Source organism: Vicia villosa, linkage group LG3 (assembly GCF_029867415.1).
Source record: "Vicia villosa cultivar HV-30 ecotype Madison, WI linkage group LG3, Vvil1.0, whole genome shotgun sequence".
NCBI lineage: Eukaryota > Viridiplantae > Streptophyta > Magnoliopsida > Fabales > Fabaceae > Vicia > Vicia villosa.
Genome location: NC_081182.1, coordinates 58,667,759 through 58,811,937, shown reverse-complemented (window position 1 = coordinate 58,811,937; position 144,179 = coordinate 58,667,759). Strand labels below are relative to the sequence as shown.

Here is a 144,179-nt window from a genome sequence, read left to right as displayed (position 1 = left end):
GCAATACTGATCCACCATCTTGATCACATAATTCCTCGAACAAGTCTTTGTTTGGAGTCATGTGCCAAGTGCAACCTGAATCCATTATCCACTCTCTTCTCGAGTCACTGCTTGAAACCACAAGAACATCAGATGATTCGAAATAATCTTGAACAATGGTTGCATTGCCATTATCCTTACCTCCATGATCTTTCAGGCGTTCAGGACACACATTTCTCGTGTGACCTTCCTTCTTACAATGATAGGATCGAATACCAGATGCTTCACCACTGTAAGACTTCAACTGGCTTTTGCCCTTCTTCTTGTCGAACTTACCATCCTTTCGCAAGAATTTTCCTTTAACGGCCAAACCTTCACCAATAGTCGAAGGTTTATGCTCCTTTCGTTCATTCAAGTCCTTAGAATACAAGGTTGATTGAACTTCTTCAAACGTCAGGGACTCCCTTCCATACAAGAGAGTTTCTTTGAAGTGAGCATGTGATCGAGGCAAAGAACACAATAGTAACAGCGCTTGATCTTCATCATCGATCTTCACATCAATATTTTCAAGATCAAGAATCAGTTTATTGAACATATCCAACTTCTCAGCCAACACTTTGTCTTCAATCATCTTGAATGAATACAAAGCTTGTTTCAGGTAGAGTCGATTTACCAGCGATTTGGTCATATACAAACTTTCAAGTTTCACCCATAACCCTGATGTCGTCGTCTCCTTTGATACCTGCTGGAGAACCTTATCACCAAGGCTCAACAAAATTGCGCTGTGTGCTTTCTCGATCATATTCGTCTTCTCCGCTGCCGTCAATTCTGCATTCATGGTTGCCTCTCCCTTCAATGCTTCCAAGCAACCCTGCTGAGCTAGTAGGGCTTTCATCTTCAAGCGCCACAGACCGAAATCATTCACTTCGGTGAACTTTTAAATCTCATACTTTGTTGAAGGCATCTTCTCCACACTCATCGCACCAATTTTGTTGTGAAAAACAATGTCAAGAACAAAATATAATAGGAATTAGGGTAGATAAGAAGAACACAAGAATTGGTTATAACTGCTATTCTTTTACTTTCTCTTAAAACAAGATTACAAGTTTATAAGAATAACAAATAACCTCTCTCACCCTAAATTAGGATTTGCAGCTTAGCAATGACGAGAGACTAGTATGATATTTATAATAAAACCTAACATACTAACTAATGGGCTTTTTCCACAAGGCCCATTACACAAGCCAACTTAATAAACAAGCTAACTTAACAAATTAGGGTTTAAACACTAAAATCTAATTTAACATGCTAACAACCCTAGCATCTTCGACACAAGCATGTGAGCAACCTTCGACTTCATACTTAATCCTGTCGAACCAAGAAGCTATGCTTCGACCATACTAGAGTTCGATCCAATATCTCACATTCAACTTCTCCAATTTCTTTGTTACTGTTTCAAATTTCGCTTCTAGTATCTCACATTTTTTACAAAATGGTTGAATAATTCTATTCTCTTTTATAGAGTCTCCAATTTCATCACCCCATAAGCATAATTCACAACTATCCCTAATCTGCAATAAGCATTTTACACATCTATTAACATGAATAAAAATCATACATTTTCCCACAAAATGTTGCCACAAACATTCTTACCCCAGCATTGAGATATTTCCAAAACTTTCTATTGCGGTTTTGAACTATGTTGGAGACCCACGTCTTCATTGGTCTATCACAACCACATCTAGGCAAACATGAAAATCCAATAGAATCGTTGCTTCTAAAAGATTTGCTTCGAACCATGCTTCTATTTGAAAGGATGGTGTATGAACGCTGAAGAATGGGACAAACGGAGCAACACTGAAGACGACTCAGAAACTGAAACGGCCGAGAAAGAAGAATTCGAAGGAAGGGGAACATAAACCCTAGGATAATTTATGGATTTTACTCATGAATTTACTATTAATCAAGAATGATACACAACCATCAAGTCAATTAATGCCACATGCACATAAGTTAATTACACAGTCAACAAAACAAGTAAAAGAGTGTGGTGAAAGTGGAATATTTATTTTATGAGGGTGCATTCACACAAAAAATACTTCAGGGATAAAACTAAATCTCGCCCTAATGGTAAAGGATAGTATATTTAACCTTATTTTTTATTTTTATTATTATTATTATTATTATTATTAATTTTTAAAGTTATGAAATAAGACAATTAAATTTAAAACATTTGCCAAGGATCCAATTCGTGATATATATAGAGACACATAGGGCACTTGAAAAAATCACAAATACTCTTCCCCTTAAAAAAACTTTCCAACTCATGAAATATCTCCTGAAGATCTTATGTCTTTTTTCTTTCTCTATTCCATTTTAAAACTTTCCAAATCATAGGTTGTCAAGTGTAGCAAACATCACTTCATCGACTTCTTCTAGTGTGTCATTCAGAGTTGGACATGTTTCCTTTCCTTCCAAAATGCTTTTGGTAATGTAAGTGTTTTCACCAATTCCTGACCTAACCATGGTTTTTGTGAGAAACCTTAACTCTTCAAGTCCAAGGTTTGGCTTGGTAAAGATAATTCTGGCAAATATATTAGTATTTAGTTTTGCGTCTTCACTTGGTTTGAAACAGTCGTAGGCTAATACGTAACATGATTTGGAAAGTTATACAATAAATACTACTCATTATTAAGTTTTCCATTACAAGTTATCCACCATTATTCCAGCTTATAGGAATTAATACATATATATGTTTCCAATGCATAGCCAGCATAGATTCACATTATTTTGCCTACTTTCAATGACCTGATAATAGTGGTGCAACCTATACAAATTAATGCAGATGGCTTTTTAGATTTTTTTACAAGTTTGAAGGCTATTTTAGATTTCTATGTGTTATTAACAATTAATTTTATTTACGTGTGATTAATATGTGTTATTAAGAAGTTATTTTTATTAAAGTTTTTTTTTGCCTCTTTTTAATTTTTCTGATGATCGTTACCTATAAAATCAATTAAGAAGAAATAAAATTGACAAACTTTTATAACCATGATGTAATTAATTCATTAAATTAAATTTTATTTTCAAATAATTGAGATAAAGTTATTTTAAATACTTAAAAAAATATGAGTTTTTTTGAATTAATACAGTATTATATTTTCAAAAAAAAAAACATAAAAATTACTTAAATAGTAAATTAATTAATTAGTTGACAATTCACAAATATAACTCTGATTAATATTGATACAATTAAAAGTCGGATTTTAATGTAATATTTGCTCGGGATATTAATGCAGGAACTGACAAAATTATTTTTCACTTTACAAACGTTTTCATTTTCCAACTTGGTTAATGATGTTGTGACTCACTTTTTGAATTTAAAATATAATGCCTTAATATTTATAATTAAATATAATCATTATTATGATTTTTTTTTACTTTATTTCAAACGGAGCTGTAATTTTTATTTCTCTTTATTTTATTGCAATACATCAATTACAACTCACACCGTCTTTCTATATTTCAAAACTTGAATAGTCCTATTTCTTTTTTTATTTCATACAGAAATGGTAATAGTCATAAAGATATTACAAACATTTTTATTTAGTTGTTGGACTGATTTATTGGATTGGAATAGTCCTATTTTTTTTATTTCATACACAAATGCTTATAATAAGATAGGGGTATGAGTGACAATGAACAAAATTTGGACAAATAAATTTGGTACCTATTACCAAATCCAATAAATATAATCACATATATTATATTTATTTATTATTTATAATATTGTGCAATCCGTGCGAACGCACGGGTAGATGACTACTCATGGTATATTTATAACGATATTGTATGATGCGTGCGAACGCACGGGAGATGACTACTTAATTATTTCATTTATTTTTTCTACTAAAATATATATTTCTAACTATATTAAATTATTATTTATATTACAATTATAATTTCAAATGTTTTTTCTTTTTAATTTGCGGTGAGAGACTTAATTAAACCTTCACCCTGAAAGCTACCTTATTAATAAAATTTATTGATTTAAGAAATAAATTTTTAAAATGATAGTTAATGGGATAATAATAAGTACATAAAATTACAAAAACAAAATTATTAAAAAAATAGGAAGTTATTAAGATAAATAATAATAAATATAGAAAAATACAAAATTGCAACTTCAATTTTAGCGCAAAAAATTATTTAGGAGACTTGACAACTTTTATATAACAATCAACCTCAAGTATCTCTAAATTTTGCCTTACAAGTAGGACACTAGACGGTGGGTGTTTGGGATATGTAGGTTGTCAAACATGTCTCACAAAAGGCATGTCGACAGGGTAGACTATGGACATTGCACCCGTCTACAAATTCATCCGTACATATCCAACACATTTCTTGATCAACTGGAAGATGATTAGTCTAATCATAAGTTGAAACGCTAATCATCTCCCGCATTAGTAGGCGATTTGCCTCTAATGCTGCTAGACGAGCATTTTCTGCTTGCTCTAATGCAGCTCGACGAGTATCTGCAGCTCGATGAGTATCTGCAGCTCGACAAGCATTTTCAGCTCGACGAGCATTTTCAGCTCGACGATCCTTAATTATACAATAAATGATGGGTAAAATAACCGCTAAACAAAAAATTACTATAATAGACCATCCTACTATGGGGTTTAACGATCCACCCTCCCATGGTGGAACTACATCTCCTCCTGAAATAGAAAACGAAAATAAAGTTAATCACGGATTCGGATCCATCTACTATGCTATGATGAAAACATGCATTAATAAACTGAAAATACCTTGGTCGCCCATGCTGCAAAATCAAATCAACAAAATTTGGACAAAAAAATTTGATACCTATTACCAAATCTAATAATTATAATCACATATATTATATTTATTTATTATTTATAACATTGTGCAATTCGTGCGAATGCACGGGTAGATGACTACTCATGGTAGATTTATAACGATATTGTATGATGCGTGCGAACGCACGGGTAGATGACTACTTAATTATTCCAATTATTTTTTCTACTAAAGTATATATTTATAACTATATTAAATTACTATTTATATTACAATTATAGTTTCAAATGTTTTTTCTTTTTAATTTGCATATCTTTTGTAGATATTTATTAACTATTGTTATATATTTATTTATTATTTATATCGACTTTGCGTGACCCGTGCGAACGCACGGGTCCTTTACTAGTTTATGTTTAAATATTATTATAGTATTGTGTTATTTTAGTATTAGGGCATTTGGTTAGAACCATGTCTGGTGTGCTAATGACCGAAGAAATAAAGTTTCCCATTAATATTAATATGGGTGTAATATAATGTCAGAACAAATCCCGAAGCAAATTAAATATGTGGTGAAAAAAAAGGGTGTAATATAAAATTAGTGTATAATGATTAAAATCTATTATATACCATTGATTATGGTAGTTTGTTGTCATTGTCTACAACCTAGTTTTGGCTCAAATGAGTAAATTATTAGATTCCAATATTAGATTCCGAATAACTTGATTGATGCAATACTTCAACAACATCATTAATAATAGTACACATTAAAGGATAACCCAACCACAAGTATCTCTCATACTTTATCTATAAAGAAAATGCTAAATGTTAAGAAAATACAAAACAAGAAAGGCAAGAATAAATCTCAACCATTCAATATCACAACCCATGATCCCTATAAAAAGAAAATTAAATTAAAAATAAATTTAAAAGTGTCCCCTAAAAGAATGACATGTGTCCATTCTTGCATTTCTTCTCCAATTTATTTCGTAACATATAGCACTACTCTATCTATAAATAACCCAAAAATAATGGATGACAAAAGATCATGTGACCATGGAATGTGACTATAATTACAAGGGATGTTTGCTTGCACTATATAATACTCCCTCCATTTTTTTATTATAAGTCGTTTTAGACTTTTCACACATATTAAGAAAAATAATAACTCTTGTATGAAAATGAGAAATTATGAAGGTTTTTACAAAATTGTCCCTCTTTAATGACATGTGGAAGATAAATTTACATAATTGAAAGGAGAGAGAATAATAAGTATTTAAGGTCATGATAGGAAAAATATCATTAATTATTCATTGGAATTGTAAAACGACTTATATTAAAATACATTTGTTTTTCAAAACGACTTATAATAAAAAGCGGAGGGAGTAATTTAAAAGAGTTAAATATAGGAGCATTGAACACAGTTCACGCCTTTTCTTTACCATCCATTTCTGTTCATATCCATGTATGAACTCTTTAATCATCGGTATCATCGCATTACACCATAGTTTCTCTCTAATTCTTCATCATCTTCTTTCTTGCATCTATCGCAATCTTTTTATCCTTCTTTGATTTAGTTTCTTTTTCGATCCTTTCATAATGCCTCCGTGTATCCAACCTCAAGTTTGAGTCTCCAATGGAGATATTGATTCTGTATGTGAAGACCCCAATTCAATGAAACTTATACCTCCTTTGAATGGTTCCTACTACTTATCTTTGTCACGATAGGTGCAAAGAGCACTTGGTGTTAAAAACAAGCTTTCTTTTATTGATGGATTCATTGAAGTTATGGAACCTTTTGATATGAACATAACAAGCTTGGGAGCGTTGCAACTACCTAGTTAATTCATGACTTCTCAATTCAGTTTCTGAACCAATTGCTCAAACCATAGTTTTCTTGGAAAATTCTCTTGCTAAAGCTGATAGAATTTGAGTTTCAAATCTTCGAGTTGAGATTAACAATTTCAAACAAGGTACAAAATCATTCTTTGATTATTTTACTGAAATGCGTGGTTTGTGGGAAGAACTGAATTCACAGAGGCAAATGCCAACTTGTACTTGTATTCACCAATGTAGATGTGAAGCAATATGCGTTATGCAAGAAATTTTCTATTAGAGGACCAAATCATCCAATTTTTAACTAGTTTGAATGGGAAAAAAATTGTTATAAAGACTCGAGTTCATCTTATGGAACCCTTATCCTTCTTCAATAATATCTACTCGATGGTTGTTCAAGAAGAAAGTAACAATGTTGCACTATTACATAAATTTAGAATTAACTCTTAAATTTAAAAATCTAATACTCTAATTTATTCTTATGATACAAGAAGGATCTTAGAGTTTGTACTCATTACAATAGAAGCGGTCACACTATAGAAGTTTGAAACATAAAGTACGGATTCCCTCTATATTTTGGCAAGAAACAAGTTTCATCCAACTCCAACAATTCCACCGATAGTGATGAGCAAAACCAATCCAATTTTGGAGATAAAGGTTCAGCAAATGCCCAAACTAGTATTACTCGGGAGCAACATCTCAACTAATTAACTTGCTTCAAAATTCGAATATAATGCATCAGACCCAACCTCCAAATTATATGCAAAGTTCAAACTGATTAAATTAATAATTGAGGTGCATCAAATGATTTGGGGACCTTTAGTAGTTAATTCAATTCATGACCATAGATACTTCTGAACGTTCCTTGATGACTTCAGCAAATATGTTTGGATCATCTTGCTTAAATCCAAAAGCTGAAGTTTTCAACCATGTCTAACACTTTGTCACCCACATTGAAAACCAGTTAAAAACTGGTCCCAAATTAATAAGAATAAATAATGGCCCCGAATTTTTGATCCTAAATCTGTAGGTTCCAAAGGCATGATACACCAAAGATCTTATCAACAAAATGAAAGAGTTGAGAGAAAGCACCACCATCTCCTTAATGTAGGTAGAACTTTTCATTATAATTCAAAATTTCCCAAACATTTTTGGTCATATGCTGTTTCTTATGCTACCTACATCATCAATAGGATCAATAATCCTTTGCTTAATAATAAAGTACCTTACTTTTGCTCCACAATTCCTTACCTGGCATGAACCAAATCAAAGTATTTAGCTCTAAACAGCCTCAGCCCAGAACACCTTCTGTAACCCCGCACTAGTCAACATGCATCTGACTCATGTGCCATATTTCTGTCTTCGACAACGGTTTCGTGGATACAACATTTGTCGAACCACTTACAACTTCAGCTTCAAGGGTATACAAGCCTTGTTTCTTTAAGCCTCTCAAGACTTCCTTCGACCCCTTCATGACTCTTAGGATACTTTTCTCTCCTTGGAAAACATATCCTTTCTCATCGAATTCACCAAGAGAAAGCAGATTTCTCTTCAAGTCAGGAACATACCTGACTTCACATCATGGAGCTTGAATCTCACAGATCCAACACCTGCAATTTTGCAAGCCTTGTTGTTTCCCAGCAATACTGATCCACCATCTTGATCACATAATTCCTCGAACAAGTCTTTGTTTGGAGTCATGTGCCAAGTGCAACTTGAATCCATTATCCACTCTCTTCTCGAGTCACTGCTTGAAACCACAAGAACATCATATGATTCAAAATAATCTTGAACAATGGTTGCATTGCCATTATCCTTACCTCCATGATCTTTCAGGCGTTCAGGACACACATTTCTCGTGTGACCCTCCTTCTTACAATGATAGGATCGAATACCAGATGCTTCACCACTGTAAGACTTCAATTGGATTTTGCCCTTCTTCTTGTCGAACTTACCATCCTTTCGCAAGAATTTTCCTTTAACGGCCAAACCTTCACCAACAGTCGAAGGTTTATGCTCCTTTCGTTCATTCAAGTCCTTAGAATACAAGGTTGATTGAACTTCTTCAAACGTCATGGACTCCCTTCCATACAAGAGAGTTTCTTTGAAGTGAGCATGTGATCGAGGCAAAGAACACAATAGTAACAGCGCTTGATCTTCATCATCGATCTTCACATCAATATTTTCAAGATCAAGAATCAGTTTGTTGAACATATCCAACTTCTCAGCCAACACTTTGTCTTCAATCATCTTGAATGAATACAAAGCTTGTTTCAGGTAGAGTCGATTTACCAACGATTTGGTCATATACAAACTTTCAAGTTTCACCCATAACCCTGATGTCGTCGTCTCCTTTGATACCTGCTGGAGAACCTTATCACCAAGGCTCAACAAAATTGTGCTGTGTGTTTTCTCGATCATATTCGTCTTCTCCGCTGTCGTCAATTCTGCATTCATGGCTGCCTCTCCCTTCAACGCTTCCAAGCAACCCTGCTGAGCTAGTAGGGCTTTCATCTTCAAGCGCCACAAACCGAAATCATTCACTTCGGTGAACTTTTCAATCTCATACTTTGTTGAAGGCATCTTCTCCACACTCATCGCACCAATTTTGTTGTGAAAAACAATGTCAAGAACAAAATATAATAGGAATTAGGGAAGATAAGAAGAACACAAGAATTGGTTACAACTGCTATTCTTTTACTTTCTCTTAAAACAAGATTACAAGTTTACAAGAATAACAAATAACCTCTCTCACCCTAAATTAGGATTTGCAGCTTAGCAATGACGAGAGACTAGTATGATATTTATAATAAAACCTAACATACTAACTAATGGGCTTTTTCCACAAGGCCTATTACACAAGCCAACTTAATAAACAAGCTAACTTAACAAATTAGGGTTTAAACACTAAAATCTAATTTAACATGCTAACAGCCCTAGCATCTTCGACACAAGCATGTGAGCAACCTTCGACTTCATACTTAATCCTGTCGAACCAAGAAGCTATCCTTCGACCATACTAGAGTTTGATCCAATATCTCACATTCAACTTCTCCAATTTCTTTGTTACTGTTTCAAATTTCGCTTCTAGTATCTCACATTTTTTACAAAATGGTTGAATAATTCTATTTTCTTTCATAGAGTCTCCAATTTCATCACCCCATAAGCATAATTCACAACTATCCCTAATCTGCAATAAGCATTTTACACATCTATTAACATGAATAAAAATCATACATTTTCCCACAAAATGTTGCCACAAACATTCTTACCCCAGCATTGAGATATTTCCAAAACTTTCTATTGCGGTTTTGAACTATGTTGGAGACCCACGTCTTCATTGGTCTATCACAACCACATCTAGGCAAACATGAAAATCCAATAGAATCGATGCTTCTAAAAGAGTTGCTTCGAACCATGCTTCTAATTGAAAGGATGGTGTATGAACGCTGAAGAATGGGACAAATGGAGCAACACTGAAGACGACTCAGAAACTGAAACGGCCGAGAAAGAAGAATTCGAAGGAAGGGGAACATAAACCCTAGGATAATTTATGGATTTTATTCATGAATTTACTATTAATCAAGAATGATACACAACCATCAAGTCAATTAATGCTACATGCACATAAGTTAATTACACAATCAACAAAACAAGTAAAAGAGTGTGGTGAAAGTGGAATATTTATTTTATGAGGGTGCATTCACACAAAAAATACTTCAGGGATAAAACTAAATCTCGCTCTAATGGTAAAAGATAGTATATTTAACCTTATTTTTTATTTTTATTATTATTATTATTATTATTATTATTATTAATTTTTAAAGTTATGAAATAAGACAATTAAATTTAAAACATTTGCCGAGGATCCAATTCGTGATATATATATATATATATATATATATATATATATATATATAGAGAGAGAGAGAGAGAGAGAGACACACTGGGCACTTGAAAAAATCACAAATACTCTTCCCCTTAAAAAAACTTTCCAACCCATGAAATATCTCCTGAAGATCTTATGTCTTTTTTCTTTCTCTATTCCATTTTAAAACTTTCCAAATCATAGGTTGTCAAGTGTAGCAAACATCACTTCATCGACTTCTTCTAGTGTGTCATTCAGAGTTGGACATGTTTCCTTTCCTTCCAAAATGCTTTTGGTAATGTAAGTGTTTTCACCAATTCCTGACCTAACCATGGTTTTTGTGAGAAACCTTAACTCTTCAAGTCCAAGGTTTGGCTTGGTAAAGATAATTCTGGCAAATATATTAGTATTTAGTTTTGCGTCTTCACTTGGTTTGAAACAGTCGTAGGCTAATACGTAACATGATTTGGAAAGTTATCCAATAAATATTACTCATTATTAAGTTTTCCATTACAAGTTATCCATCATTATTCCAGCTTATAGGAATTAATACATATATATGTTTCCAATGCATAGCCAGCATAGATTCACATTATTTTGCCTACTTTCAATGACCTGATAATAGTGGTGCAACCTATACAAATTAATGCAGATGGCTTTTTACATTTTTTTACAAGTTTGAAGGCTATTTTAGATTTCTATGTGTTATTAACAATTAATTTTATTTACGTGTGATTAATATGTGTTATTAAGAAGTTATTTTTATCAAAGTTTTTTTTTGCCTCTTTTTAATTTTTCTGATGATCGTTACCTATAAAATCAATTAAGAATAAATAAAATTGACAAACTTTTATAACCATGATGTAATTAATTCATTAAATTAAATTTTATTTTCAAATAATTGAGATAAGGTTATTTTAAATACTTAAAAAAATATGAGTTTTTTTGAATTAATACAGTATTATATTTTAAAAAAAAAACTTAAAAATTACTTAAATAGTAAATTAATTAATTAGTTGACAATTCACAAATATAACTCTGATTAATATTGATACAAATAAAAGTCGGATTTTAATGTAATATTTGCTCGGGATATTAATGCAGGAACTGACAAAATTATTTTTCACTTTACAAACATTTTCATTTTCCAACTTGGTTAATGATGTTGTGACTCACTTTTTGAATTTAAAATATAATGCCTTAATATTTATAATTAAATATAATCATTATTATGATTTTTTTTACTTTATTTCAAACGGAGCTGTAATTTTTATTTCTCTTTATTTTATTGCAATACATCAATTACAACTCACACCGTCTTTCTATATTTCAAAACTTGAATAGTCCTATTTCTTTTTTTATTTCATACAGAAATGGTAATAGTCATAAAGATATTACAAACATTTTTATTTAGTTGTTGGACTGATTTATTGGATTGGAATAGTCCTATTTTTTTTATTTCATACACAAATGCTTATAATAAGATAGGGGTATGAGTGACAATGAACAAAATTTGGACAAATAAATTTGGTACCTATTACCAAATCCAATAAATATAATCACATATATTATATTTATTTATTATTTATAATATTGTGCAATCCGTGCGAACGCACGGGTAGATGACTACTCATGGTATATTTATAACGATATTGTATGATGCGTGCGAACGCACGGGAGATGACTACTTAATTATTTCATTTATTTTTTCTACTAAAGTATATATTTCTAACTATATTAAATTAATATTTATATTACAATTAAAATTTCAAATGTTTTTTCTTTTTAATTTGCGGTGAGAGACTTAATTAAACCTTCACCCTGAAAGCTACCTTATTAATAAAATTTATTGATTTAAGAAATAAATTTTTAAAATGATAGTTAATGGGATAATAATAAGTACATAAAATTACAAAAACAAAATTATTAAAAAAATAGGAAGTTATTAAGATAAATAATAATAAATATAGAAAAATACAAAATCGCAACTTAAATTTTAGCGCAAAAAATTATTTAGGAGACTTGACAACTTTTATATAACAATCAACCTCAAGTATCTCTAAATTTTGCCTTACAAGTAGGACACTAGACGGTGGGTGTTTGGGATATGTAGGTTGTCAAACATGTCTCACAAAAGGCATGTCGACAGGGTAGACTATGGACATTGCACCCGTCTACAAATTCATCCGTACATATCCAACACATTTCTTGATCAACTGGAAGATGATTAGTCTAATCATAAGTTGAAACGCTAATCATCTCCCGCATTAGTAGGCGATTTGCCTCTAATGCTGCTAGACGAGCATTTTCTGCTTGCTCTAATGCAGCTCGACGAGTATCTGCAGCTCGACAAGCATTTTCAGCTCGACGAGCATTTTCAGCTCGACGAGCATTTTCAGCTCGACGATCCTTAATTATACAATAAATGATGGGTAAAATAACTGCTAAACAAAAAATTACTATAATAGACCATCCTACTATGGGGTTTAACGATCCACCCTTCCATGGTGGAACTACATCTCCTCCTGAAATAGAAAACGAAAATAAAGTTAATCACGGATTCGGATCCATCTACTATGCTATGATGAAAACATGCATTAATAAACTGAAAATACCTTGGTCGCCCATGCTGCAAAATCAAATCAACAAAATTTGGACAAAAAAATTTGATACATGTTACCAAATCTAATAATTATAATCACATATATTATATTTATTTATTATTTATAACATTGTGCAATTCGTGCGAATGCACGGGTAGATGACTACTCATGGTAGATTTATAACGATATTGTATGATGCGTGCGAACGCACGGGTAGATGACTACTTAATTATTCCAATTATTTTTTCTACTAAAGTATAAATTTATAACTATATTAAATTAATATTTATATTACAATTATAATTTCAAATGTTTTTTCTTTTTAATTTGCATATCTTTTGTAGATATTTATTAACCATTGTTATATATTTATTTATTATTTATATCGACTTTGCGTGACCCTTGCGAACGCACGGGTCCTTTACTAGTTTATGTTTAAAGATATTATTATAGTATTGTGTTATTTTAGTATTAGGGCATTTGGTTAGAACCATGTTTGGTGTGCTAATGACCGAAGAAATAAAGTTTCCCATTAATATTAATATGGGTGTAATATAATGTCAGAACAAATCCCGAAGCAAATTAAATCTGTGGTGAAAAAAAAGGGTGTAATATAAAATTAGTGTATAATGATTAAAATCTATTATATACCATTGATTATGGTAGTTTGTTGTCATTGTCTACAACCTAGTTTTGGCTCAAATGAGTAAATTATTAGATTCCAATATTAGATTCCGAATAACTTGATTGATGCAATACTTCAACAACATCATTAATAATAGTACACATTAAAGGATAACCCAACCACAAGTATCTCTCATACTTTATCTATAAGGAAAATGCTAAATGTTAAGAAAATACAAAACAAGAAAGGCAAGAATAAATCTCAGTCATTCAATATCACAACCCATGATCCCTATAAAAAGAAAATTAAATTAAAAATAAATTTAAAAGTGTCCCCTAAAAGAATGGCATGTGTCCATTCTTGCATTTCTTCTCCAATTTATTTCGTAACATATAGCACTACACTATCTATAAATAACCCAAAAATAATGGATGACAAAAGATCATGTGACCATGGAATGTGACTATAATTACAAGGGATGTTTGCTTGCACTATATAATACTCCCTCCATTTTTTTATTATAAGTCATTTTAGACTTTTCACACATATTAAGAAAAATAATAACTCTTGTATAAAAATGAGAAATTATGAAGGTTTTTACAAAATTGTCCCTCTTTAATGACATGTGGAAGATAAATTTACATAATTGAAAGGAGAGAGAATAATAAGTATTTAAGGTCATAATAGGAAAAATATCATTAATTATTCATTGGAATTGTAAAACGACTTATATTAAAATACATTTTTTTTCAAAACGACTTATAATAAAAAGCGGAGGGAGTAATTTAAAAGAGTTAAATACAGGAGCATTGAACACAGTTCACTCCTTTTCTTTACCATCCATTTCTGTTCATATCCATGTATGAACTCTTTAATCATCGGTATCATCGCATTACACCATAGTTTCTCTCCAATTTTTCATCATCTTCTTTCTTGCATCTATCGCAATCTTTTTATCCTTCTTTGATTTAGTTTCTTTTTCGATCCTTTCATAATGCCTCCGTGTATCCAACCTCAAGTTTGAGTCTCCAATGGAGATATTGATTCTGTATACTACATTCATCCAAGTGAAGACCCCAATTCAATGAAACTTATACCTCCTTTGAATGGTTCCTACTACTTATCTTTGTCACGATAGGTGCAAAGAGCACTTGGTGTTAAAAACAAGCTTTCTTTTATTGATGGATTCATTGAAGTTATGGAACCTCTTGATATGAACATAACAAGCTTGGGAGCGTTGCAACTACCTAGTTAATTCATGACTTCTCAATTCAGTTTCTGAACCAATTGCTCAAACCATAGTTTTCTTGGAAAATTCTCTTGCTAAAGCTGATAGAATTTGAGTTTCAAATCTTCGAGTTGAGATTAACAATTTCAAACAAGGCACAAAATCATTCTTTGATTATTTTACTGAAATGCATGGTTTGTGGGAAGAACTGAATTCACAGAGGCAAATGCCAACTTGTACTTGTATTCACCAATGTAGATGTGAAGCAATATGCGTTATGCAAGAAATTTTCTATTAGAGGACCAAATCATCCAATTTTTAACTAGTTTGAATGGGAAAAAATTGTTATAAAGACTCGAGTTCATCTTATGGAACCCTTATCCTTCTTCAATAATATCTACTCGATGGTTGTTCAAGAAGAAAGTAACAATGTTGCACTATTACATAAACTTAGAATTAACTCTTAAATTTAAAAATCTAATACTCTAATTTATTCTTATGATGCAAGAAGGATCTTAGAGTTTGTACTCATTACAATAGAAGCGGTCACACTATAGAAGTTTGCAACATAAAGTACGGATTCCCTCTATATTTTGGCAAGAAACAAGTTTCATCCAACTCCAACAATTCCACCGATAGTGATGAGCAAAACCAATCCAATTTTGGAGATAAAGGTTCAGCAAATGCCCAAACTAGTATTACTCGGGAGCAACATCTCAACTAATTAACTTGCTTCAAAATTCGAATATAATGCATCAGACCCAACCTCCAAATTATATGCAAAGTTCAAACTGATTAAATTAATAATTGAGGTGCATCAAATGATTTGGGGACCTTTAGTAGTTAATTCAATTCATGACCATAGATACTTCTGAATGTTCCTTGATGACTTCAGCAAATATGTTTGGATCATCTTGCTTAAATCCAAAAGCTGAAGTTTTCAACCATGTCTAACACTTTGTCACCCACATTGAAAACCAGTTAAAAACTGGTCCCAAATTAATAAGAATAAATAATGGCCCCGAATTTTTGATCCTAAATCTGTAGGTTCCAAAGGCATGATACACCAAAGATCTTATCAACAAAATGAAAGAGTTGAGAGAAAGCACCACCATCTCCTTAATGTAGGTAGAACTTTTCATTATAATTCAAAATTTCCCAAACATTTTTGGTCATATGCTGTTTCTTATGCTACCTACATCATCAATAGGATCAACAATCCTTTGCTTAATAATAAAGTACCTTACTTTTGCTCCACAATTCCTTACCTGGCATGAACCAAATCAAAGTATTTAGCTCTATTTATTATACTTCAACCCTACAAAACCACCAAACTAAACTTTCTTTCTTCACTCTAATTTGCCTTAGTTATTTGGAGTGAAATTTTATTTGTGAGGAGAATTTTTGTAAGTGGTTGTCTTAGTTAAAATAAAATTGTAAAAGGAAAATTGAAAGTGTTAGTGAAACTAAACGGTGAGTCAGTGGATTCTCGTCTACTTAAGGTGATTTCAGTATATGTTAGACAGGATGATATGCAACGGCTCCATATACAAACCTTCCTTTTTGGGCATTATAATCTTTTATATTCGAAGCATCTAATCGATTAAATATTCAATGCAAACCATGGATCGTTTCCTTTTATGGTGATTCCAACTACTACATAAAGGGAGGTCTCTCTCACTTGAAATCAAGCCAAATTCCAATGTTTTCATATTTGTTTGGAATTTATCTGTCTAATTCTTCTCCTTCTCTAACTATAAACTTTTTCTTCACTTGTGGTTGCCTTTGTGCTTTGGAGTGAAATTTTATTTGTGAGTAGAATATTTTTATAAGTGGTCGTGCCGATTCTTTATAGTCTTAATGGTGTGATACATTTACGAGATCGTGTTTTGGTTTTTAAGATAAACCATAAATCTCTATTATTTGTTTATTAAAATTTGCCGAAAAAAACTTTGTTTTGGTTAAAGAGATCAGCCACAAATTTCTAACAGTATCAATAGAATAAGATTGGGGTAAAAGTCGTTTATAGGTTAAGATAAGCTTGTTCAAATTCAAAGATCATATTGTTATAAGGTTTGTGGGCATAACCAATAAAAAGCTCTCAAGTCTTTTGTGAAAAATCTCATGAAGACCTCTTAGGGACTAGACTAGGCCAACGTTCGGCCGAATCTGGATAACTCTCAGGTACAGTCTTTCTATCCTTACTCTTTTTAATTTTTCGCAATTTATTTACTTCACTTTCGCTAAGCTTTATTACTAAAAAAAATTACTTACCCAATCCTAATTGAGAAAAGGAAAAATAATCATGTTTTTCAAAAATTATAATTCAACCCCCACCCTCTCTTGTGCTTAAGGTCACTTTTTCAACAAGTAATAGATAAAATCATCTCAAGTAATCAAACATCCTTCATCGTTGGAAGGCAGATTCTGGATATATTGGTGGTGACGAATGAAATTCTTGACTTTTCCAAAAGAAATAAAAAGGATTTTTTTTATTTAAAATGGACTTTACACAATCTTATGACTATGTGGATTAGAATTTTGGAGGGGTGCGTTGAGAAAGCTAGGTTTTGGTTAGAGGTGGATGCAGTGGATGGGAGATGGTGTCTTTACTAATAATATGTTTATACTAGTAATTAGGATCCCAATAGATGAACTTTCAATGTGCAGAGGTTTGAGGCAGGGAGACCTTTTGTCTCCCTTTCTATTTAGAATAGTAGTAGTAGGTCTTGATGGTTTAGTTAGGGAGGAAAAATGTTGCTACGTTTAAGGGTTTTATGTTGAGCGATAGTGTATCATATATTTTGCTCCAGTTTGCTCTTGTTTGAAAATGACACAATATTTGTTGGTGAGATTACTTGGGATAATGTGCGGGCATTGAAAGCTATTCTTAGAGGATGTGAAATGATATTTAGATTAAGGATAAACATATGGAAGGGAAAGTTGTATGGAACAGGTGTTAGTGATCATTTTCTATTTGTTGCCTTTACTTTCTTGAGCTCTAGGATTTACAGGGTCCCTTTCAAATTCTTGGACTTAACTCTTGGAGGTTACCATATAAGCCTTAACTTTTGGAAACATGCGCTGAAGATTCTGAATTCTAAGTTATCGATTTTGAAGGGTAGTTTGTTGTCCATAAATGGAAGAGTAACCCTAACTAATTAACTTTGTTCTGATTAACCTTAAAGTCCACAATGTTTCATTCTATAAAGCTCATGTGGAAGTTATTAAGGAAATCAAAAGAATCTAAAGAAATTTCTTGTGGAAAGGGTCAGCAGATAAGATGGGAATAACCTAGATAAGTTGGGCCTCAATATGCAGATCAAAATATGAGGGTGGCTTGGGCCTAAAAGAGATAGAATGATTTAATAAGGCCCTTCTTATCAAATGGATATGGAGGTTTCTTAAAGAGGATAGAGCACTGTGGGCTGGGATTCTTCAAGTTAGATATGGATCTTTAAGAAATAGGTCATGGTTCAAAGGAGGCCAAAAGAAAAAAGCCTTGAAACATATCTGGTGGAGAGACCTTATGAAGATAACAATTTCTTATGAGTTAGCAAGTATGGTGCAACTTCTTACTTCTAGACTAGGAAATGGAGAAGGTATTCTCTTTTGGACAACTAAGTGGTTGAGCTCGATTCTTTTGGAAAATCAATTTTCTATTCTATTTCAAGCATGTAAAAATAAAGTAGGTGATTTTCATAACATGGGAGAGTGGTATGGTACAAGATGGGATTGGAATAACTCAGATGTGGTCTCAGAATATTATGCAGAAAAATAAGCTTTTCTAGAATTATTAACAGGAATTAATCCAAACAAATATCAAGGTGATATGGTGGTATGGCCCTATGACTGTGAATTCTCTATTAGGTCTTTCTATGCACAATTTGAAGGTGTGAAAAACACTAGAAAGGGGAGTTTGAATAGGGTTTTTAACAAATAAAGATTTTATCAAAAGCAACTCCCATATTTAAAGCAACAAATACTTCACTCTTGATAATAACAAAAGATTACAAGAAGGAAAGAACAAGGTATGTTTATACTAGTTCACTTGAAAATTATCAAGCTAATCTAGTCCACCTGCCAAGGTGATTTCGCCTCTCTCAAACAAGGTCTTAATACATTATAACCAAAATGATTACAATTGCATGGGCTAACGGCCGATGACTAACACAATACAATCTTTAAGATGCATAAGTCCTAAACTTCTCAAGAAATTCTGACCAACTGGTCTCTTGAGGACATATTCTAAGACACTCTAGTCCTATACTTCTCAAGAAATTCAGATCAACCGGTCTCTTGAGGAACAATCAAACAACAATTTGAATAAGAGTTTGTTTACAAATAAATGCTTCTACACAAGTTAAATGTAAACTATATTTTTTCAAATTCTAGACTTTAAAGAGAATGAAGCTATGAACAGTCTTTCAAGAATGTATATGATTGTGAATTAGTTGCTTCCTCTTTGAGTCTTCAAGCCTTTAGATAGCCAATATAATAATATATCCGTTGGAGGGAAGTTCTGGAATTTCTAGAAGTTTGGCGGCTTGAATGTAGTGAGAGACAAGATAATACGCCACATTCGTCCTTTCATGACAGTGGAACGAAACAATCATCTATACCTTGCATCTCGTACTACATGACGTTATCTTCTATTCTTATAGAACTTTAGCGGATGATATCATGAGTTGGAAGAAAGAAAATAAGCATTTGGGTCTTCAGAACTTCAAGTCTTCAGAACTGCGTCTTCAGAATCTTCAGCACTTGTTCTTCAGTACCCTTTGTCTTTAGAATCATAAATCTTCAGAGCTTCAAGTCTTTAGAGTCTTCAACACTTGGTCTTTAGATTGGTTTCTTCATACTTCATATCAGAGTCACAACTTCAGAGTCTTCTGAAGTGGTTTGCGACTGTTCATCAGAATTTGTGTAGCGTAGAAGCAAAATTTGGTATCTTCTGATGTGTTGGCCACCCCTTTCATCAGATTCAGAACCTGTTTGTTAAAAGCTCAAAGTAACAAATATTAGAGTACCAAAATTGTTCATATAAACATACTCATTGTTATCATCAAAACTCAGAGATATATTGCAGAACCAAATCTTGTTCTAACAATCTCCTCCTTTTTGATGATGACAAAACTATGTATTTTGATGACACAATTTTGTATATAATCAGAGAAAATTTTTCAGAATAGAAGGTAAGGAATGCTTAATCTTTGTATGAGAAACTCCCCCTGAGTCTGAGACATGATAAAGATAAGATATCCTGATTATGAACAGTTCTGGGTAACTCCCCTTGGTTCCAATAGCTCAGATATTAAGATCTTAAGGACTTGATAATTAAGATCTTGATTTTCCAGATCTTGATTTTCAATTTCATTTCCAGAGCTTGATTTCCAATCTTAGAAACTCAGAGCCTGAATAAAATCTTTCAAATCCTGGATATTGAATTCAGAGCTTGGTTGTTTGAATTAGATCTTTGAAAACTTGGAGCCTGATTATGGATAACACCTTCTTAGAGTCTGATTCCAAAATAGTGGACACATTCGTTGTTAATAAATTTCAGAATCTGATTACATTCTTGTTTATAACTTTCAGAATATGATTTTAATCAGAGTTCGTGATATCCTAAAAAACAAAATCATTACTAACAGAAACAGAAGTTAATATGGGGTTAGAAAATGTGAGCAGTGTAATTTCAAGAATATGATTATTAGCATCAAAATATTAACTTCAAATATTAATCCCCCTTTTTGTCATAGTCAAAAAAATGATTATGTGTGAAAAATATAGAAGACGTAAGACACAATAAATGAGAGAAACAGATAACTTCATTTAATATAAAGAAACGATAGTCAAAACATCAGAAATAAATAGAAAAATCACATAAGATCCTAAGGTTCAAAACAAAAGGTAAAAAACTAAGAATTTAGGGACCAGAAGATGAAGTAGGAGGCAGTCTGGCAAGAATCAACTACATCATGCTCTGAAGATTTTTCGTTTACAGTCTTTTGCTCAGAGATGTTTTTTTTAAAGACAGTTTCTTCTTCTCTTATTTCACCAATAGCTTATTCCAAACGCATAATGAGAGGATCATTAGATGAGAGAATTGCAACAACATCATCTTCCTTTGCCTTTACTTCAACTTCTTTGGTCAGCTTGTCTTCTTCTTCTTTTCGGAGCCTTACTTCTTCAGCATCTTGAAGAGCTTTAGCACCATCCACTTTTTGCTAAGCAACAAATAATTTGAAGAGTCTGATTCTTTCCTTTTTCTTTTCTTCCCTTTCAGTCACCAGTTGAACACTTACATTTCTACATGTATCAGAGAATTTTATGATTCTGTCAAACTTAGAGTGCGTCCAAATTTGAATATTCTTCCAAGAATCATCCAGAGCCTGAGGATCAATACTGGTGTTGGTTTCTCCTCTGACCTTTACAATCTTTTTATGATCCTTTCTCTAAAATATATGAACAAACTCATCCAAGGTTTTGGGAAATTCAGGAGGATTTGGTTGATACAGGACAATAGGAAGTTCTATTTCAGGAATTTGAATAGTAGAGGATCCCTCAGTTAGATCAAAAATTTCTAAAGTGGTGAAGGGTTCAGTTGCAGGTATCTTAAAGGGTGTAGAAAGGATTGGTTCAGACGTAGCTGAATTTTCTTGTTCAGAAAGAATTGTATCGAGAGGTTCAGCGTTGAACATTTCGAATGTGCTTTCAGAGTGTGGTGAGGAAGGATCAGAGTGTATGGAAATGGGTGATGCAATGTTGGTTAGTTCAGATTGTGTGATAATTGGTTGATAGGTGACAGATTGAGGGATTTCAGAAACTGGGGTTAACACATGTGATGTGTATGTTTGAGTTGGTGTAGATGAAATAGGTAGAGTTAGAGATGGAAAAGTGGTAGAAACAGGTTTGTTTGTTTGTTTGTGGAGCAGATGACATAATTAATGAAACAGGATCAAAGGTTGTTAACACTAGAATTGTTGTTGAGATGGATGAGGTTGAAAATCTAGGTTCAAATATAAAAATTAGAATAGTTGAAGTGATTGGAACAAATGTAATGACTGGTCCAGAAATGGTTGTTGGGATGGTGGATGATATTGAAAAAGTTTCAAAATGTGGGGCTTCTAATTGTGAAGGTTTTTTAACAGAAGTGGTTGAGGATGATAATTCTTTAATAGTTTTATTCAAAGACTCAGATATCACATGAGCGGTGGACTTACTTGCAGAAACAGCCAAATGGATCTAGATGAGTAGCCAGAGAAATGTTAGAAGCTTGACTTTTGTCGTGCTTCTTCTTTGTCCTGCGTTTAGAACCTTCTTCTATTTGCTTCCTCTTGCCTCTGGACGATTCAATAAGAGCCTGTGCAGGATGCACATCTTCAAGGCTATAGTTAGATACATCAGTTCCAGCTTCCATCATCATCACCACCACATAGCCAGCTATTCCTTGTAGACTATCTCCCGTGGTGAACAGAGGGAAGTTGTCCACTAGAACTCTTCTTTTAGCAATGTTAGAAGGAAGTGTCAAAGGAGTTACTTGGAAATTCTTGATCATCAACATATTCTTTACATTCTGAATATTCAGAGGTTCTCCAATGGATGGAACCAGATCCTCTATATATTTAACTTCTTTAATGAAGAAGTCTACTAAGTCACTTTCTACAAACATGTCAGTCAGAAGATGTCCAAAAGGTATGTAGTTTTTTATCTTATTATTTTGAATAGCAGTTGTCCTGGTCGTTCTGATAACATCCCTCAGATAATGAAACATGATTAAAGGAAGATTCATCTCTTGGTGAGTCTGGAGGTAAAAAGCATGTCCTTCTGATTAACATTGAAATAGTCAGCAGAACTCATAGTAGGTCTTGGATTGATACATCCCAGAATAATCTTGTGCCAGATTCTGAGATTATCATGAAGATCTACACTTTTGTATTCCTTCTTTTCTGGAGAAAAGTTCTTAAAAATTGATTTAGGAATGTTATCCTTCACAAATTTGGATATGTTGTCTTTTCCATAGACATGTTTCCCTTCCAGAAATGTCAGACTTAGAAGATTTGAGATAGATTTCTCAGTGATGATTATTTTGTGCCCTAAAACATGAGACACAATGTAAATATCATCACAGTCTACTTGTTTCCATAAATCTTTTACTAGCGCTTCATAAATAGGTCCGTGAAGCCTTTTAAAGAAGTTTCCCCAACCTTGAGAATTCAACTCCGCGTTCAATTCAAAAATGTTTGCAGCAAGATTTGGAAAGTCAACTAAGATGTAATATTATTTTCATAAAGAACCGGTGCATTTGAAGAACTGTGATGAGCAGTTGACGAAGAAACAATTGATGTTGGCGGAGCAACGGTTGAACTTGCTGACCTAGACGGAGTTAAGCTTCTCTCAAACTCTTGAGAAAACATGACTACCTCTTGTTGTTAAGTGTTCAGGATGATGTTGTTGAAGAAATTGAAGAACTTGATGAAGAAGATGAAGAACACTTTTGAAGAATGGATGAACAGTTGAGAGCACAAGGGTTTAAGGTTTCTAACGAAAGCGTGTGAAAGTGAAAAGTGAGGTTGTGTATGAACGTGTATAGTGTATTTTGGAAGAGAGAGAAAACACAAAAAAAGCATAATCATTAAGTGTTAGAACAAGATTTGTTCTGATCAATATTCTTAGTTTTGATGATAACAAGGATATGAATTTTGGATGAGATAATGTGGTACTCTAATACACTGCAATTTCCCTTTTAGGAAATATATAAAGAGTATGCACAAATCAGCGCTCAGAAGCTTTGACTCAGAAGGTTCAGCATGCAACATCAGAACATGGTCTGGCAAGACATCAGAAGATGGTCAAAGCAGAATCAGAACATGGGTCTATGGAAGCATCAGAAGAACTTGAGATCAGAAGCAGAAGCACTGAAGTTCTCATGGTATCACGCTCAGAAGCTCTTCAAGGTCAGAAGACAAGAAGATGCTCTGCACCAAGTTGTTTGACTCTGATGATATTCAAACGTTGTATACACAAACATCAGATCAGAAGCAAGTACAAGATGGCAGGCTACGCTGACTGACAAAAGGAACGTTAGAAGCTATTAAAGGCAACGTCAGTAGACACAACGTAAACAAGGCTCTAGGTAGTTGACAAAAGAGTGAAACATTAAATGCAATGCTGTACGGAATACGCAAAGCATTAAATGCTCCCAACGGTCATCTTCTCAAGTGCCTATAAATATGAAGTTCTGATGAGAAGCAAGGTTACCGATTCTGACGAATTCTGTGAATACTAACTTGCTGAAACGCTGTTCAAATCAAAGCTCACAAACTTCATCTTCATCAAAGCTCACTACATTGCTGTTGTAATATATTAGTGAGATTAAGCTTAAACTTTAAGAGAAATATCACTGTTGTGATTATAGCTTTTCAGAAGCATTGTAATACTCTTAGAATTGATTACATTAATTTGTAAGTAACTAGAGTGATCAAGTGTGATCAGGATACTCTAGGAAGTCTTAGCTTGTGTCTAAGCAGTTGTAACTAGAGTGATCACGTGGTGGTCAGGATACTCTAGGAAGTCTTAGCTTGTGTCTAAGCAATTGTAACTAGAGTGATCACGTGGTGGTCAGGATACTCTAGAAAGTCTTAGCTTGTGTCTAAGCAATTGTTCCTGGAGTGATCAGGTTGTGATCAGGATACTCTAGAAGACTTAGTCGCGGGCTAAGTGGAAAACCATTGTAATCTGTTGAGATTAGTGGATTAAATCCTCAGGTGAGGTAAATCACTCCAAGGGGGTGGACTGGAGTAGTTTAGTTAACAACGAACCAGGATAAAAATAACTGTGCAATTTGTTTTTATCGTTCAAGTTTTTAGACTACACTTATTCAAACCCCCCCCCCCCTTTCTAAGTGTTTTTCCATCCTTCAATTGGAATCAGAGCGCCGGTTCTAAGGTGCAAGCACTTAACCTTGTTTAGAAAAGATTCAGGACGAGAAAAACGCTTCAGTAAAAGATGGCTGGTGAAATTCCAACAAACCCACTTGCATCTACATCTGGCTCTACTGAGCAATATAATGGTAACAATGGTTATACTAGACCACCAGTATTTGATGGTGAAAACTTTGAATACTGGAAAGATAAACTGGAAAGTTACTTTCTTGGTCTAGATGGTGAACTATGGGATCTTCTGATGGATGGTTACAAACATCCAGTGAAAGCTAGTGGCGTAAGGCTTACAAGGCAAGAAATGGATGATGATCAGAAGAAGCTTTTCAAGAATCATCATAAATGTAGGACTGTTTTGCTGAATGCTATCTCTCATGCTGAGTATGAGAAGATATCTAACAGGGAAACTGCCCATGATATATATGAGTCATTGAAAATGACCCATGAAGGAAATGCTCAAGTCAAGGAGACTAAAGCTCTTGCTCTAATCCAAAGATATGAAGCCTTCAAGATGGAGGATGATGAAAACATTGAGAAGATGTTCTCAAGATTTCAAACGCTAACCGCTGGATTAAGAGTTCTGGATAAAGGCTACACCAAGGCTGACCATGTAAAGAAGATTATCAAAAGCTTACCCAGAAGATGGGGTCCAATGGTAACAGCATTCAAGATTGCAAAGAATCTGAATGAAGTTTCTTTGGAAGAGCTTATCAGTGCCTTGAGAAGCCATGAAATAGAGCTGGATGCAAACGAGCCTTAGAAGAAAGGTAAGTCTATTGCATTAAAATCTAATGTTAAAAAATGCACTAACGCTTTTCAGGCTAAAGAAGAAGATTCTGAAGAATCAGAATCAGAAGAAGAAGATGAACTGTCCATGATCTCCAGAAGGGTAAACCAACTCTGGAAGAGCAAGCAAAGGAAGTTCAGAGGCTTCAGAAGTTCAAAGAGATTTGAACGAGGAGAATCTTCTGGTGACAGAAGATCTGACAAGAAGAAGGTTGTCTGCTATGAGTGCAATGAGCCTGGACACTTCAAGAATGAATGTCCAAAACTTCAGAAGGAGAATCCCAAGAAGAAGTTTCATAAGAAGAAAGGTCTTATGGCAACATGGGATGATTCTGAATCAGAATCAGAATCAGACTCTGAAGGAGAGTAAGCCAACTTCGCGCTGATGGCTACAGAAGATGATGGATCAGAATCTACATCAGAATCAGATTCTGAAGAGGTATTTTCTGAACTATCTAGAGAAGAGTTAGTTTCCAGTTTAACAGAACTTCTGGAACTCAAGGCTCATCTTAGTATCAAATACAAAAAGCTGAAGAAGCAGTTTGAATTTGAAACTAAGAAGCTGGAAGTGGAAAATTCTGAACTGAAGGAAAAAGTTTTAAATCTATCCAAAGATAGTGGATCTCCTTCTGAAATAGAAAAATCCATTCCAAGTTCAGAATATGACTCGAGCTTCAGAAAGTTCTTATCTAGAAGTATTGGCAGAAGTCATCTTGCTTCTATGATATATGGTGTTTCTGGAAACAGAAGGTTTGGTTTTGGCTATGAGGGTGATACCTCACATAAATTTGAACCTATTGATGATCTAAAGATAACATACAAGCCATTGTATGATCAGTTCAAATATGGCCATGCACATGATATCAGACTCACTTCACATGCACAGAGTTTTAACACTGTTCACACCAAGAAGCATGTGACACATCCTAAGAAATATCATGCTGACAAACCTAAAGAATATCATGCTGTTCCTCCTGTTAAATATTATGCTAAACCCAAGTTCAATTAGAACTTGAGGAGAACTAACAAGAAAGGACCCAAGAAATTGTGGGTACCTAAGGAGAAGATAATTTCTGTTGCAGATATCCTTGGCTGCAAAGAGGACAAAAAGCAAAATGTCATGGTACCTGGACTCTGGGTGCTCGCGACACATGACGGGAATAAGGTCTACATTCCAAGACCTGGTGCTTAAACCAGGTGGAGAAGTCAAGTTTGGAGGAGATCAGAAGGGCAAAATCATTGGCTCTGGAACCATAAGTCTTGGTAACTCTCCTTCCATAACTAATGTACTTCTTGTAGAAGGATTAACGCATAACTTATTGTCCATAAGTCAATTAAGTGACAATGGTTATGATATAATCTTCAATCAAAAGTCTTGCAAGGCTGTAAGTCATAAGGATGGCTCAATCCTATTTACAGGCAAGAGAAAGAACAACATTTATAAGATTGATCTTTCTGATCTTGAGAAGCAGAAGGTGACTTGTCTTATGTCTGTTTCTGAAGAGCAATGGGTCTGGCACAGAAGATTAGGACATGCTAGTTTGAGAAAGATTTCTCAGATTAACAAACTAAATCTGGTCAGAGGACTCCCAAATCTGAAATACAAATCAGATGCTCTTTGTGAAGCATGTCAGAAGGGCAAGTTCTCCAAACCTGCATTCAAGTCTAAGAATGTTGTTTCTTCCTCAAGGCCGTTAGAACTCTTGCACATTGATCTGTTTGGCCCAGTCAAAATAGCATCTGTCAGAGGGAAGAAATATGGATTAGTCATCGTAGATGATTATAGCCGTTGGACATGGGTAAAGTTCTTAAAACACAAGGATGAGTCTCATTCAGTGTTCTTTGAATTCTGCACTCAGATCCAATCTGAGAAGGAGTGCAAGATCATAAAGGTCAGAAGTGATCATGGTGGTGAATTTGAGAACAGATTCTTTGAGGAGTTCTTCAAAGAAAATGGTATTGCCCATGATTTATCTTGCCCTAGAACTCCACAACAAAATGGAGTTGTAGAGCGAAAGAATAGGACTCTACAAGAAATGGCCAGAACCATGATCAATGAAACCAATATGGCTAAGCATTTCTGGGCAGAAGCAATAAACACTTCATGTTACATTCAGAATAGAATCTCTATCAGACCTATTCTAAATAAGACTCCTTATGAATTGTGGAAGAACAGAAAGCCCAACATTTCATATTTCCATCCTTTTGGATGTGTATGTTTTATTCTGAATACTAAAGATCATCTTGGTAAGTTTGATTCTAAAGCACAAAAGTGTTTCCTTCTTGGATATTCTGAACGCTCTAAAGGCTACAGAGTATACAATACTGAAACATTGATTGTAGAAGAATCAATCAATATCAGGTTTGATGATAAGCTTGGTCTTGAAAAACCAAAGCAGCTTGAGAATTTTGCAGATATAGATATTGATATATCAGAAGCTGTAGAACCAAGAAGCAAAGCTGCAGAAGTTGGCGGTCTCAGAAGCAATGGATCAGAAGATCAAATTGCTGCATCTTTAGAGAATCTCAGGATTTCTGAAGAGCCAACAGTCAGAAGATCACCCAGACTTGCATCAGCTCATTCAGAAGATGTGATCCTTGGAAAGAAAGACGATCCCATCAGAACAAGGGCATTCCTTAAGAACAATGCAGAGTGTCAATTAGGTCTTGTTTCTTTGATCGAGCCAACTTCTGTTGATCAAGCTCTAGAAGATCCAGACTGGATAATTGCCATGCAAGAAGAACTCAATCAGTTTACAAGGAATGATGTATGGGACTTCGTTCCTAGACCAAAAGGATTTAACATCATCGGCACTAAATGGGTATTCAGAAACAAGCTAAGCGAGAAGGGAGAAGTGGTAAGAAACAAAGCCAGACTGGTTGCTCAGGGCTATAGTCAGCAAGAAGGAACTGACTACACAGAAACCTTTGCACCAGTGGCCAGGTTAGAATCTATTCGTCTTTTAATTTCTTTTGCCACTCAACACAACATCACTCTTTATCAGATGGATGTCAAGAGTGCCTTCTTAAATGGTTATATAGATGAAGAAGTTTATGTCCATCAACCTCCTGGTTTTGAAGACTCCAAGTCTCCAAATCATGTTTTTAAATTAAAGAAATCATTATACGGATTGAAGCAAGCTCCTAGAGCTTGGTATGAATGTTTAAGTTCTTTCCTTCTGGAAAATGGTTTCACTAGAGGAAAAGTAGACACTACTCTTTTTTGTAAAACCTTTAAAAAGGATATTTTAATCTGTCAAATATATGTTGATGATATCATCTTTGGAACATCTAATGCTACACTTGGAAAGGAGTTTGCTGAGTCTATGCAGGCTGAATTTGAAATGAGCATGATGGGAGAACTCAAGTATTTCCTTGGGATTCAAATCAACCAAACTTCTGATGGAACCTATGTTCATCAAACGAAGTATGTGAAAGAACTTCTGAAGAAGTTTAATCTTTCTGAAAGCAAAGAAGCCAAAACTCCTATGCATCCAACATGTGTCCTAGGTAAGGATGAGGTAAGTAAGAAGGTAGATCAGAAGTTGTACAGAGGTATGATTGGATCTCTTCTATACCTAACTGCTTCTAGACCGGACATTCTCTTCAGTGTTTGTTTGTGTGCTAGATTCCAATCAGATCCGAGAGAATCTCATTTAACTGCTGTTAAGAGAATTCTGAGGTATCTGAAAGGTACTACTAATGTTGGTTTAGTCTATAGAAGATCCAAAGAATACAGCTTAGTAGGATTCTGTGATGCTGACTATGCTGGAGATAGAATTGAAAGAAAGAGCACTTCTGGAAGTTGTCAATTTCTTGGAAGTCATCTGATCTCATGGTATAGCAAGAAGCAAGCTACTATTGCCCTCTCAACAACAGAAGCAGAATATGTTGCTGCTGGTGGTTGTAGCACACAAATGCTCTGGATGAGAAATCAGCTAGAAGATTATCAGATATATGAGAGTAACATTCCTATCTTCTATGATAATACTTCTGCTATATGTTTATCAAAGAATCCTATCTTACATTCAAAAGCTAAACATATTGAGATTAAACATCATTTCATAAGGGACTATGTTCAGAAGGGTGTTATATCTTTAAACTTTGTGGATACAGACCATCAATGGGCTGATATCTTTACAAAACCCCTTGCTGAAGATAGGTTTAAGTTCATTCTGAAGAATATCAGTATGGACTTGTGCCCAGAATGAGAAGATGAGAAGATCTTTGTATGAGTATCTTCTGAAATGTGGAAAGACTAGGCAGCCATAAGAAGTTCTGATACTAATCAATTAGAATCTCTGATTCTGTTATCTCTAACGTGTCATTATCTAAGTTGATTCAGAAACTTTTTTAAAGCAAAACAGCTGTCACCAGTCTCTCCAGAAAATGAACAAGTATTCACTATTTCTGGACAAGCATGCGTGCAGTTGAGGGGACGCCTACTTAGGTAACTGTGCTAATCACTTCTTTTGTCATAATTATCTCTCCTCACGTCACGTAACATTAAATGCTATCCATCATTTCTTTTTATTTCTTTTCTTTTATATTCTTCAAACGTTTCTTTTCCCTCTCATAATTCTCTCTCTTGCATTCAGTTTCTTTTTTTCTCTCTCTCTCTCTGCATTCATATCATAAACCCTAGCGGTTCTTCTCTATCTGCAACTTCACCATGAATCCTTCGTCAAGCTCATCAAATCAAGCAACTGATCGTAAACAAAAGAGAAAGGCAACCGAAGAATCTGAAAATAAACCAAAAAGGATAAGGATCACCTACGATCCTCTCAAGGTGAATCCGTTTGAAGCTATGATGTCTGGAAACTACTCTAGACGTGTGTTTAAACCCCTTGAAGGTATCCCTCAATCACCTCCCTCTTCACAGACCTCCACCACCTCTTCCTCTTCATTCATCTCTTCATTCATCTCTTTGCAACCTCTGGGAAGCCTTTCGGCAGGATTTTCTGGTTAGGGCTATGGATGTCCAGAGAAGGATCATGACTGAAGCACCTGGTGCTCGTGGCCTTCTTTTGGAAGCTGGTGAAAGCAGCTATCACCATCTCATCAGGAACAGAAGAGTTCTTGAAGAGAGGATACCTGCGGATGAGATGGAGGAAGGAAATCCCTGCAGAGACATCGTGGTATGGAGACCAAGGAATCCAGTGCTGACTGGAGATTTTCAATGGTTGTTTAATTGGTTCAGAATGAACCCTTCTGAAAGCGCTCCTCACATGGTCTTTCCAGAAGTGGTTTATCCTGCAGAAGTTGCTGGTCCAACTCCTCCAACAAACCTAGCAGCTATTCTTCAGGCGTTGGAAGTTGGAGCTTCTGAGTTGCCTGAACCAGAATATGCTGAGGCTGCTTCTGAGTCAGACTCAGATGTTGAGATGGAAGGTGCAGAAGCTGAAGACCTTCCAGAAGATCGCCCTGCTGAGATTGTTGTCCCTGTTGGCAGAAGTTCTGGCGCTTCTTCTTTTGGTGAACCCTCAGCTCTGATGAACACTTTGGACGCTCTACATCAGAATCAAGCCATGCTAGCCTCTCGTTTGGACACGCAAGAAGCAACCAATGCTGAGTTTCGCTCCTTCATGGCAAGGCAAACTGCAAGCACTGACGGGATTCATGACATACTGGCGCAGATTTTGTCTAGGCTAGGGTCTTAGTCTTTGGTCATTGTCGTTTTCTTTCCTTGTTGCATCTGCTTGTTCTGCATCTTTTTGTGTACTTTCTCTTTCAAATCAATGAAAAAGTTTAATTCTGTTTCATTCCTATTGTCTTTTGTTTATCATCTGAATCTTTTATGTTTTTTGATGTTATAACAAAAAGGGGGAGAAAATGTGATAAATGATCTGATTAATATTATCAGTTACCGGGTAAAAAGGCCCCACATTTGCTAACAGAACTTGCCAAGTTCTATGGTTTTTGAGTGTTGACTTGCAGGAATTGAAGATCCTCTTTAAAGCTCAACATAAGAAGCAACGAGATGAGGAAAAGCAATTCTATAAAGAATCAAGCTCTTGGATTCTTGAAGCAAGCTGAGTGCTTTGAAGCTTCAGGATCAGAAGCAAGAAGCAAGAAGGAAGAATGTTCAGATATTCTGATGATAGAATATGCTCTGAAACATTATGTTTATTTGTTCTGATACATATTATGTGGCTCTGATACATATTATGTGTTCTGACTCATTCATGCTGACTTTTGTCGTTTAGCTTTGTTCTGTAACATTTCAGGATGTAGAGATGCTCTGACGATGCTCTGGTACATTCAACAATGTTCTGATACAATCTAGAATGAAGATCAAAGAAATTCAAGCTTTGAAGCTGTTCGATGGAAGCAAGAATCATAAGCTGTGAATGTTCTGAAGATCAAAGAAATTCAAGCTCTGAAGTTGTCCGATGGAAGCAAGAATCAGAAGCTGTGAATGTTCTGAAGATCAAAGAAATTCAAGTTCTGAAGCTGTCCGATGGAAGCAAGAATCAGAAGCTGTGAATGTTCTGTGGATCTAAAGAAATTCAAAGTTCTGAAGCTGTCCTATGGAAGCAAGAATCAGAAGTCATGAATGTTCTGAAGATCAAGCATATGTGAACGTCTCTACTGAAATACTCAGGGAAGTCTTTTATTATTAAAATTATTCTAGTATTTATTTCAGGGGGAGATTATCTATCTCAGGGGGAGATTATAAATCTCAGGGGGAGACATATTCACATGCTTATGCTTTAGCTGTGTAATTGCCTTTAGTCGTCTGCTCTTTCTGATCGCAAATTCATATCATTTATATATGTTTTTGTCATCATCAAAAAGGGGGAGATTGTTAGAACAAGATTTGTTCTGATCAATATTCTTAGTTTTGATGATAACAAGGATATGAATTTTGGATGAGATAATGTGGTACTCTAATACACTGCAATTTCCCTTTTAGGAAATATATAAAGAGTATGCACAAATCAGCGCTCAGAAGCTTTGACTCAGAAGGTTCAGCATGCAACATCAGAACATGGTCTGGCAAGACATCAGAAGATGGTCAAAGCAGAATCAGAACATGGGTCTATGGAAGCATCAGAAGAACTTGAGATCAGAAGCAGAAGCACTGAAGTTCTCATGGTATCACGCTCAGAAGCTCTTCAAGGTCAGAAGACAAGAAGATGCTCTGCACCAAGCTGTTTGACTCTGATGATATTCAAACGTTGTATACACAAACATCAGATCAGAAGCAAGTACAAGATGGCAGGCTACGCTGACTGACAAAAGGAACGTTAGAAGCTATTAAAGGCAACGTCAGTAGACACAACGTAAACAAGGATCGAGGTAGTTGACAAAAGAGTGAAACATTAAATGCAATGCTGTACGGAATACGCAAAGCATTAAATGCTCCCAACGGTCATCTTCTCAAGTGCCTATAAATATGAAGTTCTGATGAGAAGCAAGGTTACCGATTCTGACGAATTCTGTGAATACTAACTTGCTGAAACGCTGTTCAAATCAAAGCTCACAAACTTCATCTTCATCAAAGCTCACTACATTGCTGTTGTAATATATTAGTGAGATTAAGCTTAAACTTTAAGAGAAATATCACTGTTGTGATTATAGCTTTTCAGAAGCATTGTAATACTCTTAGAATTGATTACATTAATTTGTAAGTAACTAAAGTGATCAAGTGTGATCAGGATACTCTAGGAAGTCTTAGCTTGTGTCTAAGCAGTTGTAACTAGAGTGATCACGTGGTGGTCAGGATACTCTAGGAAGTCTTAGCTTGTGTCTAAGCAGTTGTAACTAGAGTGATCACGTGGTGGTCAGGATACTCTAGAAAGTCTTAGCTTGTGTCTAAGCAATTGTTCCTGGAGTGATCAGGTTGTGATCAGGATACTCTAGAAGACTTAGTCGCGGGCTAAGTGGAAAACCATTGTAATCTGTTGAGATTAGTGGATTAAATCCTCAGGTGAGGTAAATCACTCCAAGGGGTGGACTGGAGTAGTTTAGTTAACAACGAACCAGGATAAAAATAACTGTGCAATTTGTTTTTATCGTTCAAGTTTTTAGACTACACTTATTCAAACCCCCCCTTTCTAAGTGTTTTTCTATCCTTCATTAAGGGTAATAAGTGATAGTCTTAATTTTGATTTTAATAAATTTGAAGAAAATAAAACACACTGCTCAAATGGCACTAGGTAGATTTAATGATTAGCATAACCAAGGTTACATGCATTAACCATGCCTAAGTGACACGTTTTAAAATTCTCTGAATCTGGAAGATCAAACGATCTCCATCTGATCAGAGACGTTTTTGACTGAAACATCTTCTAATGGCTGAGGTTTTGAATAAAAAGAAAATTAAATAATTTTTATTTAAATCAGAATCTCATTTCGTCAGACTATGACTCAACACATTCAATTCTGATGAGATCTTATTCTGGACAATAGTCCATTTTCATATTCTTCATAATAAACAAAAGTCTATCTTCAGCTAAGGGTTTTGTAATGATATCAGCCCATTAATGGTTTGTATCTATGAATTTTAAAACCAGAATCCCTTTCTGAACATAGTCTCTGATAAAATGATGTTTTATCTCTATGTGTTTTGCCCTAGAATGCAAGATAGGATTTTTAGTTAAACAAATAGCAATAGTATTATCACAAAAGATAGGGATATTACTCTCATAAATTTGATAGTCCTCCAGCTGACTCTTCAGTCATAGCATCTGAGTGTTGCACAGAGAAGCTGGGATGTATTATGCTTTTGCTTTTGAAAGAGCAATTGTTGATTTCCCCTTGCTTGACCATGAGATAAGGTTGTTTCCCAGAAATTGATAGTTTCCAGAAGTACTCTTCCTTTTTAATCTATCTCCAGCATAATATGCATCACAGAAACTAGAAAGAGTATACTCTGATGTTTTCTCATACATCAAGCCAAGGTTAGTTGTTCCTTTCAGATACCTCATAATCCTCTTAACAGTAGTTAAATGAGATTCTCTAGGATCAGATTGGAATCTAGCACACAAATGAACACTATATAAAATATCAGGTGTAGAAGCAGTTAGATATAGATGGGAGCCTATCATACCATGATATAGCTTCTGACATACCTTTCCACTTACCTCTTCTTTCTCCAGAATGCATGTTGAATGCATCGGAGGTTTTGCTAACTTGCAATCAAGCATGTTGAACTTTATCAGAAGTTCTTTAGTGTACTTGCTCTGATGAATGTAAGTAGCTTCTGGTCTTTGGTCAATTTGAATTCCCAGAAATAATTTCAATTCTCCCACAATTCTTGTTTCTGTGTTATAGATTTTGCAGCCTTTTGAGCTTTTACAGTATCCTAAACAAACACTTTATTACCTATGGTTTCAGAGCCCAAAATCATGCCTTTTTGATTACCTCTAAAACCAACAGCACCTCCAGGTTTAAGTTCCAAATATTGGAACATATGCCTTTCTTCCGTCGTGTGTCGCGAGCAACCATTCTTCTTGATCATCAGAGTCTGACTCATCATCAATTGTCAATTAACTCTCTGGGATAACTCCACTTGTGCTGGCTTCAGCCATGAGTGCCACGTTAGCCTGTTCTTAATCAGAATCTTCCTCTTCTGAATCAGAATCATCACATGTTTCCATGAGACCCTTCTTGGCTTTGAACACTTTCTTATGTTTGTTGTCTTTTCTAAGATGTGGACATTCATTCTTGTAGTGTCCAGGTTCATTGCACTCATAACAAGTGACTTCTTTTCTAGAGTCTTTCTTTTGACCATACGATGATTCAGTTCTGTCTTTTGATCTTCTTGGTCCTCTAAACTTCCACTTTCTATGTTTCCATAGATGATTTAATCTTCTGGATATCAGAGAGAGTTCATCTTCGCCTGATTCTTCTTCAGACTCTTCTGAATCTACTTCTGCTTGAAAAGCCTTTGTCTTTTCAGACTTAGACTTTAGAGACACGGATTTGCCTCTCCTCTGATGTTCATCTTCATGAAGCTCAATCTCATGGCTTCTTAAAGAACTAATCAGTTCCTCGATATTGGTGTTGTTTAGATCCTTTGACAATTTTAACGCATTTACCATTGATCTCTATTTCTTAGGCAGACTTTTGATAACCTTCTTAACATGATCTGATGTAGAATATCCTTTGTCCAGAACCTTAAGTCCTGCAATACCCATCTGGAATCTTGAAAACATAGTTTCCACAAATTCATCTTCTTCCATCTTGAAGGCTTCATATTTTTGGATTAGGGCCAGAGCCTTTGTCTCCTTAACTTGAGTGTTGCCTTCATGATTCATTTTAAGAGAATCAAATATGGACTTAGCAGTCTTTTTATCAATGATCTTCTCATACTCAACATAAGAAATAGCAGATAACAAAATAGACCTAGCTTTGAAATGATTCTTGTAAGCTTTCTTTTAGTCATCTGTCATTTCACTTCTTGTAATCTTGACACCGCTTGTATCTATTGGATATTTGTAGCCATCAACTACCAGATCCCAAAAATCAAATTCAAATGCTATGAAATATGTTTCAAGTCTATCCTTCCAATAGTCAACTTTTCTCCATCAAACATAGGAGGTTTAGCACTATACTAACCTTTATCCCTATTATCAATAGTGACATTATTGGTAAGAGTACCTGTGGGGGTAGCCATTGTTTTTCACACAATCAGGATCAGTACTGAACACTGTTAGGCAGCTTAATCAAGATTTAAATTCTTTATCACCATTCAGAACCGAGCTCTGATGCCAACTGAAGGGTTTGAATAGGGTTTTTAATAAACAAAGCTTTTATCAAAAGTAACTCCCTTCTTTAAAGCAACAAATACTTCACTATTGACTCTTGATAATAACAATAGATTACAAGAAGGAAAGAACAAGGTATGCTTACACTAGTTTGTTTCAAAATTATCAAGTTAATCAGTCCACCTGCCAATGTGATTTCGCCTCTCTCAAACGAGGTCTTAATCCATAACAACCAAACTAACTACAATTGCATGAGATAACTGTCGACGCCTGTAATACGGTGAACTTACTTTTATAATCGAAAAATGTACGGTTAAGCATGAGTCGCCATCGACTTTTATTTTATCCAAATATCGGAAAGGCTAAAAGAACAGGAAAATACCTTTTAAAAAGATTTTGAGTTCGGGGGGTAATTTATGCAAATGGAAGGTTTAAAAAGCACCCTTTGCATCCATGGTTTTCCATGGGCTCTTAATTGCTTTGCTCGTTTTGAAACAAAAAGTTTTAGAAATGTAGAAGAAGAAGAAACAAGGACTTTAGCTCGTAAATGAGCGTAGCCTTGAAAGTGTTTAGAAAATAGTAGAAAGATGTTTTTAAACCAGAGCATGCAATTAAGGGTTTATTACTTGGTTAGATGAAAAATGTTCTTTTAGCCTTTCAGGGTGAAAGGATCTATCCTTGCCATAAGAGGGCAGGAAGCCTTTCATTTGGAGGTTGAAGGGTCGTCAAGTTATCGTTCTCCTTAAAACTGTCCCATGCCATAGAGAGGCAGGTAGTCTAAGGGGAAGGATCAGAATAGCCTTTTTTGTAGGCAACCAGAAGATACCTCAGCCTTTTTCGTAGGCAACTTCCGAGGGTCGAGGTCATATCAGTGTATCGAAGGCAACATCATTAGGGTCGTATGACCTTTATTTATCGAGGCAGCATGGCTGAGGTATCCTCGTATTCGAGGGACATGGCTATTCTGCAAAAAACACAAGGCAACAGGCAACAAGGCAACAGAGAGTTTACCCCAAAAGTGTGCGTGGGTGCAACAATCACGTGGTTAATTCAATTAAATTATCTTGTAAATTTAAGTGATTCTAATTCAATTAACAAGACTTGCACTCCCTAGAATTACTAACTACGCAATATTATAAACAATTACGGGGAAGGGGAAAATGAAACCAGCGGAGGAGAGGGGAATTTAAACCAGCGGGATATAATTAAAAGCAAAAGGTTTAACACAAGTAATAATTGAGGATAGGGTTTAGGGTTACCAATACTCGTAGCTTTGGCAGTCGACAAACCCTGAAAATTGGAAACGAAAGAATAAACAGAGGGGGGTGAGTGCATTATCGGTTCGGAGGCGAACTTTGTTAACCCTCAAAATAAAAGAATGAAGAAATTAAAAGTAAATAAAAAAAATAAAAAAAGGCACTTAGCTTTGCATTTGATCTGATATGGTTGGCGGTCGGAGAGAAGCCTCGGAGGTAACCCTAAAAATGGCAAAAGAGGTAAAATGCGTGAGTGCAAAAGAGTCCACTGACTTTCGAGGGTTTAATCCTAATAATAATCTTATAAGGCAAATAATTATTTAAAGGAAATTAAAGGAAAATAAAAGTCGAAACTTAGCTTCGTAAAAGGCGTGGTGCGTAGTCGGGGGATGTCTGATAATAACCCTGAAAAGAAAATACACAAAGAAATATATTTTCAATGTAGGGAGTGATCTTCGAAACCCTGATTAGGGTACAAGTTAACCTTGGTCAATAGAATAAAATAAAGTCGAGTTAATTAATTATTGGTTTTTACACCTAATTAATTAAATCGGTGAAAATAGGGTTGCGGTTAAAAGTTTAACCCTAATATGGGTTTTTATTAATTAATGAAAATTAGACAAAATTAATTAAACAATTTAAACAAATTAAATTAATTTAGAACAATTAAAACAAAATTATTAAAAATAAATAAATATTTTTATTTATATGTTTTTGAGAATAGTTTTATTTTTCGAAAAAAAAATTATTTATAAGGTTTATATATATAAAAGGTTATATAATAAAATAGAATAGGAAAATAGCTATGTAATTAAAAAAATTTAAAAGACTCAGCTTTTGATTCAGTGTGGTATGATCTTGAAGGACCATGGTGGGGTGCAGGCTCTGGGGCGCGTTTGATCTGGCCTCACATCGATCAGACGGCTGGTAGAGGTGATGTGTATTGTGGACGCGCGCAGCCTGGGCACGCTGGATCTGTGCGTTTAATTGAGAAAAAAGAATTGTCTTATACATGGATCGAACTGGTGCCTTCATACCCAAAGACTCACGCGCATAGCTTCAACCACTAGGCTATTGATAGTTTGCTGTTGGTTACACGATTCACACTTAAAATAAACAAAAACAAGTTAACTCAAAAATTTAAACAGAAGCGCGCGCCCATTCCTTCTTCATCTTCCTCACTGCGCTTTCAGAACAGGCACACTTTTGCCCACGGTTCTTCACCGTTGCCGTAGCTATCATCTCTTAAATCCTGCAAATAAACGCCAACCAATACCAAGGAATAGCATAAATTGATTATAACAAACCTAACGATTCTAATAAAGCCTTTAATTTGATCTAAAATCGCTCCTGCAAAGGGTCCCTAATTTCAAAAACTCAAAACCCTAAACATGGCACCGCTTCTAATCCGCGACCAAACACAAATTGAATAACACAGACGGATTCTAAACATCATCACAATTCAGAATATATGTTCATATGCAATTTATGATGAGTATATGCGCGGAATCAAATTGAAACAAAGTAAACGCAAACCGTGAGTTTTTCGTAGTGGTTCCGGATGCTAATGGATTCAAGAACGCTTGGGAGACCTTCCTAGACTTGCGATGATCGCTGCTGAACGTCCAACAATTCCTGAAATATCCTCAAACTCAGAAACCGATTTCAAATCTTTCTTGGAATTTTGTTGGAGCTTTTGTGAGTTTTAACGTGTTCTTCAGGCCGCTGAATCCTTGTCCTCCCCCCAATTTTCTGATTAGGATTAGTTATTTATAGAGATGGTTTTAGGTTACCAAGATGAACCAAATTTGCTTGAATCCTTGTGATTGAAATCAATCAAAGATCTGATTTTGAAGAGATTTGAAACTTCTCGGTTCTTTTGACCGAGATTCACTTAGAGGCAAAGCTTCTCACCACTTGCTGCTTGCTTTGGACCTCTTATGCAACTTGAATCAAGCCCAATGTTTTATTTCGTATATTATCTAATTTATCTTAGATTTCAAGAATGTATATGATCGTGAATTAGCTGCTTCCTCTTTAAGTCTTCAAGTCTTTATATCACCGATATAATAATATATCCGTTGGAGGGAAATTCTAGAATTTTTAGAAGTTTGGCGGCTTGAATGTAGTGGGAGACAAGATAGTACGCCACGTGCGTCCTTTCATGGTAGTGGAACGAAACATTTGTTTGTACCTTGTATCTCGTACTACATAATGTTATCTTCTATTCTTCTTGAACTTTAGAGGCTGACAACATGAGTTGGAAGAAAAGAAAATAAGCTTTTGGGTCTTTAGAAACTCAAGTCTCCAGAGTTTTCAGAATTGTGTCTTTAAAGTCTTCAGCACTTGGTCTTCAGTACCCTTTGTCTTTAGAAACATAAATCTTCAGAGCTTCAAGTCTTTAGAGTCTTCAGAACTGCGTCTTCAGAGTCTTCGGCACTTGGTCTTTAGATTGGTTTATTCCGACTTCATATCAGAGTCACAACTTCACAATCTTTTGAAATGGTTTGCTACTGTTCATCAGAACTTGTGTATCTTCTGATGTGTTGGCCACGCCTTTCATCAGATTCAGAACCTGTTTGTTAAAATCTCAAAGCAACAAACATTAGAGTACCAAAATTGTTTACACAAACATACTCATTATTATCATCAAACTCAGAGATATATTGCATAACCAAATATTGTTCTAACAAATTTATGCAAGAAAATGAAGGTTTGAACTTAGATTCGAGGATAAAACAGACTCTGAGGGTGTGTTTGGTTCAAATGAGGGGGAGGGGAGGGGAGGGAATTTAATGAAGGGGAGGGAAGGGGAGGGGAGGTGAGGGGATTTTTTTAATCAGATGGGTGTTTGGTTCAAACGAGGGGAGGGGAGGGGAAGGGAGGGATTTTAATTAAAAATATGTTTGGTTCAGGAGGGGAGGGGAGGGGTTTTATTAATAATTTACATTTTTATCCTTATTACTTATATAAGTGTTACAATATGATATTCAAATGTGAAAAATTTATACATATTTTTTTGTTAGTAAAATTTTTAATATTGAGTGACTAAAAAGTTATAATTTACTACATAACGTTAAAAAATTGAGTTCACTTAATTTGAATAAAATGTTCAAAAACAAATTAAACTATATGTTGATAACAAATTTGAAATCGTAATGAATTATTTAACACATAAAATACATAAAATAATTTATTATTAAATATAAATAGTTTAAATTTTTTAATAAAATAAATAAATAAATTAAAATGAAAAATTTAAAATTTGATATAAAAGAAAATATGATAGGATACATAACAAAATTAGAAAAAAAAAACCATAAATAAACATAAAAGAGTTATAAAAAATCACAAAAGTGAAATGATTATGATATATATTAAGGACAAAAATTTCAAAATAATTTGAAGGTAGAGAATAATTATAATGAGTTGATAGAAGCAATCGAGAAAAATCACACAGAAGAGAGCAATAATACAAAAGAAAATGAATAATTTTAAAATATTAAAATTAAACTGAGGATATTATAGTAATTATAATAACTTTTAAAATATTAAAATTGAGATTCCCTCCCCTCCCCTCCAAATCCCTCCGATTTGGAGGAACGCAAAAAGTGTGTTTTGGAGGGATTTTGCTCCCCTCCCCTTCCCTCCCCTCCCCTCATAAAATTTGAACCAAACACATTTAATTAAAAATATTCCCTCCCCTCCCCTCCCCTCCCCTCCCCTCCATCTACCCCGAACCAAACACACCCTGAAGGTGGTGGTGGTATGGGAAGCAAAAAATTCCATCTAAAATTAGGATCTTTGGATGTAGACTCCTTCAAGTTAGACTACCAACAAGATGACAGCTAGTTAAAAGATGAATAATCCACAACTCTCATGACAAAGTGTGTGTGTGTGTACTATTTTAGGGAAGAAGAAGATGTAGATGATGTTATGCTTCAGTGCCCTATGGCGTGGAAATTTTGGGAGAATATTCAGAACTAGTAACAAATAGATATGATAGAGGAAGAAGACTGTTGTAGCCATTTCATGAAGGTAATATTGAATATGAAAAATGTTAGATCAAATAAAAGAGCGGGTGACATTTGGTTGGTTGTTTGCTAGACCGTTTAGAAAGTTAGAAACGAAATCATCTTCAACTGAGCAGTGTGTGATGTAGGCAAGTTGATATTCCAAGTGAAGATGTTCACATGGAGATAGCTAGCTATTGGTTTAAAAGAAAGATTCAATGTAATTTTTTATGAGTGGTGTCAAAACCTACTTGGTTTCCTAAAAAAATATTGATTTTTCATCTTTGTTGTAATCGAGTTAGAGTCTCTCTTTTGAATACATTGTTGCTTATAAAAAAAAAGTCTATTTTTTTTTATAAAAAAAAAAAAATAGTTCTTGTAGTTGTACATAGAGATATACTATTAGTATATCACTCCACCTTTTAAGTGAATATTACTATGAAGCACGGTTTTTAGTAAAGGGAGCTTCTATGGTGAAGTTGTAAAAATGTCACTTTTTAAAAAAGTTATTTGGAAATAGATCTGGTGTTATGTGAGAAATGTGTAATTTTCATTCTTTGGATTAATCTAACGGTGAGCTTATTATATTTATTTTATTTATAAAAAAAATTTAAGCATCATCTTCAACATTTACTCGGGCCACTTCAACCCGGTTTCAAATCCGCTATTATCATCTTGACCCTGACTTAGACCTTGCCAAGATGGGTGTGTTTGTCATCTTCAATTACATCTCATGAACAAAAATATTGAAAATCACCAAATCAACTAATTAATTCACAAATTATATATCGTTCGAACCGAAATTTCACCTCGTTTTTAAATATGTATTTAAAATCTCAAAATAAGCCGTGAATTTGATAAATAGAAAAAAAAATGGCGTGAAACTCGAACACAAACACGCTCGATCCGGCTTGGCTATGAGGTTTTATGAAAAACTAATTTTAAAATCGAGTTCGTGGTGAAATTCTGCTTCTAATGGTGTATTCATTTGTTTAAACAGTTAAGAATCATGATTTTGTCATTTTGGTGTTCTTGAACATATTTTTTAAAAATCTTAATTAAACATGTTTTCATGCAGATAATAATTGATCTAGAGATTTATGGATGTACAAGATGAAAATCTATATTTGAATGTAGAAGATGAATATTAAAAATTTTGATCTACGAAATACACAGAGAGTACAAATTAATAATGTGTACCATATAATCCTACTTAATATTGATGAAGTTAATATTGAAAAATTCTAAATCAACACTGCTAAATTTATAAATTCACCAAAAAAAATTAATTTAATGATTTTACTTTAGAATTTTCTTTAAGTAAATATTCCTACTATAAGGTGTTGGAGTAACAAACTACCATCCAAATATAAATCAAGAAATAATAAATGAAAATTAGAATTAATTTTGATGTGTCTCTTTTAAGGTTTTGTTGGCGAATTAAATGCGATGTTTCTATTTTCTTGGTTAGTGTTTGGTTCAATTGGAATTGGATAGTGTCAAATGTCATATTTGCAGTGGTTTATTCTTTCTCATATTTGGTAGGGCAAGCTTGTCTCTTAACATACTTTTGGGTTTAATGGATGTGAAAAAAGATACATGGAAACAGAATCATGAATGTGCTAAAAAAATAATATAGGACTCAAGAAACACACAAACACACATAACAAAACTATGAGAAATAAATACCACTAATGAGTAATGAGTATTAAATTCATACATCAAACAAAACCAATATTAATATATATCCAATCCAAGTAATAAGCCCTTTCTAAATGTTGATCATGGTTCAAGCTAGGATGAAGAACTGAGATATGAAAACAAATGGTAAAATAGCACAAACCATCTCTGCCACCATCCACCTCTTTCCCAATCCAGCACCACTCTTTTCCTCAGCACTTGATCCCTTCTCAACAGAACCTGGTGTTGAACTGTTTATTTTGGTAGAATTTCCAAGTCCTTCAAACACCTGAGCTTCAGGTGATTTTGGTGACAAATGCAAAAGATCTAGAAAAAACCAAATCCAAAAACCGGTTAATATATCAAACTTCTGAGTGATAATTTAGTACGTATGATAAAGATTATACAGAAATAGCAGACAAACAGATAAAAAAAATATATGTATACTTGCCTACACATTGAGATATATTAGATGGTATGTGACAAGCACTTGGAAGCTGAACAGCGAGAGTTGCATTCAAAGTGAAGCCGAGTTTGGGGTCGTTGCGATCTTTGATGAGGATGCAGATGCATTTTTTGGTCTTGTCAAGGACTACTTTAAGGGAGGTGCAACAATCTATAGTGGGAGTATTGGCATCACCACCAACATATGGAAGACAACTAGCAAGAGTAACAAGTTTGTCAGCACAGTCTTTTCTGTCTTTTGTTAAATCTGAGCTGGCTAGACCAGCTAAGATTACAAGTAGTAATGCAGTAACCTTTTTGTTAGAAACCATTGGAAAGAGAGAGAGTGAGAGAGAGGAGACACTAAAGTTGAAAGACTAAGAATACTTGTTGTGAGTTTTGGGAAAAGTATCTCATACTAGAAGTTCTTTTATGCTTTGCTTTGAAATGAATTATTTCAAGATAAAAAAAATTGGAAATGAATCACTTGAATGTAATAAGTGTCAGTATTGGTAGGGTTTGACAACGGGTCAGGTTGAACGGTTGGGTTGGGCGGTTTCGGACTCAAAATCCTCTACCAGTCTCAATCATTTGAATGTGTTTTTAGAGTTTGTTTAATTTATTAGGTATTTTGAAATTGTTTGTCTTCCTAGTCATTCATTGTGGTGTGGGGGTATATGTATCACATGTGAGCGAATTTTTGTCTCTAGACAGCTATACCCTTTGATTCAATTATAACTAGTAAGACTCATTTGGATACACTACATTTAGGCATACAAAAATACAAGTGTGTTGAAAAAAAGCAAGAGAGAGATACATGTGGTAAACAAGAATGAAAGCAAGAGATATAAGTCATGAACCAAATTGTGTGAAATCTGATTATCATCTACAATATTGTCTATGTAACCAAATTTCGATCATTATATAATAAAAAAAATAACTCTAACAATCCGCTATCTTGTTCGAAAAACTTTATATTAAAATGACATTTAAAAAAGAACAGAGAGAAAATATTTTAATAAAAAAATTGGAATTTAATTGCATCAACAACAAAGGGTTAACATTTAACTCAGTGTCCCTTACAACAACTTTTTGGTTGTTAGATCCAAATTCTTAATTTCAATATAAATTAATAAAAGGATGGAGATATGACTACATCCATTGTACGATCATGTTCTTACATGGTTATTATTATTATTATATGAAATTTAAGATTGCTTGAAAGTTTAACTAGAGAACTCGTGACCAAGATATGACTAGCTCATTATTTATAAGAATATGAACCCGTGACCAATTGTTATTATTTTGTATTTTGTGGCTAACCCGTGATTATTGTGGATCTATCCGTGACTAGCTAATATAATTTGATTATGCTTAAATTAGACCCAGAAAACGGCCTCTAATCATGATGCAAAAGATAACATGAATTCCACCGATTTATTTTCTTCTATGACTTCACAATGTTTGTTTGGTATTTTCTAAATCTTTAACCTTAAGACCTAAAGCAAATATAGGATTTTTTTTTTTTTAAAATAAGAATTTATATATTATTCCAAAAACAATTATGTACAAAGCGACCCATAGGGTCCAGCAAAACAACCACTAAGCACACCTATACAACAAACTCATAGTAGAAGAGGAGCAATTTTGCCTCTTAGGATTGATTTTCTCCACATCCTATTCACAATCGTATCAATTATATCACTATGTATATTTCTATGCCTATCTTTACTTCTATTATCTCCATTAAAGACACATCATTTCTATACAGCCAACAATGGTACACGGTTTCAGCGAAAGCCGTCTTCAGCAACTTTGTTTTCCAATTCTTGTACTTGCTTTTTTGGGTGATCCATTTCAGCTCAAGCTCCCACTTTTGAGGAGTGTGGTTCACTTGAATCCAATCTAGAATAGTCTTCCATATGTCACATATTATTCTGCATTCAAACATTAAGTGGTTTTGAGTCTCTACACCTGCACACATCAAACACTTATCATTGTCAAGGATTCCAAAACGCATTAAACGGTCTTTTGTTTCTAGCCTCCCATGGCACGCAAGCCATGTGATGAATAAAGCTCTAGGACGTGCCTCATTATCATAAAGAACTCTCCTCCAAGGCACCACTTGTGTATCACTTAGGAACCCATAGTAGAACTTCTTCTTGCAAAATCTTTGAGCATTGATGACTTCTTTCCAAATCTGCATATTCTCAACCTCATCCCTTTGCTTAAGTATGGCTTTTAGGATCCATGAACAACTGGGTTTAATCCGAATTGTCATGGTACTCTCTTGCTTAACATAATAGCTATGTACCCACCTCACCCAAAGGCTATCACTTTTCCTACACAAATCCCAGAGCAGTTTGCTAAGACAGGCTCTATTCCATCTCTCCAAGTCACAAATATTCAGTCCACCCTGATTTTTTGGTTCACAAACCTTGCTCCAAGCAATAGGGGCTTTTCTGGATTTCACATCTTTCCCAGTCCACAAGAACCTCCTACACATACTTTCTATCCTTTTAGTGACCTCCTTTGGTAGAGGGATACACTGCAGCCAGTAGTTTGCAGTGCTAAATATCACACTATTTATCAATTGCATTCTGCCAGAGTAACTCAGTAAATGGGCAGACCAATGGCCAACTCTTTTCCCAATCTTCTCCACTAGTTTAATGCATTGGTTGGCTGATAACTTTTTGCTCTCAAGAGGAACACCAAGATATTGCACAGGTAACTCACCAATGTTAAAACCTGTAATATCACTGAGAATCTTCTCTTGGACTTTGTCCATGCCACCACAGAACACCTTGCATTTAGCAGGGTTGACCACCAAGCCAGTTGATTGAGAGAACTCCTGAAATATCTTCATCATAAGCTGCACAGAATATTCATCCCCTCTAGAAAACAAAAGTAAATCATCAACAAAGTTCATGTCAATAAGTCCTATCTTCCCACATTTGCTATGGAATTTAAACTTTGGGTTCATTTTCAGTTCATCAAGTTTCCTGTGCAGGTATTCCATAATCACCACAAAAAGTAGGGGTGATATGGGATCACCCTGCCTCAGGCCTTTTGCTGCTCTCATGCTCTGGGTAGGGATGTCAACTTGCCTCCGTTAGCGGGGATCCCCGTGGGGATTCTCGGTTTGGGGCCCCAAAGACGGGGAATTTTATCCCCGTGGGGACGGGGATGGGGAGCAAAGTCTCCCCGAATGCACTTCGGGGATGGGGGTGGCGTAAATATCCCCCGCCCCGTGGAGTCCCCGCCCCGTCTAAAATATGATAATGTCATTAATTTATATATAATTTTAAATTATTATGTAAGTTTATTTGTCATTTCATATAATTAATCTTATACACAAATTTAAAATATATATGTATTGTTAGTAAAAGAGTAAAAACTAAAAGATTATTTCAATTTTTTTAGTTTGAAATTTTTGTAGTCATGACACTCAATATTTTAGATTAAATATTATTAAAACAATATATTTATCACAAAGGAATAATTTCTAAATTTCTTGTGGTTAGTTTTTGAAGCTTTTCCTATTAATTTGGTTTAAAATAATAAATAAAAAATCATGTTTATGGATCTCCGCATGAACCTTGGGGATCCGTGGGGACCCGTGGGGACGGGGATGGGCGACAAAATTCCCCCGTAGCGGGGATCCAAAGCAGGGATGGGGAATAGATTCGAGGGTGGGGATTGTGATGGGAATGTATCCCCCGGCCCCGCCCCGCCCCATTGACATCCCTAGCTCTGGGATATGCTACCATTGATGTTAAATTGATAGCTAACAGTAGTTACAGCCAGCATAGTCCATTCAATAAATTTCCTTGGAAACCCTACCTCTGCCATGATATTCCTTAGAGCCTGCCAGTCAACCGAGTCATATGCTTTCTGTATGTCCATTTGGAGCATACATCTAGCCACACCACCTTTCCTACCATATCCTTTGACCAATTCATAAGCCATGAGAATATGGTCATGTATATCCTGCCCTGGGACAAAGGCTGCCTGATTTCTGCTGATGATACTAGGAAGTATAGCACTCATTCTCCTAGCCATCACCTTTGCTATGATTTTGTACACTGTGGTACAGCAGGCTATAGGCCTAAAATCCTTTATACTTTCTACAGCAGCATGCTTAGGGATAAGAGACACCAAAGTCCTGTTCCACTTCTTATCCAGAATTCCCTTCTCAAAAAAATCCCTCACAACCTGAACCACATCCTTCTTCACAATCTTCCAAGAGGCCTTAAAAAATTTAGAGTTATAGCCATCCACTCCAGGTGCTTTAAGGTCTCCAATGGATTTTAAAGCTCCTTCAATTTCTTCATCAGTCACTTCTTTGACTAGCTCCATTCTTTGACTTTGAGAGATTTGTTGGCCATTCCTTGAGCAGTCCCCATGAGAGTCCCATAAAAATGAAGCACCTCATCTGTAATATCATCATGGCTAGTCACCACAGTCTCATCCTCCTTATACAACTTCTGGATTTTCATCTTACTCTGCTTGCTTTTCAGGGATGCATGGAAATAAGCATTATTTCCATCTCCTAATCTTATCCAATTCACTTTAGATCTTTGCCTCATAATCTGTTCTTCAGTAGTAAGTAGCTCAAGAAGCTTCTCAGTCCTTTGTTTCTCCTCTTTAATCAAGCTATCATTCTTTTTGTCTTTGGCAATTTCTTGTTGAATCTTTTCCAATTCTTCCCTGGCCTGCTCTATCTGTTTGGTAATGCCACTGAAAGGCTTGCTCATTTTCCTGATAATAGGTTGCAGCCTCATTAATTTCTGCCACAAGCCATTCTTATGATTACTCCTTTTGTTCCAGTTATCTTCAACCTGTTGTTGGTAATCAGCAACCTCAGTAACTTTATTGATAAATTTGAACATGCTTCTCCTGGCTCTCTGTTGCTCATCAATTTTGATACATAGCATGGCATGATCAGATATGCCTGATTCTAGCACATGCAGGTCACTCTTCAAATTGTTCTGAAACCACTCTTGGTTTGCAATAGCCCTGTCAATACAAGAAAAAATAGTGCCACTGGTATGCTTATTGCACCAAGTGTACCTATCACCTTTTCTATCCATCTCAGCCAAACCACGGACTGCCATCATGTTGCTTAGATCAATGTATTCACATTCCTGAGCAGGCTTCCCACCAATCCTATCATTGACACTAAGAACGTTATTAAAGTCTCCCATGAGACACCAAGCCCCCTGTTGCTGAGCATGAATTTTCTCCATATATTTCCATAACTGCCTCCTTTTATCCTGCTTATTAGAAGCATAGATAGCCGTCAACCATTGCTTAAACTTCCCATCCATATCATAAACACCACAGTGCACCATTTGGTTTGAGCTAATACTACCTTTAATATCCACTTTATTTCTGTCCCAAAGAATCCACACTCTACCATTTTCATGTTTATTATAGTTATCAAGGATACTCCACTGATCACCTAAAGCAAATATAGGATTGATAGAATGATTCAACACACCACACGTACAATAAAATTTTAAGTTTTGAATTGACTTATAATTTATTTTTATAAAATTTATTAGTTTAGTTTGACATTTTTAAAAATTTGGTCTTATTTTTTGTAAAAATAAAAAAGTTGGTCTGATTTAAAAGCATATCTAAAAAGCTAGATTTATATTAAGACTTTTAAATAATTTGTGTTCTAGACTGACCCAATAGTCAGGAGAATGGCTCAATCCACCTCTGAGTCCAGGACGACCCAAATGAATTGGCCCAATCGGCAGGGACAACGAAATGCGTTTTTCCCTTCTGTCCCTCAACAGGGCGCGCTTGATCGGTTGACCCCGAGGCTAACCAGACCACCTCTGCTTTTGAACTGTCTTTCTACCTGAATCAATGACTAGTTTCATTCTGGCTGGGCAGCCTATCCAGGATGACGAGCACGACCTGCCCGTCTCAGCTTTCACACAAAACTTTCTAGCATTCACCTATTTTGGGCCTGGATTCTGGATGTCTAGTCCAAAATAGGGACCAATAGCCATGTGTTGGGCACATTATAAATACCCTCTCATTTGAGAGGGTCAGGTATTCAAATCTTATCCTACACTCTCACATATCTTTGCACTCTTATTGACTTTACCATCAGAGTGCCTTGCAGGTACACTCCCTTCCTCCTTGATCCCAACATTGTAGTCGAAGTCTCTGGTCCACTTCAGGTTCTGATCAACCGGTAAGATTAGTGGCACCGTCTGTGGGAAACTCTGTTCTCTCCATCTTTTTTTCCCGAAAACCAAAGATCAAAGCATCTTTCAAGATTCCAGTCATGGTCAGTCACGATGACGACAACAATGTTCACCAATCCATCGTCTCCCTCGAGCACAAAACCAGTCTGGGCAACATGGAACTCTTCCCAGAGGACGTTGTCCCCCAGAAAAGAGACGGAGCCACCGCATCTCCCTCCTAGAACGATGCAAACGATATTGGCACCCAGTGCACTGAAACTGACAAGATCAAGAAAATTTCTGAGAAAGCGCCAGAAACCTCTCAGCAGATTGTAGTGTCGGCCAACACTAACCCCATCATGGCAGCCTTGGTCGAGGCACTCAACAAGACAAACACCCTGATCCTCCAGCAAAACAAAAGGATCGAGGCGTTGGAAAAAGGACGTCGGTCAAGATCTCCCACGCGGAGGCACTAGCGACGAGAATCCATAAGTCCTTCACCACGGTCCAAGGAACGTCGCCCGACACAGGGGGAACAAGAATCTCTATTTCCCAAGAAACGTGATCGCACCCCTCCCCGAAGGATCCAGCACTCCTCGATGACCAAAAAGACTAAAGAAAATCTACGATTAGAAAGCCAACACACACCTCCGCCCAAGCCGAAGGGCCAATCAAGAAGTCCCTCTCCCCGTCGGGATCGTGGTCCTCGACGTGAGAAGTGCGCCAACTCTCCTTCTCAATCACCTGGCTCCAGTGACGAAGATGAACCCCATTGTCCATTGTCCTAAGAAATCATGGTCACTCGGCTACCCAAATGTCTGGTAAAGCCCCCGCCTTGGGCACGTATGACGATACTACTGATCCCGACGAGCAATGTTGAGAATATGAGAATGAATCTGAACCATTAGATTTTAAAATAAATGGTGGAGATTATGTGTTATTCTTTTTTTGTCTCTTCTCCATCATTTATTTTAATAATGAAGGAGAGAGGAAAAAAAGAATTAGACATAATTTCCACCATTTATTTTAAAATCTAACGGCTCAAATTAGTTCTCATGTTCTCACATAAAAATGGCATTCTCATAGGATATATATATATATATATATATATATATATATATATATATATATATATATATATATATATATATATATATATATATATATATATATATATATATATATATATATATATATATATATATATATATATATATCGGGATCAAATGACACCAAGGTGTCAAACTTAATAACATGACGCCTCCGATAACTCTTTTACTACATATTGACATAACAAAATTCACCATTGGATTGAAAGTTATTATCATGTTTATAAAATTTAATATCAATCAAAAATTATTTGATATGTCTACGAGATGCATAAAAACTAACGTCTTCCAAATTTCAAAACCTTTAATTTTGATCATTCTCTTTAACATATCAAATGATTTTCGATTGATGTTAAATTTTATAGAAATTATCTATATCAGAATAGTTTTCAATTCAATGGTGAATTTTATTATACGGATATTTGGTAAATAGTTACTGAAAGTGTCATGGAACTATGTTTGACACCTTGAATTTTTACTGCACTAGACAACATATGTATTACAACTCTTTCTATTGAAATTTGTAATGGAGGTGGGAAGTTTTTTCACAAAGAAATGATGTTACTAATAGCAATAGCAATGCCATTACAAAGACTAGAGAAACTACTAATGTATATTAATATGTATATTAATATGTATATATTTCTGTTGCCAACAAATTGATATCAAGAACTAAATCATAACCTAACCCTTGCATAAATTAGTCTTAGGCATGCTAAACAACGGACGGGAATGGACCAAATAAGATGCTATCATAGTTATGATGATTTTGTTTTGACATAGTTGTTTATGATTGTTGCTTTGTTCATAAAATGACAAGTTAACTAAGGCTAGCCAAATGTGTATAGCATAACAGGTACGTAAGCACAAGTCCTGATCAAATAGAGCTTAAATTCAACTTAACTGATATAAAAAATAATAATAAACATAAGACAGAAAAATGACTATAAACTGGCAAAGTTTCATAAAACTCAATTCCGAATCAAGCATCAATAATGGGCATTCATAAAAGAAAGGTCTACTTAAAAATGAATAAAAGAAGTCATCAAAGGGGGCTAAAAGAACCTTCTCGTTAGAAACAACATGATTTTGCAAATTACAATTGTACCCATACTAATCTATGAAATTTGTATTGCCCCCGTCTTCCAAAAACTGCAGCTATAACTGAGATTTTCTGTCAGTATTTCTTATATGTAGCCATATCCAATTCCCTCATTTTCCAAGATTACCTTTCTGGTGTGGAGATGCAACAGATGTGGGTGAAAAGGGATCATAAATTTGGTCTGCATGATACGCTGGCTTACTGGATGCCAAAGAGGGATTGTTGCCAAACTTCTGATTCATAGGCCATGTTCCCTGAGCAGGATAGCTTTGTTGATTGTGCATACCTCTTTGGACCCCAGGACTGGGCAAGTTTGGCATTTGAGGGGTGGGAATGAAGTTCCTCATACCAATTTGTGGGACTTGAGATCTTGGTGAAGGTTGGCCAGCATAGGGAAATGCAGGGTGTTGGGGTGGAAATGAGACAGAGCCCGGTCTTCCACCAAACGGAGTAGCAGAGGCATAACCTTGAGTTTGATCCACCCGGTTGGAGACTTGTGCCCTTGGAAAGCTTTGAAAAGGCTGATCAGCCACAGCAAACCCAAATGGTGGAGGCCGGGGACCGGAAGGTGGCTCTTGTGTACTTCCCTGAGTAGTAGCTTGAGTGTTTGGTCTGGGAACCACTTGATAGTAGTCTGCATTGGGTCGCTGTTCTTGAAAAGTAAAATTTCCAGAATTTGAAGGCATGGAGGCCAGTGGGTTTATGTGGGTGTAGTGAGAGGCAGAATTAGGCATTCCTGATTGTTGAGCAAATGGAAATGACGGGGATATTCCTGGCGATGGAAATGAAACAGGTCTTGATAAATGGTTTCCAGTTGAATGAACGGTTCCTGGTATTGGTCCCAGAGATGATGGTGGTCTTGGTGACATTCCTGCATGATGTGGATGAATACTTCCAGGTCGTGGCATCATCGCCACATTTGGCTGGGGTGGCTTATATTCAACATCTGATTGTGGACCTAGAGAAACAGGTCTTGCAGGGGGGACTGTCGGTGGAGCCATTGGCCCCATATTGACGGGTCCTCCACTCAGTCCAGAAGATACACCTTGAGGGGTTGATGGCTGATTAGCTATTGGTGACGGTGATATACCAGACATAGGTTGAGGCATTGAAGACACTGATGTCTGGAGGTGTCCTGTTGGTGTCGGTTGCCTTAAGGAAACTGGAAACGAAAGTGAAGCACTTGTTGGTGCTGACAAATTCTGTGCAGGTATTACAGAAGGATTTCTGGGTGGCCCAACGTGACCAAAAGGAGCTGTTTGAGTCCATTGTGAATGTTGTAAGAATTGTGTCGGTGGTGGTGCTTGCATAGAAAACTGCTGATTTGGAATAATCGGGTGGAATCCAGTATTAGGTGTAGGTTGAGCACCAAAAGCTGAAATCATATTTGAAGGGCTCATTGTCTGTGATGAAAAATGGGGAGCTCTAGCAAGGTGTGGTGGATTTGGAGGGACTACACTGCCAGAAGAAGCAAATAAAGGGGTGTGAGATGGAGCAGCTGAAAACCATGAACCAGAGTATTGAAAGTGATTTCCTTGCATTTGTGTAGTGGCTGCTGGTTGAAACACGGCCTGGTTTTCCAGAGATAAAGAATACGCATGAGATGGGGGGCCATCTTGGTTTTGATTCAGACCATTAGTGCTGTCCCCGGAGACAGATACAGAAGGTGTGGAACCAGCAGCTGAACTCCCCTGAATAGAAGACAGCATAGAAGACAATAATGATCAAAATAATAGAGAAAAATATTATCATCTAAAGTTTTTAAAATAAATAAAGTGTTACTTCGTAACTGAGCCAACCATAAATCATAAAATGTTGTTACATTGCATGAAATGACAACTCACAGTTACAGAGGAAATTAGTAGTTCAATGATGGAAATTGCTGCATCCACTTTATCAAAACTATCAGCTGATATGTTAACATGCATCTCTTCATAACTGCACTGGACATCAGTACCTGGTTTAATTTCACCCTGAAAATAGAACATACAAAGCAAACATAAACAATTACAGTTATTTCTTGACAAAATCAAGTCAAAGCATTGCAAAGTGGGTGATGCAGAATAAAAGCCGCATAATATTATTAAGTAACTTACTTTCTCGCCTGTGTCTGCTTTGGTTCCACGAATTTTTATCTTAGTACCAGTTTCCTGATAAACGATTAAACATGTATATTAAATATCAATTGATTAAAAAATTAGAATTTCATACAGTGATCTCTCAGTCAAAAGATAGAGATTGCTGACTGTAGATCATCCAATGAAGATTAGATACCAACAAAATGGTTTTACCTTCTCTAGTCGCTTTTGATTATCACCTCCAGGCCCATATATTAGACCAATGAATTTGTACCCAGGATATTCTTGGACCTGTAAATATGGTACTGCATATAAGAGTTTTCATTGTAGAACTTCAGGTTTAGATAGAGATATTTGATTTTTCAAAAACTATAACAGATCATTCTTAAAAACTGTATAACAGAGGGAAGCCAAAGTCTAGCATTAAAATATTAAAAGCAAAAGAGGTCAAGTCATTTTGTGTTCTTATTCTGCAAAGCAATCAGTAAACTACTTGAATATTGTAACTGTAATCTAGGCAGGGTTTTAGTGTGACTCGATTGTGAAGCTCAATTGATTGATACATCTTATACTACAGCTTAATGTTCAAGTTTCTTTCAAGAATACGAGGACCTCCAACAACATGTTCCTTCACGAAAGCAGCCAAGCAAAATGGATGAGAAAAACACTTCTAGAAAAGAAGTTATGGAAATGAGCTACATGTTTTTGGGAAGTTAATTAACACTCATTAATATGTTAAGGTCAAATACCATGTTTGATTTGAACCCATGAAGAAATAATAGAAGGCCTCACTGCCTAAAATTGTATTGATGCTAATCTCCTAAAAACTGCCTCATCATCTCACAAAACCTCAGCCATACTCTAAATAATGACAGAAGGATTAAACAGGGCAAAAAAATGCTAAACATATTATTAATTGCTAATAACTGGGAAGAAATTGTACAAAACATGCTAGATGTACAAAACATACTAGATGAACAAAAACTGAAGATGGACTCTAAATTAGGGAAATATATCCTTTACTTTTCAAAACTAAAGAAAGTAACAAGTTAACAACAAGTTTAAATAGCACAGAATTGGGCCGGAAGAATTTTAGAACCAATACTTACAGGCAAAGGAACACTGTGTTCTTTCAACAGTGGTTTAAAACCAGGTGGAGGCTTGTAACTGGGATCTAATTTTAGTATTTCACCTGGATATGATTAATGTCGAGGATTATTATGGAATAGGCAGTCTATAAGAATTAAAGGGGAGCAATAAAAAGGAAACATAGACTTTAAGGAAAACGTACCTATTGTTTCCCGCTTTTCGAGTTCGAGCATTTCTGACACCTTATAACCATAAAAAAAAAACATCAGTAGTTTATTCATAAATAGTTACTACTAGTACTACATCTAAAAAAACGACAAATAATAGTTACTACTTGTACTACATCTAAAAAATGACAAATAATAGTTACAATTAAAAGAAAAAGAATCGATTGTTGTTAACCTTGCTATTCATATGAGAGCCAGACTTGCTCTCATCTGGGTTCTCATCCACCAATGGTGGGTTCTGAGTGGCTCCAATCTCTAGATTTTCCGATTCCAACTGCTTCGAAATTTGATCCACTCGAATCTACAAAGTTTGTGCAACAGTAGCATCACTTATTTATCGACAACTTGGAAACTAGAACTCGTGCGAATTAGAACACAGATGCATATGCAATAGCACCCAACTTATAACAATGTTTACAGCTTTAAGCTAAGAATGACATATTACAACCCAAAGTCTTGCAAAAACACTACATTACTAATTTTAATCCCGTAATTTTGATACAAGTAAAAAATATTTTCAAGGAAATGATAATGGAATAAGAAAATAAAAGGATAATGGAGAATTATTGTAAAGGATTGCAGGAATCACCTGCAACGCCAAAACCTTCGCCCTCCTGACAGATGCATCCTGTGTTGGATCAGGCCCCCATCTCGATTTCCTCTCAATTTGTTTTGAACTTTCTTCATTGATGCCTCCAGTGACCCCGTCTTTTTTAGCCCCTCGTAAAATGGGAACTAACGATCCTAATAACTTGTTTTTGGGGATGACAAATCCAGATTTGGCAGCAAACATAGAGAGCTTTTGGCTACCACTAGGAGGTGTTGTAGATGTAGCTCCGGACATCTTGTGAGGTTCAGAAGCAAACATTGAATCAAACTTTGCAGTCATTCTCCTATCCAGCAACTTTCGCAGATATGATAAAAGACTGGTGCAAAGAATAGAGTCAATCTCCAAATAACATAAACTATTTTGTTAGTCACAAATAGATATACTAAAATACTTTGATTTTATAACTAAAAAAGTGCAATACTAAAGAACATGTACTCCCTATGTAGAAGATCATAATGAAACATTTGTATCTTGAATATGTCATTACCGGCAGTAACAGTACTTTTTATGAACATAGACAGGTAAAGTAGTTTGATAGGGCTTTGTTTGGGAGTTTGGAGAGGAAGGGGGGGGAAAGCATTGAAAAATGGGAAGGATTGGGTGAAAAGAATTGAGGGATTTAGGTAGAGGGGATTTTGGGAGGTTCATTTATCTTTTCTATACAAAATAATTCTTTCAAAAAATGTTAAATATTTCACTATATTTTCTTCAAATTCCTTTTTCCGAAGCCCTCTATTCCCCTCCTCATCTACTCGCAACTAGAGCCTAAGAAAAAGAAAGTTTTAACATTCCTTCATCATAAGAAAATGTTTCAAATCTTGGGAAGCACTGAGCACCATTTCTAAGAATACGTTTGGATAGAGGATTTTGAAAAGGTGAGGGGAGGCTTATTTTTCTTTTATAAATTAAGGAAGCTTTAAAGTATTTCTCAAAATGTTATCAATCTCGGATAGCGGTGCGACGCGGGTATCTCCAAAAATGAAACGGAACGAGAGTGGGGAGCGGAACGACCGATACTTTAGTGACGCAGACACTAGTACAATTAATACTACTAATGAACACATAATTGTTAAAAACTAATATAAATTAATTAAAATTTATAAAGTATTCATATTTAAAACATATCAAATACGGATGACACGGCCAGAGCAGACACATCAGAGCGGCGTTGTTCCAAATTCAATTCCACTATTACGGCCGTTCCAGCCAAGTCACCCATCCCGAAAATGAATCCACTGCAGTTGCAAATTGCATACATTCACGCATTCAATTTATTATTGGTCGTTGAATCAAATCTAATGGTCCAATAAAATACATATTTCAATTTTTTATTTATAATTTTAAATATCAAACTGAAATATCTACCATCCAATCTTAATCAAACGGCTACTAGCTTTCCAAATGCATGAATGCGTAATTGCCGACTGCAAGGAAACCCAGTCCATCCCATCTGTGGACTTGCGCCATTTTTTTTTTTGTGACAAAGAGGGCCTAAGCCCAAACAAACAAAGAATCTAGATACAAACAACTATAGCTATCGGGATTCCTCTAGCATCTTCATCTAGAAGTTGCTGTAAACAAACAGGAGCTGACTCGAACATGGTAAAGTCCTGCCTAGAATTACAACCAATATTGGTTAAAGCATCCACACAACGGTTAGCCTCTTTGAAGGTATGACCAACAATCACGCTCGCAAATTGACTCATCAATCTTCGAATATGGAAAATAATCAACCTCCTGAACTCCTATGGAGATAGCAAGTTTAATAGTTTCAAATACTCCCCACAATTCTGCCATAAAGATGTCTTGCGCGGTTTTTTGGTTTTACTGTTTTGTGTCGAGATAACGGCCGGAACGGACGAGTTTAATAACAGAGAAATAAATTATGTATATTGAAATGTTTATATGAAGATATTCATTCAATTAAAAAAAACTCAAATATACACCAAAATATTCATTAAATTTGCCTCCTTGTAACGCCAAGACAATATCCGCAACACATTCAGCTACAAATTTGTGAACTCGTAATCATGTACAACGAATGAAAATTGTAATTTTTCTTTCGTATTTAACGATCAATAATTACATGAAATGAAGATTAAAAAGGGATATAGTGAAATTGGAATCAGCAGCGGAAGTCATAGTATGAATTGGAAATGAAATGAGTAAAGATTGAGCGTGAGCGTGACCTAGATAAATGAATTGAAAGGCGAGACGGAGAGGGAGAGAGAGAGTACCTATGAAAATGAAATGAAGCAGAGATCGGAATTGTGATGGCGAGTAATCGATTGCATAGCCACCGTAGTGGAGTTGGAGTGGCTCAGTTCAAGTGTTCAATCAAAACCCTCTCCCTCCACTTTTTTTTTCTGGTTTTCCTCTCTCCCTCCAATGACTTGCAAAGATACCTTATTATTCATTGAGTAAATCAATTCTAAGATTAATAGAAAATTTAAAATTGTTTTTTAGAATTTCGTAGAGACGTATCTTTGGACGCACTTTTCGTTTTTGTTAAAAATCAATTTAGAGAAGCATTTCTGGAAATTTTCAAGATAAATTCAGAGCTGTATATTCAAAAATACACCTTATCATATTTACTACACGTTTTTCATTGAAGTTAATGTTGTTTCCGGAGACTTTCTATCGATTTTAACTAATATCAGAGTCGTAGAAATTGTATCATCACGTTCTATCTCTTACGTTCCTGTGTTTCTGACCTTTACGGGACCTAGCGTAAAAAACTCAAATTTCTGGAAAATCGACTCTGAATCAAAATACGGGAAACTACCCTAAATTCGTTGTTTTTTCATTTTACTAGATATATGGCCCGTGCGTTGCACGAATTTGATTATAATTTTTAATTAAATAATTTATGTATAAAAATTATAATCATATAATTAAACATGTTTTAATCATATTAAATATAAAAAATATTATTTAATGGTATGAGAATCTTTAATAATTTATGTATAAAAAAATTTCAGTTATGTTTTTAAATTTAAAAGATATATCATATTTACGTGAATAATGCAATATTATAAAAAAAATATTATATTAAATTATTTATTTAGATTATTTATGATTAATCATTAAATTAAATTCATAATATAAGAGTATATCAATCTAAATTTTAATTATTCATTTAGTGTTTACTCTATAATTTACAAAATCTAATAAATTTTTATTCAATGTCAAATCTAAAAAAAAAAAATCATACATTTTCTAGATATTTTATTTTAAAATCATATTATATCTTACCATATTAATTTAAGTGTTTCTTAAACATTTAAATCTTTTAACTTCTTAAATAATTTTTTATTTTTTACATTAAAATTATCCTCTTTTGTGTAAAATTTTAGAATTTAGTATTTTTAAAACTAAGTTTTTTTAATTAGTGAAAAACTACCATACCCAAAATAAATCAAGAAAAAAGAAAAATAAAATAAGATAAATATATACAATAAACATATTTTAAAACATTAATCAATAATTTCTTTACCTATAACATATTTTTAAAGAATATTGTATGTATCTTTAATATATTTGCACATAAAAATATCCACTTTTTACACCATGGCATTGATCCCTTAAAATCCTTCCATTAAAATAAACTAATTAAAATAAAAATATTCTATCTTATTTCTCAATTTAAAAATTGTAATATACATATTAATATCATTAAAAAAAATAGAGGTTAAATATTTGATTGATCGATGTAATAGTGACTTGAGCTTCCTATATCGACATAGATAATAAATTAATAGTTTTTTACGTCGCTAAAAAAAATAAGACATGTGTATAAAGTAAGAAATAGAAGAAAAACTATTCTACAATCTCGAAGAGTACTAAAAAAGTGAAAATATAAAACTAGTCACATATTTAAAACTCACAATGAGCATAAACATGTAGAACATTAAAAATAAATAAAATTATAATATAAATTTTTTTATTCAAGGTCATCTCAAGCTCCTTTAACCTTGTTTTGGTCTCCAATATAACTTTGTTGGATGAAGAGTGTTATCTGGAAAAAAATAGACTAATGATGATCTTTAATATTCATCTTTCGTTCCTTAAAGGAAACATCATATCAATATTTACATACCTGATTGTAACCTTCTCAATTAGATTCACTTCAACTATGAACTCAATCATATCTGATCAACAAAAAATATACAATATATTATACATGAAAATCGAATAATTGAATATGAGATTTAATAATAAAATAAACTTATCTAAAAAACCATGAAAGAAAAAGAAACTAAAAACATATTGAAGTTATCATGGTGAAAATCATAGAAAATTATGAATTTGTGAAATGTATATCAAAGATATTGAGTAAATAATAATGTGAGTTTATGTAGAATTTTATAGGTGTGGGAGAATGCAAAGGAACATAAAATTTATTGGTATTTTAGGTGTAACGTTATTATAGTTATGACCTATCATTTTCTATATAAAATATGATAAATTAAATTGAGTATTATTATGTATTATAAAATTTTAATTCAATTGAAAAATATATTATTTAAAAAAAAGTATATAAAATTGGAGAGAAATTTAAAAAGTTGTTTATATAAATAAAATATATATTAAATAAATGTTATTTTTTATTTAAAATTAATTGTAATGTAATGCTATATAATCTAACATTTTCCATTTATAAAATAATATTTAAAAAAATCATTTTTTAATGAAAATTTAAAAAATTGAACAATTTATAATTATAAAAAATATGAATAAATAAAATTGAGTATTATATATTCTCAAAATAAAACTCTACTAAAAATATATTTTATTAATTAAGAAATTCTACAAAATAGAAAATCATTTCACTTTTACTTCATTCTATTTGTTTTTAATTTTTTTATATAATAATTATTAACATATTTAATACTAATTTTTTAACTTCTGTCCATTATTACTATATATTAATTACAATTTCAATAACCATTAAAATGAGAATTATAGACAGTAAAATAAAAAATGGTGAGAATTAATGAAAATAGAATAAAAAATGTTGGGAATTAAAGTTATAAATAAATGAGTGGTTATCTAATAAATCGGACCATTTAATAGATTGTTAAGAAAAAACTTTAAAAAGAGTAACGTTTAAAGAATAATAATTTTATAATAATGATAAATGAATTATGTAACTACAGAATAAAAAACGGTAAAAATTAAAGAAAGGAAAAGAAAAACGGTGGGGATTAAAGTTATATAATGATTGATTTTATAAAACGGACCATTTAATAGATAATTAAGAAAAAATATTTTAAATAAGTAACGTTTAAAGAATAATAATTTATTAATGTTGATAAATGAATTATGTAATTATATAATGTAATTTAAAAGTTCATTAATTTTATTGTGAAAATCTTAAAATTAGTCTAATATAAATTTATAAATAAGAAATAAATATATCCCAAACTTATATATTAAATTTAAATTTTATGATTTTTATTTCTATTTTATTAGATACCGTTAAAATTGGAATAGGAATGCAAATATTTTTATAAGTTATATTTTTCTAAATTAAAGTTAGAATTGGAATAGAAATATGATTATTATTATTATCATTATTATTTTAATTAATATTATAATTATTCATAGTTTTATGATTATTATTATTATTATTAGTCATAATTCATTACTTAGTTATGATACATAAAATTAATAATAATAAATATATTTATTAGTATTTTTTATTATTTTTTATTTTTTATTCTTTTTTATTTTTTATTATTATTTGTGGTTTATATAAATATATATAATATATATAAAATATATATTAAATTAATGTTATTTTTTATTTAAAATTAATCGTAATGTAATGCTATATAATTAGAATTATAGAAAAAAATAAAAAAATGGTATATTACGAATAAAGGTTAAAAATATATAAATATAAAAGTTTTTTATCTAGTATTTTTATACTTTATAATTAGAATATACTTGAGATTTACAAATTATTAAATAATAAAATAATATTAAAAATATAAATTTAAAAATACATACATATAAAAAAATTATCTAATATTTGTATACTTTATAACTGGAATATATTTGAGAGTTACAAAATATTAAATAATAAAATATTATTTAAAAGTTCATTAACTTTATTGTAAAAAACTTAAAATTAGTCTACTATAAATTTATAAATAAGAAATAAATATATCCCAAACTTATATATTAAATTTAGATTTTATAATTTTTATTTCTATTTTATTAGATACCATTAAAATTGGTATAGGAATGCAAATTTTTATAAGTTATATTTTTCTAAATTATAGTTAGAATTGGAATAGAAATATGATTATTATTATTATTATCATTATTATTATAATTATATTATTATTATTATTATTCATAGTTTTATGATTATTATTATTATTATTAGTCAGAATTCATTACTTAGTTATGATACATAAAATTAATAATAATAAATATAATTATCTAATATTTTTATACTTTATAATTGAGATATATTTGAGAGTTACAAAATATTAAATAATAAAATATTGTTATTATCATTACATGAGTAATTTGGAAGAATTTGAGTTAATGTAAAAATTAAATATAATTCTTATTATTATTATATTTAATTGATATATTTTTTATGGTAGAATTTTGTGATGATGACACATAAGCACGAGGCTATGATAACATGACACATAAGCAAATATTAGGGTTTTTGTCAAAAGTTGTCATCATGACAACTTTACATTTATATTAAGTAGATTTAGTTTATTTTTATAATTTTGAAAAAATTTGAAATATTTTGTAGACACGTAAGTTGATTTTTAGATGTATTTTTTAGATTTTTTTTATAATTTTATTTTAATCGTTTTTCTTTTTTTCAATTGTTTTCTCAATAAGGAAATTGTTGGTATTTACATATTTGTTGCATTGTTGATGTATGGCTACCGGGTTTGCCTATAGGATACACCCAATACTAAATTAAAAAAATACAATAGAGAGTTTTCAGATATGCATCTTCAAAATTAATTATAATATGGTGATTCATTCGTTTGCGTTCAAATTTTATGAAAAATTGGTGCGTCTGAAAATACATCTCCAAATTTTAAGGGCATTTTTGGAATTTCATCAAGGGTTTGTGAGAAAGTACAAAGATGGAAAAGAAATTGTTATTAATTTTTTGATATACTTGTCTCTTAAATTGAATAAAAGTTGAGAATTTCTTAATGCACCCTTAAGGGTTCTTATGGGCCCTTGGCAAAATTCTTCAATTACTCTCTTAATTTGAATATGCATTTTCGAACTCACCGCATTTTAGTTTTTTATCGCATAGGTTCGGAGATGCAAATTCGAAAGAACCAGATGGTAGCTTTCGGACACACGTATCCGAATTAAATACTACCTCCCAAACAAAAGCAAAAACCTTAAAACCAAAGCAACTTAACATAAATTTAACATAGATAGTCGAAATTACATAGATAGTGAAACAGAAATTAAACATTACATGTTGTTATAACAGGCAGCTGAAGACGTTGCAACATTTTGATAACATCTTCTCTCAATCTTTGAAGCTTCGAGTCGGCTTCAATTGGACCCTTAGTAGAGTATCGGTGAAAAATACTCCACATAACCTTCAAATCATCATTGTCTTCGGTGCAAATTGGATGAACTTTATCTTTTCTTCATTGGCAAGTGAACGATACTCGAGCTTGACCACCGTTCGATTTCCTGGACATTGCATCAGAGAATTCAATATGGTAGTTAGCTCGGCGAGAGACTTGTCCTCGGAGAACCTAAATTGACGTGGCCACATCTCACCACTGAAGTAGACAAAAGCAATGTGAGGTTATGTTTGGCTCATATCAGTTTGTGGTGTGTGATATTTAAGAAATGGTTTTGAGACCTTATTTATAGAAGATTTGGAGCATTTTGGACCCAAGAATTTTAATCCTTCCACCAGGGCAAGTTTCGGATATACACCTTTGAATTCACCTTGTTATACGAAAATATGAGTTTCAGATATGTACATCCGAAATAACGCTCTTGTTTTTTTTAAAATAAAGGTTATTTCGGATTTGTATATTTGAAATAACCCATGTTGTTTTTTTTACATGAAGGTTATTTCGAATATGTATATCTGAAATATGCAGAATCGGAAGCAGAATCGTTACTACAAAAACATGAAAAAAAAATAAAATGGTAAAAGTGAACAGCAGTAAAATGTAGAATATATATTATATATGTATTGAATCGTATAGAATATACATTTTGCATGACAATACATTCAAAAAATGGTTCGGTTACATTCTGCACGACAATAGATTAAAAAAAAGGTTTGGTTACATTCTTAGGCACCATGTGCGCTTCCAAAAATATCCCCTTGCTTCCGTAGATGTATCTCCGCACGCACCTTTTTTTACTCAACATTGATTTGTTCCATAGATGCACCTACGGAAGCTTTTCTGTTATGTATCTCCGGAATCATTTGATATTAAACTCGTGTTAGACTCTTCTCCTCCCGCATTCTCAAAATTTTTCATTTCACCAAACTCTCTTTACCTCAAAAAATTTCTTCCACCAAAGTTGTTGTTTTCTCTCGAGTTCGATAGGGAACATCAACGATCAACACACTCCAACTCGTTCGCAATTCAATTTAATCGATAAGTTTTCGAGTTTCCAAGTTATTTTCGAGTATTTCTCGTAATAGAGTTAGAATACACATTTAGGTGGAGAAATCATTAGATAGTGTTAAAAACATAGTTTAGAGACAATGTAGGTATTGTTTGTTGTGTAAAACGGACAATCAAGGGCTCAAAAATTGGATTTGCATGGTTTTAAACAGTATAGACGCCATTGTTGCGTTTTGGAAGTTACAGAACGTTCCGTAGGTGCACCTACGGAACAAGTAAATGTTAAGGTAGTTCCGTAGATGTAGCTCCGGAACAACCCCAGTTGTTATAAATGTTGGGTGCTTTTGTAGCTGTATCTACGGCCACATGTACATCTACGGAGTTAAAATTTATTTTTTTTTCTTTTGTTTTTATAACTTAATTGTATCTAATTCAAATTTATTTTTTATACCTTGCAAACATTATGATTGATGGGACGGACCGACTCATACATGGGAGGGTTGCACAGCATGCATCCGTGCGAGGTGCATGGATCCAGAGGGAGCCAACGCCTTAGTTCCAGTTGTTCCAGTAGAGGCCATATTTAAGGCTACGCCACAGCCTACTCCGGAGCCTAGTACACATGTGTCATCCACTTCCACTTCTTCATCTCAGAGGCTTTAGGATGATGGTAAGGGTACATCATTGGCGCCATCCACCCGCAGACCTAGTCGGGATATGTTTGTGCCACCTCCAGTCGGTGTTGCCTCTCTTATGCCACCTCCAGTCGATGTTGATTCTCATGTTCCACCTCCAGATGGTGTTGACCCACTGCGTGAGGATGCTGATGAGGGTTATCCAGGGAGTTCCTCCGATTTATCGCTGCTGACAGGGTACACCGACCATATCGTTAGACATGTCTGGGATGGAGAGGTAACATTTATTATTTGTTCATTGGAAATTTATTTTATTCATTGGAAATTATTTATTTTTTCATTGAAAAGTTATTATTTGTAACATTTATTGTTAATAACATTGTTTTTATTAGAATTTTTCAGGATAGGTCGCCCCAGAAATTCTATAACCATGGGCGGCAGATATTAGGTTTGGAGTAACCACAGGAGCTAGGAGGTGTGGTTTCAGGATGTCCTCACAGTCTCAGGACTGAAGGACCTTTGTGAGGTCGGGTACACCGTGATCCACCACATGATGCTCATGGTATTTGCAGAGAGATTGCACCCTGAGACGTCCTCCTTCCATCTACCTCATGGTGAGGTCACTTTTACATTGGACGACGTCTCATTTCTGTTACATATACCTATATGGGGTGACCTCCTCTGTCACGGTAGGATGATGAAAGAGGAAGCGAGAGAAATTCTGGTTGAGAAGCTTGGGGATGATCCATTAGATGCGGTTTAAGAGGTGGATAAGACCCTCGGCGCTCAAGTGAGGTTTTCCTTCCTGATACAAGGATATATTTATGCGCTAGTTGTGGTACGACAAGCTGACGGTGACCCATCTAAGGTGGATATACATAGACAGCATATGTTGAGGTGTTTCTTTCTATATATTTGACTAGCACTCAGCTATTTGTGGACACGAGTTCCACCTATATGTGTTTGTGCCTTCATCCCCCTCAGAGGGAACCACACGATGGAGCCTTACAGAGTATATATAGACTGCATGGTTGTTGAGGACACCCGTTACGACGTCTACGCAACTTACTGTGAGACGCGCCCGTTTGATGACATTGCACTATTATCTGGATGGTGGCATGCAGTTCGACCATCATTGTTCCATATCTTTTGGAGTGCGTCATGCGGCAGTTTGACTACTGTCAAAAGATACTCTGCCACCCTTCTGTCTCAGATTGACTCGTAGGCAGATAGATGACATCTTTGCTGACTATCAGAACCACATGGTTCTGGACGAGGCCCGGGCGACCAGAGCAGAGAGAGACTGGAGTTACACCGATGAGTACATCAAATGGATCTTCATTGTCGCACACCCCTACATGGTCCCCCTTTGTAGATGGATCACCGTCCAGACTAGCTCATTAGGAGATATTACATGTGCAACATTCTCACTGTCGTTAAATAGTTGAGATAGGGCGGGCAGACATTGAGGGAGGTTTCTTCCCTGAGGGGTCTGGTGTCAGGCGTATACTGGATGACATTATGGAAGTGGCACAGGGGGCACTGGTGTACCGCAAATATCGCACCAGGACAGATGAAATAGTAGACGATAGAGGCAAAGGAGCTGGCAGCGGAGGTGGTGGACGCAGAGGAGGCGCTAGAGGCAAAGGAGGGGTGCATATGTTGTCTGGCACACACGGCAGTGACCGTGCTGATTATTTTGATGTTTGTAATTTGATTACATTTATGTATTTTTTTTTATTATGTATATGACATGACTATTTGGATGATGTATATGACGTATTATTTTGATGTATTATATAACATTGAATAGACATATCACTATTTTGATGTATTATTCTGTTGCACAAAAAATTAGAGTTTTAGAATGAAAGTTTAAAATATAGCAGAAGGTTTCGTAGGTACATCTACGGAACATTCTGTTTTTAGGACGTTCTGTAGCTACATCTACGGAAGTTTCTCCAAACTAAATTAAGTTGAAGTTTTTTCAACGTTTACCATTTTAAACTGCTTCCATAGATGTAGTTCCGGAAAAAAAAAAAAAATTGAACAACAAAAAAAGTATTTCCTAATATATATCTCCGGAAGCAAGGACATTAACGTAATTGTGCTAGGTGCCTAAAAATATTAAAGGGTGGATTGAGATATTTTCTTACTTTTTACCAAAAGATTAAAGAAAGATCCATCCATGTAAACTCCGAACATGTGACGGATTATGAGTATTGATTTACTTATCCTCATCATTTAATCAAAACTAAATGTTAAATACTTCGTTATTCATAGACAACATGCATCTCTAGATATTTTCTTTAATCAAAATAAAATTGATCACAAGACTTCTTTTCTTTTTTTAGCAAAGATTGAAGAAAGATCCACCCATGTAAACTCCGAACATTTGACAATTCTTACTTGAGATTGTTTTACTTATCCTCATTATCAAATGAGATTGTTTTACTTATCCTCATTATCAAATCAAAACTAAATGTTTAAATACTTAACTTCATTAGTGTGGTTTTAACTGTATCTAAATGCTTAAATACTTAACTCCGATAATGTGAAAATGCATCTCCAAAATCAGATAATATTTTAGATTTTTCCCGAGAGTGTGATAACAATTAATAGGGCACCTCTAACAATTCCCCCAACAAAAGGCATAAATATGAATATCACCAGAAACTCAAATCAGTTAAGTTAAATAACCATATATTAACAACACGCTTCACGCTCAAGTAAATTAATATTGGGGAATTAGACCATTATCTAAAGTTTTTACAAGAGGAAATCCCAACTTTTAAATACAGTACAATCTACACTCTCAACAGAATGGGATCAAATAGATCCACACTTCAGTCTATAAAGAATTACTCTTTGAACTAGAATGTAATGCTGCTGATATGTATAACATGCATGGGAGACATTCAGAAACCATGACCAAGACAATAGAGGTTGATTGATTCTTAAACTGATGTTCGATAGTTCTCTGCTAGTTGACAAGGTTTCAAGACAAATTTTGCCTCTACTCATTCTTCCTTCAAAGTAACAACAAGCCAACCTCGCCGACTTGACAAAATAACAACAGCCAAAACCATGCATTTAGTAATTGTCTCCACACAGAACTATACATGAGGTCAGGAGGTCATGATATAATTACAGGAATCCACTTGTTACAATCCTGCACATCAACTTACGTCCAGAGTTCAAAATAGTGTGCACAACACCCCACAAACCAGGCATCATCCGTGAACCATGCTTGAAACCGCCACTTACCAAAAAGCAAGGGGCTTGACATTGCCAATAATAGTTTGAAGATTAGAATATGATAGTGGCACAAGAGGTCAGGTCATAACTAATCACGAATATCTGATGAACTTTGTTTTGAAATATCCGTCGTGCTGAGGAGAAGCAGATTGCACAAAATACCTGCCTTCCATATTCACTCAACTATCATTCACCTTCTTCTACTATAGTAGATCCCACCGCCAGAATAGTAGTTATGATGACGATGCCGTGATCCACCACCCCTGCCACTGGTTCCTTCAAAAGAGTTTCCACGACCACCAGCTTTGTTACTTCCACTTTGCATCCAGTTTGTTGGTTGGGCCCCTAATCCATTAAACTCTTCCTCCTCTCTATCATTATACTCCAAGATAAGCCTCTTAATGTCTTCTTTCTCCTGAAGCTCAGCTGCTTCTTTTTGTTTCGTACTCTGCACCAGTGAGGAATCACTGGGGATGTACATCTGCTTTGTTTGTTGTTTGTTCCCACGCTTCACCAGAACTTTCACCTGAACCTCTTTGTTTATGTCAGCATCGTCATCTAAGGCTTCGTCGCCACTTTCCCCACCAGTTCCTCTCCCATGATGATCCTTGGCGGATCCTTCAAATACATTCATTGGAATCATCATATTCAATGTAGGACGACCCCGCAGCTCCAGTCGCCGCTGCTCCATACTTTCCTGCATAAATTATGATACAAGCACCATGAATATATGTTATAAACCCAGCAGCCAAACATTGTATACATCAAGAAAATGCTAACCCCTCCTTCCAAAGAAAATATAATCTTACGCAAGCTAGTTGAAATTTAGGAATTTGGTGGGCAAGAGAGAAGACAAGACATGATAAATTTAGAAAATAAAGCTCTTAACTAATTGAGATATTGTGCCATAAAAAACTAAACTATTTTGAAAACAATCTGTGTCCAGATAAACCATCAAATTTTGCAGAAAAGGAATCAGGACTCAGGAGCAAGTAAACATGATAAAATAAGTAAAACCCTTGCCTGTAAGACAGCCTTGAGCTCCTGATCAAAATTGGCTTCTTCCAATGGGTCGACTTCTGTCACCTTCTGTCTTACATGGACTTCATCTTCATCATCAGAAGCAGGTCCGTCCTCATCCTCCTCGTCATCCTCAGTCTCACACCCATCATCATGATTCTCCTCATCCAACTCTTCATCATCATGTCCTTCCACATCAATTACGTCACTCCCTGAATCATGCTCACCGTCATTGACATTATCTTGCACTCCATTTTCCTCAGTGCCGTTATCATTGTTCTGTTTATTGCGGACCATCGCAGTGGAAGTGGTCCTACTTAAGGGCTTATCAGTGTCAGAATGTTTTTCACTACTGGCCTTATCAGCAGAAACTATTCGATCATGCTCCTCGAGTTCCACTAGAGCTGCATTCACCTCATCAGCAGAATTGTAACGAACCATACTTGGACGCAAGTCCGCAAACAGATCCTACAGAACAATCAATTGTCCAAAAATAGCAAATGTAAGAAAATGAATATCCATCAGTATACAAGAGTTAGCGACAGTTTTTGGAATCTACTGACAAGCATTCTAAAAGAGGTATATAAGTCCATTGTTGCTTGTTGCTAGAATGAGGGAATAAAGAGGTGAAAGGAAAATGTTGGCAGCTACATTTTCCCACAAGTAATACCATATTTTTCAAGGTGGTTATTCCATGAAAATTCTATTCTTGTTCCGAACTTCACTCCGTATTAAAACATATCCTGTTACTGGACTTGTCAAATTAACAAATTAAACTATTCATCGTGTTAGTCTTAAACAGATCCTATTTTATACCAACGCTTAATTCTATAATATAAAGGTAGTACATGGCAACAAGGTCACTCGGATAATATCTTCTGGAGTACCAGAATAAAGAACAAAAAGACTTCTTCATGTGCATTACCAAAATAAGCACAAACAAGATAAATATAAATAACTATTAGTGCATAAAGCTACAACATCTCGGCATATCCAATTCTAAATATTTTAATGTCAAATATGATGCCATCCCAAAGAGGTAATGAATCATCAAATATGTAAATTAACACATCAATCATTCACTCGTAATGAAATTCAGTAAAAAAAAGGCTCCAACTGACCTGCAAGTCAAATTCAACATCCAGAGGCAATGCACCTTTGCTTAAAATATACCTTTGGAAGTGTATCAGGAACCGATCAAGTTTCTTCTTAGAAGAGCCATGATCAAAGTAATGGCCACAAGTTTCAAGTAGAGTAATGATCAACCTTATGCGGAAAAAATCTTCAGGTGGATCGAGTACATCTTGCTGACAGGATAAATAAACAAATTGATAGATGTCATGAGAAGGCTATCATATGTAAAATTGATCAATTAATGAAACCAATATAGTGTTCAAGTGTGTCTGTATTCAAGTCATATGGGAGAACATATTGATGAGATCTGTTGACTTCGGCAGTCATCATTTTACAAGTCAGTTTTGTGTATTGGGGTTAGACCTAAGCCCAAATTCTAAGATAGTATGAAACTCTATCCTAGGTATGTTGTTGGGTTTCCCATATCGTGCTCCCTCCTGACCGATCAGGCCTGGGTATGATGGGTGTGTTGGAAATTCCACCCTTAATTGGGGTCCACTCCTAGGCTTTAATTGTGGCAAATACGGGCTGCATTCATTGCAGTCTTAAACACCTTGTGTTGGGTGTAAGGGTTGTATTTATTCTCGCATTGTTTAGAAGTATGGCCTAAGTAGTGCTGACAAGGCATGGGCAATCCCCACCTTGAACCCTAAGTCTGAATTCTACAACTCTCATAAAAAGGTAAGTAGTATACAATCAATACCTCTGGTGTTCCATGGCCATATATAAGAATGAGATATAGTGTCTCAAAAATAACAGATGAGTCAGCATGCTTGTAGTTGTAAAGCTCCCCTAAAAATCGCATGTTGGCAACGCGTCTTTGTTGCATCCCATAGTCATTTAATTCCAGCCCAACTCTAATCTCCTCCAAAACCTGAAACCAAATACCAAAATCAACCCCATAAATGTTAGGAAAGTAAATGTCTACAAAAAATTCACACAAAAAGTTCCACTCTCCCTCGGGGTTAATTTCTAAAATTTGAAATAGTAAATTAAAAACTTAAACCAGAGAAAAATAGTAATAATTAGATTATAATTGACCATGTTAAATAATGTAAGCAACTTAAAACTGCGAGGCATCCTTTGCTCAGTCTGACCAAATTTACATGCTAACAAAGTTATGCGCAAACAATGCAGGAGCTAATTAATAAGTAGGTGTTTCTAAGGAGGCATCCTTCAAAATTCAGATGAGGAAGAGATGACAAATCAAGAAAGAAGTAAAATACCAAAAATAACAACCTCATCGACTATAGCTACAACAAACTCATCATGATAACGACTTAACCCAGCAGCAAGAGATGCAATCAGGTGGATCTGATCATATTTTCCTTTGTGAACCTTCATGAAGCATTTTAAAAGATACGGTTCACAATCACTCCATGGTAATTTACGAAGCTGCCTCAGCACATGCTCAATGGTAGACTTGTCAAGATCAGAGAAAAGTAATTTTCTGATATACTGCAATGAAGATATCACTATAATGTTAGTTGAGATTACTAAGTTAGAAGAGAAAGAAAAGGAAGTTGAAATAAGAATTGCACAAGAAAAGGAAGTTGAAATAAGAATTGCACCTGATGCAACGGAGGGCGGACTTTAGCTACTCGTGCAGACCTTTCAGGTGGCTTGCAAAGGTAGTATGCATTCTCCACCAAAGTGCTATGTCTAGGATCCAAGTTTTTAACATTCTTCAAGCGCATTAGTATCTCCAACATGTTACCCATGCGTATACTAGTTTCTGGAGAACGATACAGAAAACGACCACATGTTTCAAGAAGGTTGCAAGCTACATCAATGTTGTGATGACTAAAATCATCTAAACAGGCCTGAAATGATAAGAAAACATAAATTGAGGATTCAATATTTTACAATTATTTGATATATTCTTCATACACAAGTAACACAACTATTTGATCTAAGAACTAGTAAATGGAGGGTAACAGCCTATTTCACATGAGTATAACTTATAGGACTTCTGTAATCAGAATAGAATAGAATTTAAAAAGCTAGACAAAAATAATGTATAGTGGGAACCTGAAATCTATTGACAGTATAAGAACAGCCCCCAAAACAGAGTTTGCAAATTTAAGAAAATTGTTATTGACTTTTGTAATTAAAAGGAGTTAGCTACGGTATGCAATTTGTTTATTAGTCTCTTATACCTTCAAACAACTGAAGACCAGGCCAGCAGGGGCAACTTTGAACTTGCAAAGTTCTCCAATGAACCTGATATTCCTGATCTTTGTCTCAATATTCATCTGGTCCTGTTAAGACATTCCAAAAACAAGCTGACAAAAGTAATTACCTAATTTAAAGGGATGAAAAAATTGATTCAGTTCCAAAGATTTATGTAAAGTTAACCTTTTTATTTATTAAGAAGTTGAACTCCTCCTCTAACATCTGCAATAGAAGGGAGGAGACATCCTTCATACAAGTTGAGAGTGTAGCAACCATGCGTGAGTAATACGCTAGCAGCTCTAGAGAAGTCCTTGGAACACTGAACAAAGCCCTCACAAGTTTTTTCCGATTAGATTTTGAATTTAGATAACAGAACTCTACCTAGCATTTGTTTAACCAGAGGGAAAGAATCATTAATAATGATGTAAAAAATAACAATACAATTTAAGAATATATATTATAGAGCTCAATAAAATATCCTCACAGTTAATTGATCTATAAGGTCCCGGCTCACACAACCAGGAAGCCTCTGCAATAGAGCATCCAAATTTGTTCCTTCAAGACTTCTGAGTTTCTCTTTGTCATTCTCCCCTTTTTTTTCATTCTCTTTTTCTTTTTCCTTGTCTATGTCCAAATCTTTAGACTTTTCTTTTTCTTCTTTATCATCCACTCTCTCAGTGCTTTCCCCCTCTGGTAAAACAGTAGACTCTGTGGAGCCCTCTCCACTTTCAAAGGTGATCAGTTGGCTTTTGTCTGATTCAGGTAATATTTCCTAGATAATATCAATCTTTGAGTCAGAGATAGTTGCAGAACGTGAGTAAGAAAAGGAAAAAGAACCCAAGAAGATGTTACTCTGTCAGAAAAAGCTTCATATTATTCTTTAAGGAAGAATCATGCAATGGCAACTTAAGTTGTTGAAATTTGGAAAAAGTTCCTAGGGAAATGAGAGTACATGCTCCAAAACAAAGAAGTACAGGAAGAAATATGAAACACTACATAATTTATCAACATTTTATGAAATTGATGAATTACAGAATTCATATTGTTGAAACTATTGCTAGTTTCAAGCTATATATGAAGAATCAATCTAATTTTGCTAAAGATCAACTTTCCTCAAAGGTTAAGCATCGTGGTAGAGATCCAATAGATATATATTAGTATCTTATAAAAAAACAGCTAAAGACTGACGTAATGGAAATTGGATACTAAAAAGGGTCACACTATAACAATAAGAAAACAGTACACGACTGAGTTTCAAAGACCTAAGTTACAAGAGTTGAATACACATAGGTTTTTACCTTCATCCAATAGGGGGGAAATTAAAAAGCATGAAAAGACAGTAAAAAGAAGATACTAAAATAGGTTTTAAAAAATTGCCAATATGATTTCTTACAGTTAATTGATCTTGACTCTTCACAGATTGCTCATTGACTTTTGGCTCTGTTTCTCCCAAAAGCACAGCAGGAACAAAAGCTCTGGAGAAAAGCAACAAAGATTAATTTCCATCTAAAACAGGGATAAACCAACTAAAGAAATTTTTAAGCCATTGACGTTTACATCAAAGTTTTAAGCATGTAAGAACACAAACCTAAGATCTGGAAAACATTCATAAAAAGCCCTTGTATCTTCATCATCCCATATGGGTTCAACAGAAGAATCTTTCCCAGAAGCAGATGAAACGGCCTCCTCCCCACTAGTAACCCGTGTTGTGTGGCCATCCTCTGGCATTACAGGAGGCTGCATATCAAGTGCTTCAGCTAATCTGTAACAAAACAATCATAATTACAGGATAGAATAATTAAAAGGAATAATTAGAGACACCTCAGCAACATTGTACTGAAGGATGATTCCACTTATAGTCTATATTAGACAGAAGAAATCGACAGGAAGAATGAGAAGTCAAAGTTTAACAGCAAGTAAAGAAAGACTATTTTACAGAGACATTACAAATTATCCTTTTTATCAATTTGGGAGAGAACCTCGATGAGAGACATGAAGACCACCTCAAGGCTCAGACAACACTAAACTCTATATATGAACTTGAATGTTCTTACGTTTTCAACCAACAGAGATCTCGCGCATAAACTATTCTAACCCAAAGACAACCACATCCATATTTGCCTCAAATTTGATGAATGTGCCTCAATAACTCAACTCATTTATGACTTTTCTTAACGCGTAACTGCATAATATTTTGTAATAAGCCAAAACATGCATGGGCAGCCATACATGTACACCTTAAACCGGGGTCATAGTATTTTTGAAAATCCATATGTGAAAATATTTCAAGTCCCATATTAGTTAGAGATAGAGTTTTGAAAGAGTTTATATAGAGTGACGCCTCTCACCTTACACGCCAGTTCTATAAGAATGAGTTATGTTAAACTCTAATAATATACATAAAAATAAAAATTTAAAAAAAAAAAACAAAATAGCAATTATACATGTAAACATGAAAAGTCGAAACTAAACAAAAGCAACTTACGATGAGACATTGCGGTACAAATGGTCATATGATTTACGAAGTTTTTCATATGCAGAGAGATTTTCATCGCTTAGCTCGCCTTTTGCATTTAAAATCTTTGAATTTTCATGCTCCATTAATCGAAGTGACTGTCAAGAAATAAAAAGGCATCAATAACTACAAGAACAAAAATATTGGCACATACTTGATGGAAAAGGAAACTAGAAAAGAGAAGGCAAAGACAAACAAAAATAAATAATGTTTACAAATACAGAAATGCTTACAGAATGCTCGGACTGAAGTAGTTCAGCTGCAGCATCATAAAATGAAAAACATGCTTTCCGGATAACTTTCTTCTGATCTACCGTGATGTTAAGGCCTTTCAAAAACTGTATCAGAATGCCAATGTAGGAGTATTTATACACAGCTCTAGGCAGAACAAACAATCCTTAATACAAATAACGGTCGGAAAAAAACTTGCAATCATGATCAAGGAGGACTTTGAACAAAAATAATTAATAGAAGCATTGGTAATATAACTGATATAATGAATTAATAAAAAAATACCTCTTCCTGAACTTCCGGCCCACTAACAGAAAGTCCTAGAAAAATTCTTCCTTGCCGAGCAAAGCTGGAAAGAAGGGTCAAACTTGTTTGTGTAGCTTCCCGGTCTTTCAGCTGTTCCACACTGGTAAGATCTTTTATAATATTGATAAAAATTCCACCATCTTCAATAACACCAACCAAAAAAAGCTCAATTAGAAGTTTCAGAGAGCTCCGCTTCTTCATTGCCTTTAAGTTTCTGTCTGAATCTGATTCATCACCAGATTTTCCAGGAGAGAAGACTTTGAGAAGCCCTTGAATCAGAGTTGGCACGAAATCCTTGTACCTTTGATGAAGCAGAGAGCATATCTTTCCGAAAAAGAGAAATGACCATATACCAGAAATCAAATATTTTAGGTAACATGCACCGCATAAAATAATGGAAACTTTTTAAAATTCAGTGGTAACAGTAATTCACGTTCTAGACTAATCAATTATTTGATTTTGATTATCGTTGTATAATAGAAGAGTTTAGTAAGATAAGAAAGACAAGTACAAAGAAACATGAATAGAAATTACAAACAATAATAATGCAACGACAGGCCAAAATGAACAACAACGGAATACAAAAGATATACAGCATAGATTGAAAAGCCATACCAATTACTACACGAGAAAATACACTTATGCTAATTTACAGACTCGCAATATGTGCTGAGCCTGTGAGCTATGAGTGTTATGGTAATAGTGTAGGCCTGGCCTCGTACTAATAGCACTACACTAACAGTACATGTGGCCTAAGCAATAAATTGGAGTGGAAGGCTTGTGTTTTGTATCTCGTATACACCTTATTAATGTGACATTATGGAGTCCTAGTCCTACTGCCTCCCTTTTCTTTCTTCCCTTCCTAAACCATAAAGTTTCAACAGTCAATAAGATTTAGGTATATGTTTAAAAAGAATTTCTATTAAAATAAATTTAAAAATTAGGGAGTGTATAAGATTGAGATTTCAAGAATAATCTTTAAGATTTTAAAAGACTTGGTAAGATTATATTGACTTTTCATACTTTTTTTAAAAGATTGTTTATGATCATGATTTTTCAATTTGGATTTAAACTGATTTATAATAAAAGATTTTTAAGACTTTGAACTATTTCGTGGATTTTAAAGATTTGAAAGAATTCAATGAAAATATTTATTAAAAAAAGTAAATAAAAAAGAATAAATAGAGAATTCATGCAAGAACTCAGTTCTTCTCACTCTTATTTTATACTTATCATAGCTCCACACCCAAAAGAAATAATACACCTTGGACTCTCGTCTCTAGTCCACTGCTAGCAAGGCACTCGTAAGAACACCCACCAAATTCAACAAGAACAATGATGATTCTTTAAATAGTTCAACATAAAATTCACCAAAACACATTCTTTGCAATACATAATGCCGATGAAAGAGGAAAACACACGGTAAACAAACAGTATGAATTTCAAATTCATGGACCCAGAGCAAAGTAAGGAGTACAGTAAAGGATATCTTTTCTTCCAAGGAAATAGTTTCTTTTGTGTAGAAATAGGAGAAAAAACGGAAATGCGCATACCTGAACAGCTGCTTGTATATCAGAACTTCTAAGCTTTGCATCACATATAGCCCCCACTGCTTCACTAACAAATTTGCTTAAGTTGACACTTCGCAAGTCATCCATTAGTGATTCACGCTGCTCTTCATTAATCTGCCTCAGTTTCTTAATAACTGCAGTGTTGCGCTTAATGCTGGAATCCAAGGTCCTAAAAAATCCTGAGTCTGCATTGAACATCATACTGTATTACTATTTGTACAACAAGTATGTGCAACAATAGGTATAACAAAAAAGCAGCTAACTAGTACTCAAAGAGCTTCAAACTTAAGGGTGATTTGTTTAACATTGTAAAGTCCCAAAGCCAGAATGATATTCCTTTATATACTGTTACTAGGAAAGTTTGTACGAGGTATAATTCATAATGTATATGGTAGGAACTTAGTACTCGTAGGACATTTTTCAAAATACTGATTGAAAATTAAAAAATTAAAATAAAAAAATAGGAGGGGGAGTTTCAATTGCTTGAGTTTTAAACTGATTTTTAATCCATTGGAATTTAAGATTCCCAACCTTTAGGGTATGTTTGGATTGGTGGTATGAGATGGGATGGGACGGTTGGTAATTAATGAGATTCCATTGTTTGGATTTGTAAATAATGGATGGAATGGAATAGGATGGAATCCATTCCATCCAATTCCCCTTTTTTTTTTGTTCCATCTAATTTGAGGTATGGATGAAATGAGACATTTTTAATAAAATAGCCAAACAATGAAGTGGGATCTATATTCCATTCCGCTTTGTTATGTTTCATTCTGCTCCGCTCTGTTATGTTCCATCAATCCAAACATAACCTTAAAATGGGAATGAAAGGTGAGGAAAACATGGGTAAACACTAAACACTCCTGGGAATCAATAAAGCTCAAAACCTTTTTTATAAAACGGCAAACAAATATGGAGATGTTTCACTTGCATTTCGTACCTCTCACTCTCCCTGGAATAATTTTAAATAGTTTTAAACAAATACAACCTTAAGATGATAAATGTTAAAACAACAACTTAATCGTTTCCCTACTATGATTGAGTACACATACTAATTGATCCGATTATATACAAAATTCTCAAGGAGGCCATTAGATCAAATTATCTATTAGACTATTTATTATTATTACACGGTGGTTATTATATTATTAGGAGCACTTTAATGGCAGTTATCATATTATTAGGTGCAATTATGTTTTATTAACTTTGTGTGTTTATGTTTAGAATAAATAGGAAAAGATAGAGGAGAGTTTATTATCGGGGAACTATTGGAAGGTAAGTGAGAGATCAAGACTCTCGAAACCTTGAAAACAATTGTCCTAGAGAATAATTAGTATATTTACATTAGCAGCAAGAAGCTTTCAGAATCAAGGTTGCAGCCTGTAATCCTGTATCACATCCCCATGCAGAAGCAACTGTAATAATCTATCTCCTTGATCAAGTTTGCAAATGCGATGTTCTGTGTAATACTCCTGACTCCTATACAAATTAAAAAACTATACTACCTTTTCCCTTAAATATAGGACTCCTATAGTAAAACACGAGAATTAAGAAAGTTGGTTGGTGTACTAAATGTATTGACTATTCGTATAATTTTAAAAGTTTATTCCTAGGATAGATAAATAGCTAACATTTATGTAAAAGTATTTACTATTACACATGTGATTTAATTTGGGGTATGTTGGTAAAAAAAATGATTAATGCACTTCTAAAGTTAAAGAGGGTTTTATAAAAAGGGACAAAGAAAAAACTCAAGAGGATCTTATAGTTAGGGACAAAGATAGCCCTATTTAATTATTTCCTTTACTAAGATACTGATGTAAGTGTGTCATCAGGATTTTTTTGAGGATCTAGGTTCCGATTTATCTTTCAAAACATGACAATTAAGAAATACATTATGTACAGTTAGTAAAATGTATCCAGCAACAGTTGTCCAAGTAACTATTTGAAGTCTCGGCTATTTTGTTTTGTTATGTTTAGTAAAATGTATTCTGTCTATGTTATTCTTGCTATGCATAGCCAGTCTCAAGCCTAGATAAAAAGAGAAGGTTGTGTTATACAGTCAACGTAAAACTTTATCAAATCTCTATGACATAGATCAAATACGTAAATGTCAGAATTTGATCCATGTAGCCGATCTCAGTTAAATCAAATCTCTATGACATAGATCAAATACGTAAATGCCAGAATTTGATCCACGTAGCCGACCTCAGTTAATGGGATAAGACTTGATTGTTATTGTTGTATGTTTAGCTATGGAGGAGGACCAAGACCTAGTGTCTAGGCTAGAATTCAACTCAGAGAATATGCAAGTAGTTTACTAAAGGACTTGGGAAGTCGGTAATCACTTATGCTACCGCTCAACTCAGCATTAAATCATTTTAAACATTCCTATTTGACAGCCAAAAAAACTAATTCAAAAAAAATAAGAATAAAAACAGACCAGGCCTGTCAGGATTCAAATTGCTTTGACGTAAGGCCATTTTTGCCTCGATTGATTTCTTGATTTCTTCAAGGTGATCAACAGCTTCCTGCTGATGATTAAAGAAGACAGAAGTCAACTGAGTCAGTGTATAACAAAACACTAGCAAAAAAACTTGATTAAACAATATACAAATCATAAAATCCATTCATGAATACAAAAATCCACAGCAATTTCATTGTGAAGGAAAAAAGAGAATCGAATATGAGATTAGCAGAGTGAAGTAACGGATGAAGAGGATAGGGGAAGATGTTGATTTCTGGAAGAAACCGAACAATGGTGGTTTTGTGGAGTTTTTTGGTTTCGAACCATCTACCCACTCCGTACAGTATAGTAGACACATAAGTACAAGTGATTAACTAAATTTTACCTGATTTTCGGCCATGGAAAAGGAAGCATCAGAGGCAGCAACAGGACTCACTTCCTTATCAATAGTCATATCTAATAAAGAGAGAAGAGGAGATGAAAAACAAAATTGAAACATGAGGAAAAGAGAGATTAGAACAGATTGCAATTATGAACAAGATGAAGATGATAATCGGATTTGTGTTACGAGTTCCTCACTTTCGTTGATCGCCGATTTGTGTTCGCCTGCGTTTCCTTCCTTCTGCTCGTAACCCTAACCCTAACCCTAACGTTTTTTTTGTTTTTTTAATTTTTCAGTGCGGTGCGTGATTTTGTGAATGCAAGATCATGAGGATGAGTGCCAAAACTGAGGTGAAAGTAACAACAAACAAGATGAAGAACTTTTGTTGCTTTTTCTTTTGATTCATCTAATCTAATTATTTAACCAGTGTTATTAGATTTGAAAAATGCAATGTTTCAAAGTAATTATCACTTTACAATATCAATATGTATCAGTTTTTTTAAAATAAAAAATTGGAGGAGTGAGAAAAAAAATGAAATATAATTTTTATCATTTATTTTAAATTGTTCAAATTTATATAAAAATGTCATTCTCATATAATACGTCCTCTGAATTGAATATTGTTAATCAATTAATATTCTAAAATAAAATAGTCAAATTTAATTTTATTAATTAATATTTACTAATTATTATTAGTAATACCCATTGATTACACAAAAACATATAATACACATTAAACCCTAAAATAAATAAGAAAAAACACTATTTTTCGTACAGATAATAATATCATTACCAAATTCCAGTTTTGCAAGTGAGTGTCAGTATCATATAGTTTACAGCCATAATACCTTTGGCAATATCCTAAAAAGTCTTAGCTCCTTGAAAATTTAAAATTTAGCAAAATCAATGGGACCTCTAATCCTCTATGTTACAGTATACCAAATTTAAAAATATAAAGGTTAAACAATAAAATCAGTTGCTACATGACAACGTATTTATTATGTGTTAACAATGTTTAATCCCTGAGGAACATTTCCAGCACCCTTTTCTTACTTTTAACTTGTCTAACTTTTACACATAACTAGTAACAAACCCGTGAATACGTACGGGTTCTGGTGTGGGATGCGCATTTTTTGAATACTTAAAAATATTGGAAAATATAGTTAGAAAAAAAATTTAGTTTTGAAGAATTATATTAAAAATAAAAAGTTACATAAATAAAAGAAAAATTGTAAAATTATTAAACAAATTATAAAATATATACAATAATATGTATATGACATTTATGTTTCATGAAAAAAATAATAAAAATAAATGTTGTGAAAATAAAACAAATTAGAAAATGGAGAAATGAATAAGTCAAAACTAGATTTTTGTAAAAAGAAAATATGAAGTGTAAAATGTTATATACTCCCTCCGATCTCATATATAAGCAAATTTGCAAAAAAGTTCACCTTTTAAGAAGAATGTCTCCGTGCATTTAATTTTTACATTTTTCTAATTTTACCCCTATTTATTGCTTTAGAAATCGTTGTAAATATTAAATTGTAAAAAATTATGGGGGTGTATTTGGAATAGTGAAATTGAATGTAATAATTATATATTTTTTTCTTATATTTGAGACCATAAATTTTTTTTGTTGCTTATATTTGATACCGGAGGGAGTATATTGTGAAAAGAGAACCATAGAATATTTGGGACCATAGAATTTTTTTTTTATATTTGATACCAGAGGAAGTATATTGTAAAAAGAGAACCATAGAGGAAGTCATGTTTGGATTCTAGAATCAATTTGGTGCATATGATTTTAATATAGAATAACTATGTTTGTGTCTATAAAAGTTATAGCATAGTAATTAGTCTTTCAATCAAGTTTGTTGAATAGTCTGTGTAGACTTGGTAAATTCAGACTAATCCAACATACAAGTTGGTTAAACTTAACAAACGTATGATACACTTTCATTTTTCATAAGGATTTGTTTTCTTCTAAAGTGAATCTTTCCCTGTAGAATAATTTGAATTATATTTTTATTGTTTTTCACAATAATTAATTCTATTATTACATAATGATAAAATTTGCATCCTGTGCTCTAAAATTAACAATTGGATTAACTTGTACAATATGATGCAAGAGTTTCATTATATATTTTAAAAATCAAAGTGATTGACTATCACATAGATGTAAGAAGTATATTAACGGGCAGAGAAGTGATTCCATATGGTATATATATAACTAATGAAAATCACTTAGTTTAAGTAATTAACAAAAGAATAAGAGACAGTAAAAAGATGATAATGGTGATTATTATTATTATTATTATTAAAAAGAATAGAAACCAGATAAATGTTATCCTTCAATGGAACATACAAATGCGCAGAGGAAAAAAGAAGGCATTCAATGACAATGATGACAAGTTCGGAGGATTTCTTATTCTTACATAATCCTGTTAACATCTTCTAAGTTTCATATATCCAGCTACCCATCATTATCAAGATATATAGTACAAAATAAGAATAACAAATAAAAGGTGAAATGGAACACACACAAAAAACATTCTAAAGTTTCTTTTAATCAAAGAACATTCTACAGTATTGATAAATTGCCTAAAAAGTATTGAAAACTCTCCCAGCCATCAAACTGCACTGTTCTCTGGGAATTAAAATGATCATGGTCATTAACTAATACATTGCAACGATGGTGGTTTCAATCAACTCAAAGTCACCAAATGAAAACATTTAGAAATTCTAAAAGCCTGTAGATTGTGACTTCATTTTCTCAAACTCGGGCAGTAAAAAGTGACACTGCTACACAGATGGAGCCAATAACTTAAGAAGAAACCAACATTGTTGAACTCACTGTTATCAGAATCGCGATCAGAATCGTAAAATCCATGGATTTTGCGATTTTGCTCACCCTAAACGATCTGAATCGTGAGTAGAATCCTAATCCAGAGCAAAATCCCAATAAAATCGCACAAAATCGCAGAATCGCAGCAAAATCCGCGATTTTATATGGATTCCACCGATTTTGGGCTTTTTTTATTGTGGGTAATTTTAGAATGGGTAAAGGCGACCCGTTTAATAATTGTTCTGTTCTGGGCTAATAATTGACTGTTCTAGGATAATAATTGTTTCTAATATGGACTATGGCTAACAGGTTAATCTGTATATATATAGTTATATAGTTATATACTATTATGAGTTGAATCCATCGATTTTGGTTGCGATTTTCGATTATGCGATCTTGATTTCCCCTTTCGATTCAACAAAACGATTTGAGTAGAATCCACCGATTTTGGTTGCGATTTACGATTTTTCGATCTTACTATACTCTTTCGATTCAAAGTAAACTCTCGATTCTGACAACCTTGGTTGAACTCAACATTGTTCAGCTTCAAGCAAAGATAAAGTAACATATAACAATAGCATTCAACATCATAAACTAATTATTTCATGCCCACCTGCAGAATAACTGTCAGGTTGATGATTGTTTTACCAATTTGAAACTGCATCACATTCACTTGCACATACTGTTGAGCTATGTTCAAGCTTCTTAGCTTTCTGATCCTTTGTTATGGTAAGACATGTATCACATTTAAAGAAAACATCAGACCCAACATAACCTATCAAATCCTTTTTCATCACATTTTTGCTTCTTCTCCTAATCCAGTGGTAAGACGAAAAAGAAAAAACTGGTCAAAATTACAAAGAATCCTATCAAATCTTTTTTCAACGTATTGTCGCTTCATCTCCTGTTCCATTTCCAGCCTAACGATACAAACTCTGAACAACAGCGACGAAGCAACCGTAGAAAAATTATGCAAATTCGACCCAAAACCGGAACCCGAAACTCAAACTATATCTTTAAAATACAATACTACAATTGAAAATTTATATAGTCTAAAGTAAAAGTTAGATTCATCAAATTTAGCACAACCATTACAAACTCAAAACCAGAAGCAGTAGAAAATATAACACTAATAACCACCAGAAAACAAAATAAAACCAGATACCGCAACAGGCCAAGACAGAACTAAAATGCACTTGGAGCAAAAGCAGAACAAACGATTCAGCTCATAGTACCTGAAGCACACATAGAAAAAAATCGACTACTCCCGAAAAGATTAAACTAATAGAGCTAACAACATTATCAAGCAGAAGGGATGAAACTGACAACTCCAACACAATGAATACCTACTGTCGCGTAATACAGCTGATCCGCCATAACCATAACAACATGTTACTGTTTCATGTTGTTGATCCAAAACTGTACCTGAGCACCCTTTAGTATCGCAACCCCACGAAGCATCACTAAATAACTACAAAGTTTCAAACAAAGCATAACTCAACTATTTTATTTAACACTTGTTGAATATTATTTTTCTTAGTTACATGATATATTTGTTACTAGTTTCTTCTCACTAACTAAAATGATTGATTGCAAGATTTATGGAAATTGTTAATCCAATGCGTGTTTCAGATCAAGCAAATGCAGTATGGAAGCAGTAGCATGAACCAACATTAGATGAAGGTTTGTCATCCTAAATAATCAATTCAACTTATATTTGTATGTACCAATTTAAACAACCAACAGTTTCATATATACCCATAGGAAAATGATTTTTCCCTCCTTATTTCTAGAAGATGAGATTATACCAAGATCTTTAATAGGAGAGTTCAGATGACTGGTGCTGCATAGACCTGTCCTGCTCTGCTACCCGAAATGTGAGCCAAGTGGTTTTGTATCATCTCATAAGCATAGACATTGAAGGTGGTCAAGATAGTGAAAGAATTTGAGTATGTGGTCACTGGTGGAGCCATACGAAGTAGTAAATCTTTGCGGTATTTCTAAAAACACGCCAAAAAAAACCTCAGTCAGTAAGTGATAGATATAAGTAACCATGAAATTAGCTGGCAATGAAGAAGGTTAGATAAATAATATACTCTCCAAAAAAATGAAACAATAACCATTGAGACAAGATGTTTCAACAAAAACCAAAATCACATATAACCCATAATTTAAGTTGTGAACTTAAAGCAAATACTACTGATATCGAAAATAAATGAACCAAAACCACACATACCTTGGTGTAACTTAAAGCATAATAATCCTGGAATTGCTCTTAAAGCAAATACAAGATGTCAAAAATAATAACAAATATAGAAACTGATATCACTATCAGTTAGTTAATATTTTCTAAAGTGATTGTGTGTTGCAGTCGAAAATTTAAACTTTTCATAACCAAGGTGTACTTTCCGAAAATCTATACATTCAAAACTTATTATAACCAGACCTACAAACAAAATAAAACAGTTACCTGAACTACAGAGTTGCGTCTTTCGCAATTCAAGAACATGTTGGGATGAAAATTTACGCGTGACAATATAGGCATTATCGTACTTTGCAGCAGCTTTATTTGCTTCGTCCTCAACAAATACATCAAAGCGTCTATGTTGGTTAAGGTAATGGGGCCAACTTGTCGGAGAGAGATGTTTCAAAATCCTCTCACTACAAGAAATTTGACATTTACCAACGGTAAAAATTAGTTGGTAAAGGTCCAAAAACCATTGGTAAAAGTCAGAAAACCTATACCAACGGACGTTTGTTTCCGTCAACTATAATTTCCTATACCGTCGGAAAATTACCGTCCCAATATCTTATACCAACGCTGATTTTGTGGCGTTGGTCAAAATTTTGAGACTATAGCAACGGCCAATTACACTATTTAATAGTTTTACCCACCATATATTTCTGTTGGTATAGGTGAAATTAAGTGTTGGTATATGTCTCTGTTTTTTTACAATTATTTAATTCCTATAATTTATATTTTTTAATAATCAAAATTTGGCAATATTTTCTATATGCATCACACAAAATTTAAAGTAACGTCAAATAAATTTTCAATTATATTGTCAAAATAGTAAGCCTTACAAATGTATCAAAATAACGAAAACAACGAGAGTTTGTCTAAAAGATAAAAGCACCAAAATAGATGTTACAAAAAATTTAAAATAAAAAAACGCATATCTAAGATAAAAGAAGCCTTTAATCTTCCTCTCTTCAATCTTCATCCGGACATGAACTTCGGAAATTTGTCTCGTTTGGAACATTAGAAGCATCCATATCCTATTGAAATGAGCATGAAAACATGAATTAAAAAAAGACTTTTTAATGGACACACATCCAACAACTATGTGTATGATCTACAATTCAATTAACTCCCATATACAAACACAGGTTTCATATAAGAGCAAATACTAAGTGTCAGTGGTCATGCATTCATGATAGCACTTCCATTAGCACATGATATATATATATATATATATATATATATATATATATATATATATATATATATATATATATATATATATATATATATATATATATATAAGAATCTACAACCACAATTGTAAATATTATTAATAATTCGAATTATAAACTGCATAAGGATCAATAGAACTGTACACAATCAGCTATAAGGAAAAATAAAATTGACAATATACAAGAATGATAAATTGCATTTTACATTTTCACCTTAACCATCATCATACTAATACATACAAACTCAATTCAAACCAAATTTGATCATTCAACTAACAAACCTTTTACATAGGAGTCAATATTAGCAATGTTTTCAGAGTTTGACCAGCCATTAGGTGATAAAATGCGAAGAAATGTAAAAATGTCATTCACCTGAAATCCTCTGAAGTGTCTGCATGGAAGGATCCATTTTGTAGCACCACCAAATAGAACCAACACACGCAAAGCTTAAAGAATAGCAATAAGGGAGAGATAATGAGAAAAGAAAAGAAGTGTATACATGGCAGGGCAGAAAAACTGTGAATCACATAAAGCAATCTAAATTTCAAACATTCAAAATAGATATTATGAAATTTGTAATGAGCAAAGGGTGAAATACCTCATTGAATTGGTCCTTAAGATGTTCCAGTTGCTCTTTTAGCAGCTCTACTTCTATCTCTGCATTATTAGCTTGCATTCCACTTGTTCAAGCTACAATAAGAAAATTATACAACTTAAAAAATTATTCATAGATGTAAACGACCATTAGTTTGAACACTAGCAACAAATATGGCAACCTGCATTTGCATTTATTTAGAAATAGAAAACTCTGAGTCACATTTCAGTTGTGAATTATCATCCTGAACTCTATTTTATTCACTCTCTCTATGCTCTCTGAAAGCTGGCCTAACCTACCTTCTAAAGATGCTTCTTTATCTTCAACTGAGGCTGCATAAGACTCAGCTTTTATGCGAAGGTTTGTCTCGTACCTAAATTTCATATGTAAGAATCAAACATCAAACGAGCTTTAACAACAAATTTGGAAAATATCATTACATGTTAACATCAGACCATATCAATAAATCAATATGATACATTCCTTCATGTGATCCTAGTAGTGAGGTATTTTTGGAACTCAATCATCCATTCCTTCATGTGATCCTCAAAGAACTCAGGGAGCTCTTGAAAATTCAATGACAAAAATAAACTACAACACAGTTTATGCGACTAAACCAGATTTGCTGCAGGTGGTGATGGTACCACAGTTGCAGCAAGGACAATTAACGATGCAGACTTAAGAAAAATTTCAAGCAAAGGGAGCAGCAAAATTATCGAGACAATACTTTAAATCAATCCAGAGATCGGAGGATTTATATTGTTTACGAAATTTACTGAAAATTGAATTAGCAGTACCTAGAATACCATTAATGGAAGCGTAATCATTAACTTGAGATGCATTTTGGAGATAGACGAAGAGTTCAGGTAGAGCGATGGCCATGATTTGGAGAAATCATGGTTGTCAATGATAGCTAGGGTTTCACTAAACTGAGATTGGATTTTGGGACTAGCGGAGAGCACTAGAGAGACGATTAGGATTTTGATCTGTTCCATCTCGAAATCAAGGATAGAACTGTCTTTTAACACCCATCGGAGACGGAGGTGGTTTTTTAAGTTGACGGCGGTGGATTAATGGATCTGCTCACCAACAGCTTGTTCGAGGACAAGACGGAGTAAGACGAGGTATTAGTTTGGAAGATCGGCTGCTTCAACTAGGGAGGATTCGGCGCGGCGGCGAGGCTCTTGTGCTTGAGAGAGAGTGTTGAGGAAGCATTCGGAGACGAGTTGAAGAGTTTGAGGGTTCCATTCCATCGTGCTTGTGAGACAGTGATTTTCTAATTTTATTTTCTTTTTTTAATTAAAAAAATTAAAGAGGTGAAAATTGAGCGCCTTTGGTGAAAATTGAGCGGCTTTTTTTCCAAATCATATACCAACGGTTGACTTATAATTCCAGTCTCTAAATACTCTTTATACCAACGCTTTTTTTACAGTCACTAAAGGTGTCCGTTGGTATATGGCAAGTTTCTTGTAGTGTCTGAAAAATACATATCCATAAACAATTCAACATTTAGAATAATTGTATCCCTCCTGCAAGCAACAAAAAAAGCTTTTATATAGCACATATATGGTTATTTGAGGTATTAATCAGTCACCTATTAGAAGGAAAAAACTAATCAAAAATTAAATTTGAAGTGAAATAGAAGTCACGCACGTTGAATGTTTAAAACAATAATAATGACCATAACACACCATTGTATGGCAAGTAGTCTGTGTTTGTCTTTGCCTTTCCAAACACATGAGCTGAAACCAAAATAACCAATCAAACAATGCATTTTCTCAACAATGAATGAGAAAATATATCACTTTAAACTCACATCACATTCATGAGTTATGATCACCATGTCAAGGATATAGTTGATTCAATTTGGATTCTATGCAGTCACATAAACTCTAAATTGTATTCAAAGTAAATATAGTAAAACTCCATGTCATCTGATCTTTTTCGCACTGCAACAGGTTTTAATTCGAATGTCGATATCATCCCGTGCTCTACTGCTCTCAAACCTGACCGGGTCTTTCAAACCTCAGACCATGAAACGCAGCAACGACAACCACTGTGTCATTCCTGCTTTTCATCAAACATATGGAGGGCAAGCTCAGACATGCCTTAAATCGGGAAACTGAAACTGAACAGGTTGTCAATATTGCAAAAATAAACAAAATAGCAGCTCTCTTTCACCATTTCAACATGACCAAATCCAAAAACCATTCAGCACATATTGGAATATTGGTTAGGTTTGTCAATGATAACATAAAATCTGCAGATTTGAACATTTTCAATATCAAACAATATTCAAGGTAATCAACATGACATCAACCAACGAAAAAAACCCACATTATAAAAGGTCTAATCTATGCACTAACCTTTGAGTTGTCCATACCTCAGAGACCACTGTTCACCCGAAATCAGCCACAGAGAAACAAACAATGAAACCCTAAGATTTTCATTCTTCATTTTCCAGAAACCCTTCTCAAATTGTTGCAAAAACAATAACACAGCCATAGCCACAGAGATCATAATGAAACCCTAAATGTTACCGTCAGTTTCCAAATACATAAAATCCTTTAGAAATTTTTGTAGAAAAAGAAAAAAAGACAACAGATCCGTAGATCCAAAAACACAAAGAACAAAAATCAGAAAAATCTCACCAAAGTTCTGGAACCATAACATCACCTTCATATCCTTCAACACATTAGTAAACTGAGAACATCAAAACCCTCTTCATCACCACTTAGTAACAACAAAAAACCCCAGATCTGAAGAAGAAGATGCTCACCTTATGTTCAGATAACCGCACCGTCGGCGAAGCTTCCCTCTTCCGCGTGAGTCAACACCACCAAACCTGAAACAACAAACACCAAATCAAAATCAAAATCGAACATGTCTGAAACTCAATAATAACAATGAAGAAGGAGATGGAGAAGGAAGAAGAAGATGAAGGAGGAAGACGAATAGGGAGAAGACGAAGAGAGGGAAAAGAGAAGAAAGAAGAGAAAGAGAGGGAAGAGAGAGAAGACGAATAGGGAGAAGAGGAAGAGAGGGAAGAGAGGGAACATTTCTTCTCTGCAACATTTGTACTGATGAAAATTTTATGGTTCAATTACATTACAATGCAAATTGGATATTGTACATATGTGGCCCAATGGTAACACAAACAGACCAAACCATTAGTTTCAATGTAGCCAAATTCTGAATTTAGTTACAAAAAGTAATTTTTAGACACATTTTGCCCCCAAAACAATTAGGTGTAATTTTTTAACCAAAGGGCATATTAGTATTTAACAGGTACTTGTGTTTTCTTATTTTATAGATTAGTCTTCCGATGATTCTGCATTCCAACCAAATAATAATCAGTATAATCAGTAGCCAAGTCTCCAACAAAAAATGGTGCAATTAAACAATAATAGAAATCCATAACCTTCAGATTAATTACTTTGCTTATTGCAAATAACTTTAACAGTTCCAACCTGCAAACAAATAATACAATTTCTTGAATAATAAATACAATGACCTCAAACCACCACCAGACACTAACTAATCTTTATAGGTCCACATATTAGTTTCAAAGCAAGAGGTAAAAAAGGAAGGTGATGATTCTGCAGTGCAGAAATTGTGGCCTTTAATCATGTTTATGATGGTGAATCATTATTATTATTATCATCATTTTCAATAATTGTACCCTTTAATCATTTCTAAGTATTTCAATCATCATTGGATTCCGCCTCCTTCTGGTTGGTTCAAGTGCAACGTCGACGCGGGTTTTAACCGCAATCAAGGAACTACTAATAGAGGTTGGTGTATCCGGGATAGTTTTGGAAATTTTGTTAATGCGGGTGTTGCTTGGGATTTTGGTTCTTTCTCCATTCTTGAAGCGGAGGCTTTGGCGTTGAAAGAAGCTATCCAAGGAGCCTTAGCTCTTCATCTTGATCGGATTGTGTTCGAGAGTGACTCGTAACAAGTTGTGCAAGCAATCCATTCCAACATGATTGAAGGCTCAGATTTTAGTTTTATTATTCGTTCTATTAAGCTATCAAATATTTCATACGGGCTTAACTTGAATCATTTATAATTATATATAGCTTCATATAGCTTTGAATTGAATATCTATAATTCTATATAGAAATTCATCAGGCACGGAAACTAAAATAACTATTTCCGAGTAAACTCATAATTGGTCCAAAAACACAAATGATATTCAAAATTGTCAGTCATGAACACAATAAAAATAAGTTGCTTATAAACATACACTGTAGTCAGTAGGGATGGTAAACATTAAAATAGATTTCAATCTGGTTCAATGCTTGAAGTGCAGCTTCGGCAGCTTGCACGTCATAAAACTCAATAAACTTCAGATGCTTCATTTCTTGATATTCATAGATATGCAATTAAGAACAAGTAGTCTTGCATATGGTTCCAAAAAAACAATTTGTATTGCATATTATGAAGTAACAACCTCATAGATCATGAATTAATATTTACACCTCCATAAAACAACCTCGTAGATTATGAATTAATACTTACGCCTCCATAAAAACAACATCGTAGATTATGAAATAATACTTACATCTCCATAAAAACAACATCGTAGATTATGAATTAATACTAACAACATGAAGCCAAAACTCAAAACACTCCTTCCATTAATCCAACAGTAATCTTTCTATAATAATTTTCAGAGTAAATAAACACAATGAAGATCATCAATGTAAAAAAAACTAAGCAAAACATTATAAGAAATTAATAGAGAGCTAAATGCTTAAGAGTATTATAAAAATCACTTTAAATTATTTTTTCCCATAGTACTTACTGTAGACATAGATATTGCCCTTAACATCAACAAAGCCCCAAAAAATATTGATTAGAAAACTTATCCACCATGTGTTTGTTCAAAGCATAAGTCCTAATAACCTGCAAAATACAATGACACAAGAATATAACAGTTAATATATGGCCACAGACAAAACCTTTTCTTTTTCAATTTAATTCATTTTTATTACATTCATGAGAAAATCTTCAATTGGTAACAAATGAATTCAAAGAATACAAACAATAATGACTAATTTAAGACACGTCCATATGATTCAAACCAAAATGTTATAAGAAAAATGAGTTTCAACCTCCAATTTTGAAGTTATGCATCCTTTGGCCAACAACGTATAAGAAAAACCACATAGCATGAAAGAAAATAAAGAAAAAAGCACTCAATCATTTGTAACTATAGTTGATGCTGAATTTTACAAAGATGGAGATAAATAGAGTTACGAACAAACCTTAAGTTTATCTTTGAAGGACGAAAATGGATGAAGAGAGATAATGGTCGAAAACACACATTTGAAACATGTCCATGCCTTTGAAAACAAAATCAACAACAAAAACTAATTAAATTCAGAACATAATAGGGAAATAAACCCTAACTGCTAAATCAATTTATCTAACCCCAAAATCCATAATTTAATGCAACCAACTATAAATCCCTAATTTATTACAATTGAAGAATAAAACAAACAGACCGTAATGACAAAATGAATATCACGTCATCAAGAATTGAATGATTCTAAATCATATGAAGAATTTAACCAAAGCACTGTTATAAAACTCATATATGAAATTTTTTCACAAATGGATGATATTATGATACAAAAATACGCATATTCAAAAGAAACAGAAGCAGAGAACTGGCATATCGATGATGCTTAGACTACATGAGTATTGCCAACTCGCAGTTTGGAGGAAGAATATGTTTGGTTTAAGGTTTGAATAGATACACTTTCATATATTTATGGTTGGTTTGGAAACTACCGAAATTGAAAGAGTGAGATGATTGGAAGTTGTGTAATTTATGGTTGTACATCTTCTGTTTTATAACGTTAACCAATAAAATCAAATAATACAGGACCAAATTTACGAAAACAGGATTATTCATTTAACTAGTTTTAATTTATAGAATAGAAAACATTTGAAGTTATGTGAAAAAATAGTTGAAAAAAATAATTCAAAATCTATTAAAATGACATGTCAGCAATATTAATTGTCAAATGAATGATGTTACAACATGGCGTAGAATAGTCCATTTTATTCAAGGAATTTGAAAAGTTTAAACATTTAATCAAAAGGTTAAACGTGGAATTTCCAGGTAATTAAATTTTAATAAATAAATAATAGACTAGATTAATGTTAAATTCATTTTCCTTAATGGTGCTGCTAAGTGTACGATGATGACTTTAATTTATTTGAACGGATCAACTAACAAAATCAGAAAAATGATCAAACACCAAGGACTAAGAGTAATTCCAACGAGATATTTTTCTCCGGTTCTATAATTTGGCCAACATGTTTTTCAAAATTTTCTCCATTGGAGTTAACCATCCTGGCCAACCGTTGCAATGCAATAGCAACATATCTTTAGAATTTAATAATAATAAAATTAATATTGTCATTGTTAAACAACTCTTTCTTTATTTTTTTTCTTTTTGTTTAACACTTTACTTGATTATAAATAAGTTTATTTGATAAATTTTATACACAAATTTTCTCTCACACATTTATTTTCCCTTAAAGTTTTAATTTAAATTGCTATTTTAAATAAATTAAAATTTAATATAAATAAAATATTAATATATAAAGTAAAGTTGTGGGATACAATATAAATTTTTTAAAATAGTACTGTTGGATTGAAAATTGGATGAGTTGCTTCAAGATGATGTGTCTTAGTAAGTCCAACACAGAACCCAAAAATGAGTTGCACCATTGAAGATGCTCTAAGGTATACTAATTGCCACATGGCATTCTATCAAGACCTTTCTTCACAATCATGCGGACACACGCTCCACCATAAAGGATGACACTTGTTCTTTTTAATAATATTTTATTTTCTTAATTTTGTAAAAATATTTAACATTAAAATTTTAAAACTAAAGTCTCAATTTGTAAAAAAAAACTAAAGTAGTGGTGGTGGAAGTGTGGTCCCACTTTTTCACCAAAGAGAAAAGCAAACAATGTCGTAGAAACATTAAAATAGAAAAATTATCTATGCACTTATATGCCTTATAAGAACCCTTGGTGAAAATCCAAAAATACTCTTAAATTCTAATATGTTTCTTCGAAGACACATTTTTTTTTTTTTTAAAAAAAAAATCGCATATGCATATTCGAACTCGCCCTATTTTATAAAAAAAAAGTGATTTCGGATATGCATATGCGAAGTCATATTTTTTTTTTTTAAAAATGGTGTCTTCGGAGATGCGTATCTGAAATAATTTGAGGTATTTCAGAAAACACAAACAGTCACCCCCACTCTTTGCATTTTATTTAAACACCAAATATTTTCTACAATAGCAAAAACCAATTTTTACCAAAACTTGTATCGAAGATTCATACTCTACAAGTTTCATTCAAGCATTCTCAGAAGCTCAAAGCTCCAACTTCAACTCAAAGCTCAACAAATTTGTAAGTTTTCCATACTCTTTACCTCAAACTCAAATTTAGAATTTACGGTTGTTAGAATTTAGTACAATGTGTAAACAATTGGATATGAAGCAAAAGTTGAAATTAGATATTCAACAACTTAGAAGATCATTAAATGTGTTGAAGCACATAGAGGATGATGTAGATGTAGAAGTTTTGAAGAAAGTAGATGATATGCATAAGGGTTTAAGAGATAAGGGACATATACTTGAAAACTTAGATGCATTGGACCAAACACTAAGCATTAAGGAGCATGAGAGTAACGATGAGCTGCAAGATGCTCCAAAAGAATTGATTAATGTTATTGAAGAGGTATCAAGTCGAGCCAAAATTGGTTTGAAGAGAATGGGGGAACTTGACACTAAACAGTTTCTTGAAGCTATGAAGCAAAGGTATACTGCAGGAGGAAGCTGAAGACAAAGCTATATAACTAGAAGTTCATTTAGGAAGAGTATCTAAAAGACCAAGATTCACATTCATTCAAAGTTGTCATGACAGGAAAAAAAATAGAACTTATTAAAGAAGACAATGAAAAGCTGAGTGGACTGAGAAAAGAAGTGGGTGAAAGGGCATATGATGTTAGAAAATTCACTTAATACTGTATTGATTTAGTGTGCCCAGTCTTTAATAACACAAATCATATGTATTTATAGTATTTGATTTTGTCTCTATTAGTTTCCTTATTGGTAGCGTGTACATTAAGTTCCCTTGATTCTTGGATCGTGAATAATACTGCATCTCTTGTATAAGTAGCGTGACTTGTAATGATAAAGATTCATCCCTTCAAACCATTCTATCTATATTTCCCAGTTGGTATCAGAGCTTCAAGCCTGAAAGCTCTCGATCCACCATAACCACCATGAAAACCATTGCTAACTTAAAGAAAAATGACCTACTAACATCAGTTTCTGTCAAGTTGGACAGAAAGAATTTTCCCTTATGGAGGTCACTAGTTTTACCTGTCATTAGGGGTTGTAAACTAGATGGCTATACACTAAGAGCAAAGGAACACCTTCAAGATTTCATCACTGTTGATGATTCAAGCAAGACAAAAAAATCCAAGCTTTGAAAAATGGGTAGTAGATGACCAAATGTTGCTTGGTTGGTTAATGAATTCAATGACCATTGACATTGCTACACAGTTGGTGCACTGTGAAAGCTCCAAACAACTTTGGGATGAGGCTCAAAGTTTGAGAGGTGCTCACTCCAGATCTCAAATCACATATTTGAAATTTGAATTCCATGGTACAAGAAAAGGAAACCTAAAAATGGAGGAGTATCTGACTAAGATGAAAAAGTTGATAGATTAACTAAAGCTACCAGGAAATCCTGTCACAATCTCGGATCTAATCATTCAAATTTTGAATGGTTTGGACTTTAACTACAACCCTATAATAGTCAAACTGTCAGATAAATCATCACTCACTTGGGTTGATCTACAAGCTCAACTATTAGCCTTTAAAAATAGGCTTGATCAACTCAACAACATCACAAATATGTCTCTCCATGTTTCTGCAAATGTTGCCAACAAAATTGAATACAAAGGCAACAAGTTTAACTCAAACACACAAAACTCAAATTGGAGAGGTTCCAATTTCAAGAACCATATAAGAGGCAGAGAAAGAGGGAGAATGTCCAAACCAACATATCAAGTGTGCAACAGAACAGGTCACATAGCAATGAATTGCTTCCACGGGTTTGACAAATCTTACTCAAATTTATCAACTGATGTAAAGAAAGGTGATACACACTGTGCATATATGGCCTCACCACATTATGCACAAGACTATGATTTGTACTTTGATAGTGGTGCAAGCAATCATGTCACACATCAAACTGAAAAGTTTCAAGACTTAACCGAGCATAATGGTAAGAATTCACTTGTTGTTGGAAATGGTGCTAAGGTGGATATTATTGGTACAGGTTCATCCAATCTAAATTCACTTAAATTGCATAACATGTTATATGTACCAAACATTACCAAAAATCTACTTAATATATCCAAATTGACTCATGATAATAACATCATTGTTGAGTTTGATGTTGATTGTTGCCTCGTGAAGGACAAAATGACAGGGAATGCACTCCTAAGAGGGAGACTTAAAGATGGATTGTACCAACTCTCAAGATCAAATAATAGGTCCAATGACCCACGTGCTTACATTTCACTCAAGGAAAACTGGCATAGAAAACTTGGACATCCCAACAATAAAGTGTTAGACAAAGTCTTGAACAATTGCAAAATCAAGACACCACCTAGTGATAGTGACCACCCTACCTTCTATGAAGCTTGTCAATTTGGGAAAAATGCATCTTTTACCATTTAATTCTCCTGGTTCATATGCCCTTGAGCCATTAGATTTGATTCAAACTGATGTATGGGGTCCTTCCTGAATAAGTTCTACCTCTGATTTTAAATATTATGTCCATTTCATAGATGACTGAAGCAGATTTACTTGGATTTTTCCCTTAAAACATAAATCTGAAACCATACATACCATTTATCAATTTAAAAACTTGGTGGAAAATCAATTGAACAAAAGGATAAATACTATCCAATGTGATGATGGTGGTGAATTTAAACCAATTCAGAAACAAGCATTAGAAACAGACATACAATTTAGAATGTCTTGTCCATACACATCCTAACAAAATGGTTGAGCTAAAAGAAAACATAGACATATTGCTGAGCTATGCTTAACTTTACTTGCTCAGGCCAAAATTCCAATATCTTTTTGGTGGGATGCTTTCTCAATTGCAGTTTATTTGATCAATAGGTTGCCATCAACAACAAATTTTAATGAAAGTCCCTGCACCCTAATCACCAAAAAGGAACATGACCATAAAGCTCTAAAACCTTTTGGATGTGCCTGTTATCCCTGTCTCAGACCATATAATCAACATAAGATGCAATTCCTCACCATAAGATGTGTTTTCCTAGGTTACAACAACTCTCACAAAGACTATAAATGTCCCAACTCCCATGGAAGAGTCTTTATCTCAAGACATATTATGTTCAATGAGAATCAATTCCCTTTTCATGATGGCTTCCTCAATACAAAAGGCCATTGGAAAAGATAATCAGTACTGGCCCTTTACATAGTTTATTTCCTCTATGTCGTGCATGTAATGATAACTTGAGTCCAACAAATGAAATAGAAGCAACTGCAAGTCATGATACTCTCACATCAGCTGCAAATCAAGGTAACAGCTCACCGGCTACAATACTGACAGTCAACAACAACTCAGCATTCAAGGTGAAGGTGACTCAATCAATGTAGAGGAAAACAACATTGAAACTATGGCATCAAATGACGACACAATATAGACAACCAATAACATCAACGATCAACATGAAGTTGTGGCAACTCACAAAATGTGTACTAGGAGCAAGGTAGGAATTCATAAACCAAAATTACTCTACATTGGTCTCACTGAATCAGAAATGCAAGATATTGAATCAAGAAATGTGAATGAGGCACTCGCTAGTCCACTTTGGAAGGAAGCAATGGGCAATGAGTACAAAGCTCTCATGTTGAATCACACATGGAATCTAGTACCATACACAGGCCAAGAAAATATTATTGAATCAAAATGGATCTTCAAAACATAGTACAAAACAGATGGATCCATTGAAAGGAGAAAGGCGAAATTAGTTGCTAAGGGCTTTCAACAAACTGTTGGATTAGACTATGATGAAACATTCAATCATGTGGCAAAGGCTAACACAATTAGAAATATCATGTCAATAGCAGTTCATCTCAACTGGGACATTAGACAATTGGACATAAATAATGCTTTTTTCAATGGCTGCCTAAAAGAACATGTCTATTTGCATCAACCAGAGGAATTTCTCAACTATACACATCCAAATTACAACTGCAAACTATCAAAAGCAATCCATGGTTTGAAACGGGCACCAAGAGCATGGTATGATGGCCTCAAACATGCATTGTTAAGTTGGGGATTTCAGAACACCAAGAGTGACACTTCACTATTCTTTCTCAAAGGTACTGATCACACAACTTTTTTCCTCATTTTTGTTGATGATATCATCATCACAGGTAGGAATAACAAATTTCTAGAAGCTTTTATCAAAGAGTTAAACATTGTGTTCTCATTAAAAGATCTTAGCCAATTGCATTACTTTGGGGGAATTGAAGTACAGAGAAACATTAGTGGTTTATACTTGAAGCAATCCAAGTACATTAGAGACTTGCTCAAAAGATTCAACCTTGAAAAAGTTACTGCTTGTCCAACACCAATGGTAAGTGGCAGGCAATTTACCATTGAGTGGGAACCAATGAAAGATGCAACTCTATTCAGACAAGCTGTGGAAGCCATGTAGTACTTAACTAACACAAGACCTGACATAGCCTTTTCTATCAGCAAATTGAGTTAGTACCTGAATTCTCCTACAATGGAACATTGGCAAGGCATAAAAAGAATATTCAGATATCTTCAAGGCACCATTGATCACTGTCTACATATTAAACCATCAACTGATAAAAAAATCAGTTGCAGGACAATGTGTTTTTCTTAATGAAAGTATATATATATATATATATATATATATATATATATATATATATATATCTTTAATATAGTATTTTAAAATCTTGAGAGTCTCATTATTATAAAACAATTTCTCAAATTTAAAATTATAAATATAATTATTTAGCCATGAGTGGATTGACATACTTAATTTAATTTAGTGACTAATAGACAAAATCTATAAAAAAAATTAAAATAATACTTATACATATTAAATTCCAATTGAAATATTTATTAATATTTTTAAATTTTTAATGTTGTTTAAAATTTAATTATTTTTTAAAAATATTTGTATTTTATTTTTTAAGGCCCTTTTTTGAGATATGAACAGGGCCTCCAAATAGTTTGGGCCGGCCCTGGTTGGTAGTTGCGAGACTCTATCTGCTTTTGCTTTCAGAGTGACAATCTTTGTATTATCTCAAGCGTAAAAGACACATGTTTTGGTGTTAAAATTGTATTACTATATATTATTTACCCTTTTAATAAAAAATAAAAAAAGAATGTTGTATATTTAAGTACAGACAGATTAGTAAAATGGACTTGGCTAAAAATTGTGATAATTCTCATAGTTCTTATAGCAAACAATTCTAGAAGAGAAAATGGCAGGAAGCTCAGAAGAATTGCATCTTTAGAAGCAAGAAAAACAATGTTTAGTATTTTTAAAGTTTATGACAAGGCTAGATCAATTTTCACAAAATGTAAAAGAAAATGTTGATGAAAGTATTGAATCTATATTGTCTTATATATATAACCTGTACATAAAATTCATATTCATGTTTTATGTATCTCCTGTGTCTTGACTGGTGGACACTTCTCAGGCTGCCTAACAATGTAAATCTCATCACCAGCACTGCCATAAAAGTCTTGATTGCGGTGCCAAATCCATAATGCATGAGTTTCATTCTTCATCTGCATTACACCATAATATATACATTACTATTCTACCACAGATTTAGAGGACCTATTAGACAAATGTGTGGAGACTACAGAAAGAAACATTACCTCTAGAATCCCATGACCGAAGCTGCTTTCGCGGAAAGCGCTATAATCAGGCTGTCGGTCCCAACAGAACGTACCTGCTGCAGGGCCGGACGTAAAATTAAAGGCGCAGAAGCCGCCCATGTACTCATCTGGTGTAGTTGATGGTTCTGGACAGTTTCCTGGTTCATCCGCGTGAGTAATCGCCATCTTTTCCCGGTTACCACCGTCTCCAACCGTGATATGAACAGGACCGCAGGGATCCAATGTGTAGTTATATACTCGATTTGATCTCTCATATGCATGAACCTGATCAATGTTCTCATTAGAATTTCATATAACAACTATTCATAATGAAAACAGCAATATGCTTACATGTCCATTGAAGACAACGTCAACACCGTATTTATATAATAAATCTTCCATTTCGACTCTCATACATTCTGCTTCTCTATAATGTGCCTTGTAGGTGCTGTACCAAGGTGCATGCCATGTAGCTACCAACCATGGAGTTACTTCCCTGTCAACAGAAGCCAAATCCTTCTCCAACCATTTATACTGGTCCCCTGCAATATTTTAGCCATGTCAGATACACGAGGACTATTGATAATGTCAAAGAAACGAGAAGAAAATGACGAACATGGAGTTAACCTGACTTGTCGTACGATATGTACGCGCCCAGCATTATAAAATGTATTCCTCCAGCATTGAAAGAATAATAGAAAGTGGACGACGATCCACTCTCTTCTGACGGAAATGCAAACCGAGAACTATAAGCAACGAATGTTTTGTTCTCGGCTTGTTGTTCTATCTCATGATTCCCTTCTACTACCATTATCGGGACACTAGAAATCAGAGGTTGCATGTACCTTCCCCAATAATCCCAACGCGGTTGATAGGTTTCATGGATGGGAGTATTATTAAAAGAGCAAGAGTAGCAATCTGAACTAGAACCATTAGTCAGATACAAGTTAGCATAACTAGCATCACCAACCAATAGAATAAGACCAGGATGATTGCTGGCCATATGATCGACGGTCGACGTGGTATTATACGTAAGACCTAAGTCTCCAACCACCGCTATTCTGCTAGGGTAACTCTTGGGGCCTGAAACTGGCATTGTTCTGAAATAGTGAACGTCGCTCATTGCGGACAAAGATGGATCTCCACATTTGTATTGATATAGAGTGTCGGGTTTGAGTCCTGCAGCATAGAGAATACAATTCAAGAAGGGTTGGTGCATATGAGAGAAAGGGAAAGGGTTGCTTGTAGTTAAAGGTAGAGTGTCATACCTGTGAGACGAACATGATGTATGATTCCTGAAGTGTAGTTTTGAAGTCCTTCAAAAGGATATAGCTGACTGTACACAAGGGAATAACCAGCAGCTTGGCGAGTCAACGACCTTCCGAATCTTCCGTATTGAACTATGCTAGCAACTGTTGTAGGATCTAATGGTTCTATGTTTTCTCCAATTTGGAACTCTCCTGCAAATATAAACCAACAAAATCATATCAGTTTTATGGCAAATGTGTTAAATAAACAGACACTACTTATCAGTAAAATACATACACATTACATGTATCCTTGTGTTAGATAGGCTTAAGAAACTCATGTGACACGTGGAACAAATAGAAAAAACTCCAATTTTTAAAGCCATATATGTTAAAAAAAAAGTGATATCTTTGAACTTGAATCATGTACAACCAATGAAGCTCAAACACATGTGTTGCGGTGTTAAACACTCGTCGTGTCCGACACTTGTATGACTTGTATTATACGTGTAGAAAAATTCAAACAAATATCCCTCAAAAAATAGTTTTCTCTTAGCTTCGACACTTTTTTAGTCCGTGTTTGACCCTGATAATATTCATACAACAGGTGTCAACCAACTCTGACAAGTGTTTTAAAAACAATGTTTCTTTCTCTGCTTCAATACACTTTATATAGTTTTTGGGACAAATCTCACACACGTGTAATAAAAGGATTAATCATGTAAGACCATTTACAATGGGGGTGTTGAAAAAATTATTCAATAGTGTCTACAATGGTTTGTTGAATGAGGTGTTTAATGTGATGTGGATTAATTGGTGTTGAAAAGATTCAACATGTTGAATGAGAAAAAAGTGGGGCCACATGCAACACTTTACACAATTTTATTGGTTGTTGTGATTATTTAGATTTTATTTTCTTTTAATCATTTAAAATTAATTATTTCATAGTAAATAAATTTTTTATTTATTTTTATTTTTATCAAAATTCATTATTTTTTTTCCTCTATAAATAGAGACTTGGTTCATTTGATTTGGACTCATAAAAAAAAATTCACTTTTAATTGATAATAGATATTAATATATAATCATAAAAACAAAACTTTAAAAGAAAATAAGAATATGATGTGGGGTAGGGTGTTGAATTTTATTAAACAAAACCATTGTAGTGAAAAAAAATTGAATAGGTGTTGAATTATTAGGTGGAAGAGAGAGAAGATGATGTGGAAGATAAAAAGTGAAAAAGTAGAGTGTTGAATAATGTAACCATTGTACATAGTCTAATGAATTTATGTTTCAATGAATATTTGATTAAAATATTTTTAATTCTTCTAATAATAGATGGATAAATAAAGCTCAAACACTATTTTATATATATATATATATATATATATATATATATATATATATATATATATATATATATATATATTTTTTTTTTAAGAAGCAAATAGAATAAAATAAAAGAAGAACTCACTAGCACAAGGCATGCTAGGAGAAGCCAAAGTCAATACAGCAATTGTTCCATGACAGAAGATATTTAATCTACCCCAATAACAGCCATACCCAATTACACCTTCTACCTGTAAGATAACAGACCTCTTCTCACTTTGAAAAACAGCCCCAAAATTACAAATATTATAACACCTAAATTCACCTCTTCTCACTATAAAAACAGCCCCAAAATTACAAATATTAGAACACCTAGATTCAGCACAACACTTAGATTAAACACATGATAATACCCAAGGTAACCTAATGAGGAACATTTTTAGAATCAGCCCCTGTCTATAGCTGATACAGAAAAAAGCTGTGTCGAAGCTGAATGGCAGACCGGTGAGCGGCGGATGAGATTTGAGGTGCTCCACACAACTAGACTCGGAGGTTGATGATATCCAAACACACCACTGCAATGCTAAAGACTTCCGGCTCAATTCAAGATTCCGAACCCACCAAAGAAGGATCCTCTGAGCAAAGATTGCTGAAACAAAGCTCCATGAAACCGGAGCAGGATCTTCTCGGAGCACCTGAAACGCAGAATTGGAAAACAGCCAGCAGCAGACATACGAGACTTATATTTATTAGAAGGGATAACTGATCCAATCGTCAATTCTATTGATCCAAGTGTCCAAGAAGAAATCTAGGATTCAAGTACCAGAGAATAAATATACCATCTATGCTACTTGATTTAATTTTCAACCAATTCCAAGACCACCTTTTCACGAATTCCACCATTTTGGGCATGTTAATATCCTTGTTCTTAAAGATCTTGTCATTTCTCGCTTTCCAAATACACCAAATGCAAGCAAACCAGATGACTCTCCCTCTTTCGGCGAAAACTCTACCACTTCCGATTAGTCCTTCAAATTGGCTGAGGTGATTCATCCCTTCTGAGCACAGAGCTGTTGAAATTCCAAACCAGTTGGAAATCTGGTACCAAATACCTGCAAAAATCGGGCATTCAAAGAAAAGATGGGAGACCGATTCCTCGGTTCCACAGCCACTACAACACGATAGAGATCCAGGACCTATTATGCCTCTCCTAAATAGATTATCCTTAGTGGCTATTTTATTCTGGAGAAGTCTCCAAGCGAGACAGGATACTTTTAACGGGACTGTTTTATTCCAAATCTTCGACCACGGGAGATTAGTCGGATTAAGGCTATTCTCCATGATCTTCTTATAGATGCTTTTGACTGAATAGTCATAATCTATGGTTCGGACCTCTACCTCTATATTATTTATATCGATCCACCAAAGAGAGTTTCCTCTCCCCACATATGAGATAGTTCCATTACAGACTCCATACCTGTTAGCTAGTGCTTTATACCAAAGCCCTGCTCTAACTACTCTAATCTTCCAATCCCATTTTCCTAAAAGGACCTCATTGAAAACTCTCAAATTTTTTATGCCCAAACCCCCGTTTTCTAAGGGTCTACATACATTGTCCCATTTAACCCAGTTAATTCTTTTCTCCTCTTCACTCCCCCCCCACAAAAATTGTTTGAACATGGATTCTAGTTTCGAGATTATACCTGAGGGAGCCTTGAAGAATGAGAGGTAATAGACAGGGATCGATGACAAGACTGATTTTAAAATGACCACCCGACCTCCGAAGGATAGCTGCTTGTGCTTCCAACTCGACAACCTTGTTCTCACAGCATCAATCACTGGGTGCCATGTTGCTATTCGTCTTGGATTAGCGCCAATCGGTAAGCCGAGATATTTGAACGGGGTGTACCCAACTTTACAATTTAAGACAGCAGCCGCCTCTTCTATCCAAGTTTGGGAAATATTAATCCCAATCAACAAGCTTTTGTGGAAATTTACCTTGAGACCCGACATTAATTCGAACAACAGTAGTATTGCCTTTATAGTCCGGACATTCCCCCATCCTTTACTACCAATGATAAGAGTGTCATCGGCATATTGCAAATGAGAAAAGCATTCGGCGCCTCCATCAAACCTGAATCCTGAAAAGTCTCCCGAATCCAATGCTTTCTTCATCAGTAAGTTAAAACCTTCAGCAGCTAATAAGAAAAGGAACGGCGATAGAGGGTCTCCTTGTCTGAGGCCTCGACCCATTGAGAATTCTTTCGAGGGGCTTCCGTTCACTAAAATTGATGATGAATTTGATTTTAAGCACTCCATAATCCAGCTCCTCCATTTTTCATGGAAACCCATCTTTTGCATGACAAAGTTGAGGTACTGCCAGTCGACGGAGTCGAATGCTTTTTCGAAATCGACCTTAAACATCAACACTTCTTTTTTCTTCCTTTTTGCGTCATCAGCTATTTCATTGGCAATTAGTATTCCATCGAGAATTTGTCTTCCTGATATGAAAGCAGATTGCGTTTCTGACACCACCGAACCTATCGCCCTTTTCAGTCTGTTAGCTAAGACTTTGGAAATTACTTTATAGATACACCCGATTAACGAGATAGGCCTGAAGTCTGACACTTTCACTGCATTCTTTTTCTTAGGTATCAACACTATGAACGAGCAGTTTGCCCCCCTAACTATCCGGCTGTTTGAGTGAAATTCTGATAAGACCCGAATGAAGTCGTTTTTGACATCTTCCCAAAATTCTTTAATAAAACCAAAATTCACACCATCTGGTCCCGGACTTCTTGAATTGTCACACTCCCAAACCGCCCTTCTAATTTCCTCTTCAGAAAATTCTTTCACTAGCTCCTCATTTTCAGAGTTATTAATTCTCTTGAAGTTCAGATGTTGAGGCAGGAGTGAAACGCCCCTAGCTGAGAAATGATTTTGAAAGTGATTGACAATGGTATTTTTAACTTCGTCCACCTCTTTCAGCGTTCTCCCATTCTGCTCCAAACTTAAGATTTCCTTCTCTCTGTTCCTCTTATTGATGCAGCCATAAAAATATTTAGTATTTGCGTCGCCTTCTTTTAGCCATCTCGCCCTAGATTTTTGCCACTGGATACTGCAGTTAAGGTTAGACAGTTTGAATATTTGTTCTGATTTTTGTCGCTTAGAAAGTAGTTCTTCCTCCGACAGTCCTGTTGATTCTTCTTTGAGTTCGAGACGGTTGAGTTCTTCTTTTGCTTCTTTTATTTTGCCTTCAAGGTTGTGCGTGTGATTTTTATGCCAATCTCTGAGTCTCTCCTTGATCATCTTCAGTTTTTCTTTTAACACAAACATACCCCATCCTTCAACCTTCAAATCTCTCCATTGGTTTCTGACAAAGTTATGGTAGCCTTCGGTATCCTTCCAACAGCTTAACATACGAAATGGTTTCGGGCCCCAATTCTTCTTGTACTCACAGAGCATGATTGGGCAGTGATCTGACAATCCTTTATCGAGGCACCATTGTTTGCAAGTCGGCCATTCCTTTGTCCAAGGTTCTGAGATTAAAAATCTATCAATCCGGCTCTTAGCCGGGCCTCCGATTCTGGACCACGTGAATTTTCTGCCATGAAGCGGTAGGTCGATCAATTCTGCCTCACTAATGAAATCATTGAAGTCTGCTATTTCTTCCCTTCGGATTATTTCGCTTGAGCCCCTTCTTTCTGTTTCGTCTTTGATCGCGTTAAAATCTCCTGCCACACACCAACACTCTCCTCTCTTTGTCGAGATTATTGCTTTTAAGTCCGCCCACAGGGCACGCTTCCTTGTAGTTTCACACGGAGCGTACACATTTACTATGTTAACTTTTTTCTTTTCTTCTCCCCATTCTCCTTCTAGCCAAACAACGTGGTCCCTGATGATACTTCTATAGATTGATAACACACTGCTGTTCCAAATTGTTAATATTCCACCTGACCTTTCATACGACGGCTTGAATGCGAAATTGCAGTCTCCATTTCCCCACATCCACGTACACTGACTTCGATCAATGAGTTCCATTTTGGTTTCTTGAATACATATCACATCAGGTTTTTGACTTTGGATTAATTGTTGGATTTCCTTTTTCTTAGCCAAACCTCCCAAACCTCTAATGTTATAACTAAGTACCTTCATTAAAAAATAGTAAGCTCCTACCCCCATCGCAGCACTTCTTTATTTGGAAGATCCTTCTCCGATCTTCACTCCTGACACCAGTTCTTGAATTATTTCTCCTTCCTCCCCTTTGTGCAATAATCCATAATCTTTTCCTAGATCCCATACATCTTTCGCAACTTCTTTAGCATCGCCATGTAACAACACCCACATTTTTCTATCCGATTCGTTTTCTGTAAGAACAGAGTTATGATTAGCCTGTACCTTGTGGAGTCTGGAGCGTTGGCTGCATGAACAATTTGTTGATACCTTTTTCCCCTTTTTCTTTAATTTCTTCTTCTCCCTTAATATTTCTATCCTCCTCTTTCTTCTGACTTTTGAAGAGATTGATGTCCCTTGAGATACGTTGTCTGGACTCTTACCTTCTTGCCTTGATGAGGCCTTTTTTCCGATGTCGACCCTATCGCTTTCTTTATTTTCATCATCGTCACCGAGGTTGCCATAATTTTTTATAATCTCCATGGAAGCTTTAGAGTTTAGGGATTGAAGTGGATCGTGCCTGGGTTGTTCTAGCCTATTTTGATTTCCCTTATCTTCTTGACACGCCTGATTTGGGTTCTCTTTCGGTGCTTTGGTTTTAATTTGAGTACCCCCTGAATTACTATAATTATCAATTTTGTCTGTGACTTGTATTTCACCAGAGCTTTGAATTGGGCTTGGTTCATGTAATGGCCCATTTTTTTCTCTTTCAATAGATGGGCCCCACCTTATTAAATCACCACTATTTTTATCATTTGAACATGACACGATGCCCCCAACTGTTTCCTTCGTCTTTAATTTTATTCCTGACAAATCACCGCATGCATTGAAAATTCTACACGTTTCATTTAATATTTGCGTTAATTCCGGGGGATTTGGCCCTTCATTTTTCTCGTTCTCCGTATTGTCTACCGCGTGTATTCCCCCATTTAATGCTTCAGCCGCTGCCGCTTCAAGAATTAAATGCTCAGCATTATCTTCTATCTTCTTCATTGTCTCTTCATCTTCCTCAGAAGACATTGATGGAGGAATGCAAGTATCCATAGAGTTTACAGAGGTATCATCATCTTCAACTTCTGCATCGGAAAGATAATTTTCAATGTCCATCATGTAATCTCCAGACTCACAATCACACAATTCTTCTGTAATTCTAATAGCGAAGATCTCGTCATTAATTTGGACTTTGATCACCTTGTTGATGAACTCCATCATTGTCGTTCTAACGTATAATCTGGCCAAATCAAACCTCTCCCTATCTATAGTTGCCTGATCGAGTTTCATAAGCTTGCCAAAAGAGGTTGTTAACAAGGAAAAGACTTTCTTGTTCCAGGCATGGATAGGGATTCCCCATGCACGAACCCAGACGTATCTCGCTCCCCCGATGTCTCTAGGATTCCATTCTCTGATGATGCTGAATTCTTGTTGGAAAAAGCCTTCATACTCCTTTACTAAGCTCTTGAAGTCTTCATCCTCATCCACTTTAATGAAGACTCGTTCTCCACCCATTGGGATAGCCTTAATCGTTGCAATTCCTTCATTCTCGAACCTTTGTTGTAACGAGCTTAAATCTTCCACCTTCCTGACAAAACCAGTGAAACCTGATTTAGCCCATGTCATTTCTTCTTCTTTTATAGAAATGAATAGACTTGTGCCCTCCTTGGTTACGTTTCCATGATGTTTTTCCCTGAAAGTGGACTCTTTGTTCCGTGTTGCATCTGCGTACGTTTTTCCATTCTTTCTCATGTTATGCCAGACTCCAACATTCTGAGTGTTTTGTTTCTCCCTGACCCACCCATCCTTTCTTACTAGAGTACGATACTCCTCTTTAGAGCTACGACGCCATTGTACCAGCCTACTGTTTTTTCTCTGGAATCTTGAGATATTCGCCCATACCTTGTATGAGCCGAACCATACATCTTTGAGTTGATCCTCTAGCCATTTGTCATCTTTGATATCCACATATCTGACAAACCCAAATATCTTTCCCAGCTTATTTCTTTTTCTGGCTATGTAAACATCCACCACCTTGCCCCATCGTTCAAACATTCTCTTGATTTCTCTCTCAGTGATATCCTTTGGAAGGTTGTTAATGTAGCAAGTTGTTGTTCCATCACTTTCTGTGTTATGCAGGTTAATCCTATCTGTCTTGTTTTGATCCCGTCTGGTCCCTCTCATTTTTCTAGAGCTCACCAAGGTCCATCTCTCTATCTCTCTCTCTCTCATCTCTCTCGTTCGGTTAAAACTTAGTATGGCATGTAATGTATATATATATATATATAATATGTATAGGAATGACGGTGTCCTATCTTTTTGACATTATCGTTTTTGGAGTGTCCTTATTATTTCGTGTCCCAATTTTTGTGCTTAATAGTTTAACACACATGTGAGACAAGTGTCTTTATCTGATTTTAATACACTTCAAAAATTACTTAGACACTTTTTTTAAAGATTAAGGATGTGTTGAATAACTGATCACTAAAAGAATTAAAGATATTTAAATATTTTTAATTTTTTAATTTGGAGGATAAAATGAAAAACTATTGTATTTTATTTAAATATATTTTTTTAAAACCTACAAATAAACTAATTAAATAAAAATCTCGTAATCTCTTTTATTTTCAATTAATCGACTTATAATTTATATTAAAAAATTGACATTAAACTAACCAATATAATATGACACTAAGTATATGATTGGTTCCTCTATTAAAATAGGGAAGAGTGATTCTAAAATTATACAATTGATTTTAATATTTTTAAAATATAATATTTAAAAAATTGTTAATTTATAGGCATTTATAATTTATTTATATTAAACCTTAAACCAATAACTTATACTTATCAAAATCAATTATCAAATACTACCAGTTATAACAAAAATATACATAATATATTTTTTTTCAATTGATGTTGACTACAGAGTTAATTAATTCTACTTCTACTTCTACTCTGAGTATGATGATAATATACACTAGTATATTTTAGGGTTTTCTACACGGTCCAGAAAGAAACCCACTTGGATGGGTGATTATATTTTAAATTAGAGTTTTTTATGTTTTTGGTTTTTGGGCCTGACCCACTTGTCTCAGCCCATTAGGGTTATGCCTTGTATTTAAACTCTTGAATTGTTTGGGAGAGAGGCAGAAAATTAATGAGAACTACTTTCTTTATTTCTGTTTTGCGTTATTTTCAGTAGGAACCCTAGATCTAGAAAAATAGTTGTGGAAACTTCTTATCAAATTGGTGCTTTCATCCCTTGTTCTCATGGCTCCTCCCAAGCCACCTAACCCATCCTCTAAGGATATTATTGATGAAGCTGTTCAAGCTGCTGTGCAAACAGCAGGCCTTCATCTTGACAATGCCCTTCAAGATACCCAGCAGCAGCTAGATGAGCGTTTTGCTCTTGCTGCTAATGATTTGCAGCAACACGTGGGGAAACTAACTACTCGGATGGACAAAGATAGAACCACGGCAGATTCCCGCTATGACTCCATGATGTCTATCCTCACCAAACTCGTCGCTCAACGTGAATCAGCAGCGGCGGCTTCCACCACCTCCACACCTGGATCCAGTTCAGGTATTTCGAAACAACCCACCCCTACTACTGTTAACTCCACCCCTATTCCACACACATCTATCCCTACTAGCACAATCCCACGTTCTTTTTCCCAATTCACACAAATTCCTTTTACAGCCACCACACCAACCACCCAACGCCTCTCATTCACTCAACCATACACCACTATTCCTTCATTCACCCAGCCACCTATTCCATCTACTGTTTTTCAACAATACTCCACTATTCCCCCTTTCTCCCAAATGCATACATACTCCATTCCTTTTACTACGGCTGCCACCCAAACCTCACAACATTTCTCTCATTTTCCACCCAATATACCGTACACTCCTCTAGGAAACCCCAACCCTTTACCCACATTTCGCTCCCCCAAATTAGAGCTCGCTTTGTTTGACGGATCCAACCCGTTGGAGTGGCTTTTTCAAGCAGCACAATTTTTTGAATTTTATCAAATTCCACCGGAACAGCGTTTACCTATGATGTCTTTCTATATGAAAGGAGATGCCCTTTGTTGGTTTAAATGGCAGCACCAAAGCAACCTCTTAACCGATTGGTATTCTTTCACTAAAGCCTTGGAACTCCGCTTTGGTCCTTCTACATACATTAATCATCAAGCGGAACTTTTTAAGTTGAAACAAGTGGGATCCGTCGTTGATTATCAAACTGCCTTTGAAAAATTGGGCACACAAGTAGTTGGATTATCACATGAAGCCACCCTCAATTGTTTTATTTCCGGTTTGTCTCAAGACATTCAAAACGAAATTGCCATCCTTAAACCCACCTCCATATCCCAAGCTATCGGGCTAGCCAAACTCATTGAGTCCAAATTAAAAGATGCCAAACCCAAATACCACAAACCATACTCTAACCCCTTTTCCAAAACCAACCCAGCCAGCCCAAACCCCATTGCTACAACCATGGCCAGCCCCACCACTAAACTTACTTCCCAAACCCTCCCTTCTAAACTCCCTATCCGTCGCTTATCCAACTCCCAACTTCAAGAGCGTCGTGCCCAAGGTTTATGCTTTAATTGCGATGAGAAGTTTATTCCCGGACATAAATGTGCCACCGGCAAATTTCTTTTATTAATTGAGGATGATGACACAATTTCCACCCTGCCCCAACCAGAAACCCCTAGTTCGGAACACCACAACCCTCATGAGGATGACACCTATTTTCAACTCTCCCCCCAAGCTGCCATTGGACATTTTTCCCCTAAAACCCTTAAATTCACCGGATTGCTAGACGGCCTTACGGTAACCGTCCTTATTGACACCGGCAGCACCCACAACATCCTTCAGCCTCGCATTGCCCAACATCTTAAGATTCCCACTAAACCAATCCCTAATTTTTCTGTTATGGTGGGCAATGGCTCCAAATTGTCATGTACAGGCCTTTGTCCCCAAGTCCCTATTACTCTCCAAAATCACCTTTTTCACATTCCTTTCCACTTATTACCAATCGAAGGAGCTGATGTCGTTTTAGGCATGGAATGGTTGAGAACCCTTGGTCCTATTACTGCAGACTTTTCCATCCCAAAGCTCTCTTTCACTTACCAAAATAATCCAATCACCATCAGCGGCGACCCCAAAACTCTACCTACTCATTCCACCTACAACCAATTCTGTCATTTACTACACACTGACTCCGTTGCATCTATTCACCTCTTACTCTACCAACCCTCGGATTCATCCCACAGCTGCCCCATCCCTGATCCTAACTCTCTTGATTCTCTTTCTCCTACCACCCCACCTCAAATCCGAAATGTCCTCACATCCCACTCAGCTATTTTTGCAAAACCCCATGGCCTACCCCCTTCTCGTTTTCACGATCATCACATCCCCATTCTTCCAAACACGGCTCCTATTAATGTCAAGCCTTATAGGTACCCTCACTCACAAAAAGAAGCTATGACCACAATTATTCACGATATGCTACAAGAAGGCATAATCAAACCTAGCAACAGCCCTTACTCCTCCCCCGTGCTCCTAGTGAGAAAAAAAGATGGCTCTTGGAGATTTTGTGTCGATTATCGAGCTCTCAATGCAGTAACGGTTAAAGACCGTTTTCCCATCCCCACAATCGATGAACTTTTTGATGAGTTGGGTTCTGCAACTATTTTCTCTAAGATTGATTTACGATCTGGTTATCACCAAATCCGGGTTTCTACTGAAGATACACACAAGACAGCATTCAGGACGTTTGACGGGCACTATGAGTTTTTGGTGATGCCTTTTGGCCTTACTAATGCTCCTAGTTCTTTTCAATCGGCTATGAATGACTTGCTCCGACCATACCTACGTCGGTTTGTTCTCGTTTTTTTCGATGATATTTTAATTTACAGTTCTTCCCTTTCTGAACATACTATTCATTTGCAATTGGTTTTAAACTTGTTACTTACTAATCAGTTTTATGCCAAATTATCCAAATGTGTTTTTGCTGTTCCTTCTGTTGATTACCTAGGTCATATTATCTCTTGTAAAGGTGTAACCCCAGACCCTGCTAAGATTCAAGCAATCATTGATTGGCCTCGGCCACGTTCTCTCACGACACTCAGGGGTTTTTTAGGCCTCACCGGATTCTATCGTCGTTTTGTTCGACATTACGCCTCTCTCGCCGCTCCCCTCACCGATTTATTACGTTCTACTAAGTTTACTTGGAGTACATCTGCAGAGTCTGCTTTTACAACATTAAAAAATAAAATGACTGAAACTCCTGTCCTATGTCTTCCAGATTTCTCTGAACTCTTTGTGCTAGAAACGGATGCTTCTGCAGTGGCCATCGGTGCTGTTCTGTCTCAACACGGTCATCCCCTAGCCTTTTTCAGCAAGAAGTTATGCAACAGACTCCAAGCATCTTCGGTGTATGTTCGGGAAATGTACGCCATAACGGAATCTGTAAAGAAATGGCGTCAGTATTTGATTGGGAGGCATTTCCACATATACACTGATCAAAAAAGTCTGAAAAATCTTTTGGCTCAAACCATTCAAACACCAGAACAGCAGAAATGGGCGGCCAAGTTACAAGGATTTCAGTTTGAGATTTTTTACAAACCTGGCAAGTCGAACCAAGTCGCTGATGCTTTGAGCCGTATTCAGGATGAGACAGAAGCGGTCCTTTTCTCCATTTCGTCCCCAATCCCTTCGCTAATCCAGCAGCTACAGCAGTTCTACAAAACAGAGGAACAGGGCATGGCCCTCATACAGAAAGTGAAATCAGACCCTCTATCCCAACCTTTATTCCAGATTAAGAATGACCTACTGTACTACAAAAATAAACTATACATACCTCCTGTTGAGAACTTGCGCCATCAGATTCTAACAGAATTCCACTCCACCCCGATTGCAGGACACTCCGGTCTCCACCCAACCTTAGCGCGCCTATCTTCTTCTTTTCTCTGGCCAGGAGTCTACAGGGATACCAAACTATTTGTTAAACTCTGCACTACTTGTCAGAAAAACAAAACAATGACCAAGAAGAAACAAGGATTGCTCCAACCCCTACCTATACCTAATAGAGTTTGGGAAGATCTAACAATGGATTTCATAACACATTTACCTTTGTCTTTCGGCCACACGGTGATATGGGTTATTTGCGATAGACTCACGAAGTTCTGCCATTTCCTCGCACTTCCAACTCATTTTTCGGCCAAGGACTTGGCTTTGCGCTTCTCTGTTGAAGTTTGTCGACTCCATGGGACACCTAAATCCATTATTTCCGACCGCGACCCTCTCTTCATCAGTACCTTTTGGAAAGAACTGTTTCGCGCGCAAGGTACCACCCTCAAGTATAGCACAGCGTATCATCCTGAAACTGACGGCCAGACAGAAGTTACCAATCGATGTTTAGAGACCTATCTCAGATGTTTTACGAGTGAACAACCAAAGAAGTGGTACAAATACCTGCACTTAGCTGAGTTTTGGCACAACACGGCTTTCCACAGCTCGATCGGCATGACACCCTTCGAAGCTCTCTATGGCCAACCACCTCCTGCGTTCCCTCAGTACATCACGGGGTCTTCATCCCTCCCAGATGTTGATGCGTCCCTTCAGCAAAGAGAAGAAATACTCCAAGTATTAAAACAAAATCTAAACCAGAGTAGAACGAAAATGGTAAATCAAGCTAACAAGCACAGAGATGATTGTACCTTTAATGTTGGAGATATGGTCTTGCTGCGCCTTCAGCCCTACCGCCAATCCTCCGTTCTCCACCGTTCCTCACAGAAACTTGCACAACGTTACTTTGGGCCCTTCAGAGTTTTACAGCGCATCGGGAAAGTGGCTTACAAGTTGGATCTTCCTCCATCTTCGCGGATTCACCCGGTGTTCCATGTCTCCCAACTCCGCTCGTTCAATAGCTCTGAACCACAACCTCCGATAGCTCCTTTTCCGCCGGGAGTGGCGGAAAGCGATGACGACCCACCTCAACCGGCTACCTCCGAAGCGAAGGATCTCATCATGCATGAACAAACTAATGCTCAGATCTTAGAGGACACGAAAGAGGGTGACAAATCTGAGTCGGAAGACAGAGAGATTGAGAAAAAAGGGTGTACTTTCAAAGAGGATTGTGTCGAAGAAAATGTTATGAGAGAGACAGAGATAATGTTGAACAAAGACAAAGATGTGTTGGAAAGCCACATAGTAGATACAAGTGATAAATGTCGCTTATCTTCCCAAGATGTTTCCAATATCAACACGCCACCTTCTGACTCCACACAGTCAAACGGTCAAGTGATAAAGCAATCTCCACCGCTAGATCTCAAGGGGTATCCCAACGTGCAATCTCCACCGGCCCTCGCGTCCCAAGAAGATAACTCCGAATCTACTTTATCTGCTCCACTCAGATCTTTGTGCAAGCCAGCTGTTCCCCTCAATCTTTTAGGCGTGCCAGCTGTAGCCCTCAACCCCAGCAGCACTTCATCAAACTGGGCTGCTAGTTTCAATTCGCACAAGCCCAAGGTTAAACCCATCCTTGAGGTCAAGGATGTTTTTGGGGCGGACAGTAATGTTAGCAGGCCCACACGGTCCAGAAAGAAACCCACTTGGATGGGTGATTATATTTTAAATTAGAGTTTTTTATGTTTTTGGTTTTTGGGCCTGACCCACTTGTCTCAGCCCATTAGGGTTATGCCTTGTATTTAAACTCTTGAATTGTTTGGGAGAGAGGCAGAAAATTAATGAGAACTACTTTCTTTATTTCTGTTTTGCGTTATTTTCAGTAGGAACCCTAGATCTAGAAAAATAGTTGTGGAAACTTCTTATCAACAGAGTTAATTAATTCTACTTCTACTTCTACTCTGAGTAAGATTCAGGCGCAGGGATCATCTCCGGCTCTTTGAATTCTGCCCTCCATCATATCTCTAATTTAAGGGCCAAAATATTTCAATGGATAAAAATAAAAAATTAAAAAAGTTGTATTTAAAAGATATCAAATGTTTAGATTGCAGAAGAAGGGATGGCAGCAAAGAGAAAAAAAGGAGAGGATCTGAAATTCTGAATCTAAGATTCAGCGAGTGTACTTGCTAAGTCAATTGTTCCATTCGATACAGGTGAAAACAATGTCATTAACTGCATTTAGAAAAAACAACAAAAAATTGACTTTTCTAGATTTACCTTTCATAAGTTAATATAGGGACGTTTTGTTTTAACTTTAAAAAGAGAATTTTTTTAATTTTTAAAATACTTTTTATAAATGTTTTTTTAATAAATATTAGGTTTAATACCTCTTAATAAATTGATGTTCCGCTTAATCCCTTAATAAATTTTATTTTTTTAAAAACATCACTTCTTGGAATTATTCTTGTATTGTCCGAATACCAAATATAAATATATTAAACACATTCTTAAAATACAACTGAATTATTTCAAAAACAATTTTAAAAAGAAAATTGATTTTACATTTCATTTTCCCGTGACTTACTCAAGTCATTGTAGAAGAGATAATACAATAATAATATACATCTTGGGTGGAAATCCCAAAAAGAAAAGAGAAAACAGAAGATGTGTTCACAGTGATTTGTGACCTCTTATTTGAAGTTGAGAAACAACTAGTAATGAAAAAGAAAGAACGGTGTGTACCTGTGATCCAAGAAACCCAAACGGAGTTATGAAAAGCAGAGAGTGAGAGCGAGATTTGTTCCGGTTCAAAACCTTCAACATTTCTCTGAACAAGAGGATCTGTATCCGGCAAGTCCACCGCGTTTCCACGGAAGCTCTTGTCAAGAGGAACCGTCACAGGCTTGAAAGGTCCATCCAGAGTGGTCGGAATACGAACTCCACCGTCAACAATGGCTATCGGTAACAACAGTAACAGTGTAACAATAAGAGGAGACACTAAAACTGAACCCATTTTTTAAAGGAGCGTGAAGCTAAGCATTGATATGTATTAAAATGTATATATAAGCATGTGAATGGTCAGAGAATTAATTAATATAAGAAAATACTAAAATTGTAAAGAAAGACTATTTTTTTGTCTCGAGGGGAGATGAAATTGAAAATCCACAAATCTGGAAAACTTGTGCTGACGTGTAAACCACGTTCAACCTTTTCGACTCTTCACGCTCAAGTATATATAACATGCTTACACGTTTCTTTCAACCTTACTTTACTGATTTTTAAATTGTCAAATCATATTTTTTATTTAAGAAGAAATCATAATAGTCTTCAACAAAAGTCAGCTTCTATAAATTTGATTTTTCTTTTTCTTTCAAATTTTTATTTAAAAATCACGTCTTTTCTTATATTTTTGAATGATAATATTACATGTTTAAAATTACATGGTATATAATATGATAATATAAAATATTTATTCAAAAGAATTAAAAAGAAACTTTTAATTTTTTATTTTAACTATAAAAATTACTTATTTTAATAATATAGTTAATGATATTTTAATAATTAATTTATCTAAGTGATTTTAGATAAGAATATTACACCTGTTTGGTTCTGCGATGAAAGTAATTGATTTTGAACAAAATGATTTTGTAAAATTAATTCTAGTTGAAAATGAATTGAAGGTAAGAAAATACCATGACACAATTGACTTAACATTGTTCTTTCTTTTCTTCTAATCAATAGAAAACATGTTTGAAAGACTCAAAATCAGCTTTAGAGAAGTAGAAATTAAAATTAATTTTGGATGATATTGAGGTGTTTGGTTTATCAAAAGTATAATTAATTCTGCTTTTAGAATTGATTCTATTTGAAGGAAGAGTTTGTAACTTCTGCCTCTAGAATTAATTCTGAGTAATTTTTACTTTGAAATTTATTGTTCAACTCATTTTTATATAAATGTATTCAAACATAAATTAATTCTGCTAAACTCAATTTTGTAAAAATTAATTCTACCAAACTCAATTTTGCTAGAATCAATTATATCAATCGTCAGTCCAAACACACCCGCAATCATTCTTATTCCCGAAAGTTGCTTCCTCCATCTCCTCCCCCTCATCGACATCCACCTCTAAAGCTCCAAATCACGTGCAACAGGTGAAGTCTTTTGCAGAAGTGATGAAAATTAAACTCATAAACTTGGAAAACTAATGGTGATGTGTAAACTGTTGGAAAAAACAAGCAAATCATAGAGAAAAAAAAAAGAACACAATCACAACACAAGAACATAACGTGGAAACTCTAAAATTGGAGGAAAAACCACGGTCGTATCAATAGACAACCAGATAATAACACTATATGAAAATTATTACAATACATAATATACCTTCGACTAACTCATACCTCAGTACACTCACACCCTCCAAAATAAGTATTTAACTACATCTCACAACACTCTAATACAAGAGCACAAGAGAACAAAGAAATTCAAAATAAGCTTAAAGTGCTTTTGACTGGTACATCTTGTAAAGAAAAACTTGAATCCTATATATGCCTTGAAATCTCTTTTTCACCACTAAACTAAGCGATGTGGGACTTAGAAGAACTTTAATCCTATATATAGCCTTGAACTCTCTCTTCCTTCACAAAACCAAGCAATGCATGACTTCTTCAACATGTATATATTTAACCAATCCCAACAATCTCCACCTTGATTGAAAATAATACATTAACTTTCATTGTCTTCACCGACAATCATACTCCACCATAAAAAGTATAGTCACTTGAAGCTACACCACTCCTGGAATTTTTCACATTATCTTCACCGACAATCATAGTTTTAAAAACTATCATACTCCACCTAAAGAAGAGTATGCTTCACTTGAAGTTAAACCACTTCAAGAATTTCCACATGCCGAAAACCAGGTTGAAACTTTATGATGCAACTTTCATGTTGGTATGAAGCTCTTCAACCATCGACATAACATCACAACACACTTTGCATCAATTTTCATGTGTTAATCCGCTAGCAATAACACTTCCTTTACCATAATAGCGAAAATGTCACGAGGACACACTTATACTTTATATGTCCAATCTTTCCATATTTCCAACATCTCACACCTGTTTCATTGTTTTTCTTCACATGAGGCCTTCCTCTAGAAACCGACATTGAGTTTGATGAAGTATTATCCTCACCCTTCAATCTTCTTTCTTCAGAAATAATTTTACTAATAACTTCTTCAAAACTCAAAGTTTTTTCCCATATATCAAAATAATTTTAATATGCTCATATGAGGATGGAAGAGGCTTTATAAGTCTCAAAGCTTTATCTTCATCATTAATCTTGACTATAATAATTTCTAATTCAGAAACAAAACCATTTAGAACACTTAGATGATCATATACTTTTGTATGTTCATCCATACGCAAGCTATGAAATTGCTCCTTTAACAACGACCAATTTGATATACCATTTCCTTGACATAGCCCTTCAAGTTTCTCCCAAAGCTCTTTGGCTGACGACATACCGAGAATATTCACAGGAATATTCTTAGCCAAAGACATGTAGATTGTACTCGAAGCTCTCAAATCTAGTTCCTCTCACTTCTTGTTATCTATGTTGGAAATATTTCCTTTAAACGCCTTTTGTAATCCTAATTGTATCAAAACATCCTCGTCTTGAATTTTCCACAAGGAAAAATGGATTCTTCCATCAAATTTCTCTAAGTCAATCTTCATTGCACTTGAGAAACCTGACATTGAAGCCAAAATCTTTTTTGCAGCAAAACAAAATTTTTCCAACCAACACAGAGTATAAAATTTCCTTTATGATGTGGAAGATCAGACAAAACTACAACCACGGAACATACTAAAATTTATACCCCATAAACCAGGCTCTTGATACCGGTTGTTGGGAAAAAATAAAACATAGAGAAAAAAAGGGACAAAATAACAACACAAGAACATAACGTGGAAACTTCAAAACCAGAGAAAAAACCACGGTCGTTGTCAGTAGACAACCAGGGAATAACACTAAGTGAAAAATGTTACAGCACATAATATACTCTCAACTAACTCAGACCCCCAGTACACTCACACCCTCCAAAATAAATAGTTAACCACATCTCATAACACTCTGATACAAGAGCATAAGAGAACAAAGAAAACCAAATATTAAGCTTAAAGTGCTTTCGACTCGTACATCTTGTAAAGAAAAACTTGAATCCTATATGTAGCCTTGGATTCTCTCTTCCATCACTAAATTAAGCGATGTGGAACTTAAAAGCACTTTAATCTTATATATAGCCTTGGACCCTCTCTTCCTTCACAAAACTAAGCAATGCAGGACTTCTTCAACATGTATATTTTCAACCAATCCCAACACGTTCAACCTTATCACCTCTTAACGCTCAAGTTTAGAAGACATGTTTCACGTTTCTTTGAATTTCTAAAAAAGCTTCTTCACCTCTAAAAATGGAGTTCTCCCCTCTTCTTCCTCAAGCCCTATCTCTCTCCCTCTTCTCTTTTCACGTACTGTTGGTTCTACCTCCCAATTCCCTAATTTCTCTTAATATATTATTATTATCCCCAAATAATTGAAACAAATAAAATCAAAACTAAATAATTATTTAATCTTATTATTACTAACATTATTTAATCTAATTAATTTAAATAATACTAATGACAACATTCTCCCACCACCCATATGTTTCTACACATTTGCTCACACACCCCTAACACCTCTATTTTTAATTTCTAAAGATATCATCTTATGCAGAAGGGTCCCCAAACACGTCAAAAATCAAATAACACACAACATCATAAAAAAATTAATTACAAATAATTAATTAAATCAATTTGGGTGTTACACATGCTGTCATATAAAGAAATGCATATCCTCTACTCCCCTGAGATCAGAAGGACCAACCATTTTGAAGGGTCACCGACCATAATGCCAGCTGCATTTATGTCGACCTCAACATTCACAATCAAGGAAGTGCCTGCTATCTTTGCATCCACCCAGTCGTACCTCGATGCATCAGGCTGGTTTGGAAGATTTAAGTGTTCCAGCACCTCAGCATCGCTAGACTCGCAACCTTAAGTCTGCAGACGAACCTGGATGAAATATCTAATGTGATCCCTCCTTTTTAAGTTAGCTTGTACCTCGATCCTCCTCAAACTAGACAAAAAGGGCCATTGGGACATCAATACAATTTTTTCCTCCATGAATATTCGGTACAAAGGCGTGTAACGACCCAGAAGAAGAAGTTTCTTCCCCAAATGAAGTCATAGACACCCCTTATGACCTAGAATCGTCAAATATAGATATAATTTATGATCTTTCGTGACAACTGCTAAGAGAAAGGCGAGAAGAATCAAGGGATGACCTAGATGAAGTTTCCCTTTTTATTCACTCACTAAATCAATGGTGTTATCTCGCATCCTTACCGAAAAATGGGAAATGTTGAAGGTAAAGTTTGATTCAGAAAGGTACGTGATTACGAGAGGTTGATGAAGAAGAAAGAATGGGAAATGAAAGAGCTTTAAGCGAAGCTTTGAATCACTTATAGTAATATTCTTAAGGAAGAAGAAACATAGACTTTTATATGGGAAGCAACAAAAAGCTTGAAAGTCAAAAGGTTACGAAAACTTCAAAATATTCAACTCATTATATCTATAAACAACGACAAGTGAAAGATCAAGACCAATTATGACCAGAGATCCACTACAAGAAAATTATTCGATTGCGACAGTTCATTTTACCAGATTGCGACGGTTAGAACCGTCCTAATTTGTGAGTCGCGACGGTTCCTGTCCTGCCTCAAAAACGTGCGTCGCGAGGCTGAATTGCGACGGTTGTCAAAACCGTTATACCAACTGTCGTTCTGTATCACGACGGTTGGGGGAACTGTCGTAAACCTATAATTGTAACGGTTACCAACTGTCGCGAAAGTTCGTTTGTTTTTTTTTCTTGCTGTTAATTGTGACGGTTTCAAACTGTCATGCATGTGACAAGGTGACTGTTCAAACCGTCGTAATTTTGTTATAAAAATTTTAAATATAATTTTCTTGGTAACTGTTTAAAGCGCTATTAATTATTAAATTATTATTTTTAACAACAATTTAAACCGTTATTAATTTTAATCTATAGTGTGTTTTAAATATTTTTTATTTTAATTATAATCTACTAATATGAGTATTATTTTTTTTCTTTAAATTATTTCTATTTATGTTATTATTGTTTTGTAATATTTTTTATTTGATTTTCTATCACTTTTAATTTAAACATAGTAAAATTAATTCCAATATAAAAACATGTAATACCAAATAAACATTGTGATATCAAAAAAATGTGAGTTCCATAATCATGTCATGAAATACAAAAAATCGAAAAACATATCAACTCCTAATCTTATAATAACAAGATTCATAGTGCCAAAAATACATAGGAAAGTTCATAATCTAATTAATTCATAGCAAAGTCTAATTTGTCCTTCCTGATGATCTATTATCTGCAACTCGGTAGCTAGACTCAGAAGAACGTCTACCATCAGCAGATGATTCCAATCCCTGAAAGAAAAAAGCATTTAAATAATACTATTTAAAATAATACTCATGAGCTTTAATTTTAAATGCATCAAAATAATATACCTGTCTTCCGCTAGAATTTTGCATTTGCCTTAAGCGTTCAATTTCCTCTGTCATAGCACTGTCCCTTTGCTTTAAGAATGCGACTGCATCCATCAATTCATCAATTTTTGAGTTCTTCTCTTTAAGTGCATTAATTTCTTCTTGCATTTCCTTTATTTTTTCATTTTCTTCCAAAGAAGACCTCGATCTCATAGATCCATTAATTTGAGATGGCGTAACTCCAAGTCCCATACAACGAACATATCCAGGATGTTCTTTTCCAAATACTTTCTGAAATGCCTCATTTTCAGACACAGAATCCTTAATTGCAGCTTGTAATTTTTCCTGCACATGCAAAAAAGAAAATTGGGTTACTCTTTTGATTTATTTCAAAAATAAAGACCCTGTTATAGTTATTCAACATTATGCATGGCTATATATAATACATTACAACATTATGATGGCTATATTTTGCAATGTCCCTGTTATAGTTATTAAAAAATTAAGCATGTCTATATTAAAAAATAAAGACCTTGTTATATAGTTATTCAACATTTAATATTAAAAAATAAAGACCTTGTTATATAGTTATTCAACATTTAAACATAGAGAAAGTGATGAGATACATTGCAACATTATTCAACATTTCACTACATTACTTGTTACTAAATGCTAATAACCAACGACTAAATTGAAGAATGGATAAACATGAGTGAAGCATATAATCATATAGTGTAAATTGTCAACTGCTGCCTTAGGCATTACATAGACTACTGGTACATCAAAACTCATCTGAATTTGCACATTTTTACTTGTTTGTTTCATGAGACAAAATTGGATATTTTTATGAGACAAACTATTTGTTTCATGAGAGAAACTATTTGACAGCAAGGATATTTTTATTTAATCATGAACCTAATGATAGTTATTCACTCGTTTAGTTCCTATGTTACTTAGTAGAACACAACAAAATTGGCTAAATATAAACTATTTGTATCATGAGACAAAGTAGAACACAACAAAATAATCACAATTCTCAACTTAATTTAATCAGTTTTCAGACAATAAACTACTTAGTAGTCAATGTTTACAATTGCAATGCCTTGTTCAGTCATGTTTTCTTTGTGTGTAAAAAACAAGTGCTCTAACTTTGTTCATTCTATGTGATGTAGGGGTTATGATTCAGTACAGAAAACTCAATTCATTAGCTTTAAATAAAATTTTATTTGAAGCTCTATTCTACTATGTGACCAAACAATAACCATAGTTCATTAGTTTACTTTTCTGTTTCGGTCATAACTTATTTGAAGCTTGTTTTTTGTTAGTTGCATAAGGACATAAGGACAATAGTCTTGCTAGTGGTTAGTATATGTTCTATATGTGTTCCCAAGTTTCTTTGGCTTGGGATGGTGCTACTAGTGCACCCTGGTTGTAATTTTTCCCCTGTATTCTGGCACACCTGGTGTTCGGATATTAAGTTCTTAATAAAATGTTCTGTTTTTTAAAAGGAAAAACAAACTATAGTTAACTAAAACAAACAACTTTTATTGAGAGGAGAAAAAATGATTTGGTTCTATTCCAACTCTTTTATATTCCTAATAAGTAACCGAATATGCCCGACGCGTTGTTCTACATTTCATCAAAACATAGTTTTTCAATTTAATAACGTAAGAAGTGCAACAATCAGCCACAAGACATTACATCAAAAAGATTAACATATACCAACCTTAAAACAAGTTTTATACCAGCACAATAAAAACTGAATCACACTCACTAGTTTAATAGCCAGAATAACATACCTTAACGTAGAAAACCGGAGAATCAAATGCTCGTCGCGCTTGAGAATTTTCTTAATAAAACTACAATAGATAAGAGTTACATATGTAAATATTATAAAATCATATCAATGCATAGTCAGCTCAACATGACAAAAATGGAGTCAAAACAAGTTCTACATAGTCAATTCAACAAGACAAACAAATGGACATATCAGAAACCATGGACAAATATACATGAATGACAAAAAAACAAGACAAAAATTGAGAGATTTAAAAGAGATCATATGGTAGGTCATGTTTGTCTCATCATCTATAACATAACCGTAGGTATATTGACTTACCTAAAGTGACTTCTAACAGAACCGTAATTGTCGCCCTTCTAAAGTGCTTATTACCTATTTGTTCAAATGTTTTGAAAACTACCAAGAATTTTCAATAGTAACAATCAAGACTTTTATGAATAATTTCTCACAAAACTTCGGTAGTGATTTAAACAGTAAGAAAACTATTGATTTATGATCACACTTATTTAGTAATCTTGGATCAGTGCACTAATTTTTTAGCCTAGTAATCTTGGATCAGTGCACTAATGTTCTGTGTGTAACTGTTTGTATATTTACCTCATAGCTTGCTCCCTACAAACAGAGGAATCACGAGGACCAACATCTTTACAGAGTTTATTTTTCAGAATGACTAAATCTACTTCAATATTTAGGAACAACTAGTGTTTAGGAAGTGTCCATATCACAGTTCAATTCAAAGTGGAAATTCAATATTTAGGAACAACTAGTGTTTAGGAAATGTCCATATCACAGTTCTTATTTTACACCATGCAATTTATCCCAAATGCTTTAACAAATACTCAAATAACACAATATCTCATATATAAATTAGAAACATGCTCGGCAAATTGTCATGACAAAACTATGGTGTCAGCTTCACAAACAAAGGTGCCATTTAAAAGTTACAATGTCAACATCACAAAATTTAATTTGAAGAAGGATTTCCATTTAAAAATTACAATGTCAGCATCACAAAATTTAATTTGAAGAAGGATTTGAATTTGTAGCCAGTAATCAAATAACCTAGAGCTTCAACATCACAAAACCAAAGATTAGTTTCATTGGCAGCAAATGCAACATCAAAATATCAGTATAAACCAGAATTTTAGTACATTGCAGAAATCATAAACAAAGATTGCAGAAATCAGAACATGAACAAACATGTCGCAAAAGAAATACAATGTATTTTCATAAAAATTATAAGTTTTGTACATTTCAGCACATAAAACTTTGTCGAATAAAATAAGAGAAGGAATATCTTGTACATATCACTTAGGGTTTCTGCACATTAAGGTTTAATGAAAGGAGGAGGAAGAGATTGTAAAAAATAACCTAGGGTTTGAGACAACTAACCTGTTAACAGTGGTTTTCCCTCTTTACGTCTTCCTTCAATCGCAACAATCGTAGATCACCTTTCCCTCTTCCTTCAGTTGCAGAGCACCTTTCCTTCTTCCTCCTGACGCAGCTACCGAAGGAACACAACCAGCCGCGAAAACATTGTATTTTTGTTTTAAACAATCTTTTAATTAAGAAATATTGGAGCGCAAAATAAAACAAATACTATGAGGACGGTTGGGCCAAAACTGTCGCAGCCCATTTGAATGTTTTGAAGAGCCAAAAGCAAAAAAAAATATAAGGACAGTTGGGCCTGAACCGTCGCAGCCCTTTGGATTTTTTTTCCTACTTTTGGATTTTTGAAGTGTTGGGCTATAAAAACAACAAGGGCGGTTCAACAACCGTCGCAATCTATATTTTAGGACAGTTGGGCTTAGAACCGTCGCAGTCCATTCAATTTTTCTTAAAAATCAAAGGCGGTTGGAAATAACTGCCACATGAACAGCCGTAATAAGCATAATAGGGCGGTTTTTAGTGAACCGTCGCAACCTATGTGTCGTAAAATGACATTTTTCTTGTAGTGATCATAAGATCAATGAACGCCAATTCGAGTGTGTAACATCCCGATTTTTATTAGCTATTTTATTATTTACTTTATTTGGTGTTTTTATTAATTATTTATTTTATTTAATTATTTGGTAGTATAATGATTATTTAATTATTCGATTATGTGTATATTTGTGCTATTTGGGTTAATTATCTTATTAGGGAGATATAGCTAGTTGGGTTTAAATGGTAGAAATAGAATACTAAGTGGATTTGTGGGTTAAGCCCAATGCGAGAGAACACCAATAGTTCGGGTTTTAGTGTAGTGAGAATTACACTATCATTTGGCAAAGAAGAGAAAGAGAGAGCTCTAGAGAAGAGAAGAAAAAGAGGAGAAAAGAGAAAGTGGGAACTTGAAGAAGAAGGAGATTCTTCAAGAGGTAAGGGTTTGACTTCCCATTATTATGGTTATATGTAGTTCTATGCAATGAATAAGATATATGTTTAGGAAGGGGTGTTACAGAGTGCACTCAAGTACTCTAAAAACTACGCCACGCCTGAGCTGGTCACGTCAACGCACGTGCCAGGAATGAGTGACGAAACACTTCATCGATGCATCGCATTAAATGCACATGGTTCCCATTACTTTTTCAAAAAACTGATCCCCAACGATTCAATTTTGTTCTATATTAGATCACAACATGGAGCTCGATCAATAATACTTAAGGTTTCTCCTGACTCCTTCAGTGCCCGACAAAGCTTTGAGACAAACTATTCTGGACCAACCAAAGACGCAAATTGACCAAGACCATTATATAAAAAATAATTCACATGCTATGAGAAGGTACACAATCTCCGATCTCAAATTTCCTTATACTCATCTTGAATCTAGAACTGACTTACGTGTTAAAGTGCTAACCATGCAGGTCTATTCCGCACTATCATTAAGGATATCAAAGCCACCGCTAAAGATCAACAGTTATCTAACTCTCAATTTTTTGGTTTCTTCGTGAAACCAGAGCATCAATTTCGGGCTCAGAAGCGGAACAATAATATATGTAATTGGATATCAAAATTAATATTTTAATTTATATAAAATGAGTTAAAAATAACTTTTACTATTTAAAGAAATTTCATATTTTTTATTTTAAAATACAATTTTTTTTTATTATTTTAAAGGTAAAACCAATAACACCTTAATATATTTAAAATGAATGATTATTTTGAGAATAAAAAATATTGAAATATTATATTTTTATATAGAAATAAACATCGATTTAAAATTTTAAATTAAATAAAATGAGTTGCAATGAAGTTTTGCCTAAAAAAATTATAAAAAAAAAAGAAAAAAAGGAGAAATGTAAATGAAGCCAGTTGAGTCGAGGGTTTCCCCGATGCGATGTACTGTAGTGACTCACTGGTCAGGGAAAGAATATGCCGCAGCTTTACTTGCAGTGCAGGCATCGGCTACTGTAACTTTCCTTCAAAACTAAAACCCTAACTCACTGAGTGACTCAGTGAATCAATCATCATCATCATCAATGGATTTCGTCGAATTGGAGGCCGTCGAAGGCCTCCGATGGTCCTGGAACTCCTGGCCAACATCCAAATCGGAACTCATAATCCCCCCAACAATCATGTGCACTCCATTATCCCAACAAGGCACCGACCTCCCTCTCCTCCCTTACGATCCCCTCCTCTGCACCCGATGCGGCGCCGTTTTAAACCCCTACGCTCGTCTCGATTACCAATCGCGTATCTGGCACTGTCCCTTTTGTTCTCAGAGAAACCCTTTCCCTCGCTCCATCGCCGACGCTAATCTCCCCGCTGAACTTTTTCCGACTTACACTACCGTTGAGTACTCTTCTAGTTTGCCTTTTCACCCTCCCGCTTTTGTTTTTGTAATCGATGTTTCTTCGACGGAAGATGATCTTCGGTCGCTTAAGAATGAACTATTACTTCTTCTTCACCATTTGCCTGATAGTGCTCTTGTTGGTTTGATCACGTTTGATTCTATGGTTTATCTTCATGATCTTCGATATTCTCATTGTTCAAGGCTTGTTATCTTACACGGTGAGCGTCAATTTTCTTCTGATCAGGTACCTCCGATTAATTACATTTCTATATGATATTAGTATAGTGTTTTCTTTTTGTTCTTTCTAATTCAGTAATAATCATTATTACTTAGGTTTGGGTAGCACTTACTAGACAGTTAGTTAGTTAATTAATGGCTAAATTAGTGCAGGATATTTGCTAGGTTTACATTACAGTTGAGTGAACAGTAGTTTCGTTACTTAGTTGAGCAATTGCTTATTAATGCAAGATATTGCTAGGCTTACATTATAGGCCTATGTAGCACCCTCTTAGAAAAAGGTGTGTCCAATCTGTATCCATGTCAGACACCTCCATCGACACTTGTGAATAAGTTTAATTTATTTATGTTTTAAATTATTACCGTTGTCGCGTTGTTAGTGTCGATGACGTGTTCGGGCAGGGTGTCCGTGCTTCATAGTTATAGGCATTTAAGCATTTGTAAAACTGGTTGGGTTGGGATATCCATAAACAATTTTTTAGCTTAGATCCACATGCTCTCCACTCTAGCCCATGAAAACACTTCATATGAAAATAATTTGACTTTGTTTCATCTTTTATTATAGAAACATCTTAGATATGAGCACTTATACGATAAGAGTTTATGCTATAAGCGTTTAATTAAACTGATTATTCAAATAGGGCCTATATTTGAGTGCACTGCTTTTTGCTGATTATTTGTCTTTTTTCTTAGATAAGGCAGTTCCTCAACATTAGTCGACCCCACCAACTGCATATTGGGCAAACGCAGCCTGTGCCAAAGCAGGGATTTCTGGTTCCAATTTCAGAATGTGAGTTCAGCATCACTGCTGCAATTGAAGATGTTCATTCCACCTACAAATTCAGGTCCGGTAGCCGACCCCCAAGGTCCACTGGAGCTGCAATTTCAGCTGCCCTTGGACTTTTAGAGTGTTGTTTTGTAAATACTGGCTCCAGAATCATGGTCTTCACTTCAGGACCTGCTACTCTTGGACCTGGTCTAGTTGTGGACTCTGATTTCAGGCAAACCATGAGAACGCACAGTGATATTTTCAATGGTCAAGTGAGGCATCATTCTAAATCTTGCAGTTTCTACAGACAGATTGCCAAGAGGTTGTCTGATGCGTCTGTTGTTCTTGATCTGTTTGCTTGCTCCCTTGATCAAGTTGGGGCTGCAGAGCTTCGAGAACCCATTGAGCGCTCGGGTGGATTTATGATTCTTGCCGAATCCTTTGAATCCGATCAATTCAGCAAATGTCTAAGGCACTTGTTTAAGCATGATGATGAGGGCTTTTTGAAGATGAATTTTGATGCAACCATTGAAATAGTGACCACTAAAGATGTTAAAATCTCTGGAGCTCTTGGACCTTGCGTGTCTCTTAAGAAAAAGAACGCATCAGTGAGCGAGACTGAGATTGGACAAGGTGGTACCTATGTGTGGAAGTTGAACACACTCTCTGAGCGAACTTGCATTGCTTTTTTCTTCCAAGTGAGTGATGATCAGAAAATGCAACCCAGCTCTGCATTTTTAATTCAGTTTATAACACGGTACAGGCAGGGGAACATGGGACATCGAAAAAGAGTCACCACTGCTGCAAGAAGATGGGTTGCGAATCATTCCACAGATATTGCTGCTGGGTTTGATCAAGAAGCAGCAGCTTCGGTTATGGCACGACTTGCCATTCTCCGAGCAGAGACATGCCATGCCCGCGATGTTGTTAGATGGCTTGATGACACACTTATTCGCTTTACCTCTAAGTTTGGGGACTACGTGCCAGAAGATCCTTCTTCCTTCCGCTTATCTTCCAACTTTTCCCTTTATCCCCAATTTATGTTCCACTTAAGGAGATCCCAGTTTATTGATGTCTCTAACACTACTCCTGATGAGACTGCATATTTCCGGCTTATGCTGAACCGTGAGGGAGTAGTTGGGTCCCTTATAATGATTCAACCTACACTTTTCCAATATTCGTTTGATGGGCCACCTGTTCCTGTACTTCTAGATATTCGTTCTATTTGTCCTGATTCTATTTTGCTCTTTGATTCTTTCTTCCTTGTGGTGATTCATTATGGGTCCAAGATTGCTCAGTGGAAGAAGCTTGGTTATGATAAGGACCCAGATCATGAGAACTTTAGAAAGCTGTTGGAAGCCCCAGAATTAGATGCAGAGCAATTGGTGACTGAACGGGTTCCAGTGCCAAAGATGATAAGATGTGACCAGCATAGTAGTCAGGCTAGGTTTCTTCTTGCCAAGTTGAATCCATCTGTTACTCAAAATTCAACATACACGGATGGTTCGGATATCATCTTTACCGATGACTTGAGCTTGCAAGTATTTCTAGATCAATTGCAGATACTAGCAGTGCAAGGCTGATAAAGAAGAACTTCTTAATTAAGGACTGTCTTTATGATGGTCACATGAAAAAGATAAGAAAATTGTAAGTAGTTATCAAAAAAGAGGTTACATGCATTCAGCGGATTGTTTTACTTTTTTTACTAGCTGTAAAATAGCTGCTTTCTAGAGTGTGATTAGATTATGATTTTGTCCATTAGAATAATTTTGAAGGTGTAGAATCCTGCATAAGGTTACTACTATAGATGTGACTATAAACTGTATCATCCATCACTTTGTTGTCTATACTGTAAATATCAATCCATGTTGTCAAATGAAAGATGGAGCTATTTTCTGTTTCATTGCTTTTATGTTTTGCTTTATGATCATAAATAAGTCTATTCTCTTGGTTGGAGCTCGGAAGTGATTATGTTGCTTGATAGCTTAAAAGTGGCCATTTTGGACAGATTATTGGCTGCTCTGTTTTCCTTTTTATTATCATAGCGAAAACATTTTTTAGTTAAACCTTTTTTAATGAAGTTTGACATGACACAGCTAATGGCCCATCAAATTTTTTTTCATTCTTTTTCAATGAAGCTTTCAACCAAACAGTTTCCATTTCCGAAGTCTAAAAATAAGTTTGATGTCTAAAATTAAGTTTTGCCGACATATTTATTTTTCTTATGTACTAAAAGTTTAAATATTTATGAGTTTGAGTTGAAAATATAGGGAACAATGTTAAGTAGTGGGCTCTCTTATAAATAATTCCAACCAAATCAAGCCATAAATATAATGCTTCCTTATAAATAGTTCCAACCAAAAAGCTATAAATATAATACTTCCAAACTCCACCGTATATATTGTTATTCTTATATTAAATGATTAAATGATAGAATAAGAGAGCAAAAATATTTTTTAATTTAATAGTAATTTTAAAAAAAATTTGAATAATGTTTTATGATAAAGTTTATAAATATTAATTAAAAGTGAATCTTATAATTGAAGTAAATAAAGCATGGAAAGAGTAGGTTAGGATTTCTGTGTGTTGTGGTGGCATTTTCACAAGCCATGTGTACAGTGGCCCACTCCGTTTGCAGCAACAGCCGTAACAAAACCCTTCTCCATTTCATTTCACAGTAAAATGCATGCAATTCCGTTCTTCGACCTCTTTCTAAAATCTACTCCTCTTAAACTAACTACCACTATTTCATTACTCAAATCTCGAATCGAAATTTACAAACCCTAGAATTATGGCGAAGAAACGCGTTCCCGATTGGCTCAACAGTCCTATCTGGTCCTCCCCCTCCGACCACCACCGCTTTACCGCCGCCTTTGACCCGCCGGAACCTCCCTCTCCACCCCCTGTTACCGTCAATGAAGATCCTCCTTTAATTCAACATTCGCGAACCAATCACAATGGCATTGCCAGTTCATCTCCATCTTCTTCTTCATCCTCCGCTTCTACCTCCTCCGCCGATGATATGTCCGTCTCTCGTCGGGCCCAGTGCCAGGCCCAGTTGTTAGCCGAGGTAGGTTTCGTTTCACTCCATCATCCTTACTCTGAAATCAAAAAGCTTATAGTTGTTATTGTTCAGTTATGATGATATTGCTAACTCTTTGGTTTCTAATAGTTATCTAGGAAGGTAATAGATATGCGGGAATTGAGAAGAATTGCTTCTCAAGGGATACCCGATTTTCCTGGTTTACGTTCTACTGTCTGGAAGGTACCTTTCCATTTTTTTCTTTGAAATTCAATTAAGGCATGGATGAACAATTTAATTAAGTGTTTATAGCTTAATCCTTGTTTATCATATAAGTGTTTATGTTTAAGCTATTTATATAACATAATAACTCTAAGTAAAGTTAAATGGTTTTCATATAAACTATTTTCATTAGTTATTTTGAAGAGCTTATGAAAATAAGCTGAAAACAACTTTTGAGCATGTCATATACTGTTCCCACAAGCCCTCACAAGAATTTATGAAAATAAGCTGAAAACAACTTATGAACCTGTCATATACTGTTCCATCAAGCCCTCACAAATATGACCACTTTCATCACTCCCAATTCTTGATAAAGTATACTTTAGTGAAAACATCATTCTCTCTCTTTCATTTACAGACTTTTCTTAGTATGTGTGAAATGGTGGGAGGGAGGGAGTAATAGATAAGCTTAAATAAGTCAATTCAAATAGGCCCCATGTAAAAGATCAATGTATATTGTTGTTGCAATTTATTTGTGTATTTTTTGCAGCTTCTGCTAGGGTATCTACCACCAGATCACGCCCTTTGGTCCTCTGAATTAGCAAAGAAGAGGTCTCAATACAAACGTTTCAAACAAGACATTCTTATCAATCCTGTAAGTTAGTTGGCTTTATTGGTTATTCTAACTATTGAATATTCTATTTGCTTTGTCTACTTAGCCCCCGTCTGAATGTTTTTGTGGCTAGTTAGTCAGAAATCACGAGGAGGATGTGGGACTCTGCTAGTTATGATGCCGATGAACTCAAATGTGAGACCAGGTGCATGCTTCCTAGATCACAAGTCACTCACGAGGAACATCCTTTGAGTCTTGGCAAGACCAGCATTTGGAATCAGTTTTTCCAGGTACTAGTCTAGTATATGCAAACTTTTTTCTATATTGAGGAGTGCTAGCAACACTCTCTTTTGAACACTCTCTCAAACACTCACTTTTTTATTGGTTGAAACATGTGTGGGCCCCTCATTTTGAAAATAGCTCCCACATAAAGTAGTAGGACCCACACATATTTCAACCAATAAGAAAGTGAGTGTTTGAGAGAGTGTTCAAAAGAGAGTGTTGCTAGCATTTCTCTTCTATATTTGAAAGCTACCTGTTTTCCCCTTCTTTGTGAACTGTGTTTATGCTTCTTTGCACCACAACCACTGTCTTTATTATAATTACTGTATTCTCTGTTGTGAAGTAAGCTTCTAGATTATTATAGTATATGCTATGCGAGTTCTTCATGTCACGGCTTATTTTATTTGTACAATAAGTCAATAACACATGGTCTCCAGCTAATTATATTTATCAAACACGCTGCCACATACAGCTGATGGTCTTGCTGTTATTGATATTTTAATTTTGGAAAATACTAATGAGTGCTCTTAATGCATTGTTTGAGTAGTCAAAAGTGGTAACTTCTACATAGAAAGTTGTGTATTTATTACTTTTAGTTTTACATATGTTTTGACTTGTATTTTCAAGACAATATATATTTTTATGAATACCTTAAACAATGGCCTCAGGGCTTGTTAGCATGACCCTTTAATTTTTAATAAAGTTAATGCTCATTTTTTACCTCACAAACTATCTGAATGTATCTCATAATGTGCTGTATTCTGGGTAGCGAAGGGCTATTGTGATAGTAAATGTTACAGTTTGTGTGTTTTAGGATACTGGTATCATAGAGCAGATTGACCGCGATGTGAAGCGTACTCATCCAGATATGCACTTCTTCTGTGGTGATTCTCAATTAGCAAAATCTAATCAGGTTGTTCCTTTGTTTCTTTTGAAACTCATGCAAACTTAATAACTGAAACCTTTTTCTTGTCATGAATCTTTTGAATTGATTTTCTTTTCTGGGGGCATTTTCAGGAGGCCTTAAAGAACATATTAATTATTTTTGCAAAGTTGAACCCAGGTATTAGATATGTTCAAGGGATGCATGAAGTATTGGCTCCTTTATTCTATGTGTTCAGGAATGATCCGGACGAGGAAAATGCAGTGAGTACATATCCTTGCAAGCACTCCTCTCCCGCCTCTCTTTCTCTTTAAGTTTGAAAATGTATTATTGCTTTCTGAGAGAATTATAGGACATAAAATATTGTCAAATTTATAAAAATCAGCTTTCCCATTTACATAAATGAAAAGATATGAAATGATTAATATGTCCACAGGAACGTTGACAGGCTTTTTGTTTTCAAAAATAGTTTCTCAAATAGCAGCGGTTGAGTAATGTAGATTCGGGTTACTCATGTTACATTCTTTTAATTTTGTTCAACTGTTGCCAATTATTATATGCAGGCCTTTTCTGAACCAGACACATTCTTTTGTTTTGTTGAAGTAATGAGTGGATTCCGAGATAATTTTTGTCAACAGCTTGACAATAGTGTTGTTGGAATTCGTTCGACTATAACAAGATTGTCTCATCTTTTGAGAGAACACGATGAAGAACTATGGCGTCATCTTGAGGTCACGACCAAAGTAAGACACATTTTTAAGTACATGTTCTATCAATATAACAAAACCATTTTAATAATTTGAGATGGAAGCAGCATTTAGTGGGAGAGTTTATCCTTTGTTAGTTATTGATTAACTCAATTTGGTTGGCACATGAATGATGAGGATATTGTCCTGTGCAGCTGTGCTCGGTTTTGTTAAATTTTTGTTTATTTTTAAAAAATATTTTCATATCTTCAATATTAATAAATGTTAAATTAACTAGAAAGTGTGTTTCTGTTGGTAGACATCGGAAGTTACGAATGTTAGAAACACAATAACAATAACAGTCCAGTAGACAGTTAATTGTGAGAGGGGGTGGGAACAAATAGGGAGGAGGGGAAGTTTGTTAGATTTTTCTTTTTCTTCTCATTCTACACTGTTGAACACCTGCAAGGGATTTTCCATTCTTTGCATTCTTCATCTCCATGTCTAATTGTACATCTTGATACTGCCTAGTGTTAGACACCAGAGTTGGATAGTATTGATACTGAAGTAAAACTAATCAGAGAAATAATGGAAAACTATGGTAATGAATGAATATGATCTCCTTGCAGAATAGAAATAAGAAAAACAGAGACTATAAAACCCCCTCTCTGGGGAAGGCCCTGTTCTCCACTCAACCAAGCCAGATACTTTTTACTCATGATTTTTCATACCCCTTTTTTACTACCCCCTTCAAATACGCCTTCTCTCCCCTCCTTGTCCTCCTTTCTGATTCTTGAATCTTTTTTTGCCTGTTAATTCTGTTATAACCTTCCTACTTTTTGTGTCTGTTTTACTACTGTTTTTCTGTAATTCTGTATTTGAGAATGTGCTTACTAGTTGTTGTGCAGTCAATTAGAAAAATCTCACATTTCTGTTTCTAAATATCAGGTCAACCCCCAATTTTATGCATTTAGGTGGATTACTCTCCTCTTGACTCAAGACTTCAATTTTTCTGAGATCCTTCGGATTTGGGACACCCTTTTAAGTGATCCTGATGGTCTACAGGTACAAATTTATTCCATTCTTCTACCTTGTATTATGTTGGGTTATAGGTTATTTGAAAATATCTTGTAGTATCTTGATTGTATCTTAGATTGTTTTTGAGTGACTTAGATGGTCTCAGGATTAGTTGACATTATAAGAGATGATTTTAAGTTAAGTTACTTTTTGATAGCAAATATGAAGCAAAGGACTTGGCTCCTATTAATAGCGTCTGTGACGCCGAACTGCTCCGCAATGGCTTTTCTGATTGCAGACGGCCACCGCGCCGCACTGCTCTCCCGGGATAGCGCCACTATCGATAACTCTGAGACAAATAAGGAACCACCCCAACCACCATAAAACTCTCCTAGGACTCCTTCAAAAGATGTCCACAACAAAAGGAAATGATTTTTAAAAAAACAACACAAAACAACACAATACTCCCACTTTTCATTCAGCAAAGAAGATAATTTTTTTTTTTTTGAAATCTTGGTATCCGGCCTTGCGATCGACTAATCCCACCGTCCATTAGCGGGGGCCCTGTGTAAAGCCAGAACAAATAATCCAAGAAGACCAATTCCACCGTCCACTAGCGGGAGCCTAGCTCTGTATGGACTGGTCCAACACAAGGATTGTTAGCTCCCAGCGGGGTTAGTACTCAGGACCTTGAGAGGAGCACACTCTCAAGAACCAAGTCTCCACCGCTAGACCAACCCTTGGGGGTTAAAAGATAATTTTATTACTTCATACTGCTTGTGCTGGATAAATACTGAATTGTTAATCTGTTAATTAACAGTGATTCACTGCTTACTATACTTTATAATGTCTATCCTATTTCACCCTTGGAAAAATATATACACACTGAATGTTATAGGATGCTACTGTAAAGGAGTCGGAGAGATGATTAGTCATGGTATTGGATGGTTTATATATTTTATAGAACAAAGTCATATGCTCCTTCATTTTATGCTGTACTTAATTGTGCAAGGGTATATTACACTTACAAGTCATGTGCTTTTCGTGACATTTACCAGTAGATTCATTTTATCTCAAATTGTGTTTTATTTTACTAAGTACCTTGCAATTCTTTTAGTGGAAATAGAAAAACTGGAAACAAACTCTTATTACTGTGTAGGAGACACTTCTACGGATATGCTGTGCAATGCTAATTCTCGTTCGGAGGCGCCTCCTGGCGGGTGATTTCACTTCTAATCTCAAATTGCTGCAAAGTTATCCTTCTACAAACATTAGTCATTTGCTCCATGTTGCCAATAAGTTACGTGTACAGTCAGTGTAATGGTTTTACCAGCAGTTTTTTTTTTTTTTTTTTTTTTTGCATTTTGTTTTAGCTTTCTACATAGCATTTTAATTTTATGTTTGTAAATTACTATGTAAATGTTGGTTAAAAGCAACAATTGGTATTGTTTTATACTCAAATTTTCTTTTTAAAATTTTGTTTATTGTAATTTGTAAGCCTTAAATTACCATGATCTTGGTGAAATTCTTTTGTATTCATTTCCCACTTAAAAAAGACATGATTGATGGAACTTCTTAAGAGACTGTATTAATATTCGAGGCTTTAAGTTGCGCATTCTTGTCGATATGGATGATGGCTTGGCTTTCAAAATTTTGGCCGCGTATCACTCACTTAATTTTGCATTTCTTTTTATATTCGGTTAAACGACCAAATATGACAACATAATCCATACTTGTGTTGCGGATACCCCATCCAAAACCTACTCCGAGTTTGATGGAGAGTATCCTTTTGACAACATAGTCATACATCGATAAATAAATCATGATACTCACTGGCGAAGCCAAGGCCCGACCAGACTGGGCACCTGCCCGGGCTCATCCTCCGTTTATCATGTAAATCATGAGGTTTCACGACTGATCATCCAACAAACGCACTATGAATATTCTCACCAATGCTTCCCCGAATTACTCCCTCACTATCTGTCGCGGCGAAGTGGTTCTGGCACCCTCAGATCTCTTAGATTAACATCAATATTGATTTGAGTTTTCTCTGCAATTTGTTTAGGACAGTTCAGAATTTCTATGGTTGCTAGAAAAGTTTGCGATTCTGTTTGTGTTTTTTTGGTTTTTCACAGTAAGCTATTTTTAATGGTTTCGACATAGTTTCGAGTTGTGCTATAGCATGCTTGTGATTTGATTTTGGTGCGAATTTTGGATTGAATTGAATAAATAGCAAGCAAACAACATTATAGCGATAACTGGTATGAGCAAATGCCGGTAAAAATGAAGAAAATGGTGATCCCGTCTTCGCTTACAAGGTACTCGATAAAATGCCACAACCAGTTTTCTTGATTCTTTTGCTTGTTTTGATTACACTTCTTGATTATCATTTCAGTTTAGTTTTTTGATTTGTTTTGGGAGTTCAGATTTCATGTCAAATCATGGCAACAAGTGAATCAAAGTAGTACATTAATGTGTTTAGTATAGTTACTGATACATTGATCTAATGGGGATTTGCACTTACTTACTTACATACTATTTTATTTTCACGAGTATGATACATGAAACTCTGCAATTGTATTGTTTCTCAATATCTTACTGCTTATTCGTAATGATAATGTCATTTTTTTTAGAGAAGGAATGTTCCACTTACAGATTCAAAAGTGAGTTTATTGTTAGTTTTGAATTTGGTGATATATTGGAATTTATCTATAATTTTGTCTTATTTTTATTTCCAAACCAGATAGATCAAAGCATTGCAACAATGGTATTTATATTACAGTAACTTTTTAAATATATGTTCTTTGTCTATTAAAAAATGAATGTAGTGATTGGGATCATGATAATCGAAGTATCAAGTTTGACGGAAAGTTCTTATATGGAAAAGCACATGAGATTTTGCAAGAAACACATCTGCCTAAAACATTGACCAATGTTGTAATTCCAACCTTTGATACCTTTGAATTACACCCAATTATCTTCTCAAGCTTTAAGGTCCTCATATTTGCATAAACATGCTTAAATAACTTACACTTAATTAGTAATTAGTGAAGCAAATGAGTATTTTTCAGGAGTTTTTGTATGTAATATTTTGTTTATGCTTGCTGCTAAAGACTGTTCTTAGCCTAGATGCAAAACTTTCTGATATATGTCTTTGGACTTCAGCTGCAACATCTCAACTACCACCATATGGCATTAAGAAATGTGATGAGCAACATCAAATATGAAAATCTAACTTTTTGGTTTTTAAAATTTTGCCCAGGCTTTATAATTTTCCTGGCTTCGCCACTGATGATACTTAATACTAAAGCTTTTTACAAATAGTTATATCTTGAGAAAAATTAAAAAGAAATGTATCTAGGTGATCTGGTAAAAGAATCAAGGAATATTGCACGTTTGACAAGTGAAGAAAGATTTATATTTTTAGTCTCTTCCACGTCTTGTACTCCATTCAAAAGATCAAATGTAACTGTGGCTTATTTCTTATGATGAAGATATGACACACCTCTATCATAGTGTAACAATTAATGGTTAATTGTTGACACAATCTCTTTGCATATACAATGTTACCAAACTCAACCATATGTTCTTGAATCTTGAATACATTGAACTTTGTGATTGCAACTCTTAGTTAAACCCTCTTCTCCTTGTTTAAGGTTGACCATACATCACAATAAGAACGACTCAATTCAAAAATCTAATTTAGAGTTTCGTCCGCTCAAAAATGGCAAAGAAAATGATCCCCACTAAGGGGTTGCGCGTTGAAACCATGCACCACATTCTTCTCAACCGTTGGTATCAATTCAAGAGTGTCTCGTATTTGACACTGTATACACTAGAGGTGATTCTAATCGTCATCCATATATAAATGTGATTTCGTGTCACACCGAAGTATGATACATTACATCCTTGCACGTTACTCCTCACTGACTTTGGTGTTGAAATGCTAACATTGTAGCTATACCGTTCTCTCATTTTACTCGAGACTTTCATCATTGTATTAGAGAGATTTCACGATTGAATTCATCATCTCATCACCACTTTACCATTCAACATCAAAATAGTGACGCCATATGTGAGAATTATTTCATAATTTTCATGAAATTCCATGTCAAATTCGCGCTTTGAATTTCTTACCACCATAAATAAAGTTGAGTATGAAGCATTCATTGTCGGCCTCACTCTGACGTTTGATATGAGAGCGTTGTAGTGCTAATCTTACTGGTACACGATTCTCTTTATCTACTAGAGACTCATATCGTTGTACATTAGAGATTCAACGGTAGCCTTTACCACCACACACCAATTTCTTGTTCCACGTCAGAAAAACTATTCGTAAGGATATAGTAGAGGCATGAATAAAACACATACCTCATGTAGTTTAGTCAAGCCTTCTAAAATAACATGGACAACAGTTTATTTTCTTATATCTTAATTAGCAAAGTCACCTTTTATCAAACATGCTACCTCATTATTAGAAATATTGTGCCCTTTTGAATCTTTATGCGATGTATAAACAATTAAAAGGTGTATGAGACTTTTATTGTTCAACAATATCACATACTTTTTCGAAAAGACTTACAAAGAAGATTGAACTCACCAAGCACAATTGTAAGATCCTTAACAAATGAAATGTTAAAGAATCAAAATTCATATGTGAACTATTAAAAAGCTATATATAAACTTTCAATTCTATGATAGTTTTGGACAGTTAATAGTTTCAGGCTTAAACACCAAATTTCTAATTCTATGATTGTTTTGATCAATTAGTATACATTGAGAGGCTCACCTCCATCATTGATATAGGATTGGATTTTATCATGAATGGAAGTAAATGTGGACATGCTATAGTGTGAATCCTGAATTGATTTTGTAACGTCAAAACACTTTACATTCATGCATTCAGTCATCTATGACCTTTTAATCTTGATCGGAGAGTTCTAATTTAAAATTGATAATTTAAAAAAAATTCAAATTTATTTTTTCTACGTCGTGCAATCAAGACCAACCGTTAATAAAATTTGTCAACGTGTGTATTGTTAAAAAGTACAAGTATGCATGTTTCCTCTACAAGGGCAGAGAGACTCATAAGCCTTAGTAGGTGTATAACACATTTTGGTAGTGAGAGTTTGTTCACGTAGGCGAGCCATGTGTAGTGGTTTTTGAGGCTGTTTATGATATCAACTCACATGAGGTGAGAGGCCATGTTGGTGACTGGTGCTGCCTGATTGTAGTCGGACGATTAGGTTAATCGTGTGTTATAGTTACATAGAGGGTGAAACTCTTTTAGATACTAGAGGATGTGTATGATTTAGAGTCTCTGTATAAGCGTTATGTTTTTTGGGTGTAATGATCCCCTTCCTCATCCTTGAGATGAGGTGTTTGTAGAGGCTTTAATGGACATTGGTTGTAGAATCATAGAGAAAGTGGTTTCCTCTCTTAACTGGCTCTCTTTAGTTAGTCATCATCGGCCCACGTCATTATCCACATTTACTAGGCAATTTGAATAATGAGAGCCCAATCAAGTGGGTTGTAAAAGGAGAAAATCAATGAAATATTAACAAAAGATTACTTTAATTTGTAAACATTAAAAAACCTCGCCAACTTGTGTAATTTGGGGTAAAAATACATATGAATAAAATATAAAATTGTTACTCATTAGTTTATGCATTGTCTACTTCTTTTTAAGGATTTTATACAAGACCATGTTAATGTAAATATGTTTTAGTTTTTGTTCAAATCTATTTTTACAGTCTTTTGTTTAATTGAGTGCGATTTGTTAATAGTGTAAACCTTTTTACATTGATAACTAGTAACTAACCCGTGCGTGTGCACGGGTTCTGGTATGGGACGCACATTCATTCATTTCAGATGTATAATTGGTATTATAAAATATATATTATTCAAAATTATGTAGGGTTTATAATTTTGCCATCTCCGCACAGGTACTGGTTTGGCCTGAACCGGATATACCAGATAAATTGTGTATATCTTCTAAGATCGAGAAGTATTTCATGCAACATCGATAAGATATATGTTTTATTGTGGAAAAGCAAAACAAAATAAATGTTCAAAAGATAATGATATAAATTTAAAATTAGTTGAAAATATTAAGTTTAATAAATGAGATGAATAAATATTTAAAATTAAAATTAGTTAAAAATCAATAGAAACATAATTTAGGATAACTCACATAAAAAATACGTATTTAACGGGACGCGCATTTATTTCAGATTTACATTTTTTTAATAAAAAAATGTCTAGTACCATGAAAAATAATAATTAAATGTATATAAAAATATCTGGTATCCGCGAAAAAAATAATTAAATGTACAGAAAAATATCTAGTACTCGTGAAAAAAAGTAATAATTAAATATTTTAGTCAATAATTTCATATTCCCATTAATGTTCAATAATTTGATCAGTAATTTGACAGTCTCGTTAATATTCAATATTTTGAACAGTCATTTCATGTTTTCGTTATAGCTATTTTAATTTGTTGTTATAAAAAAATAAAAATTATCATCTTAATAAAATACTATTTTCAACATCGTAATCATCATTTTTAAATATATGTAATCATAGATAAACAAATTATTATTTCATATTCTCTTCGTGATAATAATTTTTGTCAGAAGTCTTATTTTTGTTTATCAACAAATTAAAATAAATATAGAATGTCATCAGTTTAGTTTTAAAATTTATATAAAATAGAAATATTTTAATTTAATTGTAAAATAGAAAAAAATAGAAAATAGAAAATAAAAAAAGTTAAAGATAAATATATAAATTAATTAAAAATAAATATTAAATAAAAAACATATTTTTAAAATACAAAAAATTGTATCAATTTTCCAATTTCTAAAGAAATACATCAATAATACATATTTCAATTATTCATGTATTATCTTTAAAATTATTGTGTTTTAAATATATTTATTGTTATTTTATTTAACTGTACAAAAAAATATATTAACCGTGCGTTCACACAGATTTTGACCTAGTAACCTGTGGGTTCGCACTTCGCACGGTACTGATGCGTTCGCACGGATACTTGTTGTTTGTTTCCTAAATGTAATAAGAATGAAAAGAAAAAAAATGAATATTAATGAATCAAAAGAGTTTATTACTTTTAAAAGAGAAAATTTGCATGTACCTATAATTTTTTGGTATATAAAATATTTAAATTAACAATATATTTTATTGTTAAAAATTGTGGTGATAACAAATATAAATATAATTTGAAAATAAAAATTATAAAAAATCAATAAAAAATAAATTACTAATAGTTAATTTTATATACATTGGTGCTATACAAAAAAATAGATGCGGTAATAAATTGGTGCTTTACAAAAAAATATATATCATCCCATCAGCAGGTGCACTTTCTACCCGGGAAAAACAAAAGAGAGCCCAGAGGCTAACAATTTGAAAATTTCTTTACCCACCTCCTTATGGGTGGTCACCTCCTGCGAAAAACCAAAACTACCCCTGCTTCGGAAGTTCATTTCCGAAAGCGTGTTTTTTTAAAAAAATTGACTTACTTCGGAAGTTCATTTCCGAAACAATTATCTCGGAAGTTCACTTCCGAAATACTGCGATTTCTGCAGATTTATCAAAACACTCCCCCTCCCCCAATCATTTACCCTAAATCAAAACAAAAAGTGGCAGAGGCGAAAATTTGTGCAAACAGAATTCCAAAGCTGCATCAAGGCTCCAATCACACTGCTAAACAACATTCAAAAGCCCTCAATCCTAACACTTTGTAAGTTTTGAAATTTTTAGATCTATTATTCAAATGCATGTTATTTAGGGTTTTAATTGCATAAATGATATATGGCTAGGTTGTTAGTAGTATTTAGGTTGTTTAGAAGCATTTTGATTTGGTTTGAAGGTTGATTTAGGGGTCTGCCATGGAAGTTGCAGGAATTTGCATCGCAGGGGTGTTTCGGAAGTTCATTTCCGAAAACACCTCCATCCCAGTTTTCGGAAATGAACTTCCGAAATATATCAGAAGTTCAAATTTTTTTGTTTTTTATTTTGCGCATATTAATCGATTTCAATTGTTTACAGGAACATGTCTTCTAGAGAGGGCGCTAAGGGAAGAAAGGATTCTTCAAAGAAAG

The 144,179-nt window shown here is 34.6% G+C and overlaps 6 protein-coding genes and 2 long non-coding RNA genes across 14 annotated transcripts; 2 read left to right on the top strand and 6 right to left on the bottom strand.

The window, feature by feature from the left end:
• Positions 1-43,381: 43,381 nt before the first annotated feature.
• Positions 43,382-44,461, bottom strand: LOC131655857 (non-specific lipid transfer protein GPI-anchored 6-like). The gene is made up of 2 exons (XM_058925658.1): positions 43,800-44,461; positions 43,382-43,675 (listed from the first exon to the last, which is right to left on the bottom strand). Exons 1-2 carry the CDS (start codon positions 44,122-44,124, stop codon positions 43,458-43,460), a joined length of 543 nt encoding a protein of 180 aa, XP_058781641.1. The 5' UTR covers positions 44,125-44,461; the 3' UTR covers positions 43,382-43,457.
• A 7,587-nt stretch (positions 44,462-52,048) lies between these two features.
• Positions 52,049-58,614, bottom strand: LOC131661589 (branchpoint-bridging protein-like). The gene is made up of 9 exons (XM_058931183.1): positions 58,451-58,614; positions 56,193-56,529; positions 55,779-55,904; positions 55,579-55,618; positions 55,397-55,479; positions 54,501-54,578; positions 54,306-54,359; positions 54,054-54,182; positions 52,049-53,900 (listed from the first exon to the last, which is right to left on the bottom strand). The coding sequence occupies exons 2-9, from the start codon at positions 56,490-56,492 to the stop codon at positions 52,320-52,322; spliced, it is 2,391 nt and encodes a 796-aa protein (XP_058787166.1). The 5' UTR covers positions 56,493-56,529; positions 58,451-58,614; the 3' UTR covers positions 52,049-52,319.
• Positions 58,615-68,184: 9,570 nt separating this feature from the next.
• LOC131661588 (regulator of nonsense transcripts UPF2-like) lies at positions 68,185-80,952 on the bottom strand. 2 transcript variants are annotated; one of them, XM_058931181.1, is made up of 18 exons: positions 80,711-80,952; positions 80,517-80,587; positions 80,108-80,198; positions 77,647-77,849; positions 76,073-76,417; positions 75,790-75,894; positions 75,527-75,654; positions 74,630-74,803; positions 74,435-74,516; positions 73,526-73,813; positions 73,225-73,422; positions 73,026-73,127; positions 72,438-72,689; positions 72,106-72,324; positions 71,570-71,740; positions 70,854-71,039; positions 69,736-70,200; positions 68,185-69,409 (listed from the first exon to the last, which is right to left on the bottom strand). In XM_058931181.1, exons 2-18 carry the CDS (start codon positions 80,583-80,585, stop codon positions 68,903-68,905), a joined length of 3,585 nt encoding a protein of 1,194 aa, XP_058787164.1. In that variant the 5' UTR covers positions 80,586-80,587; positions 80,711-80,952; the 3' UTR covers positions 68,185-68,902. The 2 variants fall into 2 exon arrangements, with proteins under 2 accessions (XP_058787164.1, XP_058787165.1); XM_058931182.1 differs by having other exon boundaries at positions 80,108-80,195.
• A 5,962-nt stretch (positions 80,953-86,914) lies between these two features.
• Positions 86,915-88,712, bottom strand: LOC131655856 (uncharacterized). Of its 2 annotated transcripts, none has more exons than XR_009299906.1 (3): positions 88,231-88,712; positions 87,437-87,806; positions 86,915-87,284 (listed from the first exon to the last, which is right to left on the bottom strand). It is a non-coding gene; the product is annotated as an uncharacterized LOC131655856 (long non-coding RNA). The 2 variants fall into 2 exon arrangements; XR_009299905.1 differs by having other exon boundaries at positions 86,916-87,284; positions 87,437-87,528; positions 87,615-88,712.
• Positions 88,713-100,153: 11,441 nt separating this feature from the next.
• LOC131661586 (purple acid phosphatase 15-like) lies at positions 100,154-117,223 on the bottom strand. 5 transcript variants are annotated; one of them, XM_058931179.1, is made up of 6 exons: positions 116,860-117,223; positions 101,725-101,916; positions 101,084-101,635; positions 100,808-100,998; positions 100,457-100,741; positions 100,154-100,363 (listed from the first exon to the last, which is right to left on the bottom strand). In XM_058931179.1, the coding sequence occupies exons 1-6, from the start codon at positions 117,128-117,130 to the stop codon at positions 100,226-100,228; spliced, it is 1,629 nt and encodes a 542-aa protein (XP_058787162.1). In that variant the 5' UTR covers positions 117,131-117,223; the 3' UTR covers positions 100,154-100,225. The 5 variants fall into 5 exon arrangements, with proteins under 5 accessions (XP_058787162.1, XP_058787159.1, XP_058787160.1 ...); XM_058931176.1 differs by lacking the exons at positions 100,154-100,363; positions 100,457-100,741; positions 100,808-100,998; ... (1 more) ...; positions 101,725-101,916; positions 116,860-117,223 and adding exons at positions 107,227-113,677; positions 113,837-114,191; positions 114,341-116,845; XM_058931177.1 differs by lacking the exons at positions 100,154-100,363; positions 100,457-100,741; positions 100,808-100,998; ... (1 more) ...; positions 101,725-101,916; positions 116,860-117,223 and adding exons at positions 107,227-114,191; positions 114,341-114,595; positions 114,685-116,845.
• A 5,245-nt stretch (positions 117,224-122,468) lies between these two features.
• On the bottom strand, positions 122,469-126,079 carry LOC131655855 (uncharacterized). Its single transcript, XR_009299904.1, has 4 exons — positions 125,939-126,079; positions 124,545-124,604; positions 122,767-123,090; positions 122,469-122,685 (listed from the first exon to the last, which is right to left on the bottom strand). It is a non-coding gene; the product is annotated as an uncharacterized LOC131655855 (long non-coding RNA).
• Positions 126,080-127,806: 1,727 nt separating this feature from the next.
• LOC131661584 (protein transport protein SEC23 G-like) lies at positions 127,807-131,230 on the top strand. The gene is made up of 2 exons (XM_058931173.1): positions 127,807-128,565; positions 129,252-131,230. Exons 1-2 carry the CDS (start codon positions 128,008-128,010, stop codon positions 130,908-130,910), a joined length of 2,217 nt encoding a protein of 738 aa, XP_058787156.1. The 5' UTR covers positions 127,807-128,007; the 3' UTR covers positions 130,911-131,230.
• Positions 131,231-131,843: 613 nt separating this feature from the next.
• On the top strand, positions 131,844-138,156 carry LOC131661585 (uncharacterized). The gene is made up of 9 exons (XM_058931174.1): positions 131,844-132,397; positions 132,500-132,592; positions 133,122-133,226; positions 133,322-133,474; positions 134,281-134,379; positions 134,484-134,612; positions 134,913-135,092; positions 135,984-136,100; positions 137,212-138,156. Exons 1-9 carry the CDS (start codon positions 132,119-132,121, stop codon positions 137,371-137,373), a joined length of 1,317 nt encoding a protein of 438 aa, XP_058787157.1. The 5' UTR covers positions 131,844-132,118; the 3' UTR covers positions 137,374-138,156.
• Positions 138,157-144,179: the final 6,023 nt, after the last annotated feature.

Coding starts and splice junctions, on each gene's coding strand:
- LOC131655857 (XM_058925658.1), bottom strand. CDS start 44,124: ATGGTTTCTAACAAAAAGGTTACTGCATTACTACTTGTAATCTTAGCT. Junction 43,676..43,799: donor TAATATATCTCAATGTGTAG/GCAAGTATACAT, acceptor GGTTTTTTCTAG/ATCTTTTGCATTTGTCACCA.
- LOC131661589 (XM_058931183.1), bottom strand. CDS start 56,492: ATGACTGCAAAGTTTGATTCAATGTTTGCTTCTGAACCTCACAAGATG. Junction 55,480..55,578: donor CGAAAAGCGGGAAACAATAG/GTACGTTTTCCT, acceptor AATCATATCCAG/GTGAAATACTAAAATTAGAT. Junction 54,579..55,396: donor AACACAGTGTTCCTTTGCCT/GTAAGTATTGGT, acceptor CCATATTTACAG/GTCCAAGAATATCCTGGGTA.
- LOC131661588 (XM_058931181.1), bottom strand. CDS start 80,585: ATGACTATTGATAAGGAAGTGAGTCCTGTTGCTGCCTCTGATGCTTCC. Junction 76,418..77,646: donor ATATACAAGCAGCTGTTCAG/GTATGCGCATTT, acceptor TTTTTCGGAAAG/ATATGCTCTCTGCTTCATCA. Junction 69,410..69,735: donor AGCTCAAGGCTGTCTTACAG/GCAAGGGTTTTA, acceptor TAATTTATGCAG/GAAAGTATGGAGCAGCGGCG.
- LOC131661586 (XM_058931178.1), bottom strand. CDS start 109,428: ATGAGAGAGAGAGAGATAGAGAGATGGACCTTGGTGAGCTCTAGAAAA.
- LOC131661584 (XM_058931173.1), top strand. CDS start 128,008: ATGGATTTCGTCGAATTGGAGGCCGTCGAAGGCCTCCGATGGTCCTGG. Junction 128,566..129,251: donor GTCAATTTTCTTCTGATCAG/GTACCTCCGATT, acceptor CTTTTTTCTTAG/ATAAGGCAGTTCCTCAACAT.
- LOC131661585 (XM_058931174.1), top strand. CDS start 132,119: ATGGCGAAGAAACGCGTTCCCGATTGGCTCAACAGTCCTATCTGGTCC. Junction 133,227..133,321: donor AAGACATTCTTATCAATCCT/GTAAGTTAGTTG, acceptor GTGGCTAGTTAG/TCAGAAATCACGAGGAGGAT. Junction 134,613..134,912: donor ATCCGGACGAGGAAAATGCA/GTGAGTACATAT, acceptor TATTATATGCAG/GCCTTTTCTGAACCAGACAC.